This window comes from Pteropus medius, unplaced genomic scaffold, assembly GCF_902729225.1.
Source record: "Pteropus medius unplaced genomic scaffold, Ma_sr-lr_union100, whole genome shotgun sequence".
NCBI classification, from domain to species: domain Eukaryota; kingdom Metazoa; phylum Chordata; class Mammalia; order Chiroptera; family Pteropodidae; genus Pteropus; species Pteropus medius.
Window position 1 is genome coordinate 28,093,542 of NW_024349801.1, and position 144,179 is coordinate 28,237,720.

The 144,179-nt window shown below is 36.7% G+C and overlaps 1 protein-coding gene and 1 pseudogene across 5 annotated transcripts; both read right to left on the reverse strand.

The window, feature by feature from the left end:
- Window positions 1–973: 973 nt before the first annotated feature.
- SLC71A2 (solute carrier family 71 member 2) lies at window positions 974–93,077 on the reverse strand. 5 transcript variants are annotated; one of them, XM_039888483.1, is made up of 13 exons: window positions 92,951–93,077; window positions 61,518–61,613; window positions 40,607–40,669; window positions 26,101–26,228; window positions 24,152–24,266; window positions 21,289–21,393; window positions 19,359–19,577; window positions 17,610–17,723; window positions 8,323–8,394; window positions 6,812–6,924; window positions 5,303–5,400; window positions 3,401–3,543; window positions 974–2,693 (listed from the first exon to the last, which is right to left on the reverse strand). In XM_039888483.1, the coding sequence occupies exons 1-13, from the start codon at window positions 93,044–93,046 to the stop codon at window positions 2,454–2,456; spliced, it is 1,602 nt and encodes a 533-aa protein (XP_039744417.1). In that variant the 5' UTR covers window positions 93,047–93,077; the 3' UTR covers window positions 974–2,453. The 5 variants fall into 5 exon arrangements, with proteins under 5 accessions (XP_039744417.1, XP_039744420.1, XP_039744421.1 ...); XM_039888487.1 differs by lacking the exon at window positions 92,951–93,077 and adding an exon at window positions 62,978–63,124 and having other exon boundaries at window positions 2,329–2,693; XM_039888486.1 differs by lacking the exon at window positions 17,610–17,723.
- On the reverse strand, window positions 29,870–30,904 carry LOC120622773 (40S ribosomal protein SA-like; annotated as a pseudogene).
- Window positions 93,078–144,179: the final 51,102 nt, after the last annotated feature.

Genomic DNA, 144,179 nt, shown 5'->3' on the forward strand with positions numbered 1-144,179 from the left:
GAAGTATATTACTGATTGCCAGGGGATGGGGATAGAGGGAATTGATAGTGATTGCTAATGAGTAAGGGGTTACTTTTTCAGGATGATAGAAATGTTCTGGAATCAGGGCTAACAGCTGCACAGTTATGTGAATAAGCTAAAATCCAGTGAATTGTACACTTTGGAATGGTTAAAATGGTGCATTTTATCTCAATTAAAAAATATATACCTTTAAAATTAAAAAGATGAATAAATGACATTTGTTATACTGAGTAAAGAAATTGCAATTTTGTAAGTAGTGGTGAATAAGATGCTATGAGAACATTTTTTAAAAACTGTGGCAAAATATACATAAAATTGACCATTTTAACCATTTTTAAGTAGTTCAGTGGCATTAGTACATTCACATTGTTGTGTAACCACTCTCATCCCTTTCTAGAACTTTTCTCATCCTGCGAAATTGAAAAACTGTACCTGTTAAATAACTTCCCATACCCTCTTTTCCCCTAGTCCTGGAAACCACTATTCTACTTTGTATCTCCATGAATTTGATGAGATTCTTCACAAAAGTAGAACCATACCGTATCTGTCCTTTTGTGACTAGCTTACTTCACTTAGCATAATGTCTTCAGTGTTCATCCATGTTGTAGCATGTGTCAAGACTTCCTTTCTAAGGCTGAATAAATATTCCATTGTATGTAAATACCATATTATCTTTATTCATCCAACAATGGACACTTGGCTATTGTGAATAATGCTGCTAATCAACATGGGTGTACAAATATTTGTGTTCCTGCTTTTTTAAAAAAATAAAATAGTTATAATCTGTTTTTGAAGGGAGATTTTGGAGGAAGTTTATTAAAAATGAAACTTTTTTGAAAACACACATATATTTTACATTAGCTTAAGGACTTGCAATTTATTTTAGTTGAAAGCCAACCAAGAGAACCCAAAGATCAATGGTACTGTTTGCTTTAAAGAAACACAAAAGACATAAAAGTAACCATTGTAAATTTATTATGATTAGGAAGCTTAACTTAAAAACCAACAGCGTAGTAAAAAGATATGTTATTTCTCTTCATAGCAGAACAGGTTTCAAAATATATCTTCTTTTAAATGTATTTAATCAGTACATAATCTTTTATAAAAGTTGTATATATTTTTCTGTCAATACTTTCATTACATTTATAAATACAAGATTTACACAGCACTCCATCAAAAAAAATTAAAACTCCTTACAAATCTCTACATATATTTCATATCTATAAAACTTTCAAAGAAGTGCTCTGTTAAAAGTAGGCCCCAGTTAATGATTCATTTACCAGTGCAGCAAAATACATATAAATCTGTAAAATTTTCTTTGTCCATAAAACATCTCAAAAAACTAGCAAGACACTTATGAAACTGAGTTCACCCAAACCATCATATTTTAGAAAAGAATCTGATGTGCATAGTCCCATGAGATTCATCAGCTAGATAAAGAGAAATAAAGATCTACTGAAAACAAATACATACTACACAAAGCAGTTAAGGCAGAAGTATGATGAATGAGAAAAACTGAGAAGTAGGACAAAGGAGATATGGGAAAGAACAAATAGTTATATGAGTCTGAACTTAGAAATAAACTCTATTGGTATCCAGTTACTAACCCTCATCCTCCCTTAGGAATGTTTATATTGTTGAAAACTTTCTTAGATGCACCCTCCAATTTCTATGTTGCTACCAAAATGCTTTATGTGTGTTTTCTTTTATAAAATCACCTTGGATTTAACCAAGACACTAGGGTCCAGGAATCTGAATTGCTAGTTCTTCATGATTTACATTTATATAAAAAATTTCCTTCAATGGTAAAGCTTATCACTGATTTAACATCCAGAGGTGTATATGCTGAATTTCATTCTAGCCGAAAATATTAAGTAGAGACAAGGAAAGAAGAAAAAGACTAGGTTTTTGTTTGACTTTTGAATGAAGGCAATAGATCCCTGATACTGAGTGACTCTTGGAGCAGCCACTCATCAACACTTATGGGCTAGATGGGCACTTTTCAGAGAAAACAGGAAGAAAGAAAACAAGAAAGGATTCTTTATCTCGAATCCTACACCTTCTACTGAAAAGGACATGGAAAGACTGCTGTCACTCGTACTGTAGAGGCATTAAAGGAAAGCCATCCTTTCTAGCAGAGATACGATTTTTTCTATTTGAGTTTCAAAGTTTGGACTCCAGATAACTTTGAGATTTGCACACTATTTGCAGGAATGTATTTCAAATATTAACTTGTTCTAATGTACAAATGGAAAAGAAATGAAGAAAAGAAACAGGAGGAGGAAGAGGAGAGAGGCAGAGGGTCGCTTATCAAATTTGGCCCTGAAGGATGCCACTAGCGTCTCACCTCCAGCACCATGAAGTTTCCATGTGGTATGGCTCTCCAATGATTTTCAGAGACGATGTCTGCAGAATCTCCTTTTCTACCTAGCTTATAGCTCAGTGCACTGATTCCCAGGTTCCTCGAAGGAAGAGAGCTCCCAGATGCTACTGTCTTGTAACAGTGGCTCAATGTCCTCATTGCTACCCCGTTCTGGGGTGTTGGTCAGGTTGCTGCTATGTTTTTGAATTCCGCCGCCTTTATTGTATTCAGGGATGAATAAGGCAACTAGAAAAGACATAAGAACTATACATGCCCCAAATAAAAATGGTGGGCCTGGGATGACAGCTCCCTGATGGGTGTGGGAAACAAATAGAGATGAAGAATTTGGTTAGTTTTTTCAATACAAAATTAGTTCTAGATGACCCAAAAAACCCACACAACCTCGAAGTGAATCATTTTCTTATAAGCAAAAGTTTCATTAAGTTTCAAGGCCAATTCTAGTAGAGCCTAGTGTTTGCAATATGACAGAGGGAAACTAATCACTGCTTTTTCACCAGTTCTCAATAGTTTAGTCATACCTGTAAGTAACAGTTGTTTATCTCTAATTCCATTTTATAACCTCAGTTCACGCATTCTGTGCACGAACATTAATTCTAATTTTGTTCAGAAATCTATGTTAAATATCACTTAGAAAAAAGGTGAGAAAAATTCCAAATAAAGAGTTGAAAAAGAACTCTATCTAGCTCACTTTCTAGCTGGAATTTTAGGTCATTTTATATTTTACTTGGCCTGAGTTTTACCAAGGACAGCACTCTGATCAGAGTAATTGTGTAAGTTGAGAACAGAATCTGAACAGAGTTAAGACAAATCTTTTACATAACATATTAAATCACTGAAATGATCCCTCCCCAATCCCAGGAAGTACTGAACACAGTACTACTACTGTCAAATAAAACAATAATATTATACAAATAACACTCTCCAAATTTAAGGTCAGAAGATTTTTGCTATAGTCAGACATAATCATTATTATGAAACTAAACATCACCAAATTACCTGCAGGGCAGCATAGTTAGAATTCAATTCTGGTTCCAACTCAGTCAGTTCCACGTGAAACATGTAGAATATGAAGCCATATAGTGCTGGCCCCAGGCCATTACACAGTCCTCTTATTCCAGTTATGATCCCCTGGGCAACACCTATGTCAGAACAAAGACGGAACACAGTTTTCTCTGAAAAGCATCTCGAGATTGAGGACTAAACAGTACTTTCTTAGAAACTATGGTATACTGATTCAGCAGGGCTGAGAAGTCTGTGCTGAGAAAAGTAGGTTAGGGATTTCACTCACCATATTTTCATTGCACAAATGTTTTCTTGGTCTTACCATATCCTTTTAATGTTATCACCCTGTGCCCTAACATCTATAAGGAGATGAAATGACAATGATATTTCTGAAATCCTTTGGTAATGAATTTCCCCCATAACAAACTTTAATATTCTCCATTTACAGGCAATTTCCACTTTTCTGTGGATTAAGATTTCCTGATCTACTCATTTAATGGTGCTTTTACAATAAAAATCTGCCCTTTGCCGTCTGCAGTCCATGCGAGTCCACAGCAATCCTGATGCTGTGTGGTCCGGGCACCTCCAGGCAGACTTGTTCCTCATTGACCTCTGCATTTCTGATGCAATTCCCTGCAGACCTGCATTGAAAAATCCCAGAATTCCCAATTTCTAGATATCTTTGGTTTCTAACGTGGCAGGTAAAAAATTAGCTTGAACCATATAAATAGCATGTTTCTGAAATTCAAAAATGGTCAATGATAATTCAACCTAATACAGTGTTATAATTTTGTATGCCAACATTTAGAAACATCTGTATCAATATGTATAAGCATAAAAAGAGCCCAAGAAAATTTATGCCATGAAAGACAGAATAGTGTCTGTCAGACACCAAGCAGTGCCCATCCTTTACAGATGACCCGACTTCACTTTAGTCACAATACCTCCCAAGGATATGCAGCCAGCTGAGTTACCATAGCTAGGGTAATACAGAATTTGTGGCCTAGTGACACTATTTTAAAATGTGGACGTAAATAAGATGGCTGATTTCTGATGTGGAAAAATAGGTACAATAACTAAACTATCTTACAATCTAGATTTTTTAAAAAAACTTTTTAAAGAGCTCTAAGGCATTTAAAAATTTTTTCCTTTTATAATTCACTACTTCCTGATTACAGTAAGGTGAGCTATTAGGAGATGAAGGAAAATAATTGATTCTGGTAGTGGAAACTGCCTAATAGGGAAGCCAGAGGCAGAAGAAGGATGAAGCAAGAGTCTACATAGTAGAGTGCTACTCTTCACAGTTGTCTTAATTTTGTCTCTCACTCTGCATTCAATTATCAACAATACACGGATTTATTTTTCCTTTATTGTCTCAAAGAATCATTTCTGAAATTAAGCTAGTGGACTTTGAATGATTCCAAATTAAAGAAACTTTAGTGATTATAGTGATTAAATAGCTCATTGTATTATTAATGAATTTATCATTATTTAAAAGACATCTGTTAAATTTTTTTTAAAAGAGATGTAATCTTTTATTTCCTTGTTTCACAAATAAAGCTGGCTGTGCTGGTGCCATCTGTTATTATTAGTCTAGTTAACTCTGACGTTATTACATAAAAGAGGAGTCAGAACTGGAAAGAGAAAATAGTCTATTTCTACTTTTTAGTATTCTTAATTGTTGAGTCCAGTTTTAAAACATACTATAAAATCAGAGCAGGAATGAAAACAGAATTTTCCTATGTGCCAAAGTAAATAGGTATGATTGTTGAGAAAGGCCTACATGGCTGTCACCTCCTGCCCTGTTGATGTGAAGAGAGGCTCAGAGCTGCTCGTGCTTCTGGAAGGTATGTCTCACCTGAAGGAGGAAAATAAGAGAGGGGATGGTGACCTCACCTTGCTGATCTGACTCTGCATTCTGAGAGACGAGGGCACTGACTGCTGGAAATGTGATGCTGGACATGGCAGCCACGGTCCCTGCTGCCCACATCATCCTGCAATGACAGGACAGGCTGCTGTCAGGTGGCAGGCCAGCCCCAAAGAGCTTGTTGCTTACAGTACAATCAGTGGCAAAAGCATAAAATGCCTTCTGTTTTTTCAAGTTAAGTTGTATTTAATTTTTCCTCTTTAAAAACTGATTTTTTTTAAAATTTGGAAGGTTATATGTCATCTTCTTAATACTAATCACTTCACAAGATAGGAAAGTTTCAATTCTTTATTTTATCTCTTTCAAAATTTGTTCTTCCTGGCTTCCCTATTACCATCTTTAAACATAAGCTCAACGAAGTTCAAAAAGATTTCTTGTTTTCATAAGTCTCATATTTTCCCTACCAATTTCCTACTTTTTCTTTGTACATCTCCAAGGCTCACATTCACACTGCTTTTGTGCTGCTCAGTTTGCTATCTTCCAACAAAGTATCACGTGCCATCAACAAAAAAGAAAAAACTAGAAACCTGGAAGTGCAGGATGGCATCCTGCAGACTTCCAAGCCTGCTTTGGACTTTTGTCTTTTTCTCAATGAAATAGACTTAAGTGTGTGTCAGTATTAAGTATGAGTGAGAGGAGTGTGAGGCCACAACTGGGCTTAAGGGGATGGCTGACACGCACATGCTTACTGAAAAGGAAAAACCCTTCAGGTTGACAAAATCTTTTTAATATAGCATGAGCTTGACTGAATCAGCTACTGAACCAAAGTTCATAGGACTGAAATCTTAAAGAAGAAGAAATAACCACTGACCTCTAAGGCATTTCTAGTTTCTCTAAATTTTGTCATGTATACTAAATGAGAATTAACTCTAGTATTTAAAATGGAATATGAACTCTGGTATTTGGATCAAGGCACATGGGGAAACTTGCTGCATAACAAAACAGCACGGAGGATTCTTTTTGCTTCTTCTGATTTCAGGGTTTATTTCAACCTTCCTATTTATGGGAATCTAATACACAAGCATTCATAATTGTCTCAGGGTACACAAGATTTTGGAAGAGATCTTAGGAATCATTTAAGTCAAATGCTTTATGTTATAAATGTTATGTCTCTGCCCAAGGTCAGTCAGCTAATTGTGGACAGCGAACCCTAATGTCATTTTTCCTTGATTTTTTTTTTTTTTGGACTATATATGATGTCCCTAAAAACTGACAAATGTGTTTAAAAGGTAGATATAAAACTTTTGGGAAGATTGAGGGGAGGAAGCACACACACTTAATTAAGTAACAAATCACTGAAAGTTGCTGAGGTAAAGACAATCTTTACAAAGAATCTTAAATTACCTAGTTCCACTCTTCTCCAAGACACAAACCAGTAAAATAACCCTTGCTTCCTTCACATCACATTCAACCAACTTGAGCTCCTCTAAAAGAAGCATCTGTCTGTTAGTTCATGAGAATCCATGGGAGAGGCTTACCAGGCCTGAGATCCAAAACCATACCAGGCTAACTGGAACATCTGGAAACTCAAGCCAAGGAGGACGGTATTCTTATTCCCTAATGACCTCATCAAGATGGTAAGAAAGACTGTCTGCAAAGTGAAGGAGATAATCCTGAGAAACCATGTGAACACACAGATTTGATGCATGCTTTGAGGGAAGCCTAATAATGATAACCAGGGACCTCTAAGGGACAGACTTGAGACCACGCAGTATGGATGTAGCTCTAAAGGAGTGGAACTTCAGGGGCTCCTCCCCAGGAACCTGCTTATCTGGTGCTTTGTGAGCACCTTTCTAGAAAGGTCATCATAGCCATGATAAGTCAGTGCCTCAGTATCTTTTGAGAAATGCCAATCACTTAACTACAAGTAAATAGCAAGCCCCTGCTGAATATTTACAGAATATGTGGAATTTTGCTGGAGGTTTGCAGTTTTATAAAGTTAGATTAATATAATTTGATTTTAACAAATATATACTCTGCTAAAAAATAGTTGAGATAGTTTGAAAAGGCACAGGATTAAGTCCCATGGTGTAATGGTTAGCACTCTGGACTTTGAAAAGGCACAGGATGAAAAGATGAGTCTGGGTTAATTGAGTAACCAGAGTTAATATGAAAAGCCTGAATCACAAGCAACTTGAAAGTTTAACATAATCTACATTTGCTGATACAGTTCAACAACAACAAAAAAGAAAGGCCTTTGCCTTGATGCATTCCTAAGAGCCTTGTCAATTCTAACATTTAGGCAAAACAGTTCTAGAGCCTTCTCATTTCACAGAAGAGTGGTCGACCTGGCCTACCATGCTTTAAAGCAGCATGTAGCTGTTTCAGGGAAATAGCCTCTAGGGAATCTCATATGATATAGTGAATGCACTTAAACATGCCAAAGAATTTATTTAAAAGACACCTGCTCTGCCTTTTGTGGTCCTAAATTTATTATAGATGAGGAAATGTTTAATGTTCTTTACTCATTACATATATTCTAATGTGCTGATTTACCATATTTCTTCAGTCCTGGGGAGAGCAAAGGTTGGAACAGTTACTGATTTTCATTTCATTTTTAGTTGAACTTACTTTTCAACTTTAAAATTATATTGAAACATTCTCCTGGTTAAATAAATTTTGCAGTATCTGTAATGAGTTAAGTTGTGATTGGTGGTTATAAAACAAATTTCCATTTGCTGAACAGACCCAGTAGAAATAACAAGTATTCTAAAAAGTACTGAAAGGTTGTATTTAAATTCTTCCTAAAGCACAACCTCAATATTCTATTAAAATTGAAATGGTTCTATGGACCATATCCATGTCAGTTTACTGGGTTTGATATTGTATCGTAGATATATAAGTGGTTATTGCGGCAGGGGAGGAAGAGGGGCTAAGCTAGGGGGGCAGGGGATATTCACGAACATTTCTTTGGAGCTTCCTGTGAACCTGCAGTTATTTCAGAATAAAAATGTTAAAAAAAAAAAGGGATGAGCAAAATGATACTCACCTGAGCCACAATAGACAGAATTCCTACCATAGCTATGAATGCTGCAATTTTAACAGATCCAAAACCTATGACCTATGGAACAGAAAAAAACAAAACACTACTGTTATGTAGATATTATAAAAATAAATGCTATGTTCTAGTAAAGCTATAGGCTAAAATAGTTGAAGAAAGTTCATAAAACCTTGACAATGGCAAACTAAGGTAGTGCTAAAACTTGAACCCATTTAACCAGTAATTTATATCTAAATATGATTAAAAAAATCATTATAAGTGGGCACAATTTAATTTAATAAATATTTTTAAGATAATATTTTCTATTATAGGCCTACTCTATTGTTTCACATCCCTCCCCATCACCAATCTACCAAAACCCAAATATAATATTATCAAGCATTACAATATAGAGAAATAATTTGACTTTTGATGCCGTCTATACAGAATTTGCTCACAAGCAAAGTCTGTGGACCTCAACTTTAGTTGCATGTTAAAATCATGTGGTCAACAGAGAAGGAGAGAAGAGGAAACAATGAAAGTCTGGAACCCATTTGAGACTATTTAAATCAGACTCTCTGGGCCAACACATAGGTATGTTTTAAAAAGGTTCCACGGTGATTCTAATGAGAAGCCAAAGTTAGCTGGCATTGATTTCTAAGCCTCTTAACCTTATAAGCAGCTCTAAAATGCCTAAAACTTTTAGTTTTAAATACCATATTTTTTAAAAAGTTATTTTCTCCTCTACTGAAACTCTATGAAATTTAGAAAAAGGAGCTTAAAATTATTGAGACTAAAAAGACAATAGAAAAGATCAATGAATCTAAGAGCTAATTACATGAAAAGATAAACAAAATTGATAAAACTTTAGCTGGACTCACCGAGATAAAGAAAAGACTCAAAATCAGAAATGAGAGATGTTATAACTTATGAACCATACAAAGGTTCGAAAAAGACTTCTATGAACAATTATATGCCAACAAACTGGATAATCTAGAAGATATGGATAAATTTCCAGGACCATACAAGCTACCAAGACTGAATCACAATAAAACAGAAAATATGAACAGACTGATTACTAGCAAGGGGTTTGAAACAGTAATCAAAAATGTCCGAACAAACAAGTCTAAGACTATATGGCTTCACTTGTGAATTTCATCAAACGTTCAGAGAATAATCACTACCAATCCTTCTTAAACTCTTCCAAAAAAACAGTAGAGAAAGGAATTCTTCCAAACACATTTTATAAGGCCAGCATTACCCTGATACCAAAACCAGACAAGGATGCCACAAATAAATAAATAGCAGGCTAATATTTGTGTTGAATATAGATGCAAAAATCCTCAACAAAATTAACAAACTGAATTCGATAATACATTAAAAGGATCATACACCATGATCAAGTGAGGCTTATACCAGAAAGGCAAGAATAGGTCATGAGCAAATTAGTCAGTGTGATACACCATATTAATCCAATGAAGAGTAAAAATCATATGATCATCTAAATAGACACAGACAAAGCATTTGATAAAATTCAACATCTATTTATGATAAAAACTCAACAAAGCAGATACTTAAACATAATAAAGGCAAACCCATAGCTAACATCATTCTTAACAGTGAAAAGCTTTGGCTTTTCCTCTCATATCAAAAACAAGATATGATGTTAGGGTGTCTCTACTCTTGCCACTTTTATTCAATGTTGGAAGTCCTAGCTGCAGCAAAGAGGCAAGAAAAAGAAATAAAAGGCATCCACACTGGAAATGAAGAAGTAAAACTGTCACTATTTGCGGATGACATGACGTATTTAGAAAACCCTAAAGGCGCCATCAAAAAATTGTTGGAACTAATACACAAATTCAGTAAAGTTGCAGGATATAAAACCAATACAGAAAAAACCATTGTATTCCTATATACTAACAGCAAAATTGCAGAAAGAGAAATAAAGAAAAATAATTACATTTACAGTCACAACCAAAAGAATAAAATACCTAGGAACAAACTTAATGAAGGAGTGAAGGACATGTACTCTGAAAACTATAAGACATTGTTGAAAGAAACTGAAGATGACACAAAAATTAAAAGATATTCAGTGTTCATGGACTGGAAGAATTAACATTGTTAAAATGGCCATATTACCTAAAGAAATATACAGACTTAATGCAATCCTTATCAAAATCCCAATAGCTTTTTTCACAGAAATAGAAAAAAGTCTTCAAATTTGAATAGAACCACAAAAAACCCCAAATAGCCAAAGCAATCCTGAGAAAAAGGAACAAAGCCAGAGGTATCACGCTCTCTGACTTCTAATTACACTACAAAGCTACAATAACCCAAACTAGCAGAAAACAGACACACAGACCACTGGAACAGAACTGAAAGCCCAGCAATAAACCCACACATATATGGGCAACTGGTAAAGAAGCCAAAAAACATACAATAATGAAAGGAAAGTCTCTTAAATAAATGGTGCTGGGAAAACTGGAAAGCCACATGCAAAAGAATGAAACTAGGCTGCTATCTGACACCATACCCTAAAATTAATTCGAAATGGATTAAAAACTTAAATACATGACCTGACACAATAAAATACATAGTAGAAAACAAACAGGCACTAAACTTATGGAACTTGGTTTCAGAAGGGTTTTTGTGAACTTGACCCTAAAGGTAAGGGAAGTTAAAGAAAAAATGAATGACTGAGACTATTTCAAACTAAAAAGCTCTACACAATGAAAGAAACCATCAACAAACAAAAAGGCAACCAATCAAATGGAAGATCTTTGCAAACAATACCTCTGATAAGGGGTTAATATCCAAAATATATAAAGAACTCATACAACTCAATAACAAACAAAGAAACAAATAATCCAATTAAAAATAGGCAGAGGACTTGAACAGATACTTTTCTAAGGAAAACTCAGATGGCCAACAGGTACATGAAAAGATGCTCAATATCAATAGTTATTTCTTTCATCACTGTCAGAATGGCTATTGTCAAAAAGACAAGGAATAACAAGTGCTGACAAGGATGTGGAGAAAGGGAACACTTGTGCATTATTAGTAGGAATTTAAATTGGTACAGTATAAAGGTTCCTCAAAAAATTAAGAGTAGAACTACCATATAGCCCAGCAATCCCTCTTCTGGGTTATCTACCTGAAAAGTTTGAAAACACATATGAAAATATATGTAACCCTGTGTTCACTGCAGCATTATTCACAATAGCCAAGACATGGAAACAACCTAAGTGTCTTTTGACGAATGAGTGGATAAAGGAGATGTGGTATATATATATACAGTGGAATACTATTCAGCCATTAAATGATGAAATATTGTCATTTGGTACAACATGGATAGATCTTGAGAGTATTATACGAAGTAAAGTAAGTCAGGCAGAAAAGGACAAGACCGTATGACTTTACTCACATGTGGGATATAAAACAAACAAAAAAGCAACAAATGAACAAATAAACAAATAAAAATCTTCTAAAACCCCAAACTCATAGATATAAAAAACAGAATGGTGGTTACCAGAGGGGAATGGGGATAGGGAAGGATGAAGAGGGTAAAGGGGGTCAAATACATGGTGACAAAAGGAGACTAGAGTTTGGGTGGTGAGCATACAATGGAGTATACAGATACCATATTATAAAGTTGTGCATCTGAAACTTATATAATGTTATTCACCAATGTCACCCCAATAAATTTTTTAAAAAATTATAAAAAACAAAATTAAATACCTAAGGACAAAAATCTGTTACGTTTCTTTACACTAATAATGACCTATCGAAAAGATAAATTAAGAAAACAATCTCATTTACAACTTCATCAAAAAGAATACCTAGGAATAAATTTAACCAAGGAAGTGAAAAACTTTTATATTAAAAACTACAATATTAATGAATGAAATTGAAGACACAAATAATGAAAAGATATTCCATGCTTATGAACTGGAAGAATATTGTTAAAATGTCCATACTCTACCCAAAGCAATATATGAATTCAATGCATTGCTATGAAATCCAACTGTATTTTTCACAGGAATAGAAGATACAATCTAAAATCTGCATGGAACCATGGAAGATGCTGAATAGCCAAAGCAATCTTGAGAAAGAAGAATAAAGCTGGAGTAATCCTGCTCCCTAATTTCAAACTATATTTCAAAGCTATACTAACTAAAACAATGTGGTATTGCATAAAAACCGAAACATAGATTAATGGAACCAATCAGAGAGACCAGAAATAAACCCATACACATATGGTCAATTAATTTATGACAAAGGAGCCAAGAATATACAATGGGTAAAAGACAGTCTCTTCAATACAATGTTGGGAAAATTAGATAGACACATGCAAAAGAATTAAACGGGCCATTATCTTACACCATACGTCAAAAATTAACTCAAAATGGATTAAGACCTGAATGTAAGACCTGAAACCATAAAACTTCTAGAAGAAAACATGGGTAGTAAACTCCTTAACATAGGTCTTGGCACTGACTTTCTGAATCTGACACCAAATCAAAAGCAACAAAAGCAAAAAGAAACAAGGGGGACTATATCAAACTAAAAAGTTTCTGCACAGCAAAGGAAATTGTTGACAAAATGAAAAGGCAATCTATTGAATGGGGAAAAAAAATAACTGGGTGTCATATATCTGATAAGGGGCTAATATCTAACATACATAAAGAATTCATACAACTCAACAGCAAAAAACAAACAACCTGATTAAAAAATGGGCAGAAGACCTGAATGGATATTTTTCCAAAGAAGACATACAGATGGCCAACAGGTACATGAAAAGATGCTGAACATCATTAATCATCAGGGAAATACAAATCAAAACTGCAATGAGATATCGCCTCACACCTGTTAGAATGGCTATTATCAAAGACAAGAAATTACAAGTATTGGCAAGGATGTGGAGAAAAGGGAACACTTGTGCACTGTTGGTTGGAATATAAATTGGTATAACCCCTATGGAAAACAGTACAGAGGGTCCCCAAACAATTAAAAATAAAACTAACATAAGATCCCGTGATTCCACTTCCGGGTATTTATCCAAAGAAAACCAAAACACTAATTTGAAGATATATGCACCCCAGTGTTCACTGCAACATTGTTTACAATAGCCAGGATACTGTAACAACCTAAGTGTCCATCAGTGGATAAATGGATAAAGAAATGTGGTATATATGTGCACTATTCATCCTTAAAAAAGAATGAAATCTTACCATTTACAACAACATAGATGTACCTTGAGGGCATTATGCTAAGTGAAATAAGTCAGACAAAGAGAAATACCACATGATCTCTCGTATGTGAAATCTTAAACTAAAAAAAAAGGTCATAGATACAGAGAACAGATTGGTGGTTTCCAGAGGCAGATGAGAAATGTGTGAACTATTTTTTAGTTTAAGTGAATGGAAATAAACCCCAACACACACTGGGAGAGGAAGAGGTCAAAGGCTAGAATGTAAGAGCAGAAAACTTATCTTCCCAAAAATGTAGGTTCGAATAAAGGCATTTTTAGACGAGAGGGAGGGAGGAGTAGGGGTAGGGGGAAAGGGAGAGCTGATTTTGTAAATGGCAGACCTGCACTAAAAAATGTTCTTCACATAGAATGAAAGCAGTCCAAGACGAATGCTTAGAATTTGGTAATAAAGAGCAATTGAAATGGTAAATATCTCAACTTTACCTCAATAAAAAGAAACAGTAAATATGTAAATAAATAAAAAAGAACATTGATTGTATAAAAAAATTAAAAATTTGTTAAGACTTAAAATATGACACAAAAAATTACTGAACAAGAACATATAATGCAGGATGATTAAGAAAGTCAAAGGTCCTTGAATCATGTAGAGAATGTAAATAGTACTACTTTATTAGGGATTAATAAATCATACATACAAGTAGTAATCTCTAGGGTAGGCTCTAAATAAAATGCTTTGTTAGGTGTATTCCTAGGTATTTTATTCTTTTTGTTTTAATTGTAAGAGAAATTCTTTTGTTTCTTTTTCTGAAAATTAACTGTTAAGAGTATAGAAAGGCTATGGATTTTTGTACATTGATTTTGTATCCTGAAACTTAACAGTATTTGTTTATTGTTTCTAATAGTTTTTTAGTGAAATCTTTAGGGTTTTCAAAATAGAGAACCATGTCATCTACAAAAAGTGACAATTTGACTTTTTCATTCCCTATTTGGATACCTTTTTTATCTTTCTCTTGCCTGACAGCTCTAGCTAGTACTTCCAATACTGTATTGAATAATAGTGGTGATAACCTAGTCTTGTTCCTGATCTAAGAGGGAAGGTTTTTAGTTTTTTACCATTAAGTATGATGTTAATTGAGGGTTTGTTGTATATGGATGGCCTTCATTATATTGAGGCGCTTTCCTTCTATATCCATTTAAATGTTTTAATCATAAATGGATGCTATAGCTTGTCAAATGATTTTTCTTGCATCTATTGACATGATCATATGATTTTATCCTTTGTTTATCTAGTGCATCATATTAATCGATTTGCATATATTAAACCATCCCTGTGCCATTGGGATGAAGCCCACTTGATGAGAGTGTATAATCTTTTTCATGTGTTGTATTCGCTTTGTTCATATTTTGTTTAGGATTTTTGCATCTGTATTCATGAGATATTGGTGTGTGTGTGTGTGTGTGTGTGTGTGTGTGTGTGTGTGTGTGTGTGTGTTATCTCTACCAGGTTTTGGTATCAGGGTAAAGTTGGCCTCATAAAATGAGTTAGAAGTATTGCCTTTTTGATTTTTTAAAAAAGTTTGAGGACAGGTATTACATCTTCTTTGAATGTTTGTTAGAATTCACTTGTGAAACCATGTGGTCCTGGACGTTTGCTTTTTGGTAGGTTTTGATGATTGTTTCAATTTCTATAATGTTGATTAGCTATTTAGATTTTTTTCAGTTCTTCATGATTGTCTAGGAAGGTTGTAGATTTCTAAGAACTTGTCCAATTCTTCTAGGTTATTGAATTTGGTGGCATATTATCTTTCATGGTATTCTTGTATGATCCTTTGTATTTCAGTGGTATCTGTCATAACTTCTCTTTCATTTCTGATTTTGTTTATGTCTTTTCTCTTTTTTCTTTATGAGTCTAGCCAGGGGGTTGTCAATTATCTTTTCAAAGACTCAGTTCTTAGTTGCATTTTTTCCTATTTCTTTTTGTTCTTAGTTTCATTTAATTCTGCTCTAATATTTATTATTTCCTTCTTTCTGCTGACTTTGGGCTTCATTTATTTTTTCTAGATATAATGTTAGGTTGTTTATTTGAGATCTTAAATAAGTACATTTAAAAAGAAGAGTGTTTTGAGATAGAATTTAAATACCATACAATTCACCCATTATTAGTGTACCAATCACTCTGTAAATATAAGTGTATTTACAGAGTTGGACAATTATCACCACAATCAATTTTAGAAAATCTCATCACTCCTCAAAGAAACATGATACCCCATTGGGACTCCCATTCTCCTAGCCTACCCCTCTGCCCAGCCAGTAATCTGCTTCCTGTCTTTATGGATTTGTTTATTCTGAGCATTTCATATATATGGTCCTGACATCTTTCACTTAGCATTTTTTCAAAGTCTGCCCATATTAGAGAATGTTATCAGTGCTTCATTGCTTTTAATTGTCAAATAATACCATTCCATTGTATGGATATACAATGTTTTTGATCCATTTCATCAATGGATAGACATTTGGGTTATTTCTACTTTTTGGTTGTTATGAATATTAATAATTTGTGTAAAAGTTTCTGTGTAGACAGGTTTTTTCATTTCTCTTGGCTATATACTTAAGAATAGATTTGCTGGGAATCCTATGTTGAACACTTTGGGGAACGACCAGACTCTTTTCCACAGTGGCTACACCATTTTATAATCCCAGCATTGTGACAGTTCCCATTGCTCCATATCCTTGTCTGTCTTTTTGATTAAAGCCATCTTAGCTTAGCTTAGGTATGAAGTAGAATCTTATTGTTGTTTTAATTTGCATTTCCTTGATGGCTAATGATATTAAGCATTCTTTCATGTGTTTATTAGTTATTTGTATATATTCTTGGAGAAATATCGATAAAAATCCTTTGCCTATGTTTTCAGTTCGGTTATGTGTCTTTTTATTATTGAGTTATAAGAGTTCTATATATATATGGGATACAAGTTTCTTATCATTCATATGCTTTACAAATATCAAATGCAATTTTAACTAAAATATGTTTGTATGTGTGAACTTTAAAACAAGCACAAATATAAAATAACAATGATTCTTATTTGTTATAATTGGGTGGTAGTGGTGACATTAAGCATATGTATAGGAAAAAAAGGTAGAAAAAGAAGTTATTCACAGTTGTATATTATATATGTGATGGGATGAGATATAATTTTTCACTTTCTTCTTTGGGCTTTCCCATTTTCCTAAATTAAATGCATAATTTAATTAAATACACATATAATTTTCTACATTAAACACACTATCTCACCACTATTCTCTCTAAATCTCTAGTATCCACCCACCAAAACTGAGCAAAATAGAAACAGAAGTGCTTGAAAAAAGATTTACTTATATGGCATATAAAATATTAGTGTTATGCTTTCAGGAAAACTATAAAAACGGTGAATTTAACAAGTTTCATTAAAAAATATATTCAAAAATACAGAAATTTATCATAGGAGGAGGCCTGTTTTGTGTTTTGTCAAAGTGGAGTGAACCATTAGGAGGACTTTCAGTGAAATTGGTAGACGACCAAGGCAGGGTTACAATAGAAGGCAACTCAGTTCTCAGCAATCCCACTCGCTGGAAAAAGAAGCAAAAAAAAAAAAAGGCTTAAGTCAATTGCCTTTTGGGGGAACAAAGTAAAGTGCAAATTTTTAAAGAAAAAAATTCACAGGAGAGAAAAGATTATTTTGATTATGCTTGCGAGCCGCCTTGGAGTCCACAGCAACACTGAGCGATGCCCTACTGAAGACAGCTCAACAAACTGGCTGTGATCTGGCCCAGGTCAGGGGATTTCTGAAGTAAAAGTTCCCTTTCTGAAATTTAATGGATATTGTTAAAGATTTAAAACATCATGATAACTTTTTTCTGCAATTTTCTTTCTGTATAATTCTCAAAGAAGTTTTTTACACAGTAAATATTCTTCTATATTTTCAAACATCATTTAATCAGATTTCCTGATTACTAATTATATCTCAGCACCTACATTTATAACTTGAAGCAAGTTCGTACATTGATTGTCCTCATGTTCAAAAGCTATTAGGCACCCACTACCCACCTGCCTGAGATAGAGAAAAAAACTTGAATACTGTCCAGCTTCAGGAAGGTAAGAAAGAAACACGGTGATGCAGATTAGTAAGACAGTAGAATCTTTTCCAACTTTCTTCAGTGACTATGAAAAAGCAGAAAGAGAAACACATAAAATGCAAATAGACACTATTGTCATGGATATTTTGAGATACTGACTTCTTTTGTCTTGAACTATTAAGGTGGATAACAAAAGCTGAATTCATTATAAAAAGAAGTGAACCTTAACATTAAATCTGTTACCAGCTCTTTGGAAGTTACAAGTTATACTTTCTGAGGTGTGTGTTTAAAATATGACAACTTAAAACACTCTCTCTCACATCCTGAAACAGACCCTGAACATCCTATGGACAGACTCTAAAAACATATTGCTCCACAATCTTTTAAGAAAATATCATCTTTTTCATTCATAATATGGCTTTAAAGCCATAAACAATACAGGGTTTTCATTACACATAAATTCACTCTATTCTTTGAAATGTTAATATTCAATTTGCCTGTAAACTGGTTGACAAATTAAGTATGTTCCAGCCATTGGGTCAGTGACAAGGAGATTCTCTGACCAGCAAACAACTTTTTGAATGTTATAATCTTGTCTAAAAATCCTTCTTACTTTCCTTTCTACACAGGATTGTTGAGCAGACCAACAGGTGCACTGCTTTCTAAGAAATGAAGAGTGCTGCAGTACATTCTAGATCATCATAACCTTTATACAATGGCAAAACCAGCTAATGACTATTGAAAACTTACTACACACCAGACATTAGACTAGTAAATATACATACATTCACTGTAATCCTCACAACAGCCCTGAAAGGTAAGCCATAATAGTTCCAGTTCAAAGAGGAGTTTCCATGTGTAACTTGATCACTATATGACGAGAAGATGGGAAGCCCAACTAGTTCCCATGTGTACACCTGGTTTCCTTCCTTCTAGATGTGGCACAAACAGAATGGGTAGGGTCCCCAGGTCATGTCCTGAGGGGGCTTTTTAAAAAACAATTTCTGATGAGTTAACTTTCTTACTATATGTATTTCTTCTAAAAGGTAAACTTGGGGGATAAAAAGCAAAAATCAAATCTTTGGTTAATTTTTTTCTGCATATATTTTCTTCAAGAACAATTTCAGGTAAGGTGGGAGAAGGGGAGAGATAAGACTCTCTTCTAAGTACTTTTTCTAGTTGTTAATGGGACTACCCCCATGCCCCAAACCAAAAAGAGTATAGAAAACAAAGAATCCATTCAATCTGCAAAAGTTCAAAGCCTCTGGTCCAAGAGGATGTATAGTAACAATTTAGATAACAACTACTTTAGTCAGACCAATGCTTTTATCCTTTTTGAATTTAAGTGAATGAAAACCACCACTTCAAACAGCCGCCTTCATTAATTTTGTTAAAAAAGGATGAAAACCACCATGTGAAAAAAAATTCCTTCCCTCATCAGGGATTAATATTCAATTTGCCTCGACATTTTCTCTCTCTTCCCTTATGACAACCACATGCTTGATTTAAGAAATGTCAATTCTATATATTCCTTGGTGCACAGTCTACATCAGTCTATTACTTGCAATTGCATTTTTTTCTACTTTCCTGGATAAAGAAATGAATCGACATTCATTTCTTTCTCCAGGAAATGGGATGCTTGAGGTTGCACAAATGTTCTTTTATTTCCATGGCTTAGAAAAATAAATAGGAAAGTAAATGTTTTTATATTTTAATTTACCGCAAAAGGGTCTGCTTGTTTCCAAGAAATCTGAACTCCCCAGGAGAGTGGTCTCATTTTCTCTGGGAAAGATTCTGGAACAGCCAATAAGATGAAGCAGATGTCCAGAAGAGCCACCACTGTGGCCACCAGCACAACGAGGTTGTCTCCATAATTGGCTGAGAGGTATGCTCCAATGGCTGGGCTGCTGACCAGACTGGCTGCAAAGGTGGCTGAGACCTGTGGAAAAAGCACACTCTGACCCAGGGTTCTATCTGCTGCAGATGCACACCTACATTCCTGTTCTTACCCAGGGTCCCCTAGGTGTATACCTATAGCCATTCTCCCCGGCTTTAAACAAGACAAAAGGAATGTGTTGCACACAAATTTTAAGAAAGAGAATTAAAGTAATTTTGTTTTAAGGATTTGTTCACCAACTATTAACTGGAGATATACTGGAAAGCTACAAGAGTAAAAAATGTTTTACTCTTATTTTACTCTCTAAAAATGTTATTAAAAATAATTGTGAAAAACTTTTTCAGTCTTCTTTAATTGAGTAATAGGGATGTGAAGAGAAAGGCATTTAAAAAATTCCTGCAGGATTTATGATAAAAATCTATGAATTACTCAGGGACTGTGCTCAATTTCATCTCCCCAAAACGTGCACTGTTTGAACTTCCAGTCAAGATGGCAGAGTAGGTAAGTGCTGTGCTCATCTCCTCCCATGACTACATCAAAAGTACAAATAAATTAAAAACAACCATCATTAAAAACCACCTAAAGACTAGGTGAACATTAAGTCCTATAACTAAGGACATAAAGAAGCCATGTCAAGACTGGTAGGAAGTGGCAGAGACACGAAACGGGCTGGTCTGACACCCACGTCTGGTGATATCGAGAGGGATATCTCAGCTGCAGAAGTCCTCCCTGAGGACTGAGGGGTCCCAACCGCATACCTAGTTCCCCACTTTACTTTCCAAAGGGCTCCAGTGCCAAAACAGAACCCAAAACTTCTGGCTGTGAAAACGGGGAATTATGGCTGAGTGAGGCAGAGGACTGCTGGAGTTCTCTTAAAGGAGCCATGCACAGACTTAGTGATGGACTCACTCATTCTGAGCTCCAGCGCTGGGGCAATAGCTCAAAAGGTGCCAGGAACATATATGGAGGAACTGTACTGTCTGGCTTCAGTGTGAGGGCTGGAGGCGTAGCTATATCCTGGACAGAAGTGGAAGCAAACTCCACTGTTCCTTTATTGAGGACCCTCCCCGCCCATGCTTATAGGCATAGGTTGGGTGAAGTCTGAGTCTCCATCAACCTGGCTAACACCATTTGCACCACCCTGATGATTCTGATACCACAGCACAAGCAATTTCCAGTGGCTGGCTTTTTTAAACAAACAGCCTGTACAAGCTCCTGCTATGGACTTCCCTAAAATCTCTGAAAGATTCACAAACTCCAAACAAGCAGCGTTTGGCTTTGGCAAGCCTTGTACCTCTGCCTAAGTGGACTCAAGCCTGGCACTAGTGGCAGCTAGCCTTGGTTCACAGTTTTGACTCTCCTGGGTACCTCAAAGCCCAGCACAAGAAATAACCTTCTGCAGATCACTTTGTAGGCTACTACCAGGTGGCCCTGGGCACTGGCAGCATCTGATCTTGGCATGCACCAGTGCCCCTCCCAAAAGGCCCCAGAACCAACATACCCAGTAATGGCCAAATTCAGACCACGGCAGAACACCATCTAACCACCTCAACAAATGACATACCCAAGAGCTGACCTGGCAGGGATAAGAGCCCCACTAACGTAAACCTCACTTTGTGGAGTCAGCCCATATACAACCACTGCACACAGCCAATCAGCCTGAGGGTCAATTCCTCCCACTGACATACCAAGAGCAATCAATACGCAACTACAAAAGGAGGGCACGCCCACATGACACATACAAGGAACACACCTGGAGCACACAGCTCAGTGACCAGGGATACTGCACCACTAGGTCCCATGGGACAACGACTACATAAGGCCACTCCATCCAAACCAGAAGACATAGCAGATATACCTAATATATGGAAAAAAACACAGGGAGTAAGCCAAAATGAGGAGATGAAGAAACATGTCCCAAATAAAAGAACAGGGCAAAACTTCAAAAAAAGAGCTAAACAAAATGGAGGCAAGTAATCTACCAGATGCAGAGTTCAAAACACTGGTTATAAAGATGCTCAATGAACTTTTGGGAAGAATAAATGAATTCAGTGAGAACATTAACAAAGAGCTAGAGCTAGGAAATATAAAAATGGGGGTAAAAAAAACATTAAAAAAAGTCAGAAATGAAAAATACATTAGAGGGAATCAGTAGTAGATTAGATGAAGCAGATGATCAAATCAGCAATTTGGAAGACAAGATAGCAGAAAACCAATCAGAATAGAAAAGAAAAAAGAATTTAAAAAATGACGATAGTTTAAGGGACCTCTGGGACAACATTGAGCATACCAACATCTGTATTATAGGAATACCAGAAGGAGGAGACAGAGAGCAAGAGATTGCAAACCTATTTGATGAAGTAATGACTGAAAACTTCCCTAACTTGATGAAAGAAACAGACAGGAAGCACAGAGCTCCAAACAAGATGAACCCAAAGAGGCCCACACCAAGACATAGCATCATTAAAATGCCAAAGGTTAAAGACAAAGAGAGAATTTAAAAGCAGCAAGAAAAAGTAGTTTGTTATCTACAAGGAAGCTCCCATAAGACTGTCAGCTGATTTCTCAAGCGTAACTGCAGACCAGAAGGGACTGGCACAAAATATTCAAAGTGATGAAAAGCAAGGACCTACAACCAAGATTACTCTACCCAGAAAAGCTATCATTCAGAATCAAAGGACAGATAAAGAACTTTCCAGACAAGAAAAAGCTAACGGAGTTCATCACCACAAGCCAGTATTACAAGAAATGTTAAAGGGACTTCTTTAAGAGGAAAAACATAAATACAAATAATAAAACAGCAATATCTACATACCTATCAGTAATCACTTTGAATATAATGGGATTACATGCTCCAAACAAAAAATAGGGTGGCTGAATGGATAAGAAAATAAGACCCATATATATATGCTGTCTACAAGAACTGACTTCAGATCAAAAGACACACACGGACTGAAAGTAAAGGGATGGAAAAAGATATTTCATGCAATGTAAACAAACATACAAAAAGCTATGATAGCAATACTTGTATCAGACAAAAAAGAGTTTAAAACAAAGGTTATAACAGGAGACAAAGAGGAATACTTCTTAATGATAAAGGGATTAATCTGAAAAGATAATATAACCCTTGTGAACATTTATGCACTCAGTGTAGGAGCATTCAAATATATAAAGCAAATAGAGATAAAAGGAGAGATCAACAGTAATACAGTAATTGTAGGGGATTTTAACATCTCACTGACATCAATGGATAGAGCATCGAGAGAGAAAATCAACAAGGACACAGTAGCCTTAAATGACACATTAGATCAGATGGATATAATAGATAATTTTAGAGCATTTCACCTCCAAGCAGCAGAATCTTTACAAGGGCAAGAGAGATACTTTGCAGGATAGACCACATGTTAGGCTACAAAGCAAATATCAACAAATTTAAGATTGAAATTGTATCAAGCATCTTTTCTGACCACAATGGTATGAAAGCAGGAATCAATTACAAAAAGAAAACTGAAAAGCAGATAAACACAATGCAGGTCAAATAACATGCTACTAAACAATGAATTGGTTAACAATGAGATCAAGAAAGTAATCAAAAGATACCTTGAGACAAATGACAATAAAAACACAATAACCCACAATCTACTGGACATGACCAAAGCAGTTCTAAGAGAGAAAAAGAGTGTAAAATAAAGGTTATAACAAAAGACAGAGGAATACTTCTTAATGATAACAGCAATACATGCAAGAAGCGAGAAAATTCTCAAATAAACAATCTATCCTTAACACTTAAAAGAAGTAGGAAACAATCTATCCTTAACACTTAAAAGAAGTAGAAAAACAAACAAAGCCCTATGCAAGTAGAAAAATATCAGAGTGGAAATAAATGAAATAGTCTAAAAAAAAAAAATCCAAAGATCAATGAAACCAAGAGCTGGTTCTTTGAAAAGATGAACAAAATTGATAAACCTTTAGTCAGATTCATCAAGAAGAGAGAGGACCCAAATAAATAAAATCAGAAAAAGGAGAAGTGACAACTGAGACTACAAAAATACCAAGGATTGTAAGAAAATACTATGAACAATTGTATGCCAACAACTTGGACAATATGGAAGAAATGGATATATTACTAGAAACAATGATCAAAAAAAAGTCTTCTATAACTTTGTAATGCATTCAACAATTATTCGCTAAATGAATGAGTGCAGTCCCTTTTCTGTAACACCATGTCCCAAATAAGTGACTGAAACATACAACCAGCAGTATAATACCAATGGATTAACATGGCTGAAATTCTAACACCTCTGCCATTTGAATTAGGTACACAGAAAATTCTGTTTACTGTTTAGGGTTTGTCAAGAGATCAGCTAACAAGAAACAAATCAAATCAACTTAAAAAACTTTGTAACTGACAACTCAGGCATTCCTGCTAATCTGCCAACCCTAATAAATTATGAGCCATTTCTACCTTGCTATTTTTAACTTTTTTATTTCAATTGCTTCATATTTTCTTTTGTATAAGCCAATATTTGCCACTTACTTTAAATCTCACTTTTCACTGAATTTTTAATAGAACATTAATTACTTTTTTGGTTAAAAAACAAAATTTATTATCTTACCCATCCATAAGCAGTACTTCGCTCGTGCTCCTGAGTGACATCAGCTACATAGGCAAATATCACAGAGAATGTGACTGAGAAGACTCCAGACACGGAAATCATTGCGAAATACCACCTATAAAAGATATTTTAATTACCCAGGAATAAGTGTATATAGTTTTAGAACCAGATCAAAGATTATAAAACAAGAAATAAATTTAAACATATGCATGTATAAGTACATTTAAGGGTGTAAAGGACAACTAATAAAATTATAAACAAGGTGAAGAGGAAGAAGTAGAAACATACTAATTTTGTCGCTGTTTAAAGCGCGTCAGTAGATACAATTTAAAAAAATGAGAGCAAGGGGATTAAGTAAAGTTAGTTTTAAAGTAAGCCAAAACAAATAAAATAAAAATTTTCTGTATTTCGTAGCTTTAGTTAAGAAAAAGACATATACAGCAAATGACTTTACAAAAGCTACAAAAAAGCAGAAAGTGTAACAAAAAACATTAATGTAATTAAGACTAAAAACTCCTATCTTGTGCATAGATGCTTTAAAAATCTATAGTTAAAATACTAGCAAACAGAACGTCACAGAACAAAAAGGAGTTTATCTCAGGATATAATGATGTTTCAATATTAGAAAGTCTATTACTATAATTTATTATAGTAATAGATCTAAGGAGAACAATCAAATTATCTCCACTGATGCAAAAAGGCATCTGATAAAATTTGACATTGTCTCTAACCACTATGCAATACATCTGAAATTAATATAATATTGTCAACTGTATTTGAAAAAAATTAAAATTAAAATAAAAGAGAATTTAACATCCATCTTGATTTTAAAAAAATCTCTAGATAAAATAGGAATGAGTATTTTTTTAATATAAAAACTAGCTTAACTACTTAATAATAAAACATTACAACATTTCTTTTATAAATAAAGTAAGTCCACAACCATCACTTTTATTTAACATTACTCATTAGCCAACAAGTAGGAAAAGCAGCAGCGTAAAAATTGGAAGAAGTAAAATCATTTAATGATCTAAAAAAATTTTTAAGGTATTTGGAGGACATGAAAAAAAGCCTCAATTCAATGGAAAAGCATGACTTGTTCTTGGACAGAAAGACTCAATACTAAAAAGTATTTTATAAAAATTCATCATCCGGTAGAAAATAAAATGATCCATTGTGGGTCATTCTAAGCTCTGTGCCTATAGTCAAATAGATACCCAACAAATTCAGAATATGACAAATGACATAAAATTCTTATTAGGTAATCAAATGAGGATATTTTCACATGAGCCAAAAAAGAAAATCTATTAATCACACTGAAAACAAAAAACAAAAATCCTCCATTCTAAGGTGTGTTCTTCACATTGTTGAGATCAATAACAGGAATTCTGGTCAAAACAGCAAAACAACAAAGTTACATGCTAAATATTCTCTTACCTATATAAAAAAAATGAGATCATATTAAAATTCATATCATGATTTGTAAGAGAATATGGGTATACTACATAGCCTATTCTTATACCACAGTATACTTACAATGTAGTATACATAAAAGTGACTGCTGCCTATCGATGTAAACTATGTGCCTATCAGTGCCCTCAACCAATGAGCTGACCAAAGCAATACATCTGTAGTCAACTGAGCCACAGCAGTGAGTACAGGTATCATCGGTCCCCTCTCAAGACCCAATCCTGTAACAAACTCATGGCAACATCTTTTATTTCTTTTTTTTACCTCAATAACTTATCTTAGGCTTAATTCTATAATCTCATTTCCTCATTTATAAAACGGGCATGATGGCAACTTCCCAAACTGGCTTTCAGTATTATCAAAGAGATCAAAATGAAAACACAGATACAACTGCTTTGAAATGGTTAAGTGATCTGTAGGTGTGTTACTTGTAACTGACCCAAAATAGACAGTTATGATAATGGGGCTGAGCCACTTACCATGGGCTGATCCTCATCAGTGGAATTGGGAAGCAGGTAAAAAAGACAGTGCAGAGGAGAAATGGCTTCCTCCCCCACACATCAGACAGAGCACCTATGAGCGGGGCACTCAGGAAAGAGAGCAGGCCCTAGAGAAGAAAAGAGAAGCAAAGGTCAAATTTATAATATGATTCACCAATTACTTGAAATTCTTATTTTCTAAATGAATTTCTAAATGCTCCAGTTCATTTTATTGGCCCCCAAACAGAATAATTTGAGACATTAAATAAAAAGCGTCATTTAAAAAATTCTAACAAAATTTCTAAACATGCTTTTAGAAAGGGAAGAAAGGGGTAGAAGCTTGTTTTCTGGGAGAAACTGCAATAGAGGTGATATGAAATATACACACCCACAGTTGGCCCTTAAGATGAACATACACCAAGTATATGGGAAGAAGCCAGAAATTTAATTCATTTTAATAAATATGTACAGCATATCTATTATGTGCAAAGCTCTGAATTAACTGGTGCAATGAAGACACACAAGTACATACCATCTACTCTCAAAGCGCCTGTAAGCTAATAGGGATAAACAATGAAACTGGGTGATGAGTACATGGGCATTCATCATATTATCCTCTACTTCTGTGTATCTGAATTTTCATAATATGTTTTAAAAATTCCTTAGCATAGCATATAAAAACAGGATCTTCCAAAATTTGGCCCTAACACACACCCTATGCTTTGCTATATGCAATACTTCTTAGTTTTTTCAATAAACCATGTTCCTTTGTGCCAATGGGTCTTTGCACAGGCCCTTGCTGTGCCTGCATGCACTTCCTACACCTGGACCTGGTAAACTACTGGTCATTCTTCATAACTCATACCATTTAGGAGGGGCACATAAGACAAACTCCCTCCATCTGGTGGTACATTATCTCTTTTATCGTAATTGTAACACTGTATGACAATTATTTATTTATCTATTTTCTCTATTGGATTAGAAACAGATTAAGGTCAGAAGAATGGTTTCTTTTCATTTCTGTACCCTTGGGACCTATCACAGGGCCTGGTGAATAAGGGTTTTCAAAGAGGTTTGGTGAAATGAATAGAACTTTTAAGAGAAAATCAACTCATAGCAGTTTCCAAGATCACATAGCTGGGAAGAAAGGGAATAAAATTCCAATCCTTACTAGCCACCAGTAAACCCAGAGCCTGTGGCCAGGAGACAAGTAAACTGAAGTAAGGGGAGGTGAGAGAAAGACTTTGTGGAGAGCAGGAAAGCTGAAAGGCTTTTTGACCCCTCTCAAATAAAATATTAATTCTTGTAATATCTAAGCCAGAGTGGATTTCTAGGGCATTTGGTATATTCTTGTGTCAAGAGAGTAACAAATCAAGGATTAAATGATTTCCTTCAACAAAAAGAAGCAGGGATCAAATTCAGGAACTGTGACTATCAGCTTCATAACATTTAGAAAAGAAAATCTTATGTTGCTTCAAAATTCTCTAAAAATATCAAATATCTGATTACTTGGGTAGTATACAACTGGTAAAAAAAAAATTCAAAGAAATTTAGGAGGAAAAGGATGTAGAAACCACCACCGCCACAAAAACAAAACAAAAATTCTTTAAACACAAAGAACCCTGGAAAAGGTTTGGGCAGTTCTGATTTCAGATTTTATACAATGCTTTAAAATATGGAATGTATGCTATTTTTAAACTATGAGAAGGCCAAGCATTAAAGTTATATCTAAAATAATGCAGTTTTAACAGAAAAAAAAGATATCGTCTTCTAGATTAGGAATTTAAATTGTAATTTAATCCATTCATTAAATAAAATTGTTTAAATAAAATTCTCAGTAACAATAACAGATATTGAAAATATCCTCTGTGAGAACCTAATTTTTATATTAAGATGCTAAAATACAATCTAATAAAATACTTGTCTCTATGGAAAACTTGTATTTCCTAAAAATCAAAGATTTTCTTCTGTCCCAGAGTTATTTCTTCACTACTCAGTCTGGCCCTAGATTCTATCCAGGGCACATTATTAGAGAAGTAGATTAAGAAGGACATTTGTGCCTTGAATGACTGGGCAAGTACTTCATCAGTCCTAAAGATGCAGCAGAGCACAATTTGCAAATGAAAACAAAATGTTTAAAAAATCAAAACCAGACTGACATCAAAGTCCTGGACTTTATCAGAAATACAGTTGATTCTCATTATTTACAGTAATTATGCTCTACAAGATTGCCACAAATACTGAATTAGCAAATACAGAAACACTGCACCTGGAGAAACACAAGGTTAGATTCCTGCAAAACTCTGGTCACATATTTTCATCGACTGATCAATATGTAACCCTGGTTTATGTGTTTTTGTGTTGAAAGGTACCTCACTTAATATGTTATTGATTTATTAACATTCAACTATCAGCCAACAGTACTATGACTCATGCCTGAATGAAGCTTATCTAACACAATATTTTCTCCATAAGGCACACCACGGCCCTCTTGCACTTAGAAATATTAGACAGTACTTCACCACTACACTTGCCCCACAATAAACAGCAAATTCAGCAGCAACAGAAGGCACAAAAATGCAAAAAAAAAAAAAAAAAAAAAGGCACTAAATAGACTAGAAAAAGAATACATATTTATAGTATGAAACCTGAAATAGGAAGACAGAAGGTTGCCTTCAACTTCAGCTAGGAATGTGAGGTTGGGCAACTCAAATTCTCCCCATATCCTATGCATGAATAATCACAAAAGCATTATGTTGATTTTGTTACATCTTATGACAAAATTCTCAGTATTCCTTAATAAGTAACAAGGAACTTGCAACATGTATCCATGGGTTACCCCCAAATTAGATGGAGTCATTTTGATTTTTCATATAGTATTTTATTAATGACTTTTATATCTTTCATTTCTTAAAAGTAGATCAAAGAGAAAACTCTCATAATTGTAGTTTTTATTTATATAACTGACAAATCTTTTCACATAAAAATAAAATTAAAACGGGGGCCACCTTTCTGACCTAGAACCCACTGAGACCCTGCACAGTATAGAACTTCCCTTTCTAGAGTGCATATCAATCAGTTTAACAAGGCAAATGAGAAACATGACAAAGTGACTTAACTAAAGTCCAGAAAAGGGGATTTATGAAGCAAGAGGAAGGTCAAAGAACAGAGACTTCAAGGGAAGAACAATATGGGCAAGAAGGGTGGAAGTGTTTTTATTTTTGTGGTGGGAAGAGAAGTGGGAAAAATTCTCTGAAAGAAAGCAGAAAAAAAGAGCAATTCAATTTACTTAATTAAAATATAAACAGGCTTTTTCCTTATTCTTAGAAGGAGTAGGGCCATTACTTCAAATTGATTCCAAGATAGTAATAATCATAATAACGGCTAGCAATCATATATGCCAATTGTTCTATGCTTTCATGAATGTCTTACCCTTAGAAATAGGTAATTATTAGGATAAATAACTACCCTAAGGCCCAGCGCTCATAAGCAGTAGTGGCAGGATTTAGCTCAGGTGTGAGGTAGCTCCAAAACCTGAACCCTAATCTCTAAGCTCACAATTCAAAACGGCTATTAAGCTAACTTGTTGACATTTCAGTGTCTCTAACCTAAAGCACATAAAGCACTACACTTACCTACTTAAGTTTTCTTAAACATGTTTTAATAAATGGATAAATTAGCAGTCTGTTATAAACACCTGTACTTAAAACATAAAATCATCTCTCAAGAAGATTTTTAAACAATTTTATTTATGGATAATAAAAACGTCTTTTTTTTTCTTTTAAAGAGATTTTATTTTCTGTCAACCTTATTTCCATTTTGTTTAAGAATCTGAAGACTACTCAGTGGTTGTTCCTACTCATTCAGTGACCTGAGCAGTGGAGGCTGCAGACCAGTCTTCAGCGGCAGGCTGAGCACTCCAGTCTTCAGTAGGAAACTGCTGAATAGGGACAGAGGGCACCTGCATGTTTTCAGACCAGTCTGTTACTTCAGGTTGAGCAGCAGTGAACTCAGGAACTGGAGCAGTCCATTCACCCTGAAATTCCTCCTTGGTCACAGCCTTTTCAGCAGCAGCCTGCTCTTTCTTTTCAATCTCTTCAGGATCTCTGCAGAAGTAGAGAATAGGCATGACATTCCACGGGTGTTCACAAGAGATGGTGCCATGCATGCGCAGGACTTCCCAGGCCAGTATCCACATGAGATCCACTGAGTGAGCTCCTTTGTTGTTGCAAGGAATGGCAATGTCCACATGGCACACAAGAGTCTGTCTTACACAGGGTGGTGGTAGGAAGGTTAACATAACATACCTCTGGGAGAAGCTAGTGGTCAGCCCTGGGATCGGTAACCACCAAAAGTCTCGGTTCCCAGAAGGTTGCCTGGATCTGGTTAGTAAAGGTCCCAGGAGTGAAGTGACCAGCAACAGGAATGGCTTCAGTGGCAGTAGCAAACTTCAGCACAGCTCACTGGCCAGTATTCCTAGATGACACTGACATCAGCTGGATTTTCAATGGCAACAATGACACGAACTGCCAGCAGAAGCTTCTCTTCAAATTTATGATGTAGATGCCGTCACTCTTCCTTTTGTAGATGTACTGGTTCCATCTGGAAGTCAAGGTTGGTGCTACTTAAGTGGGTTCCTGCTGCAAGGAATTTGAGGACATCCTCCTCCTTCATTTGCAGGACATCAAGGGCTCCAGATATTGTGATGGTTTCCCTTTAAGTTACGTGAGAACCAAGAACAACGCCGTATGGACCCTTCTTTGGGTAGCACAGAAAAATCAAAAAGGATAGTCTTTATTCAAGTTTCTGTCCAAATTAAGAAAGCAAGAATTATTCTCCCTCCCTCCATGTGTGTATGTATGAAAAACATTTTTGTACTTATTAATCCAAAGAGTATCTTTGAGAGGACTTTACAGGTATCTTTTTTTTTTTTTTTTAATTCTTAAAAGCATCAACTAACAATTTCTGTGTGTGTCTATGCTAAGCTACTATGCTAAATACTGCTGATAATTTAATTCATTTAAGTAGCAGGATGGGCAGTTTAGCAGCAACTCCTAGGACTACAGAAACTCTTAACATATTAAAAATGGCACAATTGCTTTAGGAGATAATATGATCTTTAAATGTCCCTGGACGAGGGTTTTGGCAGAAGATCTATGTGGCCATCTTCTTGGTCAGACTTGATGGTCAAATCTAGACTAAGAAGAAGCACATCTGCATGTGAACCCAAGCCCTGAGCTGGCTCACTAGGTCTATTTTCTCCCTTTTCCCAAGCCCTTGCTGTGATGTCAAAGCTAGACCAGATTAAGATTGTATACTTTAGAGCTCCCTCTTCATACTTATTACTCTAATTGTAAATCAACCCTGGACAGCCAGCATACTTAGTTTAGTTTGGGACACTGATGAAGCTATCTAATTTTGTAATAAATATAAAACACACTAAAGAAAGAAGCTTCAAGAAGTTGCAAGGCAATCAGACCAGCTGGTCTTAATGAAGAAAATGATTACAATCACTCCATCTGCTCGTGTTAACCAGTGGTCAAACTATAGCATCTCAGTATGGTGTTACACTTCGAAGTGTAGCCAAAACTTCTGTGGTTAGCTTTATGCGTCAGCTTGGTTAGACTACAGTACATAGTTTTTTATTCAAACTCTAGTGTAGGTGTTGCTGTGAAGGTGTTCTGTGGATGTGGTTAACATCTGCAACAATTAGCTTTAAAGGGTATTACCTTCAATAGCATAAGGAGCTTTATCCAATCAGCCTTAAGAGGAAAAGTTTCAGATTTCTATGCTGGGAAAGAATTCTTCCTCATGACTGTAGCACAACTCCTGCCTGAGTTTCCAGCCAATCTACAGGCCTGCCCTACATATCTCAGACTTGCCAGCCCCATGATCATGCGGGCCAATTCCTTAAAATAAATCTTTACATATATATTTATTCTATCAATTTTGTTTCTCTGGAGAACCCTGACTGACATGATTTCTTATTGTTATTCATACAACAATGTCTACCACGTTTCAATTTCATAAAAACAAAAACTGCAGTAGAAAAGCGGTAGAAAGGTAAGACTTTGGGAATCTGAGAAGTGAGTTTTCTTTCTTTTATAATTAAGATGGACAAATACTAAATTAATCAGCATAAAATATGAGGGGATTATCATAAAGTACATTGTTTAGAAATAAAGAAACAAACAATCCTCATTAGAAAAATAAAAAACTGGAAGGTACATCATAAAAGTAGCCAGCAAATATATGTAAAAGTATTCAACCTTAATTTTATTAGTATTTACAGAAAGACATCATTTTCAAGCTACCAGACTGGTGAAAATCTAAAAAGTCATACTTGTGTGAGAACATGGTGAGACAGACACACACACACTGCTGGTGGGAGTGTGAAATAGCACAACTGCTTTAGGAGAAAATGTGGTACTATATATGTAAGACCTTTAAAAATGCCTAAACGTTTTTATTTACTAGCTATACCTTTACAACTCCATTTTTAGAAAACAATAAAGAATACAAAGATTTATTTTTAAAAAAATTATTACATAATTATCTTCAATAATTTAAAATTAGAAACAATTTATATAGGTAATGGATAAATAAATTATGACACATTCATACAATGGAATAGTATATAACCATTTCAAAAAATACAATCAGTTCTTGCCTTGCATGATAGTATAGGACTATAAAAATAACTGTAGAAGCTGAAATCTTGTAATTTTAACCAATGAGAAAAACTGTAATTCGTTCTATGATCTTTAGAATTTTTTTGTCAGAACACTGAAAACTCTGTCAGTTATAAATGTTTAGTGAAATGAAAAAAAATTATTTAAGTACACTGTAATTTAAACATTAAGAATTAAATTTAAAAATGTATTTCTTTGTAAAAACTTATCAAGAGTCATCTGAGCAGTGTATACCATCTTCATAAGTCAAATAATGTATGATGCACAGTGAGTATCTTCCATGGATTGGCAAATTTTGCCTTGCTAAATTTGGATCAGCTTTTAACACTTTGTCCTTTATGCTTACAATGTCATGAAATATTCTCTCTCAGAGTTCCTGTAATGTGAAGCTTTTTGCTGGCATGACTTCCTCTGGGACATCTTTATCCTTTTCTTCACAATCATTTTACTCATTTATGCTGATAAGTTTATCTTCACTAAGGTCCTTGGGCCGCACATCTAAAGTTCCTCCAACATGTTCCAGTCAGCTGTTTCTTCCATAATTCCACTGAGGTTCTATGGGGGTCTCACTTCCAGCTTTATTACTATTTCTATTTTATATCTTTTTTTTAAAATTATTTTTTATTATGGTGACATTGGTTAAATCCAGTAAGTTTCAAGTGTACACTATTTGTTTCTTATTGCACTTTCATCTTTGTTGGCAGATTCCCTCTTTTGATGATCCATTTTTGTAAACTGTCATGTAGTTTATCACTGAAGACCAGTAGGCAACACAACTACTACATGCTTTGCTGTCTGTGCCTGAACTAAGACATGCACGGTGACCAGATACTGACACTTTGAAATGCTGTGACTCGTTACTAATAATAATGTGCATCTATTATTTATTTAGTGTTTTGTAGACTGAGGAGCTAGTCGCATTTTGTACTTTATGTAGTTATGCACAGCTGACATAACATGGTAATGAAAATTCACTGTGGTATTGGGGAAACTGGTGTTATTTAACTGGACTGTGGTAAATAAAACGTGTGCGTAGTAGAATGTACAAAGAGAGGGCTGCCTGTATTTCATAGAATTTTTAATGTCATGGGGAGATTGTTATGATACAATTAGTGACTGCTGACATAAGGAAAAAAGTACACCTCTCCCAGGTGATTCCCTGAGATGCCACCTTTCTCAGCATGCTGGTGCACCCAAGCTGCCTCTAGTGTTTCTTTTCATACAAATGGCCTGTCTTGGTTTATGCTGGAGACTTTCCTAAAATCTCTCAAAGGCTCACAAATCTCAAAGAAAGAGCATCTGGCCTTGGCATGCCGAGGTGGCATCTCAGGGAATCACCTGGAAGAGGTATATTTTTTCTTATGTCAGCAGTCACTAATTATACCATAAAAATCTCCCCATGACATGCCTTGTATCTCTTGCTGAGCAGCCCCAAGCTCAGTACTAGCAGAAGCTAGCCTCTCAAGGCACCTCTAAGCCCAGTATGGGTAGTAGCCATCTGTGAATTGCTTGGTGACTCTGAGCAGGCCATGGAAGTGTACAGGCTACAGCTGAACTTGGCCTGTAGCTGGGCCCCTTCCAAAAGGCCATTGGGCTGGCACATCCAGTGGCCTGCTTCCACCAGAGCCCAGCTAAAGTGAATCTTGCTCTGACGGGTTGGCCCCTTCCCAGCCAGTTCTCACAACCAATCAGCCTGAAGGTCAATCGCTATCATCAAAGCGCAAACAGCAACCAAAGTGCACCTACATCGGGAGGGCACACACAACCCATACAAGGGACACACCTTGAGCACCTCATTCAGGTGACCAGGGAAGACTGTGCCACTGGGCCCCACAGGACACCTAGTACATAAAGCCACTTTACTAAGACCAGGAGACTTTGAAACCCTACACAATATGGAGAAACAAACACAGGGAGGCAGTCCGAATGAGGAGACAAAGAAACATGTCCCACGTGAAAGAACAGAACAGAGCTCCAGAAAAAGAACTAAACAAAATGGAGACAAGCAGTCTACCAGATGCAGAGTGCAAAACTTTGGTTATAAGGTTACTAAATGAACTTAGGGGAAGAGTTGATGAACTGAGGGGGAACTTTAAAAAAGAGATAGAAAACATAAAAATGGAGATGGAAAACATAAAAGGGAACCAGTCAGAAATGAAGAATACAATAACTAAAATGAAGAATACCTTAGGGGGAATCAACAGATTGTATGAAGTGAAAGATGAAATAGGTGATTTAGAGGATGGGATGGTGGAAGACACCCAATCAGAACAGCAACAAGCAAAAATAATCCAAAAAAATGAGGACAGTTTAAGGGGCCTCTGGGACAACATCAAGCTTAATAACATTTGCATCATAGCGGTACCAGAAGGAGAAAAGAGAAAGAAATTGAAAACCCATTTGCAGATTTATAATGATGGAAAACTTCCCTAACCTGATGAAGGAAACAGACATACAAGCCCACAAATCCAGAAGAGTTCCAAACAAGATGAACTCAAAGAGGCCCATATCAAGGCACAACATCATTAAAATGCCAAAGGTTAAAGACAAAGAGGGAATCTTAAAAGCAGTAAAAGAAAAACAGTTACCCACAAGGGAACTCCCATAAGACTATCAGCTGATTGCTCAACAGAAATTCTGCAGGCCAGAAGGGCTTAGCACAAAATATTCAAAGTGATGAAAAGCAAGAACCTACAACCAAGCAAAGCTATCATTTAGAATTTAAGGACAGATAAAGAGCTTTCCAGACAGAAAAAGCTAAAGGAGTTCATCATCACTAAACCAGTATTACAAAAAATGTTGGAGGGATTTCTTTAAGAAGGAAACAATATGTACCAAAAATATAAATAAAGAATGGCAATAACTACAGATCTATCAACAAGTACTTCAAATGAAAAAGAATTAAATGCTCTAATCAAAAGATAGGGTGGCTGAATAGATAAGAAAGGAAAACCTGTACATACGCAGCCTACAAGAGACTCAGTTCATATCAAAAGACACCAGACCGAAACTAAAGGGATGGAAAAAGATATTTCATGAAAATGGAAATGAAAAAAAATCTGGGGTTGCAATACTTATAGTAGACATAAATGACTTTAAAACAAAGGTTATAACAAGGGACAAAGAAGGACCCAGTACTCCCACTTCTTACTATTTATCTGAAGAAACTCAAAATACTACTTTGAAGGGACATGTGCATCCATATGTTCATTGCAGCATTACTTATAATTGCCAGGATATACAATGGAATATTACTCAGCCATAAAAATAAATGATAAATAAAAGAATGAAATCTTGCCATCTTCAACAAAACGGAGGGTACGGTGCTGAGTGATGTAAATCAGACAAAGACAAATGCCATATGATTTCGCTTACATGTGGAATCTAAGAAATAAAATAAATAAAACAGAAACAAACTCATACAGAGACAATTTTAAGGGTTGCCAGATGGGGCAGGGTTGGGGGATGGCTGAAAAAGAGGAAGGTATTAAGAAGTACAAATTGGTAGCACACAATAGTCATGGGAATGTAAAGTATAGCATAAGGAATATAGTTAATAATATTGTTACTATGTACAGTGTCAGATGGGTACTAGATTTATTGGGGTGATCAATTTGTAAGTTGTATAAATGTGTAACCACTATGTTGTACACCTGAAACTAATATTATATGCCAACTATAATTGAAAAATAAAAAATATTTTTAAAAACGCACAAAAAAGACTGGAAAGAAATGTGAATTTGACAAGATTTAGTGAGCACCTATCAAGTGTCAAAACTATTATAAGTGCTGGGGATAGTAGTGAGCAAGGCAAATAAATTCAACACGTTCAAGAAAGTGCCAGTCTAAAAGAAGAGGGGCGAGGAGGACACATAAAAACATGATAAAGATAAAGCAAAATATACGGCATGTCAGAAGTGAGATGATAATGTTTTGGAGAAGAACAAAGCAGAGAAGGGGAAATGGGAGTGATGAGAACAGGATACATTATTCAAGACACCAGTCAATAAGGCCTCACAAAAAAATGACATCTGGGCTAAACACTGAGAGTTACGGAGTGAGGCCTGTCAATAACTGGCAGAAAGAAATCTAAGTAGAAAAGCAGTACCTGCAAAGCCCTCGACAAGCAGAGGTTGATGAAGTTGTAACTGAAGTGAAGTGAGCAGGGAGTGGAGGAGAGAATATGAATGCTGCCAGAAAATAAAGCAGGATTGGTTAAGAAGAAAGCCACGAGCTGGCTTATATTTTATCAAGAGCTCTCCTGAAAGGGGACTAGGTAGTGTTTTGATTATAGATCTAGTTTGAAGGTAGAATCACAGAATTTGCTGATGGATTTGGTTTGGGATATGAGAGAGAAAGAAGTCAAGACTGACCCCAGGGCTTTGATCTGAGCAAGATGGCATGACCAGTAATTGAAATGAGGAAGACTTCTGAGTTGGTAAGGCTGGAGGGGAAGAACCAGAGTTTAGTTTTGGAGATGTTAACTTTGAGATGCTATTCAGTCATAGAAAGAGATGTCAATTAGGCCACTGGATATATAAGTATGGAGTTCTGGGCCAAGGTCTAGGAAGATATATATTAGAGAGCTGAAAGTAATAATTCTCACAATATCGTCAAGGGAGTGTAGAGATAAAAGAAATTGTTGTCCAAGGCTTGAGCCACCCATTTTGCAGAAGCCTAGGAGATAAGGAACATATATTACTTGTCAGAAATAAGGTTAAGAAATAAGTCAATTTGAAAACATAATTAAGAAAAACAAAGTTACCATATGACCCAGCAGTTGCACTCCTAGGTATTTATGAAGGATGAAGTGAAAACATGTCCACATGAAAACTTGTATACAAATGTTCACAGCAGCATTATTCACAGTAGCCAAAAATTGGAAACAACCCGAATATCTATCAACTAATGAATAGATAAACTGTGATATACAATGGAATAGTATTTTGCCATAAAAAGAATGAAGTACTAATATGTGCTACAATGCAGGTAAACCTTGAATATACTGTGCTAAGTGAAAGAAGCCAGTCCTAAAAGACATTACACTGTAGGATTCCATTTGTATAAAATGTCCAGAAGAGGCAAATAATAGAGAAGTAAATTTGTGCTATCTAAGGCTAAAGAGAATGGGGGGAAACAAGGAGTGACTGCGAATGGGTACAGGATTTCTTTTGAGGGTGATGAAATGCTCTAAAGTTGATTGTGTACTGATGAATCAAAGCTGGGTGACTTGGATAGTATGTGAATTATAGCAATAAAGCTACTGAAAAACAAAACACTCCAAACTAAAACAGAAGAATTTGCAGAACTGTTCTACTCTTGTATCCTTTACTGATGCTCACCTCAAATCTAAACCTTCTCTTCCATGCATTGGAATAGTAAACTTACAAAGTAAGAGTTAACTGTAGAAAATCTACAAAGATGAACAAAAGATGAAAAAAGAAAACTAAAAGTCATTCATAAAACCACACATTTTCAAACTTCAGGTGATTCCTTTTCAACTTTTTCTCTCTGCTAATATACATGTATTTTGGGCCACATAAAACTGAAATTGTACCATATAGTTTTACATCCTTTTATATGGTATTCTTCAAAACTGTGTTCTTTATATGTCTGTTTTACATCGTATGGCTGTACCACAACTTATTTATTCTTTCAATTTTAAGGTATTTTAATTATTTCCATGTGTCTATTTACAAATAGCCTATTACCTGAATCTCTAAATAACTATACTTGATTAGAACAATTTTCTAGAAATGGAATTACTTTGTTAAAATATGTGAATATTTTTAAGGATCTTAAAATACTGCCTTTTGTTAAAGCTATTAACAATTTATCCTCTCATCAACACTGCATGGAGGGGGCCCAATTTACACACACTGAACTGGTCCTGGTCAGTTTAAACTTTTTAACCAATTTGTATGTAAAAATATTATCTCATTTAACTTGTTATTCATTACTTACGAGTGATAAATTTATTTTTACACTGACATCTGTAGATTGCCAGTTTACGTCCTTCTTTGCCCTTCTGGGATACAGGCACTTTCCAATAGTTTTATTCTAAGAATGTTTTTATGTATTCTTTCTTCTTTTATGTATGTTGAAAATGTTTTGTTATTTGTCTTTTAATTCTGATGATGGTTTTGACTTACCAAAGTTAAAATATGTAAATGACTCAACCTTTTCCTTTATGAATTCTTGTTCTAAAAAAAGAAAATCTTTCCCCCAACTAGTATGAAAAATGGTTTTCAAGATTTCCTTCTAACAGTTTTTGGTTTTTACATACTTTTCTTTGCAACATTTATTGAGTATTTAGCACATGCAAGTACTTTGCTAATAGCTATACATATACTAGCTAATTTAATCCTCATACTCACCACCCTACTGGAAAGATCTTTTGTCTTCCTCATTTCATGAATAATAAAACTGAGGTTAGGGAGGTTAAATTATAAGACTAAGGTAACATAGTTAATAAGGTATAGAGCAGAGATTTAAAGCTAAAGCAATTTAAAGCCATATTCATTCTACTGTGCTCGCATGCATATTAAGATATCTTAATAGAGCTAGGCTTTGCTGTAGGGTTCTATCAATATACAATAACCAATTAATAAAGTACATAAGTCCTTATTAAAGTTCAATAAGTTGAAGTTCAAGAGTCATTGAAGCTGAATAAGTCTTTGTCCAAGCCCTTGAATAAAACCAAAACCTTTTTTCTTTTTTTTAAAGAATACCATTGTGACTGTCTCTTAGTGAAAGTGTAAAGTGTAGCATGCTGCTCAGCTTTAGAATATAGACCTAGTTGGTTTTATTTTGCAGAACCAGACTAAAACATTTTATTAGCTAGCCACAAGACAAAAGAACTGAGTAACTTCCTCAAGAATCTATTGTAAGGATAAACATATATTTTTTATCAGTGCTCACTCTTCTGCCTTTAGTTTTCATTTTTATCAATACTGCTCATAAACTGGTGCTTAAACAACCACACACCAGATTCTTGATAATATTCCTCTTGCTTTCAGTGACTATTAAAAAATTCTTGTTTCAGTCTTTATTTAAATTGCCTTATTTTATTTATGTTGTTGTAAATATTATCAAATTCTTTTTGACAACAGGCAAAGAATAAATGGTATTCATGACAATTATGCTGCTCAAAACTGTGAATCCAATTCGGCAAATTATTAGGACATAATTTTAATTTTAAATGTGCTGTTTAGCACAAAGTAAAATTATGTAGAGATTGATATTATCTAAGCTGGAAAGGACATATTAGACACTATATCAGTATACTTAATGTGGGATGGGACATAACATTGTATTTTAATATATTTAAATTAAAAATATATATTTATAAGCTTTTCTGATAAATATCACATTGAAATTTAAACAATAAATTAAGGGGTTGAGAACTCAGAAACTTGTGACTAAAATACCAGCCTTGCCAAAAGACTACATACCCAACTAAATCTTGATGTTTCCTTCTTCAATCTCAAAGTATAGTTCAAAAGAAGACAGTAACATTTGTCCATTTTATTCTGTTGATAGGTAGAGCAACTAAAAGTTCAAAAAACTAAATCCTTTAGAAATTGCTATCTACATATTAGTAAAAACAAAATACTGCTTTCCCCAGTAAATCATTTTATGCCTTATGGATGTGGGTTATATTTTATTTTGACTCTGAAATCCAGCTAAAAATTGAGTTAGATCTCCAGAACAAATAGTAATCGTTTTTCCTAAATCCCATTTAAACTTCCAGAGTTAAACGACTAAGGATTCCTGGTTTCGTTCACAATGAACCATATAAAAACTGTTCTTACCTTTACACCTTGAATGAGACCGTTCATGAGGAATGTGTGTTGAGGAAACGTTTCATGTAGAACCTACAAAAAAGCAAACAAACATCAAGGCAAATTCAAAAGCAAATTGAAGGGAAAGATTTCTGCCTCTGTTTAGTGACAGGCTAGGTAAATAAGATGGAATCATGCTATGAAAAAATCTTAAGTATCAATGGAATATGAAAAATACCCTAAAAGTATGAAAAGATAGTGACACAGAAATCTAAATAAGGCAAGAACCTAAAAAGATACTCCCGGCACTCAGTTGCTTTTGCTACAAAAGTATTTGCAGCAAAAATAGTTTAAGCAGGTACCAAAAGCAAACCCAGGTAGGGACCTGCAACCCAGTTTTATGTCACCTAGGTAGCCCAGGAAAGGTCAAGTCTTAAATTTGGATTACTGTGATTCCAGACTGGTAGCACCTCCTCCATATGCTTAAAAGAAAGAAAAAAGAAAAAAAGAAATCTAAAATCACTGCTGAAAAGGCCATCATCTAGGCTTCAAATCAACCATACACATATTTTTTTCAAATATAATGACCAGCACATAATCAAAGGTAATCAGATACAAAAGGAAATAAGACATCGTGAGCGAAAAATAGCAATAAATAAAAACACAAACAGAAAGAGTCTCTCAAAGACTTCACATTTTGGAATTACTCAACATAGGCTTTAAAATAAATATAATCACTATGTATCAAAATATAGAAAATAAGCTTTAAACTTTTGTAAAAAGTTTTTTAAAACTTTTGTAAAAACTAGAAATTGTAAAAAGTAACACAGATTAAAAAAATCCTAGAATAGAAAAAATGTATTAAATTATGAACTCAATGAATATGTTTAAGGAGATTAGACACAGCTGAACAGAGAATTACTGAACTCAAAAGAAGGTCAAAAGATGTTATCCAGAATGTAGCACAGAAAGATGAACAGTAAAATATATATGAAAGAGGAAGGTAAGAGACAAAGAGGATCCAATTAATGAAGTCTGACGCAAGGTCAATTAAACTTGTCCTATAATGAGAATGAGAAAGAGACAATATTTTAGGAGCCAATGGCTGAGAATGTACTAGAACCAATGTTATACTTCAGTGCAAAAATTAGAAGTAGCCTAACAAATCCTAAGCAGTATAAAAAGAAATCCACACTCGCAATCAAATTAAAACTGCAGAAAAATCAAAGAAAAATTCTTAAAAAGCAGCCAGAAGAATACAGATTGCCTTCAAAGGAAGAACAGTTAGACTAACAGATGGTCCTGTAACAGTAATGATGGAACTCAAACAAGGAGCATACTATCTTATAATCTATCTAATGAGGAAACCAAACAAAATGCCAAGGTAAAATTCTATATTCAGTTAAAATGTCCGTTGAGGACAAATGCAAATATATACATTTTTTGAACTAGCAAAACAAGTTTACTAACTTACAAATTCCAATTAATAAAATAGAAAAGATATTTTTGGAGGAAGAAAGATTATCCAGATATAAGATCCGAGAGTCAAAATAAAATAAAGAGCAAAGAAAACGGTAAATATAAATGAACGGTGATGCTACAAAACAAAAATAATGTGCCTTGTAGGTTTTACTTTCAATTGTACAATATTAAAATACTTAACAATGGAAGCATAAATTAGGTAAATATAAGTTTTAAATTTTATATTTTAAATTTCAAAATGTTTAAATTCATTTATGCTAATTTATCCTGGATGAAGTTACACTAATTAATATTAGACTTTAATAAGTTTACATGTAATGCCATGGTAATCACAAAAAATGACAGTAATAGAGTAGAAAACTTTTAATAGAAGAAAACATTACCATAACATAACAATCAATGCCGAAAAAGATAAAAAGAAAAAAAAACAACTTAGAGCTGTGGTACAAAGAATAATATTGCAACTGAATTCAAATACACTAAATACATCTGACAAAGAAGTGTTCTCTAAACTCAAATTTTAGATAGAACCTACATTACAGGATCTCTCATACATTGCTGGTGGGAATCTCAATTAGTATAATCACTTTGAAAAAAACTTAGCAAAATCTGGTTAAACTCAATATTTGCATACCTATGATCCAGCAATGTTCAACTACAAAAGAAAATGAAGCACACAAACACCAAAACACATGTACAAGAATGTTTATAGAAGCATTGGTAAACAATGAAAAAATTCGAAACGACTTAAAATGTCCACCAACAGAACAGAAAAATAAGTTGTGTTAAATTGCACAATAGGAAAAAAGTATGCCCCAGAAGACAACATAAGCATTATACATGATATCCTTTTTATAAAGTTCAAAAATAACCAAGATTAAATGTCATTCAGATTTATGTATGTGTTTATATATATAACAATGAGATAAAACTAGAAAATAATGAAGTAAATGATAAATACAAAATTCAGAATTGCGGTTACCTTTGTGGAGGAAGAAGAGTAAGAGATAGGCAGAGGATATAGATCTGTAAATTGTTGTCAATGTTCTACTTCTTGGGTTACGTATGGGTTCACAGGTATTCAACACATCATTAAAAATGTTACAGAAATAATTTTTTAAAATAAAATAAGTAGGATAAAACATAATGGTATCTACATATCATGAATAAAGAGTTATGATTAATTCTATGCAACTAAGGTCCTGTGAATTACAAAAAAAAGGGAGGCAGGATAATATCTTAATGGAGCAACTGTCTCCTACCTTTAGACAGGTGGTAACAAAACAGTTCATCTCTACAAGCTTTTAAAAAAAAAATGAAAATGCATTCATAGAAATTATTTCCAACTTTTCCTCTAACAACATTATTTTTAAGGTTTAGAAAGTTTCTCATCTCAGCTACTGGTATTTACCTCTACTTGCTTGTACTAGAAAAATAAAAAAGGAAATGAAGGACACAAAATATCTTTGATGATGGAAAATCATTCATGTTCTCAGAAAAAAATTTCCCAAAATAACAAATTTCATAGATACAAAAATATAGAAATGTTCTTTAAGGAAAAAGGAATACAAATCAATATTAGAATTGTTGAATAATTTGTCACATATATCACAAAAATGTGGTGAAAGAGCAAGATACAAAAGTCAGTATATTTTTAAAAATATTTCTCTGATCCTAGGAGTGACAGTTATATATCCATTGTTTCTCAGCCTCACATTCTCCCTTCTACACTCTGTCACATCAAGGCTGAGAGCCTACAGATATTATTCAGACACTCCTTGTCCACAGGCTTCCTCATAGCTTCTGCCAGTGGGAAACAGAGGGTTGGGGGAGTGCCAGCAACTTGAGAGCTGCCCTCATGATGTCTAAGGGGCTCCAGTGCTGATTCGTTGCCCCCAGCTCCATCCTCATACTCCCGATCTCTGACCTCCTCTAAACAATTCTACACTCAAAATGATGGAAGCATGCATTCACTTGTGCAGCTGATTCAGTCTAGGAATAAGAGATGACCTCCTTAATGTGGTAAAACCATATCCATTTATAAATGTCAACATATGCACTTCTTGAGTTGCACATTAAATTAAATAGATCTAATGGAATTTCTGGCAGTATGAGAGGCCATTTCTGGGTAAAAAAGCCATGATGCAGGCAGTTCCTGCAAAAATTTTCAACCTCTGCTTTTAAAAACTTTTATATTTTCCGAGAGAAGAAAACAATGAAATTTTATCAGAGACATAAGTAAAACAAGTCAATAAATTTTTTTAAAGCTAAGGATTAAAATACTTCATAAAATAAAGCAGCTGTAAATAAAACAGCAATATTCTATTCTAACTTATCCTAAGTTCAAAAAAATTAAATAAAGTATATAATTTATAAAAGTTGGTAACTGCTAACATAATAAAGTAACCTAATTATAAAAGGTATATTACATATCTCATATAAGATGAAAGCTTTCATTTTTAACATCTTTCTATATAAAAAAACTCGAGGTAAATATCACCTTTACTCTTGGGAAAGACTATTTTAAACATAAAATACAATAACATTTGCTCATCACTTTAAAAAAATAACTGACAAAACCATCTGGGAGTGACGTCAAGAGCATGATGGAGTAAGAAATGTCTCCAGATCTCTCCCCTTGAAATAACAACAAGCTGAACATCTAAATTTCAACAAGAAACACCTGACCTTCACATATGCACGTTTGAATACCACATGTCAGAACTGTGAGAGTTGGGTGGTAGACAGGGAGAAACAAAGAAGCAGCCTCTGGCAACATGAGCTCCCTGCAGGAGGAGGAGGAGGAGAGAAGGTGTGGAAAGGGGTGGTGGGTCCCCTGAACAGCCCTGCCTGAGAGAGCTGTGAACTCCACACAGCAGCACTGCCCATGGATCAGGGCAGAAAGCAGAGAAGCAACAGCTGATTATTACCAGCTTGGGGTTGCAAAATGCCAGGATGTGCCACAGCTCCCATTCTCTAACCCAGAGGGCACTTCTCCCCATATCCTCCAAAACCTAACACTGTGGAGTCCCAGGGGAATCTGACCAAATGCTACCGAAACTATCGCTAACACTGACAGGAACTGAATCTGAAGGTAGCAAATGTCATTGAATGTTTATAAGAAAAAAAAAGGCATTATTAAATCTTTATGCAAAGCAGGGATCCAAGAGGCTAAGATGTCACCTACTAGAAACAAAAAGAAAAACACCTTGTTAGCAGTAGGCTGAAGAGAGACCTTTATATAACAGATCTTCTTTCTGGAAAAAAAGCAGAATACACTTCCATTAATGCCCAGGAGGAGAAAAAGTCCATAAACACCATGAACAATCATGGTGACAAGGTAGTTCAGAAAGAAAGAGAAAAATCTCCAGAAAATAAGTTCAAGGACATAGAAATATACAACTTAAAGAGAATTCAGGATGGTACTTCGGAAAAAACTCAGTGAGATCCAAAATAATTCATATCAACAATTCCAATAATTTAAAAAACAACTAGATTAGCAGAATGAGTTTATTAGCAAGGAGATTGAAACTCTCAAACAGAACCATATAGGACTTCTGGAGATGAAGAAAACATTGAAAGAGTTGAAAGTGAAATAGCAAGCTTGGGAAATAGAGTCAACCAAATGGAGGAAAGGATGAGTGATATCAAAGACAGATATCTAGAAATAAATCAGAAGGAAAAAGAGAGACTGAAGAAAAAAAATAATGAAAGAGAAATACGAGAACTACCTGATACTATCAGGAAAGGAAACATAAGAATAATGGGAATTCTCGAATGAGAGGAAAAGGAGCGGGGATTAGAAAGCATTTTCAGACAAATAGTTGATGAGAATTCCCCAAATCTCAATGATCTCAACCCAAAAAAGGTCTTCTCCAAGACACGTTTTATTAAAGTTATCAAAAATCAATGAAAAAGACAGAATTCTCAGAGCAGCCACAGAAAAGATGGTAACCTATAAAGAAAAACCCATTAGATTATCGTCGGCCTTCTCAGCACAAACCTTACAAGCAAGAAAGGAGTGGAATAAAATATTCAAACTATTAAATGAAAGGAACTACTAGCCAAGAATAATGCATCCAGCTAAGCTCTTCCTTAGACATGAAGGAGAAATAAAGACCTTTCCAGACATACAAAAATTGAGGGAATTCTCCACTATGAGGCTTGCACTACAGGAAACACTGAAAGGGGTCAGCTCACCTAAAACAAAATGGAAAAAAAAAAACCCAAAAAACATAACTAGGACTAAGGAAACTAGCAGGTAAACAGAAGCAGAGGAATGCGACCCTTAGTAAGAATAAGGTATTGTAAGTTTAAAGAATAAGAAGAGATTTGCTATGGCAAGATAGTAATGAACATTCAGCATACAAAGGGACAAATTGAGACAAAACAGAAAAGGGAAGGATTCAAAGATCCAAATTTGCAAAGGGAAGTGGAGATAAGGCATGTACAGAAGAAAATGGAATATATACATATGTTACTATCCTCACTATATCTGTAATGGTAACCACACGCCAAAGATTCAGAACTGAAGTATACAAAAATAAGAAGGACCAGAAGGAAATTTCACAAAACCTAAAACAAAACAAAAAAAACCCCAGGAACACAAGGACAAGGAAGCAGTGGAAACAAGAAGCTACCAGAAAGCAAAAGATAAAATGGTTATAGAAACACCTCATATTTCAATGATCGCCCTAAATGCAAACAGACTGAACTCACAAATAAAAAGGCAGAGATGAAGAAGGGACCAAAAAATAAAACCCAATCATATGCTGTCTCCAGGAGACACACCTCAGTTCCAGAGACAAATATAGTCTAAAAGTAAAAGGGTAGAAAATGATATTTCAAGCCAATGGCAGTCAGAGAAAAGCAGGAGTAGTGGTACTAATATCAGAAGAAATAGACTTTGAAATAAAAATGTAAAGAAAGATACTGAGGGACACTTCATAATGATAAAGAGAATCATGCACCAAGAAGCCATAACATTTATTAACATCTAACATTTATTAACCCAAACAGGGAGCCAAGAAATATGTAAAGCAATTACTAACAGACTAAAGGAAGAAACAGACCAAAACACTATCATAGTAGAGGACTTAAATACCCCACTGTCGGATATGGACAGATCATCCATACAGAAAATCAATGAAGAAATAGCATCCTTAAAGGACATGTTAAACCAACTGGACATAATTGACATTTACAGAGCCTTCCATCCCAAAACTTATACAGCTGCTTATACATTCTTTTCTTGTACATGGAACATTCTCAAGGACTGACCGCATACTGGGACATAGAGATGGCCTCAACAAATATAAGAAGGTTGAAATCATACCACGCATATTCTCTGATCATAATGCTTTGAAACTGGAGATCAACCACAAAAAGAAAGCAGGAAGAACCACAAATACATGGAAATTAAACAACAGGCTACTGAAGAATGACTGAGTCAGAGAAGAAATAAAGCGAGATTTCAAGAGATATATAGAAATGAATGATAATGACAGTATAACATATTAAAACTTTTGGGATATGGCAAAAGCAGTAATAAAAGTTCATGTCATTACAGGCCTATCTCAAAAAAACAAGAATGAGCCCAAATAACCTAATGCTTCATCTTAAAAAACCAGAAAATAAAGAACAAATGAAGCCTAAAATCAGCAGTAGGAAAGAAATAATAAAAATTGGAGCAGAATTAAATGAAACTGAAAGGAAACAAACAAATAAACAAACAAAAAAAATAGAAAAAATAAATGCAACAAAGAGCTGGTTCTTTGAGAAGGTTAATAAAACTGACAAACTCCTGGCTAGACTCACTAAGGAAAAGAGAGAAAGGACACAAACAAACAAAATCAGGGATGAAAGAGGAGAAATTACAACAGACACCACAGAAATACAAAGGATCATACAAGAATACTATGAAAATGTGTATAACACCAAATTTAACAGAAGAAATGGACCAGTACTTAGAGAGATACAACCTTCCTAGACTGAATCAAGAACTGGAAAATCTAAATAGACCAATTAGTAGTATGGAAACTGAAACAATCACCAAAAACTTAACAAAAAGCAAAAGTCCAGGACCAGATGGCTCCATCAATGAATTCTACCAAACATTTAAAGAAGATTTAATACCAATTCTCCTCAAACTCTTCCAAAAAAGCAAAGAAGAGGCAAAACTTCCTAACTCAGTATGAAGCCAACATTACCCTAATACTAAAACCTTGTAAAGATAACACAAAAAAAGAAAACTAAAGACTAATATCTCTCATGATCACAGATGCAAAAATCCTAAATAAGATACTAGCAAACTGAATACAGCAACATAATAAAAAGATTATTTAAAAAAATAAAATAAAATAATAAAATAAAAAGATTATACACCATGGTCAAGTGGGCTTCATCCCAGAGGCATAGGGATGGTTCAGCATACGCAAATTGATTAATGTGATACATCACATAAACAAATTAATAAGAATCATATCAACAGATGCAGAAAAAGCATTTGACAAGATTCAGTATCCATTTATGATCAAAAGACTTAACAAAATTGGTATAGAAGGAAAGTACGTTAACATAATAAAGGCCATATATGACAAACCCTCAGCTAACATTATACTTAATGGTGAAAACTAAAAACCCCTTAAGATCAGGAACTAGACAAGGCTGTCTACTCTCACCACTGTTATTCAATATAACACTGGAGGTCCTAGTGAGTGCAATCGGTCAAGAGAAAGATATAAAAGGCATCCAAATAGGAAGTGAAGAAATCAAACTGTCACTATTTGCAGATGACAATTCTCTATATAGAAAACCCTAAAGACTCCGCAAGGACATTAATAGAAATAATAAGCAAATACAGTAAAGTTTCTGGATATAAAATCAACGTTCAAAAATCCATAGCGTTCCTATACTCTAATAATGCACTGTTAGAAAACAAAGTGGAAAAAAATAAATCCTTTTGCAATTGCAACGAAAAGAATAAAACACCTAGGAATAAATCTAATGATACATGTGTAGGACCTGTACGATGAAAACTATAAGACCTTCTTAAAAGAAACAGAAAAAGATACAAAGAAATGGGAAGATATTCTGTGTTCTTGGATTGGAAGAATCAACATCGTTAAAATGACCTTATTATCTAAAGCATTATACAGATTTAATGCCATCCACATCAAAATCCCACTAGCATTTTTTAAAGAAAAAGAACAAAAAATCATCAGATTTGTATGGAAGCACAAAAGACCCCAAATCGCCAAAGCCATCCTGAGAAAAAAAGAACAAGGCTGGAGGCATTACTCTGCTACAAAGTGACAGTAATCAAAACAGCATGGTATTGGCAGAGAAACAGACAGACAGACCAGTGGAATAGAATCGAGAGTCCAGAAGTTAACCCATGTTTATATGCGCAAATAATTTTCGTTAAAAGTGCCAAAAATATACAGTGGAGAAAAGAAAGCCTCTTCAATTAATAGTGCTGGGAAAACTAGAAAGCCACTTGCAAAAGAATGAAACTAGACTGTTGTCTATCACCACAAACCAAAATTAACTCAAAATGGATTAAAGATCTGAATATAAGGCCTGAAACAATAAAAAGCATAGAAGAGAACATAAGGACTAAACTCATGGATCTTGGACTTAAAGAGGATTTTATGAATTTGACCTCAAAGGCAAGGAAGTAAAAGCAAAAATAAACGAATGAGATTACATCAAACTAAAAAGCTTTTGCACAGCAAAAGAAAACATCAGCAAGGTAAAGAGGCAATCATCTGAATGGGAAAATATATTTGTAAGTAATGCCTCTGATAAGGGCCTAATATCTAAAATATACAAAGAACTCATACAACTCAATAACAACAACAAAAATTGCCTAAAACAATCCAATTAAAAATGGGCAGAGGAACGGAACAGACACTTCTCCCAAGAAGACACAGAAATGGTCAACAAACATATAAAAAGATGCTCATCACCACTAGGTATTAGGGAAATGCAAATCAAAACCACAATGAGATATCATCTCACATCTGTTAGAACAGCTATAATCAACAGGACAACTAGTAACACATGTTGGAGAGGATGCAGAGAAAAAGGAACCCTCATACACTGCTGGTAGACTGCAAATTAGTACAGCCACTATGGAAAACAGTATGGAGGTTCCTCAAAAAACTAAGAATTCATCTACCATATGATCCAGCAATCCCTCTACTGGGTATTTATCCTAAAGACCTAAAAGCATATATCTAAAACAATATTTGCACACTGATATTCATAGTAGCATTAATCACAGTGGCCAGGAAATGGATGCAACTGAAGTGTCCTATAATAGATGACTGAATATAGAAGCTGGGGTACATATATACAATGGAATATTACTCAGCCATAAGAAGAAATGAAATACTGCTATTTGCGACAACATGGATGGACCTTGAGATAATCACGCTAAGTGAAATAAGCCAGACAGAAAAAGATGAAAACAACATGGTATTACTTATATGTGGGATAGAATCCTAAAAGCGACAAATGAACAGGACAAACAAACAGAGACTCATGGACACGGACTATAGACTAGTGGTTACCAGAGGGTAGAGGGGTGGGAGAGGAGCGGGTAGGTAGACGGTTAAAGAGGGTCAAATATACGGGGGTAGGGGAAGGGTGAAGTGGATAGAGGGGATCAAATATATGGTAGCTGAAGGAAACTGGACTTTGGGTGGTAAACACACAATAGAATATACAGATGTCAAATTATAATGTCCACCTGAAAATTATATAACCATATTAACCAATGTTACCCAATAAACTTAATAAAAAAAGGAGAGGATTAGAAACACAGGTAATTTTTTAAAGTTGACTGCCATCTAAGTTTAATTAATCATGCTGTATTTTAAATGTGCCAGAAGATTTAAAAACTTTAAAGTCTTACCTAAGGCTAATAAGCCACCTTTTAAAGTCCTCTACTTTTTTAACCTAATTTGGAAACAAAGTTTATTTGTATCCAAAGGGATTCTCTTCTATAAGGCAAAATGGTGACTGAAAAGTATTTATTAACTATCAATGATTTTTTTTTTCTTTGTAGATTTCTATTGAGATTTGTAATGTTAGAGACATAGGGCACCATCAACACAAAAATCTAGGAGGTGATAATCGAACAAAAGGCTTAATTTGGTATCAAAAGAATTGCAAATTAGGAAGTACAGATTCAGGCAGAAGCCCAAATAGTGTCCCGCCACCCTAACAAGGAAAGAGTCAGAAAGTTATTATGGAAAAAAGAGAGGAAGATGAGGTAAGTTGTACTAAAGAGGAGTTCATTAGTACTAGACGAGGTAAGTTTAGGTTTGTATTTCATAGAATGGCTTGAGATTCAGTCATCAAGCTAAAGGCTACACATGTACCTCATTGAAAGTTAGCAATTCAGTCGTTGGAAAAGTCCAATTTCATCAGTCCTTACAAAGAGGATATTCTAGTTCTTAGTGACTTCTCAGAAGATAAGGAAAAGAAGACATGCAGGGCAGTTCTGAAACGGCTACTCTGGCTCTATTTTAATATGGCTTCACTTTCATCATCTTCCGCAGCATAATCATATATAAAGGTGTATTTTAAATTAGAGAAATATAAAATCATTTTGAATTGACAGTTTTGAGACCAGACTAACCTTCTGTAATTCTAATTGGAAAAAAATCTACTTATGCAAATGTGATAGTTTTGCAAAAACAGAATGCAACTGTGAAGTTTACCAAATTGAACACACTTTGTGAACTATGGTGATTTATATTAATTTTACTAGCTCGGAAGATTACCTGCCAAGACTCACCTTCTTAAACTGTGACAGAAAAGTAATTCAGATGTTATACCCTGGAGTGGGTGAGGACTTTTTTTTTTTTTTCAATTACAGTTAACATTTCCTACTATTTTATATTAGTTTCAGGTGTGCAGCAGTTATGGTTAGACATTTATACAATTTACGAAGTGATCCTTTAATAAGTCTAGTACTCACCTGGCACCATACATAGTTATTACAATATTATTGATTATATTCATTATGCCATACTTTACACACACACGCCCCATTTTGTAACTATCAGTTGTACTTCTTTTCCACCCAGCACCCCAAATCTCCTCCCATCTGGCAACAATCAGTTTTGTTAGTATATATTGTTTTTCAGATTCCACATATAAGTGAAATCATATGGTATTCACCTTTCTCTGTCTGACTAATTTCACTTAGCATAATACCTTCTCGGTCTATCCATGTTGTCCCAAATGGCTAAGATTTCATTCTTTTTTATGGCCAAGTAATATTCCATTGCATGTGTGCATGTGTGGGTCCACATGTGTGCACATCTTCTTTATCCAATCTCCTACTGATGGGTAATTAGGATGGTTCTACATCTTGACTATTAGAAATAATGCTGCAATAAGCTTAGAGGTGCATATATCTTTTCAAATTGGTGTTTAGGATTTCTTTGGATAAATACCTAAAAGTGGAATTGCTGGGTCACAAGGTAGTTCAATTTTTAATTTTTTGAGGAACCTCCAAAATGGTTTCCATAGTGGCTGCACCAATTTTCAATCCTACCAACAATGCACAACCAGTTCCCTTTTTGCCAAATCCTTACCAACGCCTATTCTTTGTTGATTTACTGATGATAGCCATTCTGACAGGTGCGAGGTAATATCTCATTGTGGTTTAATTTGCATTTTTTGATGATTAGTGATGTTGCATATCTTTTCATGTGTCTACTGATCATCTCTATGTCCTCTTTGGAGAAATGTCTATTCAGGTCCACTGACCATTTTAATGAGATGGTTTGTTTTTGTGGTAAGTTGTATGACTTATTTATAACTTTTGGATATTAACTCCTTATCAGATGTATCACTGGCAAATATCTTCTCCCATTCAGTAGGCTGTCTTTTTCATTTGTTAATGGATTTCTTTGCTGTGCAAATCTTTTTAGTTCGATGTAGTCCCATTTATTTTTTTCTTTTGTTTCCCTTGACCAATGTAACATTTCAGAAAAAAAATTTCTAGAGCAATGTCATAGAGTTTATTGTGTGTGTTTTCTTCTAGGAGTTTTATGGTTTCGGGTCTTATCCATTTTGAGTTTATCCTTGTACATGGTGTAAGAAGGTGGCCTAGTATTATTTTTTTGCATGTGTCTGCTCAGTTTTCCTAACACTATTTATTAAACAGATTGTCTTTATACCACTGTATATTCTTGGCTTTATCATAGATTTATTAACCATATAGGCACAGGCTTATAGGTGGGTGGGTTCTCTATTGTGTTCCATTGATTCCTATGTCTGTTTTTATGCCAGTATCAAGGCACTTTGATTATTATAGCCTTGTAGTATAGTTTTATATCAGTTAATGTGATACTTCCAACTTTGTTCTTTCTCAAGATTTCTGTGGCTGTTTAGGGTCTTTTGTGGTTTCACATAAATTTTAGAATTATTTGTTCTACTTCAGTGAAAAATGTTATTGGTATCGGATAGGGATAACATCAAATTCTATAGATTGCTTTAGGTAGTATGAACATTTTAACAATGTTAATACTTCCTATCCATGAGCGCAGTATATACTCCTCTCAGTGTTTTTACTTTTTCGATTACTTTTCTTCATTATCTTTTGATTTCTTTGTTGATCTCATTGTCTTATAGTTTTCCGAGTACACGTCTTTTACCTACTTGGTTAAATTTAGTCCAAGGTATTTTATTTTGTTTTTCTGATGCAATTTTAAAATGGATTTGCTTAATTTCTCTTTGTGATAGTTCATTTTTGTTGTATAAAAATGCAACTGACTTCAGAATACAAATTTTGGATGCTGCTACTTTGCTGAATTCATTTATCTTTTCTAACAGTTTTTTGGTAGAATCTTTAGGGGTGTGTGTGTGTGTGTGTGTGTGTGTGTAAAATATGTCATCTGGAAATAATGACTGTTTTACTTCTTCATTTCCAGTTTGGATGCCCTTTATTTCTTTTTCTTATCTGACTGTTGTGGCTAGGAATGCTAATAGTATGTGAATAAAAGTAGTAAAAGTGGGTATTCTTGTTTTGTTCCTGATCTTTAGGAAAACATTTTTTCAGCTCTTCCTCTTTAAGTATGATGTTAGCTGTGGGTTTGACACATATGGCCTTTTTTTATGTTGAAGTATGTTCCCTCTCTTCCCACAATACTGAGAGTTTATGTATTAAATGGATGCTTGATTTTGTCAAATAGATGCTTTTTCTGCATCTATTGATATGATCATATAATTTTTATCCTTTGTTTTGGTGGTGTATCACATCAATCGATTTGCGTATGTTGAATCGCCCTTGTGCCTCTGGAACCAACCCCACTTGATCGCGATGTGTAATCTTTTTTAAAGTATTGTTGTTTTGCTAGAATTTTGTTTAGAATTTTTGCATCTGTATTCTTCAAAGGTACTGGTCTGTAGTTTTCTTTTTGTGTGTTATTCTTACAAGGTTTTGGTATCAAGGTAATGTTGGCCTTATATAAAATGAGTTAGGAAGTACTGCCTCTTCAATTTTTTGGAAGAGTTTAAAAACAGGTATTGAATGTTTAGCAAGAATTCACCAGTGAAGCCATCTGGTCCTAGACTTACTTTTTGGTAGGTTTTTGTTGGTTGATTCAATTTCCATAATTTTGATCAGTCTATTTAGATTTAGTTCTTCGTGATTCAGTCTAGAAAGGTTGTAGATTTCTAAGAATCTGTCCATTTCTTCTAGATTATTGAATTTGGTGACAAATCATCTTTCATAGTATTCTTATATGATCCTTTGTATTTCAGTGGTATCTGTCATAACTTCTCTTTCATTTCTGATTTTGTTTCTTTTCTTTTTCCTTAGTGAGTCTAGCCAAGGGGTTGTCAATTTCACTGAGCTTTCAATGAACCAGTTCTTTGTTGCATTAATTTTTTTCTATTGTCCTTCTGTTCTCAATTTCATTTAACTCTGCTCTAATTTTTATTTCCTTCCTTCTGCTGACTTTGGGCTTAATTTGTTCTTTCTTTTCTAGTTCTTCAAGATGTAATTGTTTATTTGGGATATTTCTTGTTTCCTGAGATAGACTTGTAATGATATAAACTTTTCTCTTATTACTGCTTTTGCTGTATCCCCAAAGTTTTGATCAAGTTGTATTTTCACTCTCACTTGTTTCTACATATCTTTTGATCTCTTTTTATTTCTTCTTTAACTCATTTTTCTTTAGTGGCACGTTGTTTAATCTCCATGTATTTGTGGTTTTACTCACTTTCTTTTGTAAGTATCTCCAATTTTAAAGCATTGTAGTCACAGAATATGCTTAGTATGATTTAATCTTCTTGAATTTGTTGAGGCTAGTATTGTGTCCCAACATATGGTCTAACCTTGAGTATGTTCCATGTGCACTAGAGAAGAATGCATAATTTGGTGTTTTGGGATGAAAGGCTCTTGTACAAGTTGATTATGTCCAATTGGTCTAATATGTCATTTAAGGTTATTTCCTTATTGAATTTGTTTTGATCTATCTATCTGTCGCTGACAGTGGAGTATTTAGGTCCCCTACTATAATTATGTTTTTGTCAGTCTCTCTCTTTAGTTCTGTTAGTAGTTGCTTTATATATTTTGGTGCTCCCTGATTGGGAGCATATATATTGATAACTATTATCTCTTTTCAATGCAGTGTCTCCTTTATCATTATGAAGTGTCCATCTTTGTCTTTCGTTACCTTTTTTATTGAAGTCTATTTCAGCAGATATAAGTATCTGTAAAAGTGGGCTACACCCACTCTTCTCTAGATGCCATTTGCTTAAAAGTACTGTTTTCTATCCTTTCAATTTGAGTCTATATTTCTCTTTGCAGCTGAGATATGTCTCCTGACGGCAGCATATGGTTGGGTTTTGTGTTTTGATCCAATCTGCTACTCTGTGCCTTTTTATTGGTGAGTTCAGTCCATTTACATTTAGGACAATTATTAATATATGAGGTTTTCCTATAGCAATTTTATCTTCGGTTTTCTAGTAGCTCAGTGTCTCCATTGTTTCTTTGCCCTTGTGCGCTTTTAGTTTTGTGGTATTCTATATTTTTTCCCTCTGTCCTCTTTTTTTTACATTATATGTCTCAGTTCTGGATTTTTTGTATGGTTCCCATTAAGTTTATGTAAAAGTAAGTTTCATATGCACAGTTGTCTTTTCTCTTCCGCATGTATCTTAATCTCTATTCTTCTTTGTAAATTCAGAACTTTACCTCCTTCCCTTTTGTTTTTGTTGTCATAAATTATCCTTACGTATGTTGTAAGCTCATTTCCAAGCTGCAGTAGCTATTGTCATCTTTTTAAAAATGTTGCCTCCTTTAACCATTATGTAATATTTAAGGTATAATACCCTATTCTAAATGAGGGTTGCAATTTCCTGCTTCTGTGTTAGTCATCCTACTCATATTTTTTTATCTTTTTTGTTTCAGGTAGAATGACCCCATTCATTATTTCCTGTAATGCAGGCTTCGTGGCAGAAAATTCCCTTAGCCTCTGTATGTCTGGAAAGGTCTTTATTTCTCCTTCATATCTAAAGAATAACTTTACTGGATAAATTATTCTAGGCTGGTAAGTTCTCTCTTTCAATAGTTTGAATATTTGTTTCCACTACCTCCTAACTTGTAGAGTTTCTGCTTAAAAATTCAATCTAATAAGATTTCCTTTATAGGCTACCGTCATCTTTTCCCCGGCTGCCTTGAGAATTCTGTTATTAGTTTTTGGGTTTTAGTATAATGTACCTTGGAGAGGGCCTTTTTGGATTGAGATACTTAGGTGTTCTGTTTGCTTTTTGGATTCGAAGATCCAGTTCTTTCCTTAGATTTGTTAAATTCTTGTCAACTATTTGTTTGAATATGCTCCTCTGTTCCCCACTCCCTCTCATTTCCTTCTGGTATAACCCATTATTCTTATATTGCTTTTACTGACAGTGTCAAATAGTTCTTGTAGAGTTCATTTTTTTTTTCTACTCTCAAGTCTCTCTCTTCTTCCATCTGCTTCATTTCCAGATTTGTCTTTGGCATCACTAATTCTTTCCTTCATTTGGTCAGCTCTATTTCCTAAGCTTGCTATTTCATTCCTCAGCTCTTTTATGGAGTTCTTCAGTTCCAGAATTTCTATTTGGTTCTTTATGTTTCAATCTCTTTGGTAAAGTATTCCTTTTGTTTGCTAATTTTATTTCCGAGTTTATTAAACTGCATGAGTTTTCTTGTATCTTGTTGAGTTTTTCAGAACTGCAATCTTGAATTCTGTCATTTAAATCACATATTTCCACGTCTTTAAGTTTGTTTTCTGGAGATAATTCATTTTCTTTCTGAGCTGCCTCGTTACTTTGGTTGTTCATAGTATTTGATGGATTATTTCTCTACTTTGGCATTTATGAGAATTAACAAATTTGCCCTTTATTCTCTGGGGAGATGGGTGTCTCCTCTGTGACCAGGTTGCCTTGGTCCAGGGCTCCACCCCTGTGCAAGAATGTGGTAGATGATTGGGTTCTGAGCCCCTAAAGGGCCGGTGCTGCCTCAGTAGCCTATGCTGTGGTGGCTGGGTAGGTTGGGAGAAGCAGCTGGTGTGTTTGCAGCTTTGTTTTCCTCCTAGTAATGGTGACTGCCAGACCTCAGCTGCCTTACCTCTGTATCTCCACCCATCACTGGGATTAGTAGCAGCGTGCATCTGCCTCTCAAAAGCTGTGTCTTCAGTTGTCTGAGCTGTATATACTCTGCTTTGTTGTCTGACACTTGCTGATAGTTTTTTTCTGAGGCCTGCTGCTAGTTCTGGCAAGATGTGGAAAAGTGAGTTCTGGGAGGGTGGGGAGAGTTGGTCAGGCTCAGTGAATTTGTTTTCTGCCTGGCAGTGGCAGCTACTAGAACACAGCTGTTGCACTTCTGTATTCTGGTCTCTGCCTCAATAGATCACTGCAGCAGTCCCCAACTTTTCTGACACCAGGAACTGGTGCTCTTATGAGAATCTAATGCCTGATAATCTGAGGTGGAGCCGAGGCGATGATGCTAGCACTAGGGAGCAGCTGCAAATACAGAAGAAGCTTCGCTTGCTTGCCTGCCACTCACCTCCTGCTGAGTGGCCGGGTTCAGGCATAGTATATGCTAATCACTCAGGCAGGAATGCTCAGGGCTAATGAGAGTGTATGCAACAACCTGATTCCTCCTCTCTCCTTGAGTCCCATAGTGATATCCGTGCTGTTTTTGTGGCACTCATCTCTGCTCTTCTCCATTCCTTTCTCCCAGTTGCCCCAATTTGCCCATCTTTAGATGTTTCAATGTGCAGACCTCTCAGAAGTGTTTGTACGTTAGGCTGAAAATCCTTGTTGAATTATAGCTATTCAACTTGTTGAAATTTCAAGGGGAGAGACAAAGGAGACCCCTTACATCACCATGCTTCTGATGTGACTATCCTTTCTTTTAAAGTCTATTTTGTCTGAAATAAGTATTGCTAGCCTAGTTTTTTTTTTTCATTTTCATTGCATGAAATATTTTTTTTTCCATCCCTTTACTTTCAGTCTCTGTGTGTCTTTCAATCTGAAGTTGGTTCTTATAGACAGTATAAGTATGAGTCTTATTTTCTTACTCATTCAGTCATCTATATTTTGATTGGAACATTTAATCCCTTTACATTAAAGTGATTATTGACATGTATGTAGTTATTGTCATTTTATTATTCACATCTATGTTTTTCTTCTTTTTCTCCTTAAAAACGTCCATTTAACATTTCTTGTAATACTGGCTTGGCGGTAATCAACTCCTTTAGCTTTTTCTTGTCTGGAAAGCTCTATCTGTCCTTTGATTCTAAATGATAGCTTTGCTAGGTAATCTTGGTTGTAAGTCTCTGCAATTCATCACTTTGAATATTCTGTGCCAATTCCTTCCGGCCTGCAAATTCTGTTGAGAAATCAGCTGACAGTCTTATGGGAACTCCCTTACATGTAACTAACTGCTTTTCTCTTGCTGCTTTTAAGTTGTCCTTAAACTGGCATGATGACGTGTCTTGGTGTGGGCCTCTTTGGGTTCATCTTGTTCGGGACTCTGAGCTTCCTAGGGTTGTATGTCTATTTCCTTCACCAGGTTAGGCAAGTTTTCAGTCACTACTTCAAATAAGGTTTCAATCCCTTGCTCTCTCTCGTTTGCTTCTGGTACTATGATGTGCTTGGTACTGGTACACTTGAAGTTGTCCCAGAGGTTCCTTAAACAATCCTCATTTTTCAAATTCTTTTTTTAAATTTTGCTACTCTTATTGGGTGTTTTCTGCTGTGTTGTCTTCCAAATCGCTGATTCAATCCTCTGCTTCAATCAATCTACTATTGATTCTTTCTAGTATATTCTTTGTTACTGTACTCTATCGCTGACTCTTTCATGGTTTCTATGTCCTTTTTTACTATCTCTTTGTTAAAGTTCTGAGTTGATCTATTTTTCTCTAAGTGCACTGAATATCCTTATAGCCAGTGTTTTGAACTCTGTATCTAGTAGATTGGTTGCCTCCATTTTGTTTAGCTCTTTTTCTGGAGTTTTCTTCTGTCCTGTCATTTGAGACATGTTTGTCTCATTTTGCCTGCCTCTCTGTTTGCTTCTATGTATTAGGCAGACCGACCACATCTACCAGTCTCCCTGTTCACCCAAGCCTGGTGTCCAGGAGTGCCCCTTGTATGGATTGTGTGTGCCCTTCTGTCATAGTTGAGCCTTGAATGCTGTTGGCTTGTCCATGGGTAAGGTTGACCCTCAGGCTGACTTGCTGTGAAAACTGGCCACAACTACAGAGGGGGCTGACTCCACGGAGCAGGATTTGCCCCAGCATGTTCTGGTGACTTCTGAAACTACCCTCTGGGTATGCTGTTTGTGGATCTAAGAGGTGGTACGCTGTTGTAGTCTGAGGTAGGCCACTGTGTGTTGATTCTGGGGCCTCTTGGGAGGGTCTCCAGTACAGGCTGAGGGCAGGTGCTGCTTGTGCCCGGCCTGGGCCCATCTGACAGGAGCTACAAAGAGATCCACAGTCGGCAACTGCCTGTGCTGGGCCCAGAGGCATGTGGGAGATTCCACACTATGACTCAAGGCCAGTTGCCCCCTGCATTTGGCCTGGGGTCACTCAGCAAAATGAGCAGGGTACACTGAGGTCAGTTGCCGCCTACCTGGGGCCAGCAGAACTTTGAAATTTTTAAAGAAAGACTGCAGCATAAGCTACCTGTGAGGGATAGGCACTGAAATAACCAAGGGCAGAGTGCAATTTGGGTGGAGTGAGGTCTCAGAGAATGAGTGAGCTATGTTCATCGGGTTAATAAAGGTTCAGATTTGGCGTCCGCCTGCCCCTGCAGCTGGTGGGGGGAATGCTCAACACAGGGACAATGGCAGCCTTCACTCTGAAGACACACAAATCCGTTTCTCCCTGTATGTCTCTGGTACCTTTTGAGAAACTGACTCTTTGCTAGAGCTTAGGGTGAATGATTGGGAGTCAGTGAGTATGTGCATGGGCCTTTTAGAGGATTCCTAAGCTTCCAGCACCCCTCCATTTCACCAGGACAGGACAGAATTGCCTCTGATGTTCACAGCCAGCTATTGTGAGGACTACTTTTCTCAGTACTGATCCCTGGGCTGGGACCCCTTGCTTTTTGGCAGGGACCTCTGCAGCTGAGATACCCTTCTCGATTCTCAACAGCCACGTGTTGGTGTGAGACCAGCCCATTTCACATTTCCACCCCTCTTACTGATCTCGACATGATCTCTTCTTTATAACCTTAGTTATAGGAGTTCCACTTAGCTAGTCTTCAGGTGATTCTCCAGGTTGACTGTTCTCTATTTTAGTTGTAATTTTAATGGGGTCATGAGAAGAGGCAAACAGAGCATTTACCTACTCCGCCATCTTGACTGGCTTCCGGGTAAGGATTTTAACCACCAGTGATATGTAAAGAACAATTTAAGACTATTGAAATTTAAGGCCAATTAAAATATGTCTTTATTAAAATTAAGTGTTAAATCATTACTAGGCACCTAAAATCTATACCTCAATCTTTTCTTCAGCATCTCTCTTCCCGCTAACCATACCATACATCTAAGTTCTTTCTAAGAAACTGAATACAGCCTCTGCAGACAAATAGCAATCTCCTATTTACTATATTCTTAAGTCAAAGGCAATTACACTCATATAAAGTAATTTACAAACTTCAAAGCTTTGTGATAATTTCCTCTAAGATATTTTAATGCTCTTCCTAAATATATATATACAGTTCATTCGCTATGAACCAAGATTCTGGTTCAGTGGGAGTGCCTTGCTGCCCAGGAATATTTAATGAACAGTCTGGGTATTTTATTGCTGGTGGAAACAACCCAATGGAATAAGCAGTCTTAAACTACTGTCAAGAGCTACTCTCAGACACATACTTAGACATATAGCCATATGAACATATGCTTAAGAACTCTTTTGCTCTCATGATCTAGTTTAGCAATACTTACAGTTAACATTGGAGTTGTCAATAGGCCCCACGCAAAGAATTCAAGGAAAATGACAACAGCAGCATGGTATACACTTGGTCGGCTAAAGCCTTGTAGCTAAAAAAGGAAGAAAGTTATTATGAAAAATAGTGCAAAGATTTAAAAAATCCATTCTCCTAAGATGGTATCGCACACACACACATACACATTCTATAAACTTAGGACCTATTATTAATATGTCAGATGAAACTTCATTCTATGGTATCCCTAATTCATTCATCTTCCCTAATTACAGAAAGTACCAAGATTATAGAGTTTCTACTTATCCCATCAATACAGCTTTATTAAAAAATCAACTGGGTCTTGAAGGTGTCAAAATCCAGCTTTCTGTTTCTATTTTGTTTTAAGACTATGCCCATTCTGCTACTTTTCTGCAGTCTGTGACTTCCGAAGGTGAAATCTAAAATTCCCCTCAATTAATGTTCTCAGACTCTGTGACAATGCTTATTACAAGAACAGGTGCTTCGCTAGCACTTTGCAGAAACAGAAGTAACACTTAGACTTTATAAAACCTACACTATTCCTATGTTTATATTTTTAAATCTTCAAAAGGTAAAAGAACATCTGCATGGTTTAACTAGAATTTAATCATGAGGAAATGATCAGACAAATCCAGACTGTGGGACATTCTATAACAGGGGTTCCCAACAGCAGGTGTGTGGCCCGAGCGAGAGAAGCTTCCATATGTACTTGCAGCTGCTCCCCAGTGCTAGCATTACCTCCTCATCTCTGCCTCAGATCATGAGGCACACCTCAGATCACACAGGAACACCGGTCTCTGATGCCCAAAAGGTTGGGGACCGCTGTTTTACAAGACAACTAGCTTGTTCTCCTTAAAAATCTCAATGTCATAAAAGACAAAAGTAAAAGTAGGGAGACAAGAGTCATAACAACCAAATGGGAGACCTTGGACTGAATCCTAGATGAAAAGTGGACAGCAATAAAAAATCTGAATATGGACTATATATATTAGATAATCATATGGTATTGATGTTAAATTTCTTGTGTGTTTTTGATGTCTGCAACTTACTGTCAAATGGATTGGCCAAAAAAAAAAAAAAAAAAAATTGGTACATATATATTTTCTGAAGCTAATGTTACAAAATGTTTATTGCTGAATTTAGATGAAGGGACTGACTATTCATTTTACTATTCTTTTATTTTTTTGTAGTTTTGAAATTTTTCAAAAAGAACCAAGAACAATTTTAAATGCCACTAAATAAGACATTTGCAAAACAGAAAGCATTTTATGAAGTTTAGAAGAAAAAAAAAGAAACAAACACCTAACAACTCAAAAAAAAAAAATCAAAAGCCATTAACATAATACAACCTTCAAAAAGCACCAGTTTACAATAGTCCTTTATCAACAGAATAGTGAATGGAGATTGTTAGTAACTATTCAGCTGAGACTTGTGACTAACCTCTGAGACCTTGTGTCAGTCATTCCAGCAGAAACCTGGCCAACTGTCCTTTGACTACTCCCTTGCTTGCAGGCTCTCCCCCATTGAATCCTATACCATCTCTTGCCAGGATTACACAGGAGCTTTGCACCCTTGCCTCTTCATCCACTACACAGCAGTCAGAGTGACCTGCTTAAATGTAAATTAGGTTATATTACTCCTTTGCTCCACTCTCAGTGGCTCCCACTGCATTTAGCTACATATCTTACACATCCAGCAAGGTCCTACACTCTCTATTCCCTTGTTACCCTCTATTGTTTTCTAACAAACTTTACAATTCATTTTTGTTTATTGTCTACCTCCCCTGGAATGGGAGTGTAAATGCCATGAAGGAAAGGATTTTTGTCTGTTTTGTTCAAAGATGTATCCCAAATAGCCCTTCTCTCACTCCACTACAGTAACAAGTGCTCAACAAAATATATGAAATGGAAGAAGGCTCTGAGACTAATGTCTTTCCTTGGGTCTTTTAAACAGCAAAACCCAGAATGTAGAAAAAAAAAGAAATTGAAACAACTGACCAATTTTCTTCAACAAGTGATATATAGGCAACGAAAAAAAAAAGGGAGGGAGAACTATGTTAGTAAAATGGACAAAAAGAAATTTAAGAAATATTAACGAAAAACAATATGTGAACTTTGGGTTTTGACTCAAATTACCTGGAAAAAAAGACAATTTTAAGTCAATCATGGAAATGTGAAAATGGAATGGGTATGATTACAAAAGTAGAAGTGGTGGCAAAAATAAATTTAATAGCCTATATGCTTTTACTAATAATTTCGTAATTATTACAGTGAAAATTCTGATAGTCACCCACCCCACATTGCAAAGCAATTGCTTCAAAATAGTGGGTTGGTGAATATGTCAATAAATAGCCTAACTATTCCTTTGGAATCATTCATTTTATTAATCAAGCATCACGCATTACAAGAATCTCAAAAACTCTGAGCTACAAGTAGGGAGAACTGAAGAACTACCCTATTTTTCATTTGCGGTTTCTGTGGTCTGGTGCTCTTTTGCAGGCAATGAATCTCTATTTATGGAGACCAATGGGATAGAGATCCATGTGCTTGCAACACTGATTAGACAGAAAAACAGATATACACTTTAGTCTGTGAATATATACCTTTATGCTATTGTTATTTTTAACACCTTGCAAAAAAAGACAACCCACATTTGCTCACACATTATATATTTCGAAATGTCAACTAACAAACATCTCTTCTAAAATGCAAAACTTTAATACTCTCACCTCTACCTCAATTACTTTAATTGAACTATAATGTATCCCTACCCAATAATGTATGAGAAAAATGCAGCAGGCGGGCCTTGATATGATGAGAACTTTGTATGGGAAACTGGATATAAGGTAACAAAAATAAATCTTCCTTACACTCAATTCTTCCTAAGCTCTTAGTGGCCAGCATGCTGAGGGAATAAGTATCACAGATTTCTCCTTTAAATTATCTGAACTAATAGAAAGGCTTTATCAAAACTTAACCAATTATTTCCAGTTGATCCTGATCTAGTACAGCCTCTCTGGATCAGGTCAATATCTCCTCTCTCCATTTTGCCCTTTTACAAATCTGTATGGAATATCTTGAGACATTTAGAAGCAGAGGATGAAAAATGTGTAGTAATGTCTTTACACATTCATATTACCATCTCTCCCATAGATGACTGCAATAGTCTCTTAACCCTGTCTTGACTACTCTTCCCTGCCCTCTTCCAAATCTTTCTTGACATTACACCCAGTGTGATTACTCTAAAATACAAATCTCATCCTATCATTCTTGTATAAGACTATGAAAAATGAACAACAAATTCCTCCCACTCCTGTACACACAACATATTTGCAACATGACTGTGCTGACGATTCCATCAATAGGTGGAGTCTGTTTCTCCCACTTTGCTGAACTGGGGCTGGCCTAACATCTTGCTCTAGCCAACAGATGTCAGGTGAAGCGACAATATGGACTTCTGAACCTAGGTCTCCAGAGGCCTTTAAGAAGAAGTGGAGAAATCCCTTCTAGGCCCAGAAGGGTGACAGTATTTGAGGCCCTTCCTACTGACGCCTTTTAGACCAATCAGTGAACAGCCATCACCAACTGCCTGACATAGAAGCAAAGCCCTCTTAGATAACCCAACTCTGATCAAGCCTGCAGATGACTGTGGAAGCATGAATAACTCCAAGCAAATCCTGTGAAGAACCCCCAGCTGTGTATAGCCCTAATTGCTAACCCCCAAAACTGTCAAATGGTTGTTTTAAACCACTGAATTTGGGGGTATTTCATATGCAGCAATTATTAACTGATATAACCCCTTTTGCCCTCATGATTAAATTTAAACTTTAAGACTGTTTTGAGGTCTCTTTTATACTTTTCCAATCTCATCTGTCAGCCCAAACATAAACTCAATAAAATATTTGTGAGATTAAAGAATATTCATTCAAACATTTTAATATTTTCTTTAAAGAGATTAGTAGTTAGATGTTATAGACATCTGTGGTCAGAAAGGGCAACAAGAATTGCTGAGATATCACCTTCTGAAGATGAGACCAAAAAAGTAAAAAACTAAAAATAGAATTACCACATGACCCAGCAATCCCTCTTCTGGGTATTTACCCAAAAAACTTGAAAACATTTATCTGCAAAGATATATGCACCCTGATGTTCATAGCACCATTGTTCACGGTGGCCAAGACGTGGAAACAACTAAGTGCCCATCATTAGATAAATGAATGGATAAAGAAAATGTGGTACATATATACAATGGAATATTAGTCATAAGAAAAGATGAAATACTACCATTTGCGATACATGGATGTATCTTGAGATTATCATGCTAAGCAAAATAAGTGAGACAGAAAAAGTTGAGGACTATATGATTTCACTATGTAAGATATAAAACTGAAAGCATCAACAAACATGGCAAACAAAAGGACTCATGGACACAGATTAATGGTTACCAGAGGGAAAGGGGGAGAGGGAAGAGGAAGACAAAGGTAAAAGGAGTCAAATACTTGGTGATGGAAGGGAATTTAACTTTGGGTGGTGAACACACAATGTAATATACATATGACATATTATTGAATTGTACACTTGAAAACTATTTGATTTTATTAACCAATGTCATCCCAATAATTTTAATAAAGAAAATAAAGGATCCATTATTTACAACAACAACAATTTATAGTACTATTAGTGGAATTGGGAGGTGAGGGAGAATGGGTGTCATCTAACTTAATATAAGCAGGTAGAACATGCTACAATATGGATGAGTCTTGAGGACATTATTCTAAGTGCCATAAGCCAATCACAAAAGGACAAATACAGTATGATTTCACTTATGTGAGGTATCTAGAGTAATCAAACACAGAAAAAAAAAAGTAGAATAGTGGTTGCCAGGGGCTGAGGGTAGGGGGAAACAGGAAATTATTATTTAATGGCTATAGTTTTGCAACATGAAAAAGTTCTGGAGATTGGTTGCACAACAATATAAACATACTTAACACTACTGAACTATACACTTAAAAACAGTTACAATGGTTAATTTTATGTTATATGCATTTTACTAAAGTTAAAGGAAAACGTGTGTATGTATGTATGTGTGTGTGTGTCTGTGTGTGCATATACACACACATTTTCATATACGGTAGTCTGTTAGTATCTGTGCGGGATTGGTTCTAGGATAATAGCCCCTGCCCCTCTGATACCAAAATCCAAAGATGTTCAAGTCCCTTATATAAAGTGGTATAATAGTTGCATATAACCTACACACACCCTCCCATATGTTTAAAATCATCTCTAGATTATTTATAATCCCTAATACAATGTAAATGCTTTGTAAATAGTTATTATACTGTATTATTTAGGGAATAATGACAGGGGAAAAAAGGTACATGTTTAGTACAGATGCAGCACAGCAACCATAGTAGGCCTAATTACATAGTATATATCAGCAACTATGTAATATTTTTTCCAGTATTTTCCATCCTAGGTTGGTTGAACCCATGGAAGTGGAACCCACAGATATGAAGGGTCAACTGTAATGCATGTGGAATATCCAAAATCATGTAAGGGATCCCAAAAGAGCATCCTCTTTCCTTAGAAAAAAGATCTTCAAAAGCAGCTAACACTGAAGGAAAGGAAGCCCATGTGATTAAAGACAAGACATTCATATGGATTAAGGCCCATTTCTTTCAAAAATAAACCCCAACTATAAACTCCAAATAGAGCCAAGAGCAACTGCAGGTCTAGACTTGTCTTTGAGCTGCCTCTTACACATAGGATTCTCCAGAGTGCTAACTGTAAGGATTTTTTTTTTTTTAACTTAGTGATGATTTTCCTAGCATATTAGAAATTAGCTTGTAAGGAAACAAAAAGGACTGTCTGTATGTTACCCATCATAGGAAACAATAAACAATGATTTTTTTTTTTCCAATTTGAGGAATTAACACTGCATTGCTTGAGAAGAAAAACAACTTCTAGACTCAGCTGTTAACTAACTACTGTGATTCTCTCCTAAGGAGAGAGATGACTTAAGGTTTAACATCACTCTGGCTATACAGATGTTTGTAATCAGTTATTAAAACAAGACATGGTGCAAAACAACTACTCCCTGGGATTTCTTTCAAAGTAGGACACAGCAAACAACCAATGAGTTGCTGCACAAATACTCCTAAAAGTCAGATGATGGGCTTAAATACAAAGAACCAAAATATCAAACTTATGAAAGGGAACTACATACTTGTATTTAGCTCATTTCCTACATATAATACTTTGTAAAACAGTAGAGCCAAACAAGTTTATTGCCTTTTTAAATTCTTTTTTTATGAAATACATATGCTAAAAAAATTACAACTGTTACATGATTATATGAGAGTTGTAAAACCATAAAGGGAATAAATATGTTCTATTCTCTAAAGGTAATGACAATGTTAAAAATTATATATTTTTATAAATGTACATTCATAGGTAAAAACATACTTTTATATAAATGGTAAGAGAACATACATATCACTTTTTTCCCCCAGCTATGCTTATTTATTTATATATGAAAATCGTGATTTCAGACCAATACTTCCAATTCCAGCCCAACACCACAGGTGACTCTGGCCTCTCCCCTCTCCAGGTCATGCCACCTTTTCCAACTGTGAGAAACCTGGTCCCCACTGGCCTCAGCATTTTGCTTACTTTCCTATTGTCCTCTTTACAACCACTCACCCGGCATCTCCAGGCTGCCACCCTTGCCCACATGGGGCCCCACCCACACTTGGGGCACCTCCTCCCATTCAAAAGATGACCACAGGCCAATGACCTGCCTTGGGGCTTTTTGACAAAAAGATGCCAATAATTAATATTTAATAAAGAGAAGAGAGTAGGTGGTAAGATTTTTATTATTTTTTTTTAAATTAAGTTTATTGGGGTCACATTGGTTAATACAATTATATAATTTATAGGTGGACATTATAATTTGACATCTGTAATTCTATTGTTGCCACCCAAAGTCCAGTTTCCTTCAGCTACCATATATTTGATCCCCTCTACCCACTTCACCCTCCCTCTACCCCCCTATATTTGACCCCCTTTAACTGTCTACCTAACCCCTCCTCACCAACCCCTACCCTCTGATAACCACTAGTCTACAGTCCATGTCCATGAATGTTTGTTTGTCCTGCTCATTTGTTGCTTTTAGGTTTATATCCCACATATAAGTGATATCATGTGATTTTCAACTTTTTCTGTGGCTTATTTCGCTTAGCATGATTATCTCGAGGTCCATCCATGTTGTCACAAATGGCAGTATTTCATCTCTTCTTAGGGCTGAGAAATATTCCATTGTATATATGTACCACAGCTTCCTTAGCCAATTAGCTATCGTAGGACATTTTGGTTGCTGCCATGCATGTCCTGGCCACTGTGAATAATGCTGCTATGAACACCAGTGTGCAAAAATCTTTTCGGATATGAGATTTCAAGTCTTTAGGGTAAATACCCAGTAGAGGGATTGCTGGATCGTATGGTAGATCAATTCTTAGTTTTTTGAGGAACCTCCATACTGTTTTCTATAGTGGCTGTACCAATTTGCAATCCCACCAGCAGTGTATGAGGGTTCCTATTTCTCCGCATCCTCTCCAACATTTGTTATTGCTTGTCCTGTTGATGATAGCTATTCTAACAGGTGTGAGATGGTATCTCATTGTGGTTTTGATTTGCATTTTGCTAACAGCTAGAGATGTTGAGGATCTTTTCAAATATTATTGGCCACTTATAGGTCCTCTAGGCAGAAGTGTCTGTTCAGGTTTCATCTGCCCATTTTTTGATTGGATCATTTTTGTTGTTGTTGTTGTCATTGAGTTGCATGAGTTCTTTGTATATTTTGGATATTAAGCCCTTATCAGAAGTGTTGCTTGCAAATATATTTTCCCATTCAGATGTTTGTCTCTTTACCTTGTTGACGATTTCTTTTGCTGAGCAGTTTTTTAGTTTGATGTAGTCCCATTCATTTATTTTAACTTTTACTTCCCTTGCTTTTGAGGTCAAATTCACCAAATCCTCTTTAAGTCCAAGGTCCTTAGTTTAGTTCCTATGTTTTCTTCAATGCTTTTTATTGTTTCAGGCCTTATATTCAGGTCCTTAATCCATTATGAGTTACTTTTGGTGTGTGGTGATACACAACAGTCTAGTTTCATTCTTTAGCAAGTGGCTTTCCAGTTTTCCCAGCACCATTTATTGAAGAGGCTTTCCTTTCTCCACTGTATGTTTTTGGCTTCTTTGTCAAAAATTATTTGCCCCTATAAATATGGGTTTACTTCTGGACTCTCAATTCTGTTCCACTGGTCTGTGTGTCTATTTTGCTGTCAGTACCATGCTGTTTTGATTACTGTTGCTTTGTACTATAATTTGAAGTCAGGCAGAGTGATGCCTCCAGCCCTTTTTTTTTTTTCCCTCAGGATGGCTTTGGCAATTCGCGGTAATTTGTGCTTCCATACAAATCTGATGACTTTTTGTTCTATTTCTTTAAAAAATGCCAATGAGATTTTGATGGGGATTGCACTAAATCTGTATAATGCTTTAATAAGGTCATTTTAACTATGTTGATTCTTCCAATCAAAGAACATGGAATATCTTATCATTTCTTTGTTGTATCTTCTTTTAATAGGGTCTTGTAGTTTTTGTTATATAGGTTCTTTACATGTTTCATTAAATTTATTCCTAGGTATTTTATTCTTTTCGTTGCAATTCCAAAAGGAGTTATTTTTTCCACTTCTTTTTCTGACACTTCATTATTAGAGTATGAGAAAGCTATGGATTTTTGAACATTGATTTTGTATCCAGAAACTTTATTGTATTTGCTTATTGTTTCTAGTAGTGTTCTTGTGGAGTCTTTAGGGTTTTCTATATAGAGAATCATGTTATCTGTAAATAGTGACAGTTTGACTTCATCATTTCCTATTTGGATGCCTTTTATATCTTTCTCTTGCCTGACTGCAATTGCTAAGACCTCCAAATACATATTACTTTTTACTTTATTCTCTCTTTCTATGTCACTGTATACAAATCCTTATTCTCTGTAACAGATACATAGTATATTCCACTGTATGAATGTACCATACTTTTAACCATTCCACCATTGATGAATGTCTATGGAGTTCTACTTTTTTAATATTGGTACAGTCAATAACTTTTAAAATTTTATTTTGAAATAATTTTAAACCTATAGAAAAATTACAAAACCAGTACAGAGTTCCTGTATACCCTTCACCCAGTTTCCCCAAATGTTAACATCTTATATAACTATGGTACAATTTTCCAAATCTGGAAATTAACATTGCCATATTACTTGAGTGAAACTACATATATTATCTGAATTTCACCATTTTCCCACTAATTTTTTACTTTTGTTCTGGTTCAGGACAAATCCAGGATTTCACACTGCACCTAGTTCTTATGTTTTCATGGGCTTTTCCAATCTGAGATAGTTCCTAAGACTTTTATTTTTTACTTTCATTATCTTGACTCGAGTACTGGTATACTCTTTACCAGTTATTTTGTAGAATGTCTTTCAATTTGGATTTGTCTATTGTTTTGTCATAACTAGATTGATGATATGCATTTTTAATTTTTTTATTGAGATATCATTCCTATAAAATTAATCATTTTCAAGTATACAATTCACTCTTTTTTAGTATATTTACAAAGTTGTAAAACCATCACCAGTCTCTAATTTTGGAATATTCTCATCTCCCCCCCACAAAATCCTGTACCCATTAGCAGTTACCCCCATTCTCCCCTTTCCCTATCCCCTGACAACCACTAATCTACTTTCTGTCTCTATAGTTTTGCCTATTCTGAAATCATAAATGAAATGATACAACATGTGACCTATTGTGAATACTTCCATTAAGCATAATGTTTCCAAGGTTCACCCATGTTTATTATTCAATTTAATGGCCAAACAATAGTCCATTGTTTGGATATGCTGCATTGTCTTTATTCAGTCATCAGTTAATAGACACTTGGGTTGTTTCTATTTGACTGTTGTGAATAATGCTGCTATAAACACTGATGTACAAGTTTTTGTAAGAACATGTTTCCAATTCCCTTAGGTATATATCCAGGAGCAGAACTGTTGGGATAAATAATATCCTTTTGTATATACAACTGTACAGCATTCTAGGATAAATTCCCAGAAGTGGAAATGCAAGGCTGAAGGTTACCACATTTTGAATTATTGTCAATAAAAACCGATTATAATAAAAAAGCTGTACAAACTGGGTAAAAAAAAAAATACTTCAAATTATGTCAGCTAATCAACTAATATCTCTAACATAAAATACTTCTAAAAAAATCAAGAAGAAAAAGACTAACAACCCAACAGATAGGTAGGTAAGAGATATGAACAAACAGTTCATAGAACAAGACATTAAACAGCCCTTCAACAACCACATTTATAATAAGAAAAACACAAAATTAAGCTATACTCATATACAATTTCTATCAGAATGCAAAAACTCAAAAGTTTTATATGTTCTTGCACTGCTAATAGTAGTGAAAAATGGTACAATGAGACAATATCTAGCAAGATTACTTACATATTTATGCTATGAAGCAACAATCTCATTTTAATGATTTGTCCCAAAGACAAAATGGCAAAAATATGTGTTCTATAAACAAGGCTATAGCACCACTATACTAACCAAAAAACAAAAGGGGGGTGTCTGTTCCTTCAGTAAAGTACTGATGAGCTAGACACACACTAGTATATTATAAAGTAGTAAAAAACTTGCCACATGTTGCTTTGGAGAAATGTCCAGGATATGCTGCCAAGTAAAAAAGCGCAAGTATATAATACTGTGAAATATATAGTACTTTTTATCCAAGAGGGGACTAAAGGATATGAATATCTATGAACACACACACACACACACACACACACACACACACACACACAAAATATAAGATGAAGGAAAAATAAGTATCCAATGAAAAGCAGTCATATTTAAGAAGATGGAAAGGGAGTAGAGGCAATGGACATGAAAGCTAAACCTGGGATATGAATCATTCCTTTGTCCAACATACTTATGACCGACTACCTACCCATTAGTCTCAATTTGTCTGTCTGTCTGTCTGTCTCTCTATCTCTCTCTCTTTCTCTCTCTCACACACACACACATGCACACACAGAGACGAGACTCACATAACTTTTATTACAATTTATTGTTATAATTGTTGTATTTCATTATTAGTTGTTGTTAATCTCTTACTGTGCCTAATTTATAAATTAACCTTTAACATAGGTATGTATGTGTAGGAAAAAAAAACAGTATATATAGAGTTCAGTACTATCTGCAGTTTCAGGTATCTAGGGGAAACTGAGGGTCTGGGAACGGTGTCCTCCATGGATAAGTGGGCACTACTGTAGTAAAATAAACAAACTACTATGCTATTGTCAACTATGAACCAACCTTTTCATTGTAATAGAAAGAGACAAATATAAAATCAAAGAATTAAAAACTTGAAATCTTAAACCTGGTTTAAAAATATCAATATAGGTTATGATATATATTACCTTAAAGAAAAATAGGATTTCCTAGTTCCACCCAGTAAAAGACCTCAAAAAAATAAGCAGTCCAATAAGAGTGAGCATCCTCTAGGGCCCAGACTGTGGTCTTGAAATATCATTTCCCACTAAAAGAAAATGGGACTTTTGGGACAAATAGCTGATTCCAGGTGTGGGGCAAAAAATATACGTGATTTTGGAACATATCTTGCCAAAAGCAAAGATGTTATCAAAAGACAGTCGTGGTAAAAGAATTCAGGAGCCAACCTGAAGGAACTCCCATCGGGCAAAAACTGAGTAAAAAGAGTAATATCTGCCATGGATTGAAACATGTCATGTATGTTCAAATTTGTAAATCCATTAATCTTTTAAGGATGTTAGAAAACCAAGAGTTTTTCTGAAAAATGGTAAACAAGGCAAAAAAGGGGAAGCATTTACCCTACTCTTCTATATCTCAAGGTAACCAAATACCTGATCAGGAAAAGTTCTAAGAATTTTAATAATAAATAAAGAAGGAACGATTAACTTATAATCCTGCCACTTTGTAACCTCTCTGAAATAGTGAATCTAGGCAATCACCATTAATAGTTATTAAAATCATTAAGTAAAAGCTGATGAGGCATTTTATAAGGGAATAATCAGACTGAAAAAACCTGAAGCTTGATCAGTCATAACATTGCAAAGTCAAAGATTCTTTGCTGCATTATGTGATGCAACAAGAAATAATGAAACTGGAGAGAAACTGAGTCTGGGGCTCCTGCTACCCGTGCCACTCACAGCCGAAAGATCTACACAAGAGTTGGGCTAAATAGAATAAGCATTTATTAGAGGGTTGCAACTCACAGAGACACAGGCGGGCTATTGCTCCAAAAGCCTGGCTCCCTGAGTATCTTGGGATTACCCATTATATAGGGAAATCAGTAGTCATGGAAACTAAAGGAGTGGGGGTAGCCAAGGCCATTTATCTTGTCTTTTCAGCCAGGGCTTGTGTCCCAGGCCACCTGAAGGGGAGGCAAGAGAAACTGGGCGTCTGGTCCTGGAATCCGCAGTTGCGTCATCCCATGACCTTGCTCCTTGGCAAAACTCATCAGGGAGAAACTGCCTTCTCAAGTGAGTGAGAGCAATATGTGCTGCTTAGTTACAGGAGCAGATAGCCTTTTTGAGAAGGGTGGATCAGCTGCCTTCTCCAGTGGAGCAGGAAGATAATGTTTATAAGAATGGCTGAAAGAGCATACAGTGCCCATAGCAACAGCAGAAAATATCCTTGGGAGCAGGTATTGCCCATAGAGTCCTTTGTTCATTGTCTTCCTTGGGACTGCTGACTAAGCAGTCTTTCTTGTCTTCAGAATAGGTGGAGGGGCTGTGGCAACCTGACCCTGCCTGGCCATTTCCTGCTCGAACGAGTTCATTCCTGACCGCCCTCACCCCTACCTCAAAGACTCTCTGGCTAACATCAGTTATTTCATAGCTTGCCTACCAATTAATGTTCTTCCTTATATCTGTTTGCTGGGTAGGAATGACAAACTGTATAAAACTGCCTGTATGTTACAATCAGCGCTCAGCCTTTGGATAAGAATCCGTGAAGCTGGTGCTGGCATCAATAAACGCTGCTTCCTGCTTATAGCCTCAGTGTCCCGTCTCTTCGTTTGAGAATCCTGCAACATTTCTAGGGGCTCATCCGGGATCCGGAGATAGCGGTTTTTCGCCTCCCTTGTCTTCAGGGTCTGGCCCTCAGGACACTGAAAAAAGTAGACTTCACTTGGTGCGCCAGCAGACCTATCGTCTGTGGGGGAGGATGACTCTTCCAGCGGACAGGAGTGGTGGCTCCGAGAGCACAATGGAAACCAGAGAGGTGCGGGAACCAGCCCAGGAGCACTTCCTGGCTGAGTGGTAAGGACCCAGGAACAGCCTGTCCGCTACAGGACAGAAGGGGAGTATGATCAACTCCCGAGGCCACCTGAGTACTCTACATTTGTTAGAGGAAACTATGACTTCTCAGGTACATAGAGCGGAGGGTGGAGTGTGTTTGGTGTGTGATTGCATGTGAATGAGACATGGCTTTGCTAAGAAGCGAGAGTTGAGCCCTTATCCCTGGTTCCATGGCAAACCTCATACGGCTTAGGGTGGTGTCACTGGATCTCCGTGAGGCGTCTACTCCAGTGATCTGAGTCGGGGGTTTATACTGGCCCACCAATTGCTAAGAGGTGCCTGAAAGATCCCTACGAGGGGAGTGGCTGGAGATGGGTGAAGCGAATCTCAGTGCATGTATGTCACCAACCACAGGTGGAAAAATGAGTGGACAGCAGAGTAAACAGACACCTTTAGGTTGTATGCTTAAGAATTTCAAAAAGGGTTATTCAGGAGATTATGGAGTTAAACTCACCCCACAGAAACTCTGCACTTTTTGTAAGATCAATTGGCTCTCTTTTGGTGTTGGATGGCAAGCAGAGGGAACTCTTGATAAGGAAATCATTGCAAAGGTCTCTCAAGTCATTACCGGTCAGTCAACCAGGCCTCGCAGACCAATTCCCTTACATTGATTCTTGAGAGGCAATAGTTTGCACCCAGCCCCTTTGGTTGAGAGTCTGCCTAGAGGAGAACTGTAGGGTCCTCCTAGCTTGAGCCCTGGCACCTTCCCAAGGTCAGTTGAAGAAAAAGAAGCCTGTGTTGCCAGCACTAGGATTTGGACTGTAGGCTCCTGGAGCCTACAGTTCAAGTAATAGTCGGGGGCCAACCTATTGACACCAGAGCTGAACACTCAGTTGTAACACGGCCTGTGGGCTCCCTTTCTCAAAGACAAGCTACCATTATGGGAGCAACTGGGGACAAGTCCTGCAGCCCCATCAGTGCAACCTAGGAGGACGAGAAATCGTCCACAAATTTCTGTATCTGCCCGACTACCCCGTAGCACTGATGGGACAAAATCTTTTAGAAAAACTACAGGCTCAAATTACCTTTGACACACGTGGCCAAGAAGCCCTAACCTTGGGGAGGCTAGAAGCAAGGATCATGTCACTCACATTGGTTCCCCAAGGAGAAGAGTGGTGCCTTGACAGTCTCACAGAAGGGTCCCAACAGAGACCCGAACTCCCCTTTAAGGTTCCTGAAGTGTGGGCTGAAGACAGCCCTCCAAGACTGGCCCAACACATTTCTCCAGTGGTGGTAGAGTTAAAAGGAGGAGCTGAGCTAGCCCGCCAAAAACAGTATTTCATCCCCCATAAAGCACAAATAGGGATCCAAAAACATTTAGAGAGACTTCTGAAGAATGGAATTCTCCGTTCCTGTCAAACTTCCTGGAATATACCTCTCCTGCTGGTTCAGAAGCCAGGGACCAATGAATGCCGGCCGGTCTAAGATTTATGAGCAGTCAACCAGGAGATTGTCGTGTTGTCCCCAACCCATATACCCTCCTAGGCCTCTCCCCACTGAGGCAGCTTATTTCACCTGTCTGGACTCCAAGGTTACCTTCTTCTGCATTTGCCTGGCTCCTCAGAGTTAACCAATCTTTGCCTTCCAATGGGAAAGCCCTAAATGCAGAGACAAGGTCCACTTGACATGACACAGCTGCCTCAGGGGTTCAAAAACTCCCTGACCATCTTTGGGACAGCTCTAGCCTTGGATTTAAAGGCCTTCTCGGCAAACCAACACAGCTGTATGCAGAAGATCATGTGGTATGCAGATGATCTTCTCTTAGCAGGGAAAACCTATGAGGAATGCATGGAAGGAACACATCTACTCCTCAATCTCCTCTGGGAAGTGGGTTACAAGGTCTCTAAAAGGAAGGCTCGAATCTGCCAAGAAAGAGTCAAATACCTCGGCTTCCATCTGTTGCAGAGGCAATGCCAACTCAGACCAGAAAGGAAACAAATGATCTGCTCAATTCCTGTCCCTACCACCTGATGACAAGTCCACGAATTCCTCGGAGCAGCTGGCTTCTGTGGAGTCTGGATAACCTAATTTCTCCATCCTGGCCAAACCCCTCTATGAAGCCACAAAGTGGGGAGAATGGGAGCCCCTACTCTGGGAATCTACACAACAGAAGGCCTTTGAAGAAATCAAACGGGCACTCACGAACACCCTTGGACTAGGACTCCCAGACTTAACCAAATCTTTCTTTCTGTATGTACATGAGTGCACGGGTGTTGCACTAGGGGCATTAACCCAACTGCTAGGATCTTGGCACCACTCCGTGGCTTATCTCTCCAAACAGCTTGACTCTGTTGCCCAGGGCTGGCCACCCTGCTTGTGAGCACTCTCAGCCATGGTCTTCCTTGTGTCTGAGGCCGACAAACTGACTATGGGGCAAGAACTGACAGTTCAAGTACCACATTCAGTAATAACATTACTGGAGTATAAGGGAAAATATTGGCTAACTAATGCCTGGATGGTCAGATACCAAGGAATGCTGTGCGAAAATCCATGCATCTGTCTAGAGGTAGTATGAACCTTGAACCCAGCCACCTTGCTACCCGTTGGGTCCAGCCAGCCAGACCACGATTGCATTACAGTCATAGATGAAGTGTTTTCCAGCCGATCCAACCTGACAGACCAGCCCCTCAAGGACCCTGATGTAGAATACCACACTGATGGTAGCAGCTTTGTGAGGGAAGGAGAATGCCTTGCAGGATATGCTGTGGTGACCCTGCATTCCACCACTGAGGCAAAACCTTTGCCTAGGGGAACCTCAGCACAAAAGGCAGAGCTCATCGCCTTGACCCCCGCCCTTCAGCTGGCAGCAGGAGTGTGTGCTAACATATACACTGACTCTAAGTATGCCTTCACCACCCTTCATGTATATGGAGCCCTGTACAAAGAGAAGGATCTAATCAATTCTGGGGGAAAACACATAAAAATATGGAAAGGAAATTCTAGAACTCTTAGATGCTGTGTGGGTCCCCAAGAAAGTAGGAGTCATGCACTGCAAAAAGGGGACATCAAAAAGGGGACACCATAATTGCCTGGGGCAACTGCAGGGCAGACTATGTTGCCAAACTGGCAGTGGCCGAGGAAATAGCCAGCCCTACAGCTCTAACTGCTTCCCTGTTTCCCAGTCTTTTAGTCGAATGGGACCCCAAGTACTCATCTCAAGAAGAAGCCTGGTTTAAAACTGAAGACGGGAGTTTCATCTCTGGTGGAGGGTGGAAGTTCAAGGATGGGTAGATTGCAGTCCCTGTGACCCAAGTCCCAGCTTTTGTCAAGCAGTTTCACCAAAAGACTCATTACTGCCCTAGAAACCACTCTGGGCCGGTACTTCTATGTCCCCTGGCTCTTCAGCATCTCCCAAGCAGTGTAGGAATGGCGTGAAGTCTGTGCCCGCAACAACCCCAGGCAAAGGCCGTGTGCCCCACCGGGGGTCCAAAGTGTCAGTGACACTTCCTTTGAGGAACCTGAAGTAGACTTCACTGAAATGCCTTGATCACAGGGCCTCAATTATCTCTTGGTCTTTGTATGCACCTATTCTGGTTGGGTAGAGGCTTATCCCACCCGGTCTGAGAAGGCCGGAGAAGTAGCCAGACTGCTCCTCTGAGAAACTGTTCCATGATTTGGCCTACCAACTACCATTGGCTCAGACGACGGGCCAGCCTTTGTAGCAGAAATAGTGCAGCTAAGAGCCAAGAATTTAAATATTAAATGGAAATTGCATACTGCCTATTGACCAGAGTTCAGGACAAGTGGAACACATGAACAGGATTCTTACGACTCAGTTGGGGAAACTATGTCAGGATACTCATCTACATTGAGAGGAAGCCTTCCTCATGGCACTATTAAGAATTAAGTCGGCCCCAACCAAGAAGTCTGGGTTCTCCCCCTACGAGATCCTGTATGGGCCACCAGTGGCCACCATCACTCATCAAAGGACTACAAAGAGACCTCAAAGAAACAGGTGAATTGACTCTGAGACAACAGCCTCAGGCCTTAAAGACCACCTTCCAGACCAATAGGTTAGAAGACCACCTTCCAGACTCTCAACCAATAGGTTAGAAAAAGGTTGTCAGTGTAACCACTGAAGTTCATTCCTTTAAGCCAGAAGACTCTGTCTGGGTAAAGGAGTAGAACATTCATTCCCTAAAACCCTTGTGGAAAGGCCCCTTTACTGTCATTTTGTCTACCTCCACTGCAGTTAAAGTTGCTGAAATAACGACCTGGATATATCACAGCAGACTTAAACCCGCAGCTGCAAAGTGGGAATGTGTTCCAGACTCTTCTGAGCCCCTCAAAGCAACCCTCCAAAAGGAAACACCAACTGCATCAACGGACCAAGGGTAAGACATCAGCCCCACTTTGGTCACACCAAAAGCTGACCAATCTACACGCTGCAGAAACCTGAGGACAACGTCTCATCAGGATGGCACCCCTAAAGACTCTTTTTCTTCTCCTCTTACTCCACATATGTGGCACCAGTCTCCCCACTTCTTCTTCACCTTGTACTCATTGCATGTAAAGGTACAGGATAGGGTCCAACATTGCCACCGGCTTCACCCGAAAGGTGTGCCCTAAACACTACACTCTGCACTCATCAGGGATTCCAATATTGGATGGGGTACATATAGGTTAAATCTGAGAGCAGCCAATCTTGCCAAGAGCCTGAAAATTAGGGGAACCCGGGCGTGTTAGCGATGGACCTCAAGCTGGAGAAAGGTCCATAACCATGCAGAGGGCCTAGCAGTCGGAGATATTGTCCAATGTCTGCATAATCCAATGCTGCTTCCTGCTTATAGTCTTGGTGTCCTGTCTCTCTAGTTGAGAATCCCGCAACAGGGCTATGCTTGAATTAACCCTATATTCTACCCCGACATGGTTCTTTTATGTCACACATCCTTCGTATCAGTTTTTCCAGACCTTGTACCAGGTCCTTCTTCAATAACGCCACTTATAAAGTATTTTTGCCAAAATCAAAAAGCTTGGATTCAATTCAGCTGGTTCTTAATGACCAGTTTATAGAAAATGCAGGTAAAATAAGACTGGCCTTGTGTGTTTCCAATTGTTGAAGCAGGGTGATGAATATGGGGGAAGACTTATAACGAAATCTAAGTAAAAAAAAAAAAGCTTTAAAAAGACTGTCAAAACATATATTTTTTTATATTAAGAATCTTATTGTAAGAAATTGGCTTACACATCTATGGGAGCTCATTTTATTTTGTGTTTCCTTGATTACAAGTGAAGTTAAGCTTCTTTCCTATGGTTATTAGGAATTAATGTTTTTGTATGAATTGTTTGCTCCTTTTTTCACTGAGAGGATAATCTTTCATAGTGATTATAGGCCCTTCTTACTGTCAATATCAAATGTATTTATATTACACAATACTGAATTATTCATTGTCCCTCACCCACTGGCACCAATACCCTTTAAAAATAAAGCAAATATACAAGTCATCAGTAATTGCTGAAGACTTCAATACCCACTTTCAATAATGGATAGAATAATTAGATACTCAACAAGGAAACATAAGATTTCAGTAACATTTATAGACATTTATATAACTAGATCTTATAGACATTTATTGAAGACTCTACTCAACTACAGCAGAACACACATTCTTGTGTGCACATGGAAAGACCATAAAACAAATCTGAATACATTTAAAAGGACTGAAATCATACAAACCATGTTCTTGACCATAATGTAATGAAACTAGAAATCAGTAACATAGGAAATTTGGAAAATTCACCAATATGTGGATATTAAAAAACATACTCCTAAATAACCATGGGTCAAAGAAAAAAAATCACAAGAAAAGTTACAAAACTTTATAAAACACAACATAGCTGCTGAAAGCAGCTAAAGCAGTGTTTAGAGGTAAATTTATAGTTGTAAATGCCTAATTACAAGAGGATCTGAAATCAACAATTTAACTTCTCACTAGAAGTGAGAAGAAACTAGAAAAGAACAAACTAAACACAAAGCAAGAAAAAATAAAGATTAGAACAGAAATAAATGCCCAATACAGAATAAAAAAGCAACAAAGGAACACCAAAATCAAAAGATAATTTTACGAAAATATCAAAAAATGATAAATCTTTAGTGAAACTAACCAAAAAAATAAGACTTAAATGACTAAAATCGTAAAATAAATAAATAAATAAATAAATAAGTAAATAAATAAATAAATAAATAAAATAAAAAATTTTAAAAAGAGGGGTTATATAGGCAATTGTGGGCAACTGTAAGTCAACAGAATGGATGAACTAGATGAAATGGACAAATTCCTACAAATACACAATCAACTAAGACTGAATCATGAAAAAATAGAACATTTGAATAAACGTAGAACTAGTAAGGAGATTGAATCAGTGATCAAACTTTCTGACAAATAAAGGCCCTGGACATGATGACTTCACTGGTAAATTCTACCAAACATTTAAAGAACACCAATCCCTCCTAAATTCTTTTCAAAAACAATTGGAGGCAACACTTCCTAACTAATTCTATGAAGTAATCATTACCTATACCAAAGCCAGACAAAGGTACTACAAGAAAAAGCTTCATACTAATGTAGGGAGGAGGCAAGTGAATTAAAATATTAATTAAGCCACATTCAGAGAATGCAATGTGCTGATCAGCCCTGCAGCCAGGCCAGGAGGACACCTTCAGAAGAAAGGAAGATTTGTACTGGGATTGCTAACAGCCCATTCTCCACACCAGTGAAGGGGAAATAGGAACCAAGAGTCATTCCCTATTGTTAAAACCATGGGGAACCTATGAATTAAAGGCTGGGAACTGCCAGCACGCCTTTCACTCTACATATTCCAACCTTTTCAGGCTACATACTCTTCCCCTTCCTCGCTGTAAGTCCATATCAAAGGAAATGGGTTAACAAAGTCTTTTAAACAATAACTCACAGGAACTAAAGAATGATATATAAACTGAATTCTCTGAACACTCACTACCCCCGCAACTCAGTATCTTTCCAAGCCTCTCTTGGTCCCTTCCTCTCACTCTCTGAGAGAAGATCCCACTCTGTCTGTAGAGTGTTACCCCTTTTCTAATAAACTTTCTTTTTGACTCTAACTTTGGCATGTATGTTGAATTCTTTCTTCACTCTCAACCAAAGGATCCTCTTCTCTTGGTACAGGGCTTGGTCTCCTCGTCACTTGGGGAAATTTGCCTTGTCCTGTATCAATACTATTGATGCAAAAATCCTTAACAAAATACTAGCAAATTGAATTCGGCAGTATAGTAAAAGGGTTATACACCATGACTAATTGAAATTTATTCCTAAAATGTAACAACAATTCACATATGAAAATCAATCAATGGAATGCCACATTGAAATTAAGGGGTGAAAAACCCCTGCATAATCATCTCACTTGATACAGAAAGAGCATATGACAAAATCGACACACTTCCATGATAAAAAAAAAAAAATCCAAAAACTAAGATAAAAGGTAACTACATATTTCATTATAATAAAGGCCAAATATGAAAAATCTACACCTAACATCACAATAGTGAAAGGCTGAAGAAGCTTTTCCTCTTAGACCAGGAAGAAAAAAAGAATACCTGCTTTCACCACTTCTATACAACACAGTATCAGAAGTACCAGCCAGAGTAATTAGAGAAGGAAAAGGAATAAAAGGCATTCAAACTTATATATAGAAAACCTGAAAGTTACATACACAGACACACACCTAATAAAGCTAATAAATGAATTCAGCAAAATTAGGAATAGAGCTACAATATGACCCAGCAACCCCTCTTCTGGGTATCTACTAGAAAAATTTAAAAACGTTTATTTGTAAAGACATATGTATCCCTATGTTCATTGCAGCATTTTTCATGGTAGCCAAGACATGGAAACAACCTAAGTGTCCTTCAGTGGATGACTGGATAAAGAAGATGTGGTACATATATACAATGGAAAACTACTCAGTCATAAGAAGAATAAATACTATAATATGTGTCAACATGGATGGATCCCAAAACTATTATGCTAAGTGAAATAAGTCAGTTGGAAAAGGACAAGAACAATATGATTTCACTCCTCTGTGGTATATAAAACAGAAAGCAACAAGTGAACAAACAAAACAAACTCACAGACAACAATATGGTGGTTACCAGAGGGGTGGACGGAGTGGGGCGAGGATGAAGAGGGTAAAGAGGGTCAAATATACGGTCACGGACAAAGACTAGACTTTGGGCAGTGAGCACACAATGCAATATATAGATAAGTTATAGAACTGTACACTTGAAAATTATATAATGTTATTAACCAATGTCATGCCAATAAATTTATCTATTTATTTTTTAAAAAGCACCTTGGTCCTTGACAACACTGTTTAACTGCTAAATGAACTAATCTTGGAACTGTCTTTCCTCTAGATTTCTTGTTAAATAAGTTAATAAATCTCCTAATTGTAAAACAATGGATGGGAGGATCTGAACAAACTCCTAAGCAAAGATGATATACAGATGGCAAATAAGCATATGAAAAGATGCTCAATAAATCATTAAAAAATGCAAAGTTGAAGGGGTAGGGTTAAATAGGTGAAAGCACAGGGGACTTTTTCAGGCAGCAAAACTATTCTGTATGATACTGTAATGGTAGATAAATGACATTATGCCTTTGTCAAAACTCATAGGCCTTCAGAGCACACAGAGTGAACCTTACTAAATGCTAATTAAAAAAAAAAAAATGTTTAGGAGGTCAGGGAATCCCAGCACAGAATGTAGAATGTGACAGAGAAGCTAACTTATTACAAATGTATGAATCAATTTCATTGACAAAGGCAGGTAAAAGTTGGTGATCTAAGTAACATTAGGAATTAGTGGAGTCTGTAAGCACTATACTCTAATTGATAAGGTTGTTCCCCACAAGGGTAGAGGTAACAATTTTGAAACCACTTTACATATATTTTGGAATTGAACAATTAAGTAAATGGTGGCAAATGGTGGGGATCAGTTTTCTCACTGCTGGAGTGGAAGGTTATATATAAACAAGGGGAGGAAGCTAGAATGAGCGATGTAATAACGAATCAGAGTTGGAGATGTCATCATGAACTCAACTTCATAAAGATACAGGTGGTCACATATAGAAATATTTACAGATGTATATATATATACATGGGCTAGTATACACACATATATTTCCTTGCTTTGTCAGCTGAGAGGGGCTAAAAGCAACGACACTGTGGTAGCCCAACAGCAATAAGCATCTAGTGTCTAGGCCTTGGTTTCAAATAAAAGGAACCAGGGTTCCTAGGAGAAAGTCAATTCTACAATTGGGGCAGGAAATATACAAGAGGAGCTTGAACATTTCGTAGTGCCAGAATATTAAGTACACAAAAAAACGGAGGGGGGAGGTATGTCAAAGAGCTCTCAATGGCCAAACCTGGAACAATATGAACAATGAAATAAATAAACGGTATTGGATTATAACCCCAATTATAAAGTAAGTATTTGAGTCTATACAAATAAAACCGTTTAATAAACAATCAGAAGAGAACGAACAAATCTGAGCATAGGAATTCCAAATAATTTATGTAGATACTCAGCCCTCAAGGAGATGGAGTGTAACTTCTCATTTCTTAAATATAAGCTGCACATAGTGACTCCCTTCCAGAGTACAGAATAAAAAAAGGAAAAAGTAACTTTACAGTGGGGAACCTGACAAACACTAACCTCAGACAGAAGATTACCATCTGTATCCTTTATATGATGTAATGAAAATTGTTCTTCAATTCTGTGGGCTTCCTCCCCAAAACCCATAATCCCACTTTAATAATGAAGAAAACAAATGGTGAATCCCAATTAATGGACATTCACCAAATTCCTAACTAGTACTTGTCAAAATTGTGAAGGTCATCAAAAACAAGGAAAACCAGAGAAATTATCACAATGCAGCAGAACTTCAGGAGACATGACAAGTGAATGTAATGAAATACTGGAACAGAAAAAAAGGCATTCAGTAAAAACCAAGAAAACCTGAATAAAGTATGGGCTTTAGTTGATAATAATGTATACATACTAATATACTATACTAACCTAAGATGTTACTAGGAGGAAATAGGTGTGAGGTATATGAAAACTATACTACCTTTGCAATTTTTCTATAAATTAAAACTATTCTAAAATAAACCTAATTTAATGGAATTATCATATGACCCAGCAATCTCTCTTCTAGGTATCTACTCTAAAAATCTGAAAACATTTATCCATAAAGATATATGCATCAATGTTCACTGCAGCATTATTCATGGTGGCCAAGACATGGAAACAACCTAAGTGCCTTTTGATAGGTGCTTGGATAAAGAAGATGGAGTAAATATATATATATAATGGAATATTAATCATAAGAAAAGATGAAATAACTGCCATTTGTGACAACATGGATAGATCCTGAGATTATCATGCCAAAACAAAATAAGTCACACAGAAAAAGTTGAGAATCATATGATTTCACTCACATGTGGGATATAAAACCGAAAGCAACAAACGAACAAGACAAACAAAAACTCAGACACAGACAACAGTTTAGTGGGAAGGAGAGGTAGGAAGAAAACAGGGTAAAGGGGGTCAAATATATGGTGATGGAAGGAGATTTGACTTTGGGTGGTGAACACAATGCAATATATGAATGATGTATTATTGAATTGTACACCTGAAACCTATATAATTTTATTAACCAATGTCACCTCAGTAAAATAAAAAACCCTTATTTAAAAAGTAAGTGATTAAGACTACAAAATATCTGAAGGAAGAAAAGGAAAGAGTAGTGGAAAAACTAAGTGCCATTAATATTAGAGCAGGGGTTGGCAAACTACAGTGAACAGCCCAAATCCACTGCCAATTTTTGCAAACAGTTTTACGGAAACTTAACAAAGCTCATTCATTTATGTACATCTATGGCTATTTTTGTATTATACTGGCAGAGGTGAGTAGCTACAAGAGACTATATGGCTGCCAAGCCTAAATTATTTACTGTTAGGTTCTTTAGAGAAAATAGTTTGCTAATATAAATAAATGGCGTACAAAGGAGAGTTCATTAAATATCAATAACTTAATATACCAATATCTGAGAAGCTACTGACAGTCCTTGTCTTCCCTGTGCAGAGGCAAGTACTTCCCTACTACATCCCTGTAACCATTTAACACAAATCTTCCTCCTATACTACACAACACCCCTCAAATGTAGGTATCGCACAGTATTTCTCTAAATGTACTCTGAACTCAGCAGATAATAGATTTTTGTAGCAGAAAAGGTTGACTTCCCATACTGCCCAAGAGATATGTGCTAACAAATTTCCAATTGTGTTCATGTTTCAGCAACTGTGTGCCTGGGCAGAGTAGTCACACCTCCTTGAGACGGCAGGCTAGAGAGCTCTTCAGGCCCAGGAGTTGAATTCTGACTAGGCAAACTGACAATAATTCGATGATCTAAGTTAGGAATGAGCCACATGGCCCAAATACGGTCAATGAAATATGAGGGGAAATAAGTGAGAAGGTTTATGGATCTTTCTTCACTCTTCTGGGAACAAAACATTGTTTCCTACTTGGGGGCACTGTTGTTTACCGATGATACTCAGCATTATCAACCATCTTAAGACCCCTTGTGGTCTTAAGATGGTTGATAATGACCAATCCTAAAGACCAAAGCCAGTATACTGAGAAGAGCAGAGGCTATGAATGTAATTAGCCCACCAAGTCCTTTGTGATATCAAACTGCTACACCAAGTACACTAGCCCTAGACTTCCTATTATGTGCAATAATAGATCCCCTTATCATCAAATACATCATTACATCATGCACAATGCTAGCATAATTAAAAATGAAATATTTGAATTTTATGAGTATGCTAAGGAACCAAGACTATAACTGTATAAACTGATGGTTCTATTGTATTTCTAAGCAGAAAAAGAAATTATTTTAAAATATGTCCTAATTGAAAACTAGTACTCCATAGTTGGAAAGTGCTGCCACAAGATTGAGTCCACAGAAAGACATATATGAAAAGTATGTTTCACTATAAGCTCTCATTATATTAATAATGTACACATTTGCTACTTTTTACCTACATCATTTATATGTATCTGGTTAGTGAAATGTTCCATCAAAAATAAAATGTTTTTAAAAATCAAATAAATGACTTCACCTAAAGGGTTTGCTTTTCTTCCTCCTAATCTTAGAATGAAAGTAGGAAAAATAATTTTATGTGTATTTCTCCAGATAAATAACTTTTCCACAAAAATTATAAAATTTTTCTCAGCACAACATTAAACAGTTGGATAAATGAGATGGCTATCATGTTGGACAGACTAAGCATTCATTAAATATTTCTAAAATAACTGCTTTTCACTCAACTTTCATACTCTTAATTTATCAACCACCACCCAACTTAAAGCAAACCAAAACACTGAGAACTATTTTTAAAATATTCCTATCTCTATCATCATTTTTTAAGAATGGAAATATTCAATTCCAACTGATTAATTCATTCAAGATATTTGTTGAGCTCTATTATATGTCAGTAATAAGCTAGAGACAATGGTAGCAATAAAAGAACCCATCTCTGCTTCCATTTCATGGAATGTAAAAAAATGGAAATAAACACTCTGAAGGACAAGGACAGTCTGATACAAAGAATCCTGAGCTATACACAGGCAAAAATTATCCTATAACAGCAGCAACAGATACCATGCCACTCACTGATTAAAGCACATATCATTTCATCCTCACTACAATCTTTTGAGACAGGAACTATTACTATCTCCATTTTAGTAGATGTCAAAACTCAGGCACCTTGAGTAACTTGCCCAACTCAAATGGTAAGTAACTGCCTGAGCTGGTATTCCATCCAGAGTCATATACCTCCAGAGTATTAACCATTGTATTACTTACAGTACTTTTCTTAGAGAGTCCAAATTTCTCCATAAATAGAATTAGCACAGATATATACATATGGCAGGTAGCCTACCTGCAGCAACCTGAGCAAGAGATAACAGGAGTCAACTGTAGACAGATCCTCAATCAAAGTAAAGTGCAGACCTTTATTTACTCACTCATCCATCCCTTTCCCCATACTGAGGAGACTAACTTGGCCAGTGTGTACCTGAGCAAAATGACAGTCTCTACCAACCCACACACCTGCTTTCTCAACATGATCTGAAAAGTTCAGACGAAATAGAGCATATGGCATTTGCCAATCAGGTCATCTGCTGTCAACTGGAAAAAGATAAGGTTGAAAGTTACTCCCATTTGTCCCACACATGTTCCTGAATTCAAAGATCACAGTACCCAGTAAACATCAGTGACTTGACAATATGGAAGCAAAAGAGAGAGAGGCTGTCATATACACCAACTGAATAGAATTCAGAGTCCACATATAAACCCATATATGAGTGTCCAACTGATTTTTGGCTATAGTGCCAAATCCATTCAATGAGAGAAAGAACAGTCTCTTTAAAAAACAGTGCTGAGACAACTGAATTTCCACATATAAAGAATGAAGTTAGAACCCTATCTAAAACCATATACAAAAATTAACTCAAAATGGATGAATAACCTCAGCTAAAGCCATAAAACTCCTAGAAGAAAAAACAGAGGTAAATCTTGGATTTAGTTATAGATTCTTTGACATGACTCCAAAACTATAAACAACAAAAGAAAAAGCAGATATTGCCTTCATAAAAATTACGAACTTTAAATTAGACTTTATGAAAATTTAAAACTTCTGTGCATTAAAGGACACAGTCAACAGAGTGAAAAGCCACCTGTAGAGAAAACATTTGTAAAGCATGTATTTGATAAGAAGCTAATATCCAGAATATATAAGGAACTTTTACAACTCAACTACAAAAAACCCAATAACCCCATTTAAAATGGGCGAAAGACTTGAATAGACATTTCTCCAAAAAAGATATATAAATGGCCAACAAATATATGAAAGATGCTCAACATCACTAATTATTAGATGACTGCAAAATCAAAACCACAAGATACCTCATACCTACCAGGATGGGTACTTTCCAGAACAAAAACAAAACAACAGAAAATAACAAGGCTGATGAGGATGTGGAGAAATTAGAACTCTGTGCACTATGGGAATGTAAAATGGTACAGCAGTTATGGGAAATGGTATGGTAGTTCCTCAAATAATTAAAACTAGAATTACCCAGTGATCCCACAATTCCATTTCTGGATAGATATACAAAAGAATTGAAAGTAGGTTCTCAAAGAGATAACTGTACGCTCATGTGCCAGCAGCATTATTCACAATAGCCAAAAGACAGAAGCAACCCAAGTGCTAATCAACAGATAAAGGGGGGAAAAATGAGGCATATAAAATGAAATATTCAATCAAAAATGAATGCAATTTTGACACATGCCAAATATGCCTTGAAGAAAAAATATATCAACAACTAGATGATATCATGTCTAAGTGAAATAAACCAGTCACGAAAAGACAAAGAGTATATGATTTCACTTATATAAGGTATCTAGAGTAGTCAGCCTCAGAAACTGAAAGCAGAATGGTGGTTACTATGGGATTGGGGATGGGGTAAATTGGGGGTAGCTGTTTAACAGATACAGTTTCAGTTTTACGAGATGAAAAAGTTCTGGAAATTGGTTGTACAACAATGTGAATATACTTAACACTAATGAATTGTACACTTAAAACCGGTTAAAATGGTAAACTTTGTTACATGTATTACATGGCAATTAAAAATATATCCTAAATCTACTATATCTCCATATATTGGCAACAAACAATTGTGAATTTAATTTTTTAAAGAACTTACATTTATATTACATTGCTATTACATGTATAACAAAATCAAGAAATATGAAATAGAGAATAATCTGACAAATGATGTGAAAGAACTGCACAATGAAAATTATAAAACACAGGTAAGAGAAATTAAAGATCTAGAATAAATGAGAGCTACCTCGTCCATGGATCACAAGACTCAATATTGTTTTCAATTCTTTCCAAACTGATCTTCAGGGTCAACAGAATTCCATTGAAAATACCAGAAGGCTTTTTTTTGTAGAAATTGATAAGCTGATTCTATAATTCTAAAATGCAAAGGACCTAGAATAGCCTAAACAATTTTAAGAAAAATCAAGGTTGTAGAACTAGCTCTACTTATTTTAGGTCTTATTATGAACCTCCAATAATGGAGATTGAGTGGTACTGATATAAAAGATAAACAGATCAATGAAACATAATAGAGAATCCAGAATAGACTGACACATATATGAATAACTGAATTTTGACAAAGCTACAAAAGCAATTCGGTGACTAAAAAAAGTCTTCGAAAAATTATGCAATAATTGGTTATCTTTATACAAAAAAAGAACTCCCATCCATACGTTGCATCACATAAAATATTAATTTACATTTCCCCTTTCTAGAAGATAATACCTTTTCCCTTCTATTATTCAGGTCAATACATCTCTTTGTCAAACAAAGTAGAAAAAAGTTGTCAGCCCTGTACATGAGCAGTCCTCTCCTAGATTATTAGTAGCATCAAAGAACCTGAAACCATGAAATCAAGCTATAAGGAAATTCCAACACATTAAAATAAAATCTAGTCCTGAGCTCTACAAAATAGCACCTAGAAGTGGTAAGACACAGAAACTGCAAGAAGAAAAGATGTATAATTTGGGGGTACTGGCATATGACATAAACATATAAGACTAAAGATGTTCACTGCTTTCACATATATTCCAGATAGCTAGCACCAGTGACTGGACTCTGCCATTTGCTCATGCTAGTCATCTCCCTAAGAACAGCAAATACCAGTAAAACTCATTTTCAGTATTCATATGCATTTTATTAATACTAATTTTATGCACCTTCAGAGACAAGGTAAGATTGGGCAGGAAATCTACTTGTGCCCAAATTAGCATCAGAATCCACAAAAGGAATTCGGGAATAAACTGTCTAGGTTTCTTCGAGTACACATCCCTCAAAAGTTCCTACTCTAAGCATATAAAATGCACAATTTTAATTTTTAGGTGGTGTTCTACTTCCTGTATAGATTAGTAAATGGGGAAGAACTGAATACTTCCGTCAGTCAGGGATCACCTATACATTGAACAATCATTCATGCCAAAAATATTGAGAAATAAGAATAACACTTAATATTTATTGAGGACTTACTAGATGCCAGGTTGCAGTAACCTTCACGATCCTCTGAGGTAAACACTATTATTAATTTGTGCAAAGTTATACAGGTAATAAAAGGTGGAAACTGGGATTCCAAGCATGTTCATCTAATCACTATGCTATAATGCTTTAACCTGCCAGGTTATTTCCTATCCTGTAAGCCAAGGGATGCCAATGGAAAAAATTAAAGACAGCAGTAATAATCATATTTACATGTTAGATCACACTAATACACACTGTGGAGGGCAGACTGATGGTGAGGAAAGCAAGTCTCAAGAGAGGTCAAAAACTAGGTCAAATATGCTGAGGAACTGAACCACAAGAATGCAGAGGAGAGGATAAAACCTTAATCTTTACCTGGTAAACTTAGCTAGACTTAGTAACATGTTGAACGTTGTAGGTATGAGAAGGGGTGAAGGAGGCTACTGCTCAGGTTACTAGCTTGGCCATTGGTTAGTGATTACTGCCCATCAATTCAAAAAAGGAAGAGCTGGCAATTTGGTTTTGTTTAGGGGGCAGGAAGATGTCAAGTCTACTTTTACATAATCAGAAATAAAACAATAAAAACTAATTTTATAGACTATTCCTCCCCCTACCAAGATAAATTTCCCACTTTCCAGAAATCTTATCTTTGAAATAAGGACCCCAAGTGTTTTTTCAAAAAACAGAAGTCACTTGGGCAGGGAGGGGACTTCAACGTTACCTAGCCCTCTTTTTACAAATTAGGTATTGAGTGGCAAGGCTGTGTCAGTACCCTGCCTGGTGCACACTGGCTCTGGTAGAACCAGAGGAATAGAAACCAGCTCTGCTGGCTCCATTTCTTCTATGACTCCTACTTTACTTGTCCTCCGAATTCTACTAATGAGACTCACATCACCAAATATAATCAATTAGCATTCTTTGAAAGCAAATTTAGATATGTAAGCTAAAAGTTTGAAGCTTGACTGCATATATTTAATTTCCCTAAAATTTCTATTTTCTTTGGAGAAACGTTTGCCTGGTGTTAGAGTTTCTAGTCTTTGTCACGTTTCTATATTTCCTGTCCTAAATAGACACACACATAGAAAAAGGTCTTGAAGAAATGACACTCATGCTTAGAGTTTCACCATAAGAAACCACAGGGCCACTGACAAAACCTGTTCTGCCGAATCCAGGCTAATTAAACTAGGGCTTCAGACTGGAAAAAGAGATCGGCCTGAACATGCTCCTCAGCCGGACCCTGGGACCCGCAGCTTCCTCTGAAATCCTATTCCCCAACCGCGCCTGTGACCGCTTAGAAAACGAGGACCTAACAGGGAGGGAGGCGTTACCCAGCCTCTACCGCCAACTTCCCGTTCGAGGTCCGAACGCCGGTTCTAAAGGCGCCCCACACATCTTCTAAATAGGCTTGGCCAGAAATTGAACCGCGAAAATGGCAGCGACTGTCTCATGAATGACAAATTCTGAGAGAACAAATTGCTTATACTCATGGTCCCGAGTTTGGCGCCTGTTGAAACAACCAAACCACTTAGTTTGTCTAGCGATGAGCGGCGCTAGAAAAGCCTAGTGATGAATTCGGAAGGCTCACTCAGAAAATGACAGGCTTCCAAGAGCCGGAGACTACCCAGAGCCGACGCGCACGGTCAGCGTCTCCCCTATCCCCGGAGGCGAGTCCGGGCACCGCTCCGAGGCTGCCTCGGATTCTAACCGCGACCCCACCCAACCTCCCTTGACTAAGAGCCTCGAGCTGAACAACGCCGCCGGACCCCCGCCCGTGCTCACCGAGCTGCCGCCCGCGGCCTGCGAGCCCGCGCGCTTCTCTGGCATGGCTCCGGCCTCGGGCTCCAATGCCGCCTTCTCCTCCGGCTCTGCGCTCATGCTGCGGCCCTGCCCGCGCCGCCTAGGGGAACTTTGCGACAACCGCGACGCCGCAGAAGCGGCGGCGGGATCCACGCCCTCATGGGCTCCGCGGCCCGCAACGGCCTGCGGGTCGGGGGACCGAGGACGAAGCGGGGAGGGGACGAGGAGAAGAGAGCAGCTGCGAATGTGTCCAGTCCCAGCTACCGGCGGCGTCTGCGAGTGGTGCCCGGCGATCAGGAGGCGGGACCTCCCACTCCTCGAGCGCTGGGACAGCACCGGAAAGCCTACAGCAGCGCCCCGCCCACCTCAGACCCAGCCTCCACTCCTGCTCGCAGGCGTGGCGAGAGGGCTTCTCAGGGCGCCGGAAGTACGTCATTTCCAAGGGTCCGGATCCCCCTTTTTTTCTTAGTGAAATAGAGAAGAGTTGGCGAACCCGTAGTCTTAGATATGAGGAGTTTTGGCAGTGGCAGCAACTCTGGTAATGGTTTGGCGCCAAACCGCCAAACAAATGATTCCTGATGTTTCTGTCAAGTATATATGTGGGAACGTTCTGACGTGTAAAGAGAGCCCCCTCTTCCCCACCCTCCCTTCTGGAATCCTGAACTGTGGAAGTGCCGATGCACTATATGATATTCTGTTCCTCGCCAAAATCTGGAGAGAAGCTCAAGGAGAGCTTGCCTGGGCTGTGGGATGCGTGGGAAGGGCAGCCTTAGGAAACATGCTGATTTCTGTTACAGTCCAGAGCTACGGTACCAACATGGTGAAAGTGAACTGATTACTCAAAATCACTACCCTCATCTGTAAAATGGGGACAGTAGCATACTTTGGGTAAGGTGAGGATGTACGGAAATCAGCTAACACTAATTCTGGCTCCGTAGATATGATTACTGACTGACTGGCAAGATACATCTCATTTCACAGATGCCAAACCTACCGTCAAAAAAGAAGCTAGTCGGGTGACTGGCTAGCTAGTCATAAAGCTAGGGTAACAGGACCCACCTGGGGTACAAATGTAATCACTATATTTTTCCCATTAAATGTTTGAGCATTCAATGCCTCCTTGAAATAAGTCAAATACCTTGAAACCCTGAAGACCTTATATCATCCTCTTTATTAAAGAGACCCAGGTGGACTTCATCGGAGAATGGAGTAAGTCCAATCTATTGATTTGCAACTTGCAGTGTTGTTGCAAAAATGTTGTGCACAATTCTAAAGAGTTTTATGTGCTCTGCTATAGTGTATCCTCTGGCTTAGGTCCCTCCCAGGCCTTGGGCTAGTATAACTTTGGTGCCTTAGCTCAAGCTATCATAATAAAATAACCATAGAATGAATGGCTTAAACTTCCAAAGAGGGAGACTAGATACCCCTTATGGGTCCTGGTTTCCCTGGTGGATCTTAGTGTTTCTGTTGGATCATAGTGTCCCTGGTGGATCCCATGTCCTTCGCAACCTGACAGACCTGGAGGTCCCTCGTGGCCATGGTAGACCCTGGTGTATCTGGTAAATCCAGGTATCCCTGGTGAACTTGGTGTCCCTGAAGGACTCTAGCATCCCTGTTGGATCCTGGGATTTCAGGAGAACCCAGGTGACTCTTGAGGTTCCCAGTGTCCCTGGAAGAATGTGGATTCCCTGGTGGATTTAATGTCACAGGTAGATTTTGGTGTTCCTTTTGGATCTAGTTGAGTCTGAAGGATCCCAGTGTTTCTGGTAAATTCCAGTGTCCCTGAGGATCCTGGTATCCCTGGCAACCTGTTGTCCCTGTGTTGTAAGAGACACCTGCAGTCCTGGCAGGATCCCTGGTGCTTGGAGCAACAAGGACATCAGAAGCAGATGTGGACTTGCACAGGCCCGACTTCTTGCTCTAGGGACTAAAAAAAGATACTTGGGAAGAAATGGCTGAGAACACGGGAGTGGCCTTGAGGCTGAATCTGGGAGTTGGCTGTAGCTTTTATTTACTAACCTGATAGTAACTATTTAGAAATTACAAAGCCAGCATTGCGAGAAACTGAATAAAAGCCATGGAGACAGGGTTGGGAGATGCTAGCATTGCCGTTTCTCCTCTCCCTTATCCATCTTAGTTAAACATTTCCAGAATCCGACTCTTCTTCCAAACCATCTCCATAACACCCTGGAAGACACCATTGTCCTTGGACAATCCAAGTGTCCCTGAAGAACCTCAGTGCCCCCTGAGAGACCCCAGTGTCCCTAAAAGATTCTGGTGTCCCTGATCAATCCCAGTGTCTCTGCTGGGTGCATGTAACCCTGGTGGGCTATTGTGGTTTTAGTGGACCATTTTGTCCCTGGAGGATTCAAGTGTCCACCGAGGACCTGGTGTCTCTAGTGGATCCTGCTGTCCCTTGTGAACCCCAGTGTTCTTGGATGACCAAATGTCCTGGTGGAATCCAGTTTTTCTTGTGGATTCAAGTGTCCCTGGTAGATAATTGTGTTCGTGGTGAATCCAGGAGTTCTAGAGCACTGTATTGTTTCTGGTAAACTGTGATGTCCATGAGAGAACTCAATGCCCTGGAAGGCCCTGGCAGAACTTGATGTCCTTGGTGGATCCAAGGGTCCTGGAGGAACCTAGTATCTTTGGTGGACCATAGTATCCCTGGATGACCTCAGTGTCCTAGCGGAACCCAGTGTCTTGGTGGATTCAAGTGTCCAAGGTGGATCATGTTGTCCTTGGTAGAGCCAGAAGTCCCTTGTGGACAGCAGTGTTTCTGGTGGACCCTGGGGCCCTAGGAGGATAACAGTGTCTTTGGAGGACCTAAATGTCCTTTGTATATTGTAGAATGTATCCATGTATCCCTGCGGAACCCAGTGTTTCTGTTGGATTCTCATGTCCTTGGTGGATCTTGGTGAAATTTTAACCTGGCAAACCTGGAGGACCCTATTGTCCCTGAAGAATTTAAGACTCCCTGGAAGACACCATTGTTCCTGGAGAACCATAGTATCCCTGGCGGGTCCTGGTGTCCCTGGTGAATACAAGTGTCTCTGGTAGGCCCCAGTGTCCCTGGTGAACTCCAGTGTCCCTGGTAAATCCACATGTACCTGGACCACTCTGATTTCCTTTGTTGATACAGGTGTCCCTGATGGACTCAAGTGACACTGGAGGGCTGTGGTATCCCTAATATCCCTGGTTATCCCCAGTATCTCTGGTTGATCTAAGTGTCACTGGAGGACCCTGGGTTCTCTGGTGGACCATGGTGTCCTCAAAGAATTCCAGTGTTCCTGATTAACCCCTATGACCATTGTGGCCCTCAATGTCTCTAGTGGAACTCTGTCCTTGGTGTATCCTAGTGTCCCTGGTAGATCTTGGTGTTCCTTATTGACCCAAATGTCTCCGGAAGACTGCAGAGTCCCTAGTGGATCTTGTTGTTCCTGACTGATCCATGTGTCCCTGGTGGATCCTGGTATCCTTTTAGGCTATGGTGTCCCTGGTAGATCCTGATAACCCTGGTGTATTTTGGTGTTCCAGGTTGATCACAATGTCCCAGGTGGACCCTGGTATCCTTGATGAATCCAGTTGTCCTTGGTAGATTTTGGTGTTCATGGAGGACCCCAGTGACCATGGTGGATCCCAGTGTCCATGGTGGATCCCAGTATCTTTGTGGAGCCAGTGTCCCTTATGGATCCTAGTTTCCTTAGTGGAAACCTATGTCCTGGTGACACTGGTGTCTGTGATGGATCCAAATGTCCATAGAGAACCCAGGTGTCCCTGGTGAATACGTGTGTTTTGGTGCATCTCAATGTTTTTGATGGATCCATGTGTCACTGTTAATCCCAATGTCCTTTTTGGTTCTAGGTGTCCCTGGAAGACCCCATGTTCCGGGTGGACCCCTGTGTCCTGGTTAACCTCTGGTGTCCCTGGAGAATCCGAGTGTCCCAAGAGAACCACAGTGGCACTGGAGGATCATGGTATCTTTCGGAGACCCTATTGTCTCAGGAAAATTCTGGTGTTCATTATGGTTCTCAGTGTTCCTGGTAGATCCGAGTGTCCCTGGAGGATCCTGAATTATCTGGTGAACCCAGTATTTGATGGATCATGGTATTTCTGATGGACCTTAGTGTCTTTGGACACCACTGTGTTTCTTGTGCATCCCAGTGTGTCAAATGGATCTACTGCTATTGGAGGACCTTGGTATTTCTACTGGAACATGTTCTCCCTCATGGATCTAAGTGTCCCTGGAAGATCCTGGTGTTCCTGTGGATCACAGTGTCCTTGGTAAATGCAGTCATCCCTGGTGGATACCATTATCCCTGGAAGATACCAGTGTCCCTGGAAGATCTCCTTGTCCCTAGTGGTTCCTGAGTTTCCTCACTACTGGTGGCTCTGGAGGACTCTGGTGTTCCTGAAAGAGCCCAGTGTTCTTACGGATCCTGGTGTCCTTGGTGGATCCAGGTGTCTCTGGAGGACCCAAGTGTCCCTGGTTGACTCCTGTGTCCCTGCAGGTCCCCACTTACCCTATTGTATCCTGGTGTCCCTGATGGATCCTAGAGTCCTTGGTGAATCCAAGTGTCCTAGGGGGAACCCTTATATCCCTGGTGAACCCTCATTTCCTTGGTGGATCCAAGGGTCCTTTGGGAACCCTGGTGTCCTTGGAGGATTTCGGTGTCCCATCATTCCTAGAGTACCACAAATCTTTGGCGATCCTAACCCTAAACTTAACCCTAACCCCATATTTAACTTAAAACCCTAACCTTAATTTCAACCTCAAACTTAACTCAAATCCTAACCCCAAACATTATCCTACACTAAACCTAATGCTACCTCACCCACTAAGCCTATCTGTAACCTATAATGGTAACTTTAACCTTCAGCCTAAGTCTAGCACTAATCCTAACACAAAACCCAACCCTAACTTTAATCTAACCATAACATTATACTAACCCTATTTCTAAACCAAACCCTAAACTAAACTTAACTCTAACCCTAAAGCCATACCTAAACCTAACCCTACTCTAACTTTAACTTCAACTCTATTCTTACATCTACCCTTTACACTGTTCTCTAATTCTAATCCTAATTGTAACCCTAAACCAAACCCTAACCCTAAATTCTTAAATTCAAATTCTAACCCTAAACCTAACACTAACCCTAACCTTAAAACTAACTTTAACTTTAAACCTACCTCTGAACCTAATCTTAATTATAAACCTAACCATAACTATTACCCTAACCCTAACACTAGTCTAAAACTTAACCCCTACCCTAAACCTAACCTAACCTACCATTAACCATAAACCTGAGCCTAATACTAATTCTAAAACCCTACTCTAAAATTAACTGTAACTATAATTCTAATTTATAATTCTAAACCTAATACCAACACTAACCCTAATTCTAAATCTAACTCAACAGTAATCCTAACCCTAACACTCATTAATTATTATTTTTAATTAATTAATTAATTAATATTTTCATTTATTTTTTATGGTGGCATAAAAATCCAGTAAGTTTCAGGTGTACCTCACACTATTTATAACTCTTATCACTAACCTTAACCTAAACCTTAACCTAAACTACATAATTAAACACAGACTTAACCCTATACTAAACTCACTCCAAACAATAATCCTAACCCTAACCCTAAAACTACAATAACCCTAACCCTAACTTCATTTTATAATCATAATTTTAACCTTAACGTTTATCCTAATTGTAATCCTATTCTAAACCTAACCCTAACATTTCTAACACTAACCTTAATCCTAACTCTAAACTCAGCCTAAAAATAACCCTATTCCTAAACCAAACTCTTTTACCTTTAAATCTAACTCTAAACATAATCCTAACACTAACTCTAACCTTAACCCAAAGCTAAAACTAACTCTAACCTCAAATAGTAAAACATCCCTAGCCCAAAATCTAACCCGAATCTTAATCCTGACCCTAATCCTAAACCTAATCTTAACTTTCTGACCCTAACCTTAACTCTAACCCTAACTCTATTCCTAACATAAATCCAACCTAATCAAATTATAACCCTACATCTAATTCTAACTCTAACCCTAACCCGATACCTAACTTCAACACTAAATCTAAAACTACACATAAACCTAAACCTATCTTTAACCCTAACCCTTATCTAAACCTAACCCAAAATATATCCCTAACCCAAATGCTAAGTCGAAACAATACCTTATCAAAACTTGAAATCAAAAATTAACCTTAAATATATCCCTAAGTCTAACACTAATTCTAAATATTAATCCTAACCCTAAAACAAACACTTACCCTAGCCCTCGCTTCTAATGCCAATTTTAACCCTAACCCTAACTCTAACCCTAATCCTAATGCTGATGCTAAACTTAAACCTAAATTTAACTTTCAAATATAACCTTACCTCCAAACCTACCATAATGATAACCCTAAAACAAACCATAAACTAATTCATAACCCTATCCCAAATCCTAAACTAACCTTTAACACTACCCTAAACCTTTAACACTACCCTAAACCTATACTTAAACATAACCATTAAATTTAGCTAAAATAAAACCCTAACCTAACCTCTAAAACTAACCTTAACTTTAACTATAGACCTAAACTCACTACTAATCCTAACCCTACACTAAACTTAACCCTTACTCGCAGCCTAACCCTACCATAACCTATAATAGTAACTTTAACCCTAACAAAAACCTAACCTTTATTTTAACCCTAATCTTAAACCTAATCTTAACCTTATTTTCTTTTTCTTTTTTTTAATAGAAAGTTCGTTTCAAATTTAAGAAAAAAAATTCATTATAGTTGATATACAACATTGTATTAGTTTCAGGTGTCCAACATAGTGATTAGACACATTTATATCTATATGTACACATATATATTTATATATATAACTTACCAATCACCCTGATAAATCTAGTACCCATCTGACATGTAATATAGTTATTAATGATATTATTAACTATATTTCCTATTCTATACTTTAACAAAATGACTATTTTGTAAGTACTGATTTGTACTTCTTTATTCCTTTCCCTTTCTTATCCAACCCCCTCCCATCTAGTAACCATCAAAATGTTCTCTGTATATATGAGTTTGTTTCTTCCTTTATTTTGTTCTTTAGGTTCCATATATAAGTGAGATCATATGGCATTTGTCTTTCTCTGACTTACTCTATTCAGCACAATACCCTCTAGGTCCATCCATGTTGCTGCAGATGGCAAGATTTTGTTCTTTTTATGGCTGAGTTATATTCCAGTGTATATATGTACCACCTTTTCTTTATCTATTCACCCATTGGTGGACGCCCAGGTTTCCTCCATATCTTGGCAATTGTAAGTAACGCTGCAATGAACATATAAATGAAGACATCACTTCGAAGTAGTGTTTTGAGTTTCTTTGGATAAATATCCAGAAGTGGGATTACTGGGTACTTCTTTGTCTCTGGTTATACAGCCTTTGTTTTAAAGTCCATTTTTTTTTTTTCTGGTATAAGTCTTGCAACCCCAGTTTGTTTGTTTGTTTGTTTGTTTCCATTTTAATGAAATATCTTTTTCTTTTTTATTACATTTATTTGGGTGACATTGGTTAATAAAATTATATAGTTTCAACTGTACAATTCAAGTGCACAATTTACCACCCAAAGGTAAATTTCCTTTTATCACCATATATTTGATCCCCTTTACCTACCTCTTCTCTCCCCACTTCCTTCTGGTAACTACTACTGTTGTCCATGTCCATGAATCTCTGTTCATTTTATTTGTTGGTTTTAGTTTTATATCCTACATGTGAGTGAAATCATATGGTTCTCAACTTTTTCAGTCTGACTTACTTTGCTTAGCATGATAATCTCAAGATCCATCAACGTTGTTGCAGATGGCAGTATTTCATCTTTTCTCATGACTGAGTAACATTCCTTTGTATATATGTACCACATCTTCTTTATACAATCATCTACTGAAGGGCACTTTAGTTATTTCTGTATCCTGGCCACCACGAATAATTATACTATGAACATTAGGGTGCATATATCTTTATGGATAAATATTTTCAAGTCTTTTGGTAAATACACAGAAGAGGGATTGCTGGGTCATATGGTAATTTTATTCTTAATTTTTTGAGGAACCTCCATACTATTTTACATAGTGGCTGTACCAATTTACATTCCCATCAGCAGTGTATGAGGGTTCCTTTCCCCCCACAACCTCTCCAACACTTGTTATTACTTGTGCGTTGATGATAGCCATTCTAATAGAGATGAGGTGGTGTCTCATTATGGTTTTGATCTGCATTTATCTAATAACTAGTGAAGTTGAGCATCTATTTATGTCTGTTGGCTATTTGTATGTCTTCTTGGGAGTAGTGTCTATTCAGGTCTTCTGCCCATTTTTTAATTAGAGTTTTTAAACTATTGACTTGTATGAGTTCTTTGCATATTTTGAATATTAGCCCCTTATTGGAGGTGTTGTTTGAAAATATATTTTCCCATTTGGTTGGTTGCCTCTGGACCTTGGATTTAGAGAGGATTTTATGAATTTGACCTCAAAGGCAAGGGAAATAAAAGCAAAAATAAATGAATGGGACTATATCAAACTAAAAAGCTTTTGCACAGTAAAAGATACCATCAACAAGACAGTGAAATATCTTTAACAATCTCTTTAATTTCAGTCTGTGTGTGTCTTTCAATCTGAGGCGAGACCCTTGTAGGCAGCATATGTAAGAGTCTTGTTTCCTTATCATTCAGCTACCCTATGGCTTTTGATTGGAGCATTTAATCCATTTACATTTAAAGTAATTGTTGATAGATCTGGAGTTATTTCCATTTTATTATTCATATTTTTTAAAATCATTTTTTTTCTTTAAGAAAACTTTTTTTACATTTCTTGTAATACTGGTTTGGTGGTGATGAACTTGTTCAGCTTTTTCTTGTCTGGGAAACTCTTTACCTCTCCTTTATTTCTAAATAAAGAAGAGTAATCTTGGTTGTAGGTCATTGTTTTTCATCACTTTGGATATTTTCTGCCAATACCTACTGGCCTGCAAAGTTTCTGTTGAGAAATCAGTTGATGGTTTTATATGATCATGTTCCCTTGTAGTGTAACTAACTGCCTTTCTTTTGCTGCCTTTCAGATTCTCATTTTGTCTTTAAATTTTAATGATGACATTTTAATGATTCTGTGTCTTGGTGTGGGCCTTTTTGAGTTCATCTTGCTTGGGACTCTCTGCACTTCCTGGGGTTGTATGTCTATTTCCTTTGCCAGGTTAAGGAAGTTTTCCATTATTATTTCTTCAAATAAATTTTCAGTTTCTTGCTCTCTCTCTTCTTTTTCTGCTACTCCTCTGATGTTGTCTTAGAGGTATGCTTGATATTGTCCCAGAGGCCTCTTAAACTATTCTAATTTTTTTTCTTTTTGTCGTTGTTATTTTTTATAAATGGAGATTTTGTGCTATGTTACTTTCTAAATTGCCGATTCAGTTCTCTGCTTCATCTACTCTACTCTTGATTCCCTCTAATATATTCTTATATTTAAGTTATTGCATTCTTCATTTCTGACTAGTTCTTTTTCATGTTTTCTGTCTCCATTTTCATGTTTCCTGTGTCTTTGTTGAAGTTCTCACCGAGATCATCCTTATAAGCAGTGTTTTGAACTCTACATATGGTAGGTTGCTTGTCTCCATTTTGTTTAGTTCTTTTCTTGAAGCTGTTCTGTTCTTTCATGTGAGACATGTTTCTTTCTCTCCTCATTTTGGCTTTCCCCCACCCCTTGCTTGTTTCTATGTATTAGGTAGATTTGCTATGTCTCCCAGTCTTAGTAGATTGGCCTTACATAGTAGATGTTCTATGCAAAGTATTCCTGGTCACCTGAGTCAGGTGCTCCAGGTGTGTCCCATGTATGGGTTATGTATGTCTTTCTTTTGTAGTTGAGCCTTGGTGCAAGTTAATGGGAGGGATTTACCTTCAGGCTGATTGGTTGTGAAGACTGGTCATGACTACAGTGAAGAGCTGATATGCAGGAGCAGACCATCAGAGCAGGATTCACTCTAGCTAGGCTCTTGTGCCTGCCGAGTCTGCCCTTTGGGTGTGTCATTTGTGGAAGCATTTTAGTGGTGCTCTGTTGTGATCTGAAGTTGGTCATTGATTACATTGGTTCTGGGGCCTCTTGGAAGGGGCATTGTTGTGGTCTAAGTTCATCCCTGTCCAGGGCCATTTGATATGAACTGCAAAATAATCTCCAGGTGGTTGCCACTTGTGCTGGGCTTGGAAGTGACTGGGAAAGGCTAATCTCTGAACCGAAGCTGGCTGTTGCTGGTACCAGGCTTTGACTGCTTAGTAGGAGGTACTGGGCATGCAGAAGCCAGAAGCTGCTTATTTGAGGTTTGTGAACCTTTGAGAGATTTTAGGAAAGTCTGCAGCATGAGCCAAGATAGGCCATTGGTATAGAAAAGACACTAGAGGTGGCTTGGGTTGGCCCGTAATTTGGATGGGACATGGTCTTAGGGAATGACCAGGGCTGGGAAAATGGCGCTAGGTTGATGGAGAATCAGATTTGGCTTCTGCCTGCATCTGCACTCTGGATAGGGGAGGGCTCAACAAAGGAACAATGGCTTCTGCCAGCACTTCTGTCTTGGAGAAAGCTGTCCCTCCAGCTCTCACCCTGAAGCCAGATAATTCTGTTCCTTCTCATATATCCCTGGTGCACCTTAAGCTGCTGTCCCAGTGCTGGAGCTCAGAGCAAGTGAGTCTATTAGTGAGTAGGCTGTGCACGGGCCATTTAAGAGGAACACCTGGTACTCCAGCAGCGCCCCCATCTCACTCAACTACAATCCCCCTGGTTTTCACTGCCAGAAATTGTGAGATGTTCTCTTCACAGCACTGAACCCTGGGCTTGGGAGCCTGGTGTGTGGCTGGGACCCCTTGCTCATCAGGGGAGATCTCTGCAGCCAAGATATCCCTCTTGATTTTTAACCACCACATTTGGGTGTGGGCTGGTCCATTCTCTGTCTACATCCTTCTTACCAGTCTTGAGGTGGCTTCTTCTACATATCCTTATACAGAACTTCTGTTCAGTAAGACTTAAGGTGATTCCCAATGGTGGTTATTCTGTAGTTTAGTTGTAATTTTGATGTGGTCATGAGAGGAAGCAAGCACAGCATTTACCTACTCTGCCATCTGGGCCATAACCCAACATTGTTTTTAAACTTAATCCTAACACTAATGCTAACCATAACCCTAACCCTATTCCTATTCAAATCTGAAACTTACCTTTAATCATATTGCTAACTGATAACTAACCATAAACCTAACCCTAATTTTAACTCTACCATAACCTTAAACCTGATCTTGACCCTAACCCCAACACTACCCCTACCCTAAACCTAACCTTTCATAGTAACTTTAACTCTAAACCTAATTCTAATCCTAAACTTAATTCTGAACCTAATTGTAATCTTAACATTCTAACACTAACTTTAATCCTATTTCTATTCCATTCCCTAACCTTGACATGGAACTTATTTCTAATCAAAATCTTAAACTTATCTTTAACCCTAACCCCAAGCAAATATCTAACCCTAACCTTAACTTTAACCTCAACCCTAACTGTAATAGTACCCTAACCCTAACATTTACTTCTAAATTTAACTTTAACTCTCTAACTCTAAGCTTAATCTTAACCAACACTAATGCTAAAGACATTCTAAGCCAAATCTAAACTAATAGTTAAACCTAACCACATGTAACCATAAATCTAACCCTAATTTTGACTTCAACCCTAACAAAAACCCTTACCTAACTCTAAACCTATATTTGAATTCTAACCCTAACACTAACCCTAACACAAACCTGACCCTAACCTTTAATTATAACCTTAACCCTAACCCAAAACTTAACCTTAACTTTTTAACCATATTCTTGAAATTAATCAAGCACTAACCCTAACCCTAACCCTAACCCCTACAATACCCTTGACCCAAATCCTACCTAACCTCTAACACTAACCCTTACATTAACCCTAACCCTAATCCTATATGTAATCCTAACCCTAATTTGAATCCTTAACCTAACCCAAACCCTAAATTATCCTCTACATTAATCCTAATGTAACACTAAATGTAACACTAAACTCATACCTAAACCTAACCTAACCCTAAACATAATCCTAAACCAAATCCTAAACTAACCTCTAACACACATTCTGTGCTAGCTGAAAAATTACTGCTTGGCTGTCGCCCATGGGAACGTAACACTCTAACATAAGCTTTCTGCTTCTGTACCCCCGCTTGCACAACTGACCTGTGGGTTGACAGTTAGTAAAAAGAAGAAAAATAGATGTGTGTGTTCAAACAAGATGAAGAATAGGGGTTTAGGGCTTAAAAACCCTGTACCTCTCCATTTAAGGGCTGCTTAATTTGGGGTCTGCTTACCCCTGGCAGACCCAGCTGGCTGAATAAATAGTGTGTTTCCTATAACTCACTGATTTGTGTGTCTATCAGGGGCTGGCAGCTACAACAATTCTTATTTAAACTTATACATAACCTCAACGCTTACTCTAACCCTAAGCTTAACCCTAAACCTGACCCTGTACTAACCACAACCCTGACCCATAACCTAATCTTAAACCTAAATTCTAATCCTAACCTTAAATTTAGCCATAAACCTAACCCTAATTCTAACCCTAATGATAATCCTAAACCTAACCTTAACTTTCTAACCCTACTTTTAATTCTAATCCTAACCCTAACACTGAACCTATCATTAACTCTAACCCCATCCACAACATAAACTTATCTCTAATCCTGGCACTAACCATAACAATAATATCAACCTTAAACCTAACCCTATACCTAACCTCAAACCTAACCTTAACACTAACTCTAACTCTTACTTTCTAACCCTAACAATAACTCAAACCTAAACCTACTCCTAGTTTTAAACCTAACCCTAACCCTAAGCCTAACACTAAATTTACCCGTAAACCTAATCCTAATTCTAAACCTAACCTTAACCAAACAGTAACACTAACACTAAATCTAAACTTAAATCTAGTGCAAACATAACACAATAAAAATAAAACCTAATTCTATCTCAAACTGTAACCCTAACCATAATAATATGCTAACCCTGACCCTAACTCATATACTAACCATAACGCTAAACTATAATTGTAACTTTACCCTAAACCTAACCTAATCTTAATCCTAAAGTTAGCAAATGACTTAACCTTAGCATTCACTTTCTAACTTCAAACATAATCGTAACCTTAAAAATAACCTTAACCCTATTCCTAACCCAAATTCTAAAATAAACTTTAATCCTAAACCTATCACCATACCAACCCCTAAACCTAACACTAACTTTAACTTCAACCCCAACCCTTATGTTTAGGATTACTAAACGTAAACTCTAATCCTAACACTTACCCTACACCTAAACCTAACCTTAATTTCAATTCTAACCCTAACCCTAACTCTAATTCTGAGCTTAAATCTAACATATAATTGTAACTCTAAGCCTAACAATAAACCTAACTCCAATTCTATCCCTAATTTTGAACTTAAACCTATTCTTAACTTTATAAATCTAACCTTTAATCCTAACCCTAAAACTAAATCTATCCTAAACCTATACTTAACACCAAATCTAACCCTAATCCTAATCCTAATATTAATTTTCTAATACCAGCATTAAATCAAACTCAACACTAATGTAACCCTAACTTGAACCCTATTTTTATCCCTAACCCTAACCACAACCTAACTTCTGACCCAAATCCTACACTTAGTATTTTAAAAATATTTTTAATAATATTTTTTATTTTTCAGTTATAGTTGGCATACAATATCATATTAGTTTCAGGTGAACAACACTGTGATTATACATCTATATATCTCACAAAGTAATCACCCCAATAAATCTAGAGCTCCTCTGACACTATACGTAGTTATTACAATATTATCGGCTATATTCATTATGCTATGCTTTGTATCTCCATGACTGTTTTGTAACTACCAATTTGTACTTCTTAATCCCTTCTCTCTTTTTCAGCAACCCTCCAACCTCCGTCCATGAGTTTGTTTCTGTTTTTTGTTTGTTTGTTTGTTTTGTTCTGTAGATTTCACATATACGTGAAATTGTATGGCATTTGTCATTCTCTACCTGACTCGCTCCACTTAGCGCAATATCCTCTAGGTCCATCATGCAATCTCTTTTTCCATCCCTTTTCTTTTAGTCTGTGTGTGTCTTTTAATCCGAAGTGAGTCTCTTTAGGCAGCATGAATAAGGGTCTTGTTTTCTTAACCATTCAGCCATGCTATCTTTTGATTGGAGCATTTAATTCTTTTTCATTTGAAGAATCTTTTGATTGGAGCATTTAATTCTTTTTCATGTTGATAGATATGTAGTTATTGCTATTCTTGATTTATATTTTTGATGCATATTGTTTTCTTCTTCTTAAAGAAGTCCCTCCAACATTTCTTGTAATATTAGCTTGGTGGTGATGAATTCCTTTATCTTTTTTTTTTTTTTGTATAGAAAGCTCTTTTTCTGACCTTCGATTCTGGGTAAAGTAATCTTGGTTGTAGGTCTTGGGTTTTCATCACTGAATAATTTGTGCCAATCCCTTCTGGCCTGCAAAGTTTTTGTTAAGAAATCAGCTGCCAGTCTTATGGGAGCTCATTTGTATATAATTAATGATTTTCTCTTGCCACTTTTAAGATTCTCTCTTTGTTTTTAACCTTTGGCATTTTAATTATGATGTGTCTTGGATCTCTTTGGGGTCATCTTGTTTAGAACTTTCTGAACTTCCTGGGATTGTATGTCTATTTTACCAGATCAGGAAAGTTTTCCATCATTATTTCTTCAAATGGGTTTTCAACTACTTGCTTTCTCTTTTCTCCTTCTGGTACTCCCATGATGCAAATGTTGTTATGCTTGATGTTGTCCCAGAGGCTCCTTAAACTATCTTCATTTGGGGGGATTCTTTTTTCTTGTTGCTCTTTTCATTGGATTTCTGCTACCTTATCTTCTAAATCACTAATTCAATCTTCTGCTTCATCTAATCTCTTCATTCTCTATTATGTATTCTTTAGTTATTGTATTCATCATTTCTGACTGGTTCCTTTTTGTTTTCCATTCCCTTTTTAAGTTTTTTTTTTTAAATCTCTTTATTAAAGTTCTTGCTGTGTCATCTACTCTTTCCCTAAGTTCACTGAACATTGTTATAACCAGTGTTTTGAACTTTGCATTTGGTAGATTGCTGTCTCCATTTTGTTGAGTTCTTCTGGAGCTTTTTTTTTTATGTGGCACATGTTTCTTTGTTTCCTATTTTGGCTGCCTCCCTGTGTCTGTTTCTATGTATTAGGCAGGGCTCTTAAGTCTCCCAGCCTTAGTAAAATGACTTTATGTAGTAGATGTGCTCTGAGGTTCAGTGGCACAGTCTTGGGAGGGGTCCAGCTGCAGGCCAAGTTCAGCTGCAGCCTGTGCACCTCCAGAGTTAGCTGGTAAGTCACCAAGAAATTCACAGATGGCTGCTATCCATGCTGAGCTGTTAGGTGCCTTGATGGGCCAAGTCAGAAACCAAGGCTGGGTGCCACTAGTGTGGAGTTTGGGGCTGCTCAGCAAGAGGTACAGGGCACTCTAAGGCCCAATGCTGCTTCTTTGGCTTTTGTGAACCTTTGAGAGATTTTAGGAAAGTCTGAACAGGAGCCAAAACAGCCCATTTGTATAGAATTAACCACTGGAAGTGGCTTGGTTGTGTCCACGCATTGGGAGAGGTGGAGTCTCAGAGAATCTTCCGTGTGGGATGACTTTGTTGTAGCTGCCAGCCCCCGAAAGACACACAGACCACTAGAAATCAGTGAGTTATAGGAAATACACTCTATTCAGCCAACTGGGTCTGCCAGGTGTACGCATACCCCAAATTAAGCAGCCCCGAAATGTAGAAGTACAGGGTTTTTAAGCCCTAAATCCCATTCCTCATTCTGTCTTAAACACAAAGGTCTATTTTTCTTCTATTTACTGTCAACCCGCAGGTCGGTTGTGCAAGCGGAGGTACAGAAGCAGAAAGCTTATTGTTAGAATGTTATATTCCCATGGGTGATGACCTATGTTCCCATGGGCGATCACCTATGTTCCCATGGGCGATAGCTAAGCAGTAATTAGCACAACTTGTGTTATCCAGGTTGATGGTGACTTAGATGTGGTGGTGCCTGTGTCTGCAGACTGGGAGCGGGGAGGGGTCAACAAAGGAACAGTGGATACTACCAGCAATTCTGTCCTGGAGAAATCCACCCCTCCAGCCCTTGCCCTGAAGCTCAACAACTCAGTGCCTCCCCATATGTCCCTGGCACCCCTCGAGCAACTGTCCCTGCACTGGAGCTCAGAGCAAGTGAGTCCATCAGTGAGTAAGTCTGGGTATGAGCCCTTTAAGCAGAATGTCTGCAATTTCCACAGCCTTCCATCTCACTCAGCCACAACGTCTCTGGTTTTCACAGCCAGAGCTTGTGGGGACTTCTCTTCCTGGTGCTGGAGCCTTGAGCTGAGGAGCCCAGTGTGGATCTGGGATCCCTCTTTCCTCAGGTGGGGAAGGGGGCTCTGCAGCTAAGATAGCCCTTCTGGTTCATGATTGCTACACATGGTTATGGGACTGGGCCATTTAGCATCTCCTCCCCTCCTACAAGTTTGAGGTGACCTGTTTTTGTTTTGTCCCTAGTTGTAGGGCTTGTGTTCAGCCAGACCTCAGGTGACTCTACATGCTGGTTGCTCTGTAGTTTTGTTATAATTTTGGTGTGGTCATGAGTGGAGGCAGGCACAGCTTCTACCTTCTATGCCATCTTGACTGGTTCCACTTATACCTATTCTTAAATTTAAGACTAACCCTAATCTTAATGCAAACCTTAAACTAACTTCTAACACTAATCCTAAACCTCAGATTAACCTTAATTCTAATGCTAAACCTAACCCTAACTCTAGCTGTAACTTTAACCTCATACCTAACCCTAATTCTAACCATTTACTAAACCTAACCCTAACTATAATATTCTTAACCATAGTGTATAACCATAACATTAACACTTACCCTAACCTAACTCTAATTCTAACTCTAACCCTAAATCTAATCTTAAACCTGTTCCAAATCTCAACATTGAATTAAACTTTAAGCCTAATCCTAACCCAATATCTAACCTTAACTCTAATTTAACATCAAGCCTAACTCTAATCCTATTCCTAACCCAAAATCTAAATTAATTTTTAAACCTAACCCCAACCCCATACCTACCACTAGTGCTAACCCTAACCATAAACTAATACTACCACTTACATTGGTCCTAACCTAAAACATAACTTTAACCATATACCCAGCCCTAACACTAATTAAAACAGTCACCCTTACCCTAAAAATAACCTAACCTTAACTGCTAATTTTAACCCTAACCCTAAAACTAATCCTAACTCTAATCTTAATTTTAAATTTAACCTGAATTTTTAATCCTAATCCTAACCATAACCTTTACATTAACCATCAATCTATTTCTTACACTAATCCAAACTCTAACATAACCTTAAACTTTAACACTAACCATAACCCTAATCATAAATCAAATCCTAACTCTAACCTTAAAACGAATCTTAACCTAACCTTTAAAACTAGTCTAAACATAATACTATCCCCTTCCCCAATTCTAAACCTAGCTCAAACCCTAACACTATTTCTATTTCTAACCCAAACCCTAACCTTAATCTCATATCTAACCCTATCACCAAATTTAACTTCAACCATTGTCCTAAACCAAAATCTACCCCAACCCTACACTAACCCTAACCCTAATTCTCACCCTATCCCTGATCATAACCTGTAATCATAACATTAACCCTTACCCTAACCATTACTCTAGCCTTAGCCTTAAAAGTAATTTTAACCCTAACTCTAAGCCTAACCCTAACCCTAAATCTGCCCCAAGCCCAACCCTAACCCTAACACTAATTGCAAATCCTAACCCTAATCTTAACCCTATAACTAAATCTAGTCTTAAACCTAAATTAATTCTAAATCTAGAATTAGCTTTCTACCCTAACCCTAAATCTAACACTAAACCTAACCTTATCCCAAATTCTAATGTAACCTCCAAATTTAATGCTAACCTTAACCTTAACCTTAACCCTAAACCTAACCATAACTCAAACCCTAACGTAACCTCTAATATTTAATCCTAAACCTAAACCTATAACTAACATAAATCCTAATTCTAAACCTAACTGTGCTCCTAACTTTAACATTTTAACCCTAACCATACTCTAACTCTAAACCTTTTCCTAAATTAAATTCGAACCCAAAACCTAACCCTATTATCCTCATCATACGCTATACCTACCCTAAACCTAACCCTAATTCTAAACCTATCCCTACCTGTAACCCTAACCCTAACAAATTCTAACAAGAACCCTAATCCTAACACTAATTCTAAATATTAACCCTTATCATAAAACTAACCTTAACAGTAACTTTTAATGCTGACACTAACCTTAGCCCTAACTATAAGTCTAAACCTAACTTACCTTTTTAGCACTAACCTTAATCCCAACCCTAACATTAACCATACTCTAGCACTAACCATAAACGCATCCCAAACCTTAACTTGAACTCTAAATTACCTTTAATACTAACAGCCCTAACCCTATACCTGAACTTAATCCTAACCCTAAATCTAACCCTAATTCAAACCCTAACCTATCATCTAAAACTAACTCTTATTTGAAACCTATACCTAAACCCATGCTTAACCCTAATCCTAATCCTGACCCTATTTCTAACTGAAAACCTAAACTAACATTTAACACTAACCTTAATCCCATGCCTGCTCCTAAGCCTGACACTAATTTTATCTCAACCAAAATCTAACCCTAAATTTAATCCTATTCCAACACTAACCCTAACCCAAACTTGCAACTTAAACCTAACCCAAACCTTAACTTCCTAATCCTATCTTTAAGCTTAACCCTAATTATACCAATTACCTTATTCCTAAAGGAAACACCAAGGTAGCCTGAAACCCTAATACTAACCCAAACCTAAACCTAATCCTAACCTGAATTTTACCTAAAAAAAACCTAACCCTAAATTTAATGTTAACTCTAGGTCTAACTCTAAATTAACTTAGCCGTGTCTTTAACTTAACCAAACTATAATTGAAACTTTAACTTTAAACTTAACTTTATGCCTAATACTAACCATAATACTAAACCTAACAATAACGATAACATATTCCTAATCCTAAAGAAATCCTAACTTAAACATATTTCTAACCCTAAACATAACCTTACACCTAAACCTAAACTTAATCCTAACCTTAAACCAAACCCTAAACTAACCTCTAACAACAAGTCTAAACCTAATATATACTTAACTTTAACCATAACCCTAAATCTAACCTTAAAACTAACTTTCTAATCCCAGCCATAATGATAACCTCAAACCTATTTCTAACTTCAACCCTAACTCTAACCCTAACACTGACACTAAATGTATCTCTAACTGTAAACCTAATTTTAAACCTAATCCCAACAGTACACTAAATATAAACCCTAACCCTAAGCCTAATCCTAACTCTAAATTCTAATCTAACCCACAACCTAATTCTAACCCTTACACTAAACTTAATGCTAACTCTCACCCAAACCTTAACACTAACCAATATTAGAAACTTTAAGCCTAATCCTAAACCTAATCCTAACACTAACTGAAAACCTACCCCTAACCTTAACTTTCTAACCCTAAACTTAATCCTAACTCTAACCCTAATCTTATTGCTCACACAATCTCTAAAATGATTTTTAATTATAACCTTCGCCTCATACTTAACTTTAGTCTAAACCCTAACACCAACCCAAAACCTAACTCTAACGCAAACTCTAACCTAAACTCTAACACTAACTCTAACCCTAAACCTATATGTAAATTAACCCTAAACCTAATCCTAACACTAACCCAAACCCTAAACTAACATCTAATACTAATGCTAACCCAAACCCTAAACCTAAATCTAAGCCTAAACCTACACCTGACCTGAAACTTAATTCTAAATGTAACCCTGACTATAACCTTACCCCAATGCTTATCATAATCCTTAACTGAAACCGTATCCTAACTTTAAACATAACCTTAACCATAAGCCTAAATCTAACACTAATGCAAATCTTAACTCTTACCCTAAATATAACCTAAGTTTCCAACTTTAAAACTAACTCTAATCCTAATACTAATCCTAATACTAATCCTAATTCTGAGCCTGACCCAATTTTTAAAATTTTAACCTAAGCGCTAACTATAATCTTAACTTTAACTCAAACCCTAACATAATCATAAACCTATACCTAAATCTAACCCTATTCTGAACTCTAACCCTAACTGAAACCTTAACCTAACCTCTAAAATTAACCCTAACTGAAACCTTAACCTAACCTCTAAAATTAACCCTAACTGAAACCTTAACCTAACCTCTAAAATTAAACTCTTACCATGAAACATAATACTAATAACAACCCTAACCTTACACTACCTAATGCCAAATCTCACACCTACCATAACCCCTAACCTGAACCTAACCCTAAGACTAACCCTAACCATAACCCTAAACTGTGATTGTAGCTTTAATCCTAACCCTAAACTTAACCCTAATCCCAACCCTAACTCTAAACCTATTTCTAACCCAAATCTTATACTAACCTTTAATCTTATCCTAATTTCATGCCTATCTCTAAACCTAACCTTAACTTTAACCTCAACCTGAAACCTAACCATACCCCTAATCCTATCCCGACACTAACCCTAACCTTTACCTTAATTTCACCCTATTAGCAACTCTAACCTATAATGGTAACTTTAACTCTTACCCCGAAACTTACCCTAATCCTACCCTCATACTAAACCTTACCCTAATCTTTACAATTTAATCCTAATCTTAATCCTACCCTAACTCTAACCCTAAACCTATTCATAATTTATATTATAAGTTAAACTTTAAGCCTAACCTGAACTCTATACTTAAATCTCAGCCTAACACTAATCTGAACCCTAATCCTAATCCTAAAACTAATGCTATATGTAACTCAAATTCCAAACTAAACTTTAACCTTAAAACTAACTTCATATTAACCCTAAACCTCACTTTAACCTAAACTCTAACCCTAAACCTAATCATAAAGTAATCATAACTTTAACCTAACATAAAATTTATACCTAATCCTAAATCTAAACCTAAGCCTAGTATTAATGCTCTAAATCTAATCTTAATCCAAACAATAATTGAACACTAACCCTACCCTAACTGTATTGCTAATCCAAAATCTAAACTAATAGTTAAGCCTAAACCTAATGAATATCTAACTCTTACCCTCACCCTAACATTAACCTCAACCCTAATCCTAACACTAACCATAAACCTATCTCTAATACTAACCACAAACCTAACCCTGACTGTAATTTTAACTCTAAATCTAATTTTAAATTTAAGCTGAATTTTTAAACCATAACCTGTAACTCTAACCTAAACCTGTAAATAAACCTAACCCTAAACTTAATCCAAATTTTAACCTAACTTCTAACATTAACCCTAAGGTTAACCTAATACTTAACTTTGATCTTAACCCTAACCCTAATAGTAACCCTACATTAACCCTAACACTAATTCTCACCCTAAAACAAACCCTAATCTATAATTGTAACTTTAACTCTACCCATAACACTAACTGTAATCAGAACCCTTACCTTAAACTAAACTTTAATATTACCCCATACCTTACCCCCCAAATAGGCCTAATTTTAAACACAAACTTAAACCTAAAAATAACCCTGACTATAACTATAACCTTACACTAACATTAACTCTAACGTTTGCCCTAACCTTAAACTATAATTATAACTTTAACGATAATCCTACCACTAATCAAAACCTATTCCTAATTTTAGTTTGCTAACTGTATACTTAATACTATCTATAACCCTAACCCAACCACTTTTCTATTGTAAACCCTAGGCAAACCTTTAACGCTAACCCTATACCCATAACGAATCCTAAGCCTAATCCTAAGGTTAACCTCAACCCAAACCCTAACCTCAATCCTAACCCTAAATTTTTAAACCTAACATGAACACTAATCCTAATGCTAAACCTAACCCTAACCTTATCTACAACTCTAAACCAAATATAAATCCAACCCCTAAACTTAACCCTAAGTGTAACCCCAACCCTAACTCTAACTATAACACTAATTCTAACCTAAACTTATTCCTAAACTTAACCCTAACACTAATTCTAATGCTGACTAAAACCCTAACCTGAAACCTAACCCTAAGCCTAACCCTAACCCTACCCTTAATCCTAATTTCTAATCCTAACCCTAATCTTAACCTTGAATGTAACTCTAATCTTAACCCTAACACTAATCATAAATCTAAATCTAACTTTCTAACTCTAAATATAAATTTAATCCTAATCCTAACCATAACTCTAACAGTACCCCTAACCATATTTCTAACCCTACCGAAACCATAACCTAACCTCTAAACCTAACCATAACCCTCATTTTAACACTAACCCAAACCTAACTTTAACCTCTAACACTTAACACAGAATCTAAATTTGTATCTAAGATAAATTGTAACCCTAATCCTAATCTTAAACCTAACTTTAATTTTCTAACCCTAACCATTCTCTAACTTTAAACCTATTCTTAACTTTATTTCTAACTCCAACCCTAAGTATAACACTTACCCTACTTTTACACCGACCCCTACCCCTAAACTTAATTGTAATTCTAAACCTTACCCTAATTATAACCCTACCATAAAATTAATTCTAAATCTTAACACAAAAGATAAATCTAACCCTATAATTGTAATTTTTACCTTCACTCCAATAAGAAACCTAATTCTTACCATAACTCTAATCCAACTCTAGTCTTACTTTTTAATACTAACCTTTATCTAAACCTTAACTCTAACCTAACACTATTTCTAACACAACTCCTAAACTAAACGTTAACCCAAATCCTAGCCATATACTAAACTCTAACTCTAACTTTAGCCTTAACTGTAAATCTAACTTTAGCCTTAACCTTAAATATAACCCTAACCCCAAATTTAACTCTACACTAACGGTATTCACAACTCTCAATCTGTCCTTAACCAGTAAATTATAACTTAACCAGTAAATTATAACTTAAATCTTACTGAAACACTAATCCAAAACCTAAACCAAACCTAACTCTGACCATAACTTTTAACCCTAAACTTAATTGTAACCCAACCCTAAACTTAACCTTATTTCTAAACTTTAACCTTAAACCTAACCCTAAATATATCCCTAATTTAAGCCTCAACCCTAACCCTAACCTTAATTATAACAATTACCCTAACATCTAATCCTAAATCTAATTCTAATTTAACACTAATCCTAACCATACTTAAATCTTAACACTAATCTTCTAATCCAAACCCTAACCTTAACCTTAAACATAAAAATAATCCTAACTGTAGCTGTAATCCTAAACCTTATATTAACTTTCTAATCCTAGTATTAACTCTAACCCTAACACTAAGCCTAACCATAACTAACCCTAATGCTAACTTTCATACTAACCCTCACTCTAATTTATAATTGTAACTAAAGCCTAACCCCAATACTAACCCTAACCCATGCTGATCTTGAATCTTATCATTTTAAACCTAACTTTAATTCTAACCCTAATTTAACAGCAATCCTAACCCAAAACCTAAATTAACTTTTAATCCTAACCCTAACTCATACCTACACATTGTCCTAACCCTAAATTTAAACTCAGCCATAACTTTAACCCTAACCCTAATCCTAAACTCTAATCATAACCCCAAGCCTAAACATAACCCAAAACTTAACCTTAACTCAAACCCTAACACTAAAACCTAAACCTTATTTTAACTTCTAATTCTTATCCAAACCCTAATGCTAATTTTAACCCTCAATCTAATAAATTTTATTTTTATTACTTTTTAATTGAATTATTTTTTACAAATTACAGTTGACATTCAATATTATATTAGTTTTAGGTATACAGCATTAGTGATTAGTCATTTATATGATTTAAAAGTGATTCCTTGATAAGTCTACTACCCACCTGGCACCATACATAGTTACTACAATATTATTGATTATATTCTCTATGTTGTACTTTACATCCCCATGACTATTTTGTAATTACCAGTCTGTACTTAATACTGTCACCTTTTTCACCCAACCTCTTATTTCCCATTTCATCTGGCAACCATCAAAATGTTCTCTATACCTGTGTCTGTTTCTGTTTTATTTGTGCATTTATTTTGTTCTTTAGGTTCCATATGTAAGTGAAATTATATGGTATTTGTCTGACTTATCTCACTTAGCATAATGCCCTTTAGGTCCATCCATGCTGTCTCAAATGATAAGATTTCATTTTTTATGGCCAAGTAATATTCCATTGTATATATGCATCATATCTTCTTTAACCAACTGTCTTTTCATGGGCACTTAGGTTGCTTCCATATCTTGGCTATTGTAAATAGTGCTGCAGTGAACATAGTGGTGTATACATCTTTTCAAATTCGTGTTTTGGATTTCTTCAGATAAACACCCAGAAGTGCAATTGCTGGGTCATAAGATAGTGCTATTTTTAATTTTTTGAGGAACCTTCAAACTGTTTTCCATAGTGGCTGCACCAACAATGCATGAGGGTTCCCTTTTCTCCACTTCTTTGCCAATACTATTGTTTGTTGATTTATTGATGATGGCCATTCTGACAGATGTGAGGTGATATCTCATTGTAGATTTAATTTGCATTTCTCTGATGATTAATGATGTTGAGCATCTTTTCATATGTCTATTAGCAATATGTATGTCGTATTTGGAGAAATGTGTATACAAGTCCTCTTCTCATGTTTTAATTGGATAGTTTTTTTTTGGTGTTACGTTGCATAAATTCTTTATAAATTTTGAATATCAATCTTATATCTGATGTATCATTGGCAAATATCTTCTCCCATTCAATAGGTTATATTTTCATTTTTTGATGATTTCCTTTGCTGTGCAAAAAATTTTTAGTTTATGTAGTCTCATCTGTTTATTTCTTCTTTGCTTCCCTTGCCTGAGGTGACATATCAGAAAAAAAAAATGTTACTAAGAGCAATATCGGAGAGTTTATTGCCTATGTTTTCTTCTAGGAGTTTTATGGTTTTGAGTCTACATTTAAGACTTTAGTCCATTTTGAGTTTATTTTAGTATACAGTGTAAGAAGGTGGTCCAGTTTTATTTTTTGCATGTATCTGTCCAGTTTTCTCAATACCATTTATTGACTAGACTATCTTTATCCCATTGTATATTCTTGCCTCCTTCATCATAGATATATAGGTATGAATTTATTTCTGGGCTCTCTGTTCTGTTCCATTGATCTATGTGTGTTTTTTGGCCAGTACCATACTGTCTTGATTACTAAATCCTTGTAGTATAATTTGATATCTAGTATTGTGATACTCCAACTTTGTTCTTTCTAAAGATTGCTGTGGCTATTCAGGGTTTTTTCTGGCTTTTTATAAATTTTTGAATTATTTATTCTAGTTCTGCTAAATGCCATTGGTATTTTGTTAGGGATTGCATTGATCTATAGATTGCTTTGGGTAGTACGGACAATTTAATAATGTCAGTGTTTCCTATCCATGATCATGATATATACTTCTATTTATTTGTGTCTTCTTCAATTTCTTTTTTCAATGTCTTACAATTTTCTAAGTGCGAATCTTTTACTGCTTTGGTTAAATTTATTCCTAGGTATTTTATTGTTTTGATGCAATTATAAGTGGAATTGTTTTATTTTTAAAAAATTTTATTGTAATTAGAGTTGACATTTAACATTATTTTATATTAGTTTCAGGTGTACAGCCTAGTAGTTAGACATTTATATAATTTATGAAGTGATCCCTCTAATTAATCTAGTGCTTACCTGACACTATATATAGTTATTATATTATTGACTATATTCTTTATACTGAACTTCACATCCCTGTGACTATTTTGTAACTACCAATTTGTATTTCATAATCCCTTCATCTTTTTCACCTCGGTCCCCAAACCCCCATCTTTTCGGGCAAGTTTGTTCTCTGTGAGTCTGCTTTCATTTTGTTTGTTCCTATATTTTGTTCCTTATTTTTCACATATAAGTGAAATCATACAGTATTTGTCTTTCTAGTCTGACTTATTTCACTTAGCATAACACCCTCTAGGTTGATCCATGTCATTGCAAATGGTAAGATTTCCTTTTTATTGTTGAGTAATATTCCATTGTATATATGTGCCACAATTTCTTTATATAATTAACAATTGATGAGTATTTAGGTTGCTTCCATATCTTGGCTATTGTTATGGTACTGAATGTAGGGGTGTATATATCTTTTTGAATTAGTGTTTTGATTTTCTTCAGATAAATACCCAGAAGTGTAATTGCTGGATCATAAGGTAGTTCTATTTTTAATTTTTTGAAGAACCTCCAAGTTGTTTTCCATAGTGGCTGCACTATTCTGCAATTCCACTAACAGTACAGGAGGGTTCTCTTTTCTTCACATCCTCACCAATACTTGTTTTATGTATCAATGGTAACCATTCTGACAGGTGTGAGATAATATTTCATTGTGATTTTAATTTGCATTTCTCTGACAATTAGTGATGTTGAGCATCTTTTCATATGTTTTTTAAGAAGTGTCTATTCGGGTCTTCTGCCCATTGTTTTAAATGGATTGGGGTTTTTTTTGTTTTTTTTTTTGGTGCTGTTATATAAGATTTAAAAAAATAAATTTGATTATTAACCCTTTATCAGATGGATCATAGGCAAATATCTCTCCCATTCAGTAGGTTCTTTTCATTTTGCTGATGGTTTTCTTTACTGTGCAACAACTTTTTAGTTTGATGTAGTCCTATTTGTTTATTCCTTCTTTTGTTTCCCTTGCCTGAGGTGACATATCAGGAAAAAATATTACTTATGTCAGAGTTTACTGCCTACGTTTTCTTCTAGGAGTTTTATCACTTCAGGTCTTACATTTAAGACTTTCAATCATTTTGGGTTTATTTTCTTTCAATTCAGTTTTTTTTTATTATTATATTGACATTGGTTAATGAAATCCAGTAAGTTTCAAGATAAAAATTCAACAGTAAGTCATATAAGTTTTGCATTGTATGTTCACTCTCCATAGTTAGATTTCTTGCTGTCACCACATATTTGACCCCTGCTACCCCAGTTACCTCCCTCCCCACCCCCTTACCATCTGATAACCACTAGTCTATTGTCCATGTCCATAGGTCTCTGTTTGTTTTTCCTGTACATTTTTGCTTTTAGGTTTATATCCCACATATAAGTAATATAATGTGGTTTTCATCTTTTTCTGTCTGATTGATTTTGCTTAGCATGATTAATTTAAGGTCCATCCATGTTGTCACAAACGGCACTGTTTCATCTCTTCTTATGGCTAAGTAATATTCCATTGTATATATGTACCACAGCTTCTTTAGCCAATCATCTTTTGTAAGACACTTCAGTTGCTTCCATATCCTGGCCACTGTGAATAATGCTGCTAAAAACATTGGTGTGCAAATATCTTTTTGGATATATGTTTTCAAGTCTTTGGGGGGTAAATATCCAGTAGAGGGATTGCTGGATCATATGGTAGATCAATTCTTAGTTTTTTGAGGAAACTCCATACTGTTTTCCATAGTGGCTGTACCAATTTGCAGTCCCACCAGCATGTATGAAGGTTCCTATTTCTCCATATCCTCTCCAACATTTGTTATTACTTGTCCTGTTGATTATAGCCATTCTAACAGTTGTGAGATGGCATCTCATCGTGGTTTTGATTTGCATTTCCCTAATAGCTAGCGATGTTCAGCGTCCTTTAATATATTTGTTAGCTATTTGTATGTCTTCTAGGGAGAAGTGTCTGTTCAGGTCCCCTGCCCATTTTTTGATTGGATCGTTCATTTGTTTTTCTGTTGTTACTGAGTTGTAAGAGTTCTTTGTGTATTTTGGATATTAGGCCTTTATTGGAGGCATTGCTGATGGTTTCTTTTGTTGTGCAGAAGCTTTTTAGTTTGATATAGTCCCATTTATTTATATATACTTTTCCTTACCTGCCTTTGAGGTCAAAATCATAAAATCCTATTTAAGTCCAAGATCCATGAGTTTAGTCCCTAAATTTTCTTCTGTGCAATTTATTGTTTTAGGCCTTATATTCAGGTCTTTAATACATTTTGGGTTAATTTTAGTGTGTGGTGATAAACAACAGTCTAGTTTCATTCTTTTGCAGGTGGCTTTCCAGTTTTCCCAGTGCCATTTATTAAAGAGACTTTCTTTTCTCCGCTGTATGTTTTTGGCTCTTTTGTCAAAAATTATTTCTCCCTATAAACATGGCTTTACTTCTGGACTCTTGATTCTATTCCACTGGTCTGTGTGTCTGTTTTTCTGCCAATACTATGCCATTTTGATTATTGTCACTTTGTAGTATAATTTGAAGTAGGGCACAGTGATGCCTCCAGCCTTATTCTTTTTTCTCAAGATGACTTTGGCAATTCCAGGTCTTTTGTGCTTCCATACAAATCTGATGACTTTTTGTTCTATTTCTTTAAAAAATCCGATGGAATTTTGATGGGGATTGCATTGAGTACGTATAAGGCTCTAGGTAATAAGGTCATTTTAACTATGTTGGTTCTTCCAAACCAAGAACATAGAATATCTTTCCATTTCTTTGTATATTCAATTTCTTTTAATAGAGTCTTATCGTTTTTTATCATATAGATCCTTCATATTTTTCATTAAATGTTTTCCTAGGTATTTTATTCATTATTAGAGTGTAAGAACACTATGGATTTTCAAACATTGATTTTGTATCTAGAAACTTTACTGTATTTGCTTATTGTTTCCAGTAGTGTTCTTGTGGATTCTTTAGGGTTTCCTATATAGAGAATCATGTCATCCACAAATAGAGACAGTTTGACTTCTTCATTTCCTATTTGGATGCCTTTTATATCTTTCTCTTGCTTGATTGTACTTGCTAGGATCTCCAATGTTATGTTGAATAACAGCGGCGATAGTGGACAGCCTTGTCTTGTTTCTGATCTTAGAGGAAAGGTTTTTAGTTTTTCATCTTCAAGTATAATGTTGGCTGAAGGTTTGTCATATATAGCCTTAATCAAGTTAAGATACTTTCCTTCTGTACCAATTTTCTCGTGTTTTGATCATAAATAATGCTGTATCTTGTCAAAGGTTTTTTCTGCATCTATTGATATGATCATATGATTCTTATTTTTTAATTTGTTTATGTGATGTATCACATTAGCTGATTTGCGTATGTTGAACCATCCCTGTGCCTCAGGGACAAAGCCCACTTGATCGTGATGTATAATCCTTTTAATATGTTGCTGTATTTGGTTTGCTAGTATCTTATTTAGGATTTTTGTATCTGTGTTCATGAATGATATTGTTCTGTAATTTTCTTTTTTGTGTTATCTTTACCAGGTTTGGTATCAAGGTAATATTGGCCTCATAAAATGAGTTAGGAAGTATTGTCTTCTCTTTGATTTTTTGGAAGAGTTTGAGGAGAATAGGTATTAAATCTTTTTTGAATGTTTGGTAGAATTCACTGGTGAAGCCATCTGGTCCTGGACTTTTGCTTTTTGGTAAGTTTTTGATGATTGTTTGAATTTCTATACTGCTGATCAGTCTATTTAGATTTTCCAGTTCTTCTTGATTCAGTTTAGGAAGGTTGTATTTTTTTAAGTACTGGTCCATTTCTTCTAAGTTATTAAATTTGGTGTTATATACTTTTTCATAGTATTCTTCTATGATCCTTTGTATTTCTGTGCTGTCCTAATTTCCCTTCTTTCATTTCTGATTTTGTGTTTTCGTGTCCTTTCTCTTTTTTCTTTAGTGAGTCTAGCCAGGGATTTGTCAATTTTATTAACGTTCTCAAAAAACCAGTTCTTTGTTGCATTTATTTTTTCTATTTTTTTAAAATTTCATTTAATTCTGCTCTAATTTTGATTATTTTTTTCTTTCTGCTGATTTTAGGCTTTATTTGTTTTTTCTTTTCTTGTTTTTTAAGATGATGTGTTAGGTTGTTTATTTGGGTTCATTCTTGTTTTTTGAGATAGATCTGTAATGATATAAACTTTCCTTTTATTACCACTTTTGCTGTGTCCCAAAAGTTTTGAAATGTTGTACTATCATTATCATTAATTTCTATGTATTTCTTGATCTCATTTTATTTATTTTCTGACCCTGTCATTCTTCAGTAGCAATTGTTTAATCTCCATGCATTTGTGGTTTTTCCTGCTTTCTTTTTACAGTTGATCTCCAGCTTCAAAGCATTATGATCAGAGAATATGGTTGATATGATTTCAACCCTCTTATATTTGTTGAGGCTATCTCTGTGTCTCAGTATGTGGTCAATCCTTGAGAATGTTCCATGTGCACTAGAGAAGAATATATAAGCAGCTGTTTTGGGATGGAAGGTTCTGTAAATGTCAATTATGTCCAGTTGGTCTAATGTGTCACTTAAGGATGTTATTTCGTTATTGATTTTCTGTTTGGATGATCTGTCCATATGCAACAGTGGGGTATTAAGTCTCCTACTATGATAGTGTTTTGGTCTGTTTCTCTCTTTAGTTCTGTTTAATTCTTTATATATTTTGAGGCTCCCTGATTGGGAACATAGATATTAATAAGTGTTATGTCTTCTTGTATGATTCTCTTTATCATTATGACGTATCCCTCAGTATCTTTCTTTACCTTTTTTATTCTGAAGTCTATTTCCTCTGACATTAATATCGCTACTTCCGCTTTTCTCTGAATGTCATTTTCTTAAAATATCATTTTCCACCTTCCCACTTTGAGTCTATATTTGTCTCTGGAACTGAGGTGTGTCTCCCGGAGGCAACATATGGTTGGGTTTTATTTTTTGGTGCAGTCTGAAACTCTGTCCCTTTTTATTGGTGAGTTCAGTCCATTAACATTTGGGGTGATCATTGAAATATGAGGTTTTCCTCTAACCATTTATCTTTTGCTTTCTGGTAGCTTGGTGTTTCCAATGCTTCCTTTTCCATGTGTTTCTGTTTTTTTAAAATTTTGGTTGGGTTGTGTGGATTTCCCTCTGGTCCTTCTCGTTTTATGTCATATACGTCAGTACTGAATCTTTGGTGTGTGGTTACCATTACAGATATGTAGAGGATAGTTATATACATATATACATGTGTGTATACATATATATATGTATGTATGTGTGTATACATATATATGTCTATTTTTTTCTGCATGCGCCTTATCTCCATTCTCGTTTATGAATTTGGATCTTTGTATCCTCTCTTTTTCTGTTATTGTTCTCAATTTGTCCCTATGTATGCTGAACAGCCATTAATATCGTGTAAAAGCAAATTTCTTCTCATAATGCCCTGTTCTTAATAAGGGTTGCACTCCTCTGCTTCATTCACCCTGCTAGTTGCCTTACTCATAGTTACGTATTTTTCTGTCATTTTGTTTTCAGTATTTTCTGTATTGCAGGCCTCACAGTGGAGAACTCTCTCAATTTTTGTGTCTGGAAAGGTCTTTATATCTTCTTCATATCTAAAGTTGAGCTTTGCTGGATGATTATTCTTGGCTGGTAATTCTTTTGATTTAATAGTTTGAATATTCCACTCCTTTTTGGCTTTTAAGGTTTGTGCTGAGAAGTCTGACGATAATCTAAGGGGTTTTCTTTTATAGGTTACCATCTTCTTTTCCCTGGCTGCTGTGAGTATCCTTTCTTTGTCATTGATTTTTGATAACTTTAATACAATGTGTCTTGGTGAAGGCCTTTTTGGGTTGAGATAATTGGGTGTTCTGTTGACTTCTTGAATTCCAAGCTCCAGCTCATTCTTTGGATTTGGGAAAGTCTCATCAACTATTTGTCTGAAAATGCTTTCTGATCCCTGCTCCTTTTCTCCCCTTCGATAATGCCCATTATTCTTATGATTCCTCTCCTCATGATATCAACTAGTTCTTGAATTTCTCTTTCATTATTTTTCATTCTTCGGCTTCTCTCTTCTTTCTTCTGATTTATTTCTAGGTTTCTGTCTTTGACATCACTGATCCTTTTGTCCATTTGGCTGACTCTATCTCCCAAGCTTGCTATTTCATTTTTCAACTCTTGCAGTGTATTCTTCATCTCCAGAAGTTCTATTTGGTTCTGTTTGAGGGTTTCAATCTCCTTGTTAATAAACCCACTCTGCTGAGTGTTTTTTCAATTCCTAGAATTGTTTATATGAATTGTTTTGGTTCTCATCGAGTTTTTTTCAGAGTACTGTTGTTTAAGTTGCATATTTCTATTTCTTTAAGCTTATTTTCTGGAGATTTTTCTCTTTCTTTCTGAGCTGCCTTTTTACCTTGGTTGTTCATGGTGATTAATGGACTAGTTCTCCACCTGGGCATTAGTGGAAGTGTATTCTGTCTCTCTCTCTCTCTCTCTCTTTTTTTCCCCCCAGAAGGAAGATTTATTACTTAAAGGTCTCTCTTTCAGCCTATTGCTAACAAGGTGATTTTTTTTGTTGTTGTTTCAAGTAGGTGGCATCTAAGCCTCTTGGTTCCCTGCTTTATATAAAGCCTTAATAATGCCTCTTTTTTTTAAATATAAATACTCGATCACGATCACTACCCTCAGTCTCAGTCTAATTCCCTGTTAGTGTTAGTGACAGTTTCAGTAGCATTTGCTCAGATTCCTCTGGGGCTTTACCTTGGGGGGTTGCCTGCCTTTGGATTGGAGGATGGGGATTATGGCTCAGTCTCCTGTTTTGCAACCACTACTGGTAATAATTAGCTATTACTTCTCTACCATCCCCACTTTGTTTTTCTTTCTGCCCCGATGCCTGGGCACTGCCACTGCTTGGAACTTGCAGCTCTCTCAGGCAGGGTTGTTTGGGGAACCTGCTGTACCTTCTCCCCTCCTCTCCTCCTGCTTGGAGCTCCAGCTGCCAGAGGTAGCTTCTTTGTTTCTCCCAGTCTACCTCCTGACTCTCGTGGTTCTGACCTGTGGTAGCTCTTAAGCTCAGATCACTCTCTCAGACATGTTTGTGCACAGTTTGGATGTTATTTATTGAGTTTTATGTTTAACTTATTGTTATTTTAAGGGGAGAGATCTGGGGACATCTCCCACTCTGCCATGCTTCTCACATCACTTGGGAAGAACTTTGAAGTTACAATGTATTCTTATATACATATCTGAATTCAATTTACTAAGATAATTTTCAGAATTTTTGCCCTTAAGTTACGGAGAGACATGGCGCTATAGTATTCTTTTCTTACAATATTTTTGTCTGCTTTTGGTATCAGGATCATGTGTTTGTACTAACGAAGAATGAAAGTATTACATGTCCTTCAAGTTTTTATCCACAATTCGTAGAACTTATATTACTTCTAAATTGTTCATTTGGGTAAATTCATCAGTGAAGCAATCATAGATGTTATTTTCTTCCAGATCATTGATCTGCAATAAATCATACAATTCTACATTTATTTTCTGATACTGTACTAGATTCCATGAGTTAATATGTTATGAAGAATGACCGCATCTAGAGTTGTAAATGGAAGAAGAAAAATCATTTTCTTATATTCCAATTTGTGTCAAGATTATTGAAGGGTGAAGAAAAATTTATTTGTGGTATAGAGTTTGTAATATATACTTCATGAGTATATTTAAGTTTAGTAAAGATCACTTATGAAGCAATCTGTCTTTAGGGTTCTGAATATCGTGTGAGCAAGGATTTTAGCATCTAAATTTGATGCTAAGATCTCTTCAGGTTTTCTATCAACTTTCAACAGAGTCAAGAAATGAACATCTGACAAGACTGAGAAATAAAAGAATTAAAGGAGTCAACTTTAATAAGACATCAGGAATTGTAAATACCCAAGTGGTGAATAAAAATTCCTTTCATAGTGGAAAGTCATTAAGAAATAGGAAAACACTTTAAAAGTAGAGAAAATTGTAATTTAATGCTCCCAGGATATGACAGTTCAAATGGATTAAATTAGGCATTTGAAAGATCTCATTAATATAATTATCATAGTAGATCGATTTAGCATATTAAATATTTTATATAAACAGTAAAGTTTCTTTCAAGTGTTTATTCAAAAGTAAATAAGGTTAACCATTTTATTAGGCAACAGATGAAAAACTCAAATTTCCAGAGCAAAAATAATACAAAATTATTTGAGGAATATGGAAAAATGGATTTCAATTCATGAAAAAGCAGCATTACAAGGAAACTGTTTAAAAACATCTCAAATATTTAGGTAGAGTTAACACAACACAAAATTGAACATTATATAAAAATTCAAAGCATTGAAACATAAAATGAATGGAAAACCTAAGAACCAGTGATTGGATAAAATAATTAGTTTCACATAAATAATGAAGTAATAAAATTAATTATTAAATGCTCAAATTAAGGTTGACATTGATGAAGTTAGATTTATATTGAATTAATTCAAATTAAGGGGTAATAAATATGAGAAAAAATTAAAAAACATTAAATCTATTAAAAATAAAAATAGAAGAGCTAGTTTCAAAATCTAAGAATTTATGTTTAAGCTAAACTAATTTTTAAAGCAGAGAATGTTCAACTTTAAGATTACAAATGATAGGGTGGCTCCACAGTTTAGTGGTTAGCATGTCTGCTTTACATGCAGAAGTTCTTGGGTTTACACCCCAGGTGGAGCCATAGACCATACCCTGGAGGTGCCAGGTCCAGGGTGCATACCATGAGTGAGCGTGTGGGAGGAGACACCCCGCTTTCAGAGATCCCATTCTTAAGGGAAAATGACAATATCCATAGGTCAGGGGTGGAAGTTGGGGGGGTGGGTAATTAAAGAGGGGAGGGAAAGTATTACAATGATAAAGAATTAATTGCAAATAACATTTTAAAAACTTTTAGAAAAAAATCTGAATTAAAAAAATTGAAGTCCAAAATAAAATGTTTTGTTTTCAAAACATATATAATTTAACAGTTTCCAAAAGTCAGGCATCCATGCCAACACCTTAAGCAACCACACCTTTACCCACTGATACCAGTCAACCCGATCATAGGTCCTTCTCCTCAGCCTTCTGTCATGCCCCAGTAAGAATACAATGAACATGCCAGGAGCATGGATTGTAGAATAGGTCCCCAAACTGCACACCCTAAACCATGACTCAGGTTTGAAGAACAAACAAACAACTTATTGTCAAAACCCATTCCCCTGTATCCTTAACCTGGCTCAGAAGCTAACTTGACAGCAGAAAAATCCAAAAGCTGAAGCATGCTGTGGAGCCATATGGTAAAGTGAATAGTATTCATAGTTGGAAATAAAGACAAAATAAAATAAAAGTGAAATGAAAGAGGTAAAAAATTAGTAAAAATGGAATGAGAATGAAAAAGGTGGGAGAATGATTGAGAGAAAAGAAAAACTGGGTTAGAATAAGTGGAAATGCCAATACGGAGAAATAAAATAATTGAAATACTGTGAACATTAATAAAATGGAAGGTTGCAGATGATGATGTAGAGAAAAAGAAAAAGATATAGAGGCATTAAGAAAAAAAGGCTCCAAAAAGACAAAAGAGAATAGATGAAAATAAAATAGAAAACAAGCCACAACCAGGCCAGCATTAAGAGCGTAAAAAACAGCTGTGATTTATTGAGAATTAGTCATACCTCAAACAAACATTTATTAAGCAACTTGGTCAAGGTGCCCAGGTCCTAAAAAGCCGGATCCACGTAAACAAGCTGCTGCCGTTCCAGAGCTCCCCTCTAAAGGTCTGACGTGCCTCAGGTCTGGCTGGTTCCTGTTTATTAAAAATTGTACCAGAAAGAGTAAAAGCTTAAAAAAAGTAAAAAGTTCCCCGAATTGTGGCTTTTGGTAACTATTAAATCCATTAACAGACTTAAAGTATAAATATCAGTAACCTGGACAGTAAGCAGAAAAATCAAATTGGAACTTGAAATGCATGAAATCTTGCACACCCATTTCCCCATGGTCACAGTATATTCATAACTACATAATGCAAGAAAGCCCAGGATGAAGCATGAGAAAATCTTTTAGGAAATGAAAGGTTCTATACTAACCATTTAGAAAAACATCTGAGAGAAACCACAATCAAGCCAATTCCTCAGCCTTCAGGGCCCTGGACCGAGCTTTGGCCTCAGATGAACTGGGCCTCCATATGACTCAAAGCTTAGACAGGGCTTCCTCTTCCAGAGAGGTGGAAGCTCTTGTCCTCATGAAGGTTCTGCCGTGACCTGTGCAGGTCAACAAGCATGAGCTCAAAGCAGTCCAGATATGACAGGCCACATGTCCCCTGATAGTTCTGAGGATGCAGAACATGAAGCTCAAGCCTCATGATTTTGTTGTTTCTTTTGAGGGAGAGAAGGGTTCTTTCTGGCTGATTTCACTGATTTCATTTCTTTGACATTTTTCAAATTCATCTACTTGATTTGAGCATAAGCGGTAAACAACGTTATAGCAGTTCCAGTAGCTCAGTGTAGTGATTTGACCTTTACATACCTTACAATGTGTTCAACAACCTAAGTTGTGTAATCATGTCACCATGCAAACTATCACAATATTATCGACAATATTACCCTCATCATTTTCATTAATTTTTGATATCTATGTGCAACGAATTATTACAGATTTATTGGGGGAAATTATATGAATCCCCTCACACACTCATTCTGATTTTAGTAGACACAGCCCACATTTAATGCACACATATCGATTTGCACTCACACTTAAGCAGACACACAATACCTTCGAGGCATCAAACACACATTTAAACATAACCAGATCTTAATAGATTGTTATAATATTGTATTTTTGAAATGCATGTCTCAAACACCTGTTTTTTTTTACAATCAGATTAAACTTATAAGTTCTCTGTGCAAAGAATTAAAGGAAAAAGCTAGATGATACTTTTTAATTAATTAAAGTTCTTATCTTATTAAAAAAAAAAGCAAAGCCCCCTTCTCAGCAAACTATTTCTATAGCCTCAAACTATGTTATACCTAAGTGTCTGAGTTGAGTTCATGCACTGCGTCAGGCTTAGAGGTATGTTTATATTAGCTTCACGGTTAGAATTTTTTTTTTTTTTTTGGGTTTGGTTTTTTTTTTTTTTTTTTTTGGTAAGGTTTAGGGTTAAAGTGCTAAGATTAAATTTGCTTTGTGTTTAAGTGTCAATTGTAGTTTATGGTTATGGTTAGGTTTAGGTTTATGGTTAGAATTAGATTTCAGGTTAGTGCTTTTGTTTCCATTAGGCTTAGGTTTAGGGTAAGTGTGGTAAAGCTAGACTTAGGGTTTGGTTTAGCATTAGGGACAAATTTGGGATTTGAATAAGGGCTAAGTCTAGGATTAAGGTTCAGTTTACTGTTAAGATTAGGGTTAGATTTGGAGTTAGGGTTAGTGTTAGGGTAAGAGCTATGGTATGTTTAGTTTTAGGTATATGTTTAAGGTTACTGTTCGTGTTGATTTTATGATTAAGGATAGGGTTAGGGTTAAGGTTAGTGTTATGGTTAGAGTTAGCTTTGAATTTAGAGTTTGGGTTTAAATTAGGGTTAGTTTTAAGGTTAGAATTAGGGTAAGGGCTATGTTTTCAGTGACATTTAGGGTTAGGGTTTGAGTGGGTTAGTGTTTCTGTTAGGGTTAGGATTGGGTTTATGATTAGTTTTGGGGTTTTGGTAAGCATTCAAATTACCTTTAAGTCAGAGATTGGGTTTAAATTAGGGTTGGGATTGGGCTAGGTTAAAGGTTAGGGTTAGGGTTACTGCTAGTTTTGAGTTAGATTTATAGTTAGATTTAGAGATACGGATAGTGACATGTTTTAATTTATGATTATGATTAAGGTTAGGGATAGGATTAGAATTAGCCTTGAAGTTAGAGTTTAGGTCTAAATTAGGGTTTGTGTTAGGGTTAGGTTTAGGGTAAAAACTACTTTAGGTTGGGGTTTAAATTTTGTGGTAGAACTTGATTGAGGTTAGGTTTTTAGTTTTAATTAGGTTTGGTTTAGGTTTCAGGGTAGGGCAATAGCTCTGGTTAGGGTTAAGGTTAGAGATAAGGGTCAATTTGAGCTTATGATTATGATTTGGGTTAGGTTTAGGGTTTTTGGAGTTGAGGGTTTGGCTTTAATTCAGGGTTAAATTTAGGGTTCAAGTAAGGGCTAAGGTTAGGGTTAGGTTTACAGTTAAGTTTAAGGTTATGTTTTAAGTTGGATTTTAGGTTAGGTTTTGAATTTGGGGTTGGCTTAGGGTGAGAATTGAGGATCTATTTATGGTTAGGTTTCTGGATAGGGTTATGTTTTGAGTAAGCTTCAAGTTAGGTTATGGGTTAGATTTAGAGTTACATTCAGGATTGATTTTATGACTCTGGTTAAGGTTATGTTAGGGTTAGAGTTAGTTTCCAGGTGAGGGTTCAAATTTCAATTAAGGTTGAGGTTAGATTTAGGTTTGGGGTTAGTATTAGGGTCAGATTTGGTTTAGGGTCAGGGTTAGGACTGAGTTTATTTTTAGGGTTAAGTTTAGGTAAATGACAAGGTTTGGATTGAATTTGTGATAAGATTAAGATTTCTGTTAAGGTTAGAGTTAGTTTTGAAGGTAGGGTTTAGTTTTGAGTTAGAATGAACTTTACGTTCTACTTAGGGTACAAGTTATGGTTAGAGTTAGTTTTGATTAGGTTTAGGGTTAGCATTAGTGTTAAAGTTAGCTCTGGGGTTAGATTTTGGGTTTAAGTTAGTGTTAAATTTAGGTTTAGGTTAGAGTTATGTTTTGAGTAAATTTCAAGTTAAGGTAAGGGTTAGATTTAGGGTTAGGGTCAGGATTGATTTTATGATTATGTTTAAGGTTAGGTTAAAGTTAGAATTTGCTTTGAGGTTAGAGTTTGAGTTTAAATTAGAGTTGGAATTGGGGTTCAGTTTAGGGTTAGTTTGGGGGTTAGGTGCTTAATTTTAGGGGTAGTGTTAGGTTTTGATTAAGGTTTGGGTTTAGGGTTAGGGTTAAGGCTGAGTTTATTATTAGAAATAGAGTTAGGATTAAGGTTAGATTTAGGGCAAGGGCTAGAGTCAGGGTTGAGTTTGTGATTAAGATTAAGTTTAGTGTTAAGGTTATAGTTAGCTTAGAAGTTAGGGTTTAGGTTTAAGTTAGGATTAAGTTAATGTTCTATTTAGGTTATGGGCTAAGGTTGTGGTTAGGTTTATGGTTCGGTTTAAAGGTAGGGTTATGGTTAGGGTTAGAGTTAGGTTTAGTATGACTTTATGAATAGGGTGAGCGTTAGGGTTAGGGTCGGGGCTAAGCTTATGTTTAGACTTAGGGTTAGGTTTGGGGGTTAGGTTTAATTTTTTTGTTATGTTCATGGTTCATCATGTAGGAGGTACATAGGGTTAGGTTTAGGTTTAGGGTTAGGTCTGCATTTAGATAAGATTTTGGGTGTAAATTAGGCTTCAGTTTATGGTTAGAGTGAGGGTACATGCCAAGTTTAAGGGCAGCTTAAGGCAAGGATGCCCAGTTCCTGGGCCATGGACCAGTACTGGTTTGTGGCCTGTTAGGAACAGGGCTTCACAATTACCTCCTAGGTGAGTGGCAGGCAAGCGAGCGAAGCTTCATCTGTATTTGCAGTCACTCCCTAGTGTTAGCATTACTACCTCAGCTCCACCTCAGATCATTAGGCATTAGATTCTTGTAAGGAACGTTCAACCTAGATCCCTTGCTTGTGCAGTTCTTACTTGTTCAGCTGATCTGAGGTGGAGCTGAGGTGGTGATACTAATATTGGGGAGTGGCTATTTGCAAAGAGGTTTGACTGCACAGAGACCATAATAAATCAATTGCTTCCAGACTTATATCAGAACCCTATCAATGAGTGGCAGGTGACAATTAATCTACATCTGGTGGCAGGCTTTATAGTGGCAAGTGAGTTGATATACTTCAGTTGTACAACTGCATCAGTGCCAGGCTTTAAGTCAGAATCTGACACTTATTTTAGTCTGTGCATGGCCTGCTTACTATTTTATTTATCACTTTCATCTGCACCTCTTCCCTGGACTGCGCACTTGTCTCAGTCACAATTTTGGCAAATTGAGTGAAAAGCAAATGTCACTGGAGAGCTTCTTTGAAAATGCAGAAAGACCTAATGATGAGACACCAGAAGACTCTAAGACTCCCAACAAAAAATTTTTGTTTAAATAGAGTCCTATTTAAATTATGGGTTCATTGTAACAAGTGATTCACATTCTCCAAGCCTGCTTTGTATAATATGTGGTGACTGGCTATCCAACAAAGCCATGAAACCTCGAAAACTGCTTCGCCACATGGAGATTACCACATGGAGACCCTGCATTAAAAGACAAGCCTTTGAAGTTTTTCAAAAGAAAAAAAAAACGTGAACATGAAGAACAGAAGCAATTATTGAAGGCCACACTTTATCAAATGTGCCTGCACTGAGAGCATCATTCTTAGTGGCTAACTGCATTGCTAAAGCTGAGAAGCCCTTTACTATTGATGAAGAGTTGATCCTGCCTGCTGCTAAGCACATTTGTTGTAAACTTTTAGGAAAGACTGCAGTTTAAAGGGTGGCACATGTTCCTCTTTCAGCTAACACTATAACTAGATGAATTGATGAAATAGTAGAGTATATTGAGGCACAATTGTTAGAGAGGATTAATGAGTCATTGTGGTATGCAATCCAGGTTGATGAGTCTATCAATATTGACAACAAGGCAACAATGCTTGTTTTTGTGAGATATATTTTTCAGGAGGATGTGTATGAGGATATGTTATGTGCACTTTTGTTGATAACCAACATCATAGCTGTGAACTATACAAGTCTTTGAATTATTACGCATCAGAAAAACTGAATTGGTCATTTCGTGTTGGTATATGCACAAATGAAGTGGCTGCCATGACTGAATGGCTTTCTTGTTTTAATATTTGTGTCAAAAAGGTCATGTCATCCATAGAGAAATGCTAGCTAGCTAAAAAATGTCACCTGAACTTAACAATGTTTTGCAGTATGTGGTTAAAATTATCAACCACAAAAAGTACATGCCCTTAACTCACATCTGTTTGCACAGCTCCATGAGGAGATGGACACAGAGTGTGTGCTCTTATACACAGAAGTGAGATGGCTTTCTAAAGGTAGATCACTGGTCAGAGTGTTTGAGTAAAAACAATCACTCCAGATATTTCTTTTAGAAGAGCAGTCACCATTGGCAGCACATTTCAGTGACACAGAATGGGTTGCAAAACTTGCTTACTTGTGTGACATATTCAACCTGCTTAACTAACTCAATCTTTCACTTCAAGGGAGAATGACAACTGTGTTTAAGTAGGCAGATTAAGAGGTTGTTTCAAAGGAAAACTGGAATTGTGGGGGCAACAAGTAAACATTGGGATTTTTGACATATTTCAAACAGCAGAGATTTTGAAAGAGACTGAGTCAGGGCCTTCTTTCTCCCAACTGGTGCATGATCACCTATCAGCTTTCAAAAGGTTTGAGCATTACTTCCCAACCACAAAAGACACCCAAACTAGAAAGGAATGAATCTTTAACCCATTTGTTAGTAAGCCAGGTGAGTCTACTTTGTCCATGCTAAAAGCTCAACTGCTTGAGTTTGCAAATGACAGTGGCCTTAAAAGTATGTTTGAGATAACTTCAAATCTTCATTCATTCTGGACTAAAGTAGAGGTAGAATACCTTGAGATCGCCATAAAAAGACTGAAAGACAGGTTTCCATTTCCAACATCCTATCTTTGTGAAGCAGGGTTTTCTGCAATGACAGCAACCAAAACGAGATTCTGGAATAGACTGGACATAAGCAAGACACTTTAGGTGTCACTGTCTCTTATCGTCCCCAGATAGGACTGTCTAATTGTAGGAAAACAAGTTTAGGCCTCTGATTCTGCATTGTGGTGAGTTGTATAATTATTTCATTATATACTACAATGTAATAATAATAAAAATAAGGTGCACAATAAATGTAATGCACTTGAATCATGCCCCCACCCCACCAAAAATTGTCCCCCACAAAACTGTTCCCTGGTGCCAAAAAATGTAGGAGACTACTGGTTTAAGGGAGAGGACTAGGTTAGGATTAGATTTTGAGCTTAGAGTAAGGGTTAGGTGTAGGGTTAGCATTCAGTTATAATTAGGGTTAGGGTTAAAGTTAGAGTTTGTCTTCGAGTTAGAGTTAGAGTTTGGTTAGGGTTAGGGTTAGGGTTGATTAGGGTTAGATTTAGGGTTTGGGCTAGAGTTAAATTAATGGTTAGCTCTTATTTTTAAATTAGGGTTAAGTTTAGGGATAGGGATAGGTAAGGGCTAGGGTTAGTGTTAGGTTTATGGTTATGATTATAGTTAGAGTTAGGATTAGAGTTAGTGCTACCTTCAATGTACGGTTAAGGATTAGGGTTAGAATGAAGTGTATGATTTCACTTAGGGTTAGGGTTAGATTTAGCTTTGAGGTTATGATGTGATTTAAATTAGGATTAGGGTTCGTTTTGGGGTAAGGACTATTGTTAGGGTTAGGGTTAGTTTAGCATAAGGCTCTGCTTAGGGTTGAGTTTTTTAGGGTGAGGGTTAGATTATGAATTGAGTTTCTAATTAGTTTTGGGATTAAGGTTAGATTTAGCTTTCAGGTCAGGTTTTGATTTGAATTTAGGGTTAGAATAAGACCTAGGGTAAGGTTGGGTTTAGGATAAATACTATGAATAGGGGTTTGACTTAGGGTTAGAGTTAGAGTTGAATTTAAGATTTGCCTTCTGTTTATTATGAGGATTAAGACTGGGATCAGTGTTTAAGTTAGTTTTAAGATTATGATTTAATTTTAAATTAGGGTTATATTTAATGTTATCATTGAGGTAAGGGCTAGAGTGTGGGTTAGGTTTATGATTAGATTTTGAGTTAGGATTAGGTTAAGTTCAAGAGTTACATTTAGAGCAAGTGTTAGAACAGAATTTATGATTAAGGTTAAGTTTGGGGTTAGATTAAAGTTATCTTTAAGGTTAGGATTTGGGTTGAAATTAGGGTTAGATTAGGTTAAAGTGAGCTTTCTGTTCAAGGTGAGGTTTTGAGTTAGTGTTAAAGTAAGGGTTGAGTTTTTAATTAGCTCAAAGGTTAGAGTTAGGGTTATGGTTAGCTTTGAGGTTAGGTTTTGGGTTTAAATTAGTGTTAGGATTCAGGTTAGTGTTAGGGTTTGGGTAAGGGCTACAGTTAAGATTGTAGTTAAGCTTAGGGTTAGGTTTTGGACTAGAATTAGTATTAGGGTTAGCTTTAGCTTTGAAGTTAGATTTTAAGTAAAGGTTAGGGTTAGGTATAAATTAAGGGCTAGCGTTAGGTCATTTTTAGGGTTATGGTTAGGGTTAGTATTAGGTTTTGATTAAGGGAGTAGAGTGTTGGATAGGGTCATGATTTGGTGTTAGGTTGGGGACTAGTGGTTAGGGTTAAAGTTAGTACTGAGGTTAGGGTTTGGGTTTAAAATAGAGTGAGATTTAGGATTAGGGTTAATATTAGGGTTGAGATTTGTGTTAGATTTAAGATTTCTATTAGCACAGAGTTAACTTTGAGGTTGGGATTTAATTTAAAATTGGATTAGGCTTAGCGTTGGAGGAAGGGCTAGTGTTAGGATTAAGTTTTGGGTTACCGTGAGGGTTAGGGTTAAGTTTTGACTTATGGTTAAGATTAGGGTGAGGGTTAAAGAGAAGTCAGGTTTAGGGTTAGGATTAGGGTTATTATGAACGTCAGCTTTAGAGTTAACTTTGAGGTTAGCAGTTTGTTATAAATGAGGGTTAAGGTTAAGTTACAGATTTGGTTAAAAACCAGGGTTAAGATCATGTTTAAGTTTAAAGATTGGCTTAAAGTAAGCTTTAAGTTTATGATGGGGGTTTGGATAGGTTTAGGGTTAGAAGTAGATATGAAGTTAGGGTTTAGGTTTGAAAGAGAGTTTGATTAGGTTTAGCATTTGGCTATCAAAGGGTTGGAGTTGGGTTTGGTTTTGAGTAACTTTAGAACTGTGATTGTGTTTAGGGTGAGGGTTATAGTTAGCTTTAAGGTTAGAGTTTGGGTTTAAAACAGAATTAGGGTTTGGTTTGAATTAAGGTAAAGGCTACGTTTAGGGTTGGATTTTAGGTTAATGTTGGTGTTAGGTTTAGAGTGAGGATTTGGTTTATAACAGGTTTAGAGTTTGCATTGAGCTTTGGGGTCGATTTAGGTCAGGAATGACTATAAAGGCTAAGTTAGGGTTGGCTTTAGGGTTAGATTGTATTTACGATTACAGTGAACATCAGGCATACAGTTAGCTTTCAGGTCTGGGTTTGTGTTTAAGTTAGAGTTGAGGTCAGGATGAGGTCTAAGGCAGGGTTTGGTTTAAGCTTAGGGATAAGATTAGGGTTATGGTTAGGTTTTTAGATAAGTTTAAGGTTAGGGTTGAAATTCAACTTAGATTTGAAGTTAGGATTCAAGTTGATATTAGGTTTGGGGTTAGGGTTAAGTGAAGCAATGGGTTCAGGATGAGGTTTTAGGTTAGAGTTAGAATTAGCTTTTCAGTAAGGGTTAGGATTTGGGATAGGGTTATTGTTAAGGTCAGTGAAGGATTTGAGTGGAGTATATGAGTAGGTTTAGAGTTAATGTCAGAGTTAGAGTTACCTTTCAGGTGAGATTTGGATTTAAAATAGGGATTAAATTAGGTTAGGTTTAAATTAGGGATTGTTTAGAGTTAAGGTAAGAGCTACATGTAGGGTTAGATTTAGGGTTAATATTAGTGTTATGTTTAGTGTTCGAGTTAAGTTTAGAATTAGCTATAGAATTAGTTTTGAATTTAAGGTTCAATTTAAATTAGGGTTAGAATTAAGGAAGAACCAGAGGTATGGTTAGGTTTAGAGTTTGGGTGTAGGTTAGAGTTAGGCAGAGGTTTAGGGTTGTGGTTAAGGTTGATATAAGCTCAGAGATCAGGGTTAGCATAAAATTAAAATATGGGTGTGTGGATTAAAGAAAGGTTATAGGTTAGGGTTAGGTTTGAGGTTAGGATTAAGGTTAGGTTTAGAGTTTTGGTGAGGAATAGGTTAAGGATGGGGTGAATTTATGATTATGGTTAAAATGAGAGTTAGAGTTAAAGACAGCTTCAAGATTAGGGTTTGGTTTTAAACAAGATTTAGAGTTTGAATCAGAGCTAGATTTATGGTGAGGTTTAAGGTTTTGACATGTCACTCAAGGCTACATTTTTAGAGATCCTAACCTTATTACCAGCTGTACACAAAGTGTGTTTGATGATTAAAAGATCACTGTTCTAAAAGTTTTTAACAACTAGCCTATGAGAAAGGCCTAACAATACTCCACATGCTACAATGAGATACATTCCATGAAAATGGGTTTAAGTTTCATACGAAGAAAGAACCCTACTGATTGAGTGTGCAAAAGCACAATGATTGACTACATGGCTCATAGGAAAGTATGATATGCATTCTGTAAGGAAGCACTGCTGAGCGCTCACATAGTAAGCTCACGTAGTGTGTTAGGACTTTGCCAAGGATACCTTTTGGACACGTTGGCCATAGGCAAAATGCATCTGGGAATGAGTTTCATTTCTCTTTGTTGAGAGAAAAACTGTGTTGAACAAACTTTGCATGTACCTTCTTTATAACATAAAATCTACACATTGTACTAAACATGGTATCACACCTATTACAGCAAGCACTCAGGTCTCCTCAACATATAAACTCTCTGCAAACTCTTTTGTGAGAATCCCACTTGGTACAAATTATACACAAGCAAGATGAAAATTTTCACTAATTGCTCTACACAGTACATATGTTTAATGATTACAAGATTAATATTACAATGGTGCCAGAGTACTGGCTTTGTAGAAAGAGATTTTTACAAGTCATATAATAAACTCGGCCACATGCCTGACAGGATGCGTTTGCATTCCATCTCGAGCAAGAACCTGGGGGAAAAGAGTGCTCAAATCCAATGAAAGCTCATGGGTATTACAGGTCAGCGAGCTCGCCATTCTCCAAGTACTGGTCGGAGCACAGGCTTGAGGTTCACACAGTGTGTTCAGACTTTGCCAAGAATGTTCTCTGGGCACTTGGGGTACAGACCTCATGCATTAGAAAATGCATTTGGTTGTCATTGGCAGAGAGGATGTCTTTGATGAGCAAAGTTGGCAGTTTTTTTCTCTATGGCATATGGACTTACATAGTGTACTGAAACACATGGATTGTGTGAGGCAAAGGTTTTGGATCCCTGCAGTACATACATTCTCTGCAGGACCTTTGTCGGCAGCATCCCGTTTGGTACAAATTACATCTTCTCAGATCCCAGGTGAAGTTGTGGCTTTGAACACTCTGTAGGAGTTGGAAGAGTAACAGGCCATTGATATGGGGAGTCTGTCCAACTAGCCTCTTAGCACAGTATTGAAAACTATTCATATCCAAATCTTAGCGGATATCACAATAACAGCCATGTGTGAATTCTGTTTTCTGTCTAAGCGGCATTCTGATCAGACTGTTGATATTCTCTGTCTGTGCCAGCCCCTGGTTGTGAACATCTTGCTGACACCTCTTCGGAAAACCAGACACCTTCGAGAATCAGATTTCTTTTAATTCACTGAGAGACAAGTGTGATGAACCACACGGTTTGGAAGTGACTTGTTAGTAATCTAGAGAAAATGTCTTTTTGACAAATGGGTTAGACACCAGTTAGTTTTATCTTCATTGTTACAGTTCCCTTTCAGGTAGGAGTAGCATTTGCTCTAAGGGGAGGGATAAATTTGAAGTCATGGTTCGCATGAGGATTCAGGTTATTTTCTTAAGGTAGTATTAGGGTGATGGTGAGTGTTAAGATGAGCAATTGGCCATGTTACGGTTTGGGTTGTGGTTAGGTTTTGTGTAGTGTCTCGAATTCAGATTAGAGTTGAATTTAACGTTGAGTAGAGTTTGACATTAGTGTTAGGATTTGTCGCGCTTAAGGTTTTTGGTCAAGGTTAGTATTAGGATTCAGTTTCAGTTGGGGCTTGGGTTTGTGTGGAGGTTCTTACTGGAGGGTTGGTTAAGGGTTTGCTTTTGATTTAGGATCAGTGGAGGACTTAGAGTTACATTTTGAGTGAGAGTTTCAGCTGAGTTTGTGATTTGGGTTAAGCTTTGCTCTGAAAACAGATTCATGTCTAAGATGAGGATTGGAGCTGAATTTAGGGGTAGCCTGGGGTTAAGGTGAAAGTGAGGTTTGGTGTCAGCGATAATGTTAGGGTTGTGGTTTCAATGAGGTCGAAAGGTAGTGTTAGGATAAGAGTTAGCTTTGAGGTAAGGTTTTGAGTTCCAACTCATATGAGAATACAAATTAGCGGTTGCTTTTGTGTAAGACCCGATGTTTAAAGTGATGGTTAGCATTAGGTTTTGAATCAGAGTGATGATCCTACAATAATACGGTTAGCTTCAGCAGTGAAGTGAAATTTCAAATTAAGTAAAGCTTAGGGTTAAGGGCATGTTAGATGAGGGCTTGCAGTAGGTTACCTTAACAATGAGATGTAACAGCATCATACATTCTGGATCAGGTAGCCCGGAATGGAGACACGAAAAGGAAGTTGTGATGCTATCTCAATACTCTTTTTCTAATATTTGACCAACACAGGAAGCTTTGTGGAAAAATGAACATTCTTGTCAAGGACAGAGGGCACTGGGGAGGCACCTGTCTCCTAAGAGTCAGGTGAAAATGTGGCTCCTGGAACCCAGGCAGTTCCCCAGAGTTGGGTATTCCTGCTATGTCAGGGTTATTGCCTCTGTCTGAAACTCTGCTTTGCTTCCTCCCTGAAACCATCCTGAATGCCACGTCCAGAAAGTGGTAAATCCTGCCATGTCCAGCACGGCCCTGGAAAATAATCCTGAGTAGTAACAGTGGGAGATTGAGAAAAGAAAAAAGATAGAAAGCTGAGATTGTAGGCCCACTATCCACTGATGATGGAGTAGAGAGAGATTTTAGTTTTGCAAGTTGCTTTTATACAAGAGCATACATTTGCTGGCTAAAATAAGATTATACTCACCCAACCTACACATCTTAGTATAATCATTTGCATTTCCGTAGATTATCCCCACTCTATACAACACACCCTGCTATAATCATTTGCATTTCAACACCGCATTGTTCTCTGATCAGTTCCTACTTCCCTATTCTTAGGAGGATTTGTGGAGGTGAGGCAACCCTTGGTTGGCTTCACAGATTGCAAGGATCTTGTCAGCTTGCAACACACCCAAATCCATAAGGAACAATCCAAGAAGCTCTGATAATGTGAGGCAAACACTTGTAAGTGGTTCAAGGGCAAATGCGAGTTAAGTATTAGATGAGAATGGGGGCGGGGGAGGGTGAAAGTGGGCTGGGGGATCGATTGTATAATGATGGATGCTACATAGTCTTCCTGCCTACAGCTGAGGCACTGGGAATGCTGGAATTTCAAGGCTGGCCACTAGAATGCAGGTCATCTTGGACAAGTGTGTTCCCATAGTCACCTGAAATTCATGAAAATGTTACGAGGGAAAGACGAGGATGAAACCCGAGGACACCTTGGAGGAAAGGAAAAGTTCTATACTCACTATGTAGAAAAACATGTGAGACGAGCCACAGGCAGGCCCCCTCCTCAGCCATTGGGGCCCTGGACCAAGCTTTGACCTAAGGTGACTAGGCCTCCTTTGGCCCCAAGGGCCTCATGGGACTCCCTCCCATTGGCAACAGGGGGCTCTAGTTCTGATGTGGTTCCTGCCCTTAACCTGGGCAGGCCAGCCAGCAGGAGCAGGCTGTGCACCCAATGGTGGCCAGCGGCATGCAGTGCACTAAGCTCCCACACAATGCGGAACTGTGGTGTGGGCAGCGGTCCATTCGAGCTTATTTTTTGGAATAAATTCTTGGACTTTTTGGAATTTAGATCCTTGATCAAAGCATGGACAGAGTCCAAGATGATATCGGTTTCAGTCCATGTGTCATGATCTGAGAGTTACATACCTCCTAATCTGTTCCCCGCAAAGAGTGCAGCCATCATCTACCACCCAGCAAACTCTCACAATAGGACTGAGATGATTCCGCTCTAGAAAACTCTCACAATAAGACTGAGATGATTCCCCTCATTTGTTAAACTCTTCCTTCAGACTAGGCCCAGCCCAATATTTACAGGTCTCTCTGGGGAAAAACATAGGGATCACACACACTCATCATACATGCAGAGGACACTTTGATGCTCACATGCTGATTTGCATTTACACTTTAGCAAAGACACCAAATGCCCACATCATGAAATTCCTGAAAATCTACCTAGACACTCAAGGAATTTTCACAAAGGCACACACATGCAGACATTCACACATTACTGCCTGCCTCCATATCCACACGCCTGCATCTCTCTCTCTCTCTCTCTCTCTCTCTCTCTCTCTCTCTGTCACACACCACACACACACACACACTCAAACAAACACAAACATGCAGAGTGGTACCTAGCATACCCAGCATGGGGCTTATTTGAACTCAATTCCCCTGACATTTAAATATGTGGCACAGCTCCACAACTTCCACTGCAGGAAGGGCCAGTGAGGCATGTCATGGCAATTCCAGTTTGACACAGACACAGAAAGATACCCAGAGTCATGCTAACATCACAGCCAGGTCCTTGAAGAAACCTAGTTTTCTACTTCAGGGCTGCTGGAGGTCTGAGGCTTCTGTACTCTCCTCAGCCCACTGGCATACCTTGATAAAGGATGAAAGGGAGTGTGCCTAGTGGCAAGTCTGGGGCAAGGACATGTGGTCTTGCTTTCTGAGCCATGTGCTAGGATGTATGATACATCAGCTAACTCTATGTCCCCAGAATGCAGTCCCTGGCTGTCTCACACTGACTGGGCATTGGCATGAAGGCAGTCCTGCTCCCAGAAGCTGGGTGCTTTCTAGGGTCTCACAGCCCTCCTGTGGGGGACAAGAGTGTCTAAGATGAGGATGAGTAATAGGGAAAACTGGCCAGAAGTGGGCTGTGAAATAGGTGGGGTGAGGATCATAGGAGTGGTTGTCAGGAGGATGAAGGTGAGAGAATGAATGAATGAAAGAATGTAGAGTTGCCACCAAGAATCAAAGAAACCCAAAAGAAAAGGTAAATGGCCTTCTTGAAAATTCACGAGATGGAATAAAATGGGGCGTGAAGGTGGGTGCTGAGAGTAGAAGACAAATAGAACAAGGAAGTCAGGGAAAAGGACAGAACTTTAGGGTGATTGTTAGACACAGCAGAAGGCTTGGGGAGACGAGAGTCCATGGCCTGGCCGGCATCAACTGCATACACATACACAACTGCATACAACAGCTGTGATGTATTGCTAGCTAGTCCTCCCTCCTAGAAGCATTAATTGGGCAACTCACCTACGCTAGTCCAGGGGCCCAGAGAGGCTGAATTTCTGTCAACTGTCCCCGGCCCGACCAGAGCTCTCCTCTGAGCTTTCACCTGCCCTGGGCCCAGCCGTTTCGAGATTGCAGAAGAGCCAGTTGAAGACAGGGCCAGGGAGAAAGAAAAACCTCTGGTGGGGAAGATGCCGGCCTGAGACAGTGGCTCCTGCTCCCTTGATCGTCAGTGCAGAGACTTGGAGCAAAAGCATGAATATTGGTGAACCAGACAGGGCAGGGAGGGATCCTGAACCCAAATGGCCAGCTACCCCACAGGTCCCCCAGTGTCTGGTCAGGTGCCGACTACCCAGGTGGGGGCAGGGCAGTGACTCCCAGACCCTCCAATGCCGGGACATTTGCCAGCCTGGCCTCCAGGGTGAAACAGAGCACCTGGTCAGCTCTTGGCCTGGGCCTTCCCTGAGACTTTGTTTCTTCATTCCTGCTGGCATTGAAAGAGGGAAGCCAGGGATGACAGCCATGATAGCGCTGTGAGCAGAGGACTTTATTCAACAGCCAAGGTTGCATTTGTGTGTCCTGAACTTCAAATGAGTGCTCAGTATTCCTGCATACAGCTGAGACTCCATCAATAGCATACTTTGCTGAGGCCCTCTACGACTGAGTGGTACCACCTCTTCCCCATCCTCAGCCCAGGCCAGATGAAGGTGTGCACTCTCCACTGGCCTCAGTGTTCCTGGAAACCACATGAGCGCCAGGG

Coding starts and splice junctions, on each gene's coding strand:
- SLC71A2 (XM_039888483.1), bottom strand. CDS start 93,046: ATGAGCGCAGAGCCGGAGGAGAAGGCGGCATTGGAGCCCGAGGCCGGA. Junction 26,229..40,606: donor GTCTCATTCAAGGTGTAAAG/GTAAGAACAGTT, acceptor TTTCTTCTCTAG/GGCCTGCTCTCTTTCCTGAG. Junction 2,694..3,400: donor CTAACTATGCTGCCCTGCAG/GTAATTTGGTGA, acceptor CACACCCATCAG/GGAGCTGTCATCCCAGGCCC.